The sequence below is a fragment of the Ovis canadensis genome, chromosome 11 (genome assembly GCF_042477335.2).
Source record: "Ovis canadensis isolate MfBH-ARS-UI-01 breed Bighorn chromosome 11, ARS-UI_OviCan_v2, whole genome shotgun sequence".
Lineage (NCBI taxonomy): Eukaryota > Metazoa > Chordata > Mammalia > Artiodactyla > Bovidae > Ovis > Ovis canadensis.
The window spans coordinates 45,199,352-45,330,133 of NC_091255.1; the positions used below are offsets into that span (position 1 = coordinate 45,199,352).

At 45.0% G+C, this 130,782-nt stretch overlaps 4 protein-coding genes, 1 long non-coding RNA gene and 1 pseudogene across 12 annotated transcripts in view; 4 read left to right on the top strand and 2 right to left on the bottom strand.

The window, feature by feature from the left end:
• TAC4 (tachykinin precursor 4) overlaps positions 1-1,346 on the top strand; it is an 8,420-nt gene extending 7,074 nt beyond the window's left edge. The window contains exons 2-3 of the mRNA XM_069544091.1: positions 235-328; positions 1,258-1,346. Of these exons, the coding sequence (XP_069400192.1) occupies positions 235-328; positions 1,258-1,346 (183 nt within the window). The remainder of the gene's footprint in view (positions 1-234; positions 329-1,257) is intronic.
• Positions 1,347-10,714: 9,368 nt separating this feature from the next.
• On the bottom strand, positions 10,715-47,491 carry KAT7 (lysine acetyltransferase 7). 2 transcript variants are annotated; one of them, XM_069543164.1, is made up of 15 exons: positions 46,566-47,491; positions 43,719-43,866; positions 39,110-39,286; positions 37,471-37,710; positions 33,009-33,091; positions 30,022-30,111; positions 28,495-28,593; positions 25,983-26,093; positions 23,958-24,149; positions 18,501-18,590; positions 18,149-18,289; positions 17,035-17,128; positions 14,303-14,449; positions 13,601-13,707; positions 10,715-12,383 (listed from the first exon to the last, which is right to left on the bottom strand). In XM_069543164.1, the coding sequence occupies exons 1-15, from the start codon at positions 46,578-46,580 to the stop codon at positions 12,282-12,284; spliced, it is 1,836 nt and encodes a 611-aa protein (XP_069399265.1). In that variant the 5' UTR covers positions 46,581-47,491; the 3' UTR covers positions 10,715-12,281. The 2 variants fall into 2 exon arrangements, with proteins under 2 accessions (XP_069399265.1, XP_069399266.1); XM_069543165.1 differs by lacking the exon at positions 30,022-30,111 and having other exon boundaries at positions 46,566-46,767.
• Positions 47,492-52,248: 4,757 nt separating this feature from the next.
• On the bottom strand, positions 52,249-66,975 carry LOC138415073 (uncharacterized). 3 transcript variants are annotated; one of them, XR_011247081.1, is made up of 4 exons: positions 66,883-66,975; positions 56,630-56,880; positions 55,088-55,123; positions 52,249-52,922 (listed from the first exon to the last, which is right to left on the bottom strand). It is a non-coding gene; the product is annotated as an uncharacterized lncRNA (long non-coding RNA). The 3 variants fall into 3 exon arrangements; XR_011247082.1 differs by having other exon boundaries at positions 52,249-53,035; XR_011247083.1 differs by having other exon boundaries at positions 52,249-53,231.
• Positions 66,976-67,302: 327 nt separating this feature from the next.
• On the top strand, positions 67,303-109,742 carry FAM117A (family with sequence similarity 117 member A). 5 transcript variants are annotated; one of them, XM_069543171.1, is made up of 9 exons: positions 77,950-78,226; positions 80,437-80,573; positions 91,936-92,105; positions 100,420-100,515; positions 102,435-102,545; positions 102,930-103,064; positions 104,189-104,390; positions 105,534-105,684; positions 108,501-109,742. In XM_069543171.1, the coding sequence occupies exons 7-9, from the start codon at positions 104,297-104,299 to the stop codon at positions 108,799-108,801; spliced, it is 546 nt and encodes a 181-aa protein (XP_069399272.1). In that variant the 5' UTR covers positions 77,950-78,226; positions 80,437-80,573; positions 91,936-92,105; positions 100,420-100,515; positions 102,435-102,545; positions 102,930-103,064; positions 104,189-104,296; the 3' UTR covers positions 108,802-109,742. The 5 variants fall into 5 exon arrangements, with proteins under 5 accessions (XP_069399268.1, XP_069399270.1, XP_069399272.1 ...); XM_069543167.1 differs by lacking the exons at positions 77,950-78,226; positions 80,437-80,573 and adding an exon at positions 67,303-67,590; XM_069543170.1 differs by lacking the exon at positions 77,950-78,226 and having other exon boundaries at positions 78,834-80,573.
• Positions 109,743-111,762: 2,020 nt separating this feature from the next.
• SLC35B1 (solute carrier family 35 member B1) lies at positions 111,763-118,811 on the top strand. The gene is made up of 9 exons (XM_069543172.1): positions 111,763-112,222; positions 112,968-113,071; positions 113,643-113,773; positions 114,064-114,094; positions 114,680-114,837; positions 116,605-116,731; positions 117,495-117,601; positions 117,755-117,908; positions 118,560-118,811. Exons 1-9 carry the CDS (start codon positions 112,020-112,022, stop codon positions 118,610-118,612), a joined length of 1,068 nt encoding a protein of 355 aa, XP_069399273.1. The 5' UTR covers positions 111,763-112,019; the 3' UTR covers positions 118,613-118,811.
• Positions 115,191-115,315, top strand: LOC138415535 (small nucleolar RNA SNORA70; annotated as a pseudogene).
• Positions 118,812-130,782: the final 11,971 nt, after the last annotated feature.

Consider the following 130,782-nt stretch of genomic DNA (forward strand, 5'->3'; position numbering starts at 1 on the left):
TGGAGACCCAAGTAGTACTTTATGTGGTTTTGGTAAGGATTGAGTTAATATATGAAAGTGCTTAAGAATACTTTAACTTTAGCCATTTATTACTGCTGTTTATTATTATTTGCAGAATTGTATAAAATGTGAGGAGATCAATGCCAGCACGGAGCACAGGTTATTGAGGTTGTTATTGTTCAGACTGTCTTGTTGTCAGCCTCCCCTCAACTCTAAGGAACTCTGCTTCTTCAGGAAGATGTCATCCCCAGCATCCTGCTTCAGCTCCGGGACATGAAGAAGGGGAAAGCAAGCCAGTTCTTTGGGCTAATGGGGAAGCAGGTAGGAGGTGAGTGACAAATGTGGGCGGATGCCCAGGGAGGAAGGCTTCTTGGTGGGTTCTGTTACCCCAAACAGAGGCCCTAACTTAAAGCCCAGGACTCAGCATCCCTTACTCCAGTCTAATAGTGGTCACTCACACCATGGAATGGGACACAGTGCCCATATCAAGTGTTATCCAGTGTTCATTATGCCAGGCAACAGGTACAAACCACTCCAGCATCTGGGGAGTGCAGTGACCCTAAGGGTGGGGACAAACTTTTGCACCCTGCTGGTGCCCTTCCTTCAGTGTTGTGGAGGTCTATGGAGAGAGGTGGTAGAACTTGAGATCTGCCTCTGATGTGAGTAAAGCCAACGGCTAAGCTTTCTGTGAGCTTCTGTTTGGTTCAAGTTGAATTATTAAAATGAATCTATGTTCCCTGAGGGCACGCTCGATGTGAAATCTGTATCCTGGGAGGACAAAGAGAAAAAAAGTCTGAACAGAGAGCAGTTTTCTTATTGACAACTAAATTTTTAAAAGTGGTTTTGGTGAGGATATGAAAAAACTGGCACTTACATACACTTTAATACACTGTCCATTTGGAGGACATGTTGGCAATATCCATCAAAGCTGGCAACATGCATACCTTCTGACTCATAGGTTCGCTTCAGGAAATCCATCAAATAGAAATGCTATTGCTACAAAAGCCCTGAGGTATTTGTGCCAAGTAGCAAGAATGTGAAAATAACCTAAAAACTATCAATGGGGAGGGGGGATAATAAAAATATATATGGCCTTTTTTTTTTTGGCTGTGCTGAGTCTTGGTTTCAGCACTTGGACTAGTTGTAGCATGGGCCTAGATAGTTACCCTGTACCATGTGGGATCTTAGTTCCCCAACCAGGGATCGACCCTGAGTCCCCTGGATTGGAAGGTGAATTCTTAACCACTGGACCACCAGGGAAGTCTGGCACCTCCATAGCCTTTGTGGCCATTGAAATGGATGAGGCAGATCTGTGGAAAGATAAAGATTTCCAAGATATTGGCTAAGTGGAAAAAGCAAGTTATGTAACAATACATAAGATAGGAGCCTACATGTTTTAAAAAATCACTGCATACTTACACACACACACACATATGAAAACATAGGGAGAGTTCCAGAAGGATAAATATCAAACTGTCACCAGTGTTTTACATCTAGACTAAGACGTGAAGGCGAGGGAGAGCAAAAGTTAAGGGGTCTTTCACTACACTAACCTCTACCTTACCATTTCACAGTGGGCATTTATTCAGAAACTGCTTTTGTAACTTTAAAAAATACATTTAAAAATGGAGAAAAATCTTCCTGCTACATGCACCATAAAATAAAATAGAGAAAATTAACTTGTGACCAAACTTTGGCCTCAGTTTCTTCTACAAAATGAGTTTTGGACTGGGCCATTTCAGAGGTCTCTTTCAAATCCAGAAACCCAGGAAGCAGGAGGTAGGGGTATATGGGAAATATTTATTGAACATTGTGCTCACTTGTGATTAAATCTCATAATATCCCCTTTATCACCAGCAGGGAAACTAAGGTTCACATAGGCTAAATACTTTCCCAAGAATGCCTGACTAGCACCAGGCAAAGACTCCATAGTACGCACACTTCCCACTACCCTAAACTGCCTCCTACCCAGAGTGTACCTTGTGTGGCTGTTACACCAGGACAACAGGGGGTGACCAGAGTCCCTGAAGACCTACCAAAGGCATGGATCCCAAAGAACCATGAGCTGTTTCACCTCACTGGGCCCCCAGGGAAGCAGTGCAACCCTCATTTCTTCTCTTTCCCGCAGGAAGACCTCCCATCCAGTCAGAGGCAACAGGCAAGTGTTGTCCACACCTTCCCCCCACATGCTCCCTGGAGAAGACTGAGTTGTCAGGGAGGTGGGGGGGATGCTCTGGCCAGGGTGCACAGGAAGGCATTGTTGAGGGTGGGGCCAGAGTGGTTTGCCTGCATGCTAGGCTTCCTGGTTGTTTCCTTGGAGAGGTGGTCTGTGTGCGCCTAGGGAGCAGCTGCAAGGATGAGGAGATGGCGATGAATCCAGCTCTGCCAAAGGTTCAAAATTACCGTGGGTCTAAAGCCTAGAGTTGAAGAAACCATCAATCCAGAAGGACCTTAAAACTGAAAACCCCAACTCTGTCTTCATGGCCTGGGCATGGCACCTTCCTTGGCATACTGCCCTGCACTGTTCTGCTGGGTCACATGGCTGGTGTCCTCAGAGTAAAAGCCACCCCACGGGCAGGTAAAAGTCTGCCATCTCCTCTGTCCCCACAGTTTCTATTAGAGGCGCTCATGAGGTATTTGTGGAAGGAAGGGCAGAAGGGAGGGAAAATGGAAGAGAAAGAGGAAGGGATCAATGAATGAAGAACCTCAGTTCCTAGAGAAATTACTCTATTCACGAGTCCCCAGTTCTGGCCCTGTCTTTCTTGGTTCCCAAGACAGTCTTCCTCTGCTTCACTTTCTCCTTTTCTTCTCTGTCTCTGCATCACCAGGGTATCAGCGAGAACCACTGGTCCAGGGGCAAGGAGGAGCAACTACAGAAGGTAGGCGATAGCTTCTCCACCAGCACACACGGGCACATTCTGCTCCCCACTCTCAGGGCCAGCCGAAGCCACAGAGAATGGTGGGTGGTTCTCCAGCCCCTGGAACATTCCCCTTATTCCCTGTTAGAGAGTCTTAGGTATTTTGTCTTCAACAACCTAAATAAAGGGAATATCACTCTGGGAGGGGTTATCAGCTGACGCCTTCTGGCCTGGGCCATAACCACAAAGGTGTTCAAGGGCATGCTCAATAAATAAACAAGAAGGTAAGTGAATCAGTAGATAAGTGACTCAAAGTGAAGTCGCTCAGTCGTGTCTGGCTCTTTGCGACCCGTGGACTGTAGCCTACCAAGTTCCTCTGTCCATGGGATTCTCCAGGCAAGAATACTGGAGTGGGTTGCCATTTCCTTCTCCAGGGGATCTTCCTGACCCAGGGATCGAACCCAGGTCTCCCACATTGCAGGCAGATGCTTTAACCTCTGCACCACCAGTTCAGTGACTGGGGAGATTCAGAGCTCAAGCTAGAAAGCTCAAGAAAAGGCATGGGGTGACATAGCTGAGCAGAGACACCAAGCTCGTCTGCTTCCTTAATCCTGACTCTCCCCCAAGAGCTGCAGACCTGTGGGCTTCCCTCTCTAGCTTCCTGATAGAACACCTGCGCCTTCCAACAGAGGCTCTTGGGAATCAAGGTGGGAAAGTTCTCTATATTCCCCCGAAAGTTTTTCCCAAGTGTTTGAGCCATTTCATTCAAAGGGCCATGGAAGTCAACCCAGTGCCAACATGGAAATGCACATCCCTCCATGCAAAGTGTTGGCAGGAACCTTAGAAATGATCATTCTTCAGGGATGGAAACAATTTGCCCAAAGTCACACAGTGAGCTGTTAACAGAGCCAGGACTAAACACTGTCTCCTGCTCCCTAGTCCGGGCACTTCACGGGGCTCTCAGAGGGCCATTGGAATTTTAAGTGCGGGATTACCACTCCCTTTCTTTCGAGAGGATTAATGAGGGTTGGCTCATCCACTCTAGAGGCATTTGTGATTGAAAAACGGAAGCTCTGCCAGATTAACCTGGAATTTGATTGCCGTAAGTAACTACCGCCGGAGAAACCTGAATTGGGCAAATGGAGGGCCTTGAGTGGATGACCAGGGAAGGCCTCCAAGGGTGGAGGAGGCAGACAAGGCTCCCCTAACCACTGCTTATGTGCAGCACTCTTCCCAGGCAGAGGATGAGAACCATGGGTCAGAGTGAGAGCCCCCACCCCACGCCTCCCAGAGGACGAAACCCCTCTCCTTACCTGGACGTGGCAGCCAACCAGCCGACCAAGCCAGCCCTCTGCTCCATGTCTTCTGTGCTCATCATGCGTTCCTCCCACCACGCTGAACTCACTGGGCTCCTCCCAGGACTCTCGTTCTCAAGCAGCAGTCGTGCGTAAATGCACTGTCACCTCTGTAAGCTAGCTAATGACCCCACACACTCTTGGACGTCACTGCGTAGCAGGATGAGTCCCACTGAGCCCTTCCTACCCCGGTTTCCCCAAATCCTGTGCCCATAACACAGCAAAGGTTCAATAAACCAATGAAGAGCAGATGATTTCTTCTCTGGTGCAGGGCAGCAGACAGGGATGGCCTGGGCTCAACATCCAGCCCAAGGGCCTGGCATGTCAGCAGCCAGGAAACCTCTTCCAGAATTGTAAAGGGAAATACTAAATAGCCCTGGTCCCCACCTGAGGTGGGAAAGCAGGCTTGGGACACAGGTAGCCCTTGCCCACCCACCATCACAACCTCAAGGACCCAAATCCATGTGTCCTTGGACTTGGAGAATCGGGGCCCAGGTCCTTCATCAATTCTTGTGTATGAGGTGGCCCCTCAACTGACCACTCTGTTTTGGGGTCAGAGGCAGCTAGTCATTTGAAGAGCTGTAGAGTAAGGAAAAAGGCCACACCTCAGGGAGGTGACGGGACCACTGTCCTGGCCCAGCTGTGGTCCTGGGAGGTGGCTCACTGTGACAGCTCAACATGAAGGAGAGAGGACTGAAGATCTCATTCCCATGTTTGAAGCTGGAGACATCCAAGCTTTGGCTGAAGCCACTGACCATTCAGTAAGTTCCCTCCTTGGGCTGGCATTTTGCTGGGCCCTCAGGTGGGACTGGGAGCAGGGAGGGAGACTGGAATTTGTCCTTGAAGAACTATGGACCACAGAGGGCAGAGGCAATGTACTCGCTCAAGGCAACCCCTGCCCTCCAACAACTCTTTTCACACCCACCACGTTCCCTCAAGCTGGTGTCTGCACATGCCATTCTCCTCCCATGCTGGTGAATTCTTACTCAGAGGTCCCAACCTGGCAACTACTTAATCACTCCCTCCACCGAGTTCCCGCAGCACTTTGCACATTCTTCCACTACAGAACTCATATCTGATATAAAATTTAATAGTTTATCTCAACAACAGGGTTTGTCAAGTACACAGACCGCTTCTTAATTGTCTTTACCCCAGTGCCAACAATAGAGCTCAGAGGTCCCTGGAGAGGGTTTTCACGAAGGACTCACATAGAATGCATGGTCCTCAAATGCTCAGCTCTTGACCTGCAGCCGCATGACTAACTGCTCGTTGGCTCAGGTCTACAGACGGCACTGCCGCACACCCTGCTGTGGGCTAGAAACCTGGGAGTGACTCCCCATCCCTCACTGCCCCCTCTAAACACCTCCCCCCTAGTTGGTCATTCTTCCAAATATACCTAAACTCATCCTGCCGCTCTCACTACACTTACTCACAGGAGGTACTATCTTCCCTGGCCTCGGGGGCAGCAGCCTCCTGAACGGGCATCCATGCTTCCCACCCTACTGCTCTCCATCCAGAGCAGGACTTTTTAACGTGGTGGGCCTGTCCATCCCCTACTGGCCACAGTTCAGTTCCCTACGTCAACCTGAAATTCTTGTTGGGGCCTTTAAGGCCCTGTGCTCCCTGATTTCTCACCCCCCACCCCCGCCTCAGCCACTACCAGACACTCTCTCAGACCCTCTGGCACACCAGAGGCTCACCAGCTTTTGTGATCTGTGCTCAGGCTCTCCCTCTCAGAATGCTGCCCACGCCCCATTTGGCTAACCCAATCATCTGTCAGGTCCCATGATAAAGCAAGCTCCCTTCTCAGTCAGGGCTTCCTGGATAACCAAGCTCAGCTAGTTCTCTCCAGTTATGTTTACCCAACACCTGTCCTTTGTCCTTCAGGGCACTGATCACAATTAGGAATTTAATGCTGATCTTCTCCAGGAGACCAAGTTCTACATCTTTTGTGTACAAATGACTGACTGAATATATTAGGCACACTAAAAGACAAGTCACCTCCACAAGTATTATCCTCAATCTGCACCGGAAATCCCAGAGCCAGGATTTGAGGGAAGGTCCTTCACTCCAAGCACATTTGACCCCTACAATGACTTGGTCTCTGCCACAATTACAGACATGTCTTAGGCAGAAAAATAAGTCTTCACAAGGAATTCCTTTTTAGTTGGGCCATTTCAGTAAGCACCAAAGAAACATCTAAATGTCTGCCCCCATAGCATACTGGTCTCCAGAGAATCCTTCCAGACCATTTTAGGAAACGTTACATTCTGTCTCCTTCTTGGAAAATCCCAAGAGGTTCTGAGATGCCCTGAACTCAAGAAACATATCAATATGCAACTTCAACAACTGTTTTCCAAGTTTGACCACAGGACCCATGTTACCTGTAATACTTCACTTAGGGGAATGCTGACATGGAGGCTTCCCAAATGAAAACAGGAAGAGACTAACCCAGCTGTATGTGGAGGCTGTGTTGGGGAATGATGAAAACTACCCAGGTGGAGTCCACTTATGGAAACTTGAAAGCCAAGATAAACGGGAACTTAATCCCAAAATGGGAGGAACTGGAGACCTATTTCTAATAGGATATTCACCCTTCCTGATCCACTTCTCTAAGGTGGTGACTATGAATTCTAAGGCTAGGCAAGGACCTGAGAGGCAATTTGACTGGAAGCTGAGATATCAAATAGGGTCAAACTGGGTCTGTGGGTGCCACTGCATGAATAGTGCTCCCCTGGAGTTACACAAGGTGGAGGTCCTCCTCTGGGCACATCTGGTTTCCAATAACAGGCAATCATTTACCAAAATAAAACTACAAGGACCAACTGTGCAGGCAGGCAGGTGAGGTTCCTGCCTTTTCACTGGAGCTTTCTCAAACCAGTTTATTAACCCAAGTCCAGAAATGACTTCAAAGTCTGTCTCCTAAACTGTATACAAATGTGTGCATATCTGCATTTATGTACACTTTTCTTTTAAAAAACCCAATGCTTTTATTAGATTCTCAAAAGGTCAGAAGGAAAGGTCCTTTACTCTCAAGTCCTTTTTTCACTTACACACTGCTATGTATCTGTATGTATATCTAACCATCCTAAAATAGTCAATGGTTTAAAATACTTCTAGGGACTTCCTTGGCAGTCCAATTGTTAAGACTGTGCACATCTACTGTAGGGGTCATGAGTTTGATCCCTAGTCAGGGAACTAAGATCCCACATGCCACTCAGCGTGGCCAAAAATATAAAACAGTACTTCTCATGATTCTCTAGGCTGGCAACCCTCAGCTGGATGATTCTGTAGTTTCAGGAGGTCACCAGGGTACAGGGTCTGAGTACAGGGCCTGGATTTTTGACACTTAAACTTCTGGTCTGAAAATGTCAGGTTTCTAACAGCAAAAGTAGAAACAGCTAAACTATCACTTCTGGCACCTTGATTAGTGAGAAGTCCAGCCCACACCCTGAAGGAAAATTAGCTCTTACTGGAAGGAACAGCACTCATATACAGAGATGGGATTGTTGGTGACCATTTCTGGAGGTGATCTACCACACCTTTTTTTTTGAGATAAGGGTATAGATTTCAGAAAACTTTGCGTATGATTGAATAAAACACGAGTGGTTTCCAAAACATGTACCGAGTTAAGAAACACTGGTTTTGTGAATGGAAATGACTTGTCCAGGGTAAAGATGTTCTCACACAGAACATTCAGGGGGAGCAGTGGAGCCAAAGCTGTACAACACCACAGGTTATTTTCTCCACTCGAGCACAAATCAACAGACCCCAAACCCCAGAACGGCGGTAGCATCTATAGGTTCACATAAGACAGAAGAGACAAACTGATCTTTCAGCACAAGGGACATTTTTCACCACTGGGCAGTCCTTTTTTACCCCCTTCTTAGTGACATTCATTGGCATTTTGTTGAAGATACCACAAAGGAAGTGGGCAATTAAACTGCCCTCATCAGCAGGAGACAGCCTGGGAGATGCAGTCATACAAGTTTGTAGCAGAAAGTGCTGGAGTAAAACCAGTGGTCCAATTCTATAACTCCATAATCCCAATGAATAGCAAAAAGTAGTTTTTAGAACTCCTAACATACATTATATTTAGCAAAGTTTCACCCTATTCTCTGAATATGCAAAACTCTATACAGCACTGTGTATACAAGTGCATCTGTGAAACCATGGGCAGGCAGTATGTTAACCTTCAGTAAGGAGTTCCCTTTGGTCGTCGCTGGACCTCACTTAATGGGACCTGTCACCTGGGCCTGCACAAACCATGCACAAGCCGAGGGCTGAGTGAAGGCTGGCCGGGGGGGCTCCTGTCTACCTTTCCGCTGGAGCTTTCTCAAACCCTCAATCTCCTGAACTGTAGATAAATGTGCGCATATTTGCACTTCTGTACATTTTCTTTTAAAAGACCCAATACTTTTATTAGATTTTCAAAAGGTCAGAAGTAAAAATGGGTAAGGATCACCACGGAGAGCAACACTGTTTGATCCCAGTACCTGGGATCATAAAAACCATGCTCCTTCAATGTTTGGCATATCAACTGCTCTTCAAAGGAGGAAAAGGCAGATGTGTTTATGCCTAGTTACTAATATACTTCCAAAAAACTGCTTTCCACTCATTTCATATTCCAGAAGGAATGCATGATGGAAGCAAGCTGTGGTATTTTTTTTATACTGGCTTCACATGAACTCCATTAGAGGCCATTCCTAACCCCAGTCAGGCAACCTGCCCAGAACCACAGGGATAAACCAAAGCTCAGGTCATGTCAAGAGAATCATCTTGCCATATAAAGGGCACACCATATTCTTAAAAACTACTTAATGTGACTCATTGTTCCCCCTTGTGAGAAACAGGAAAGCAGGCACCGAGGCATCAGATGACTCACATTAGTTTTGTCAGAAGCATGGGATCTGGACTCAAGAGAAGCAACGCTCTCATTCTGTTTCTATAACCCAGCAGTAAGACTTCTGAGCCTCAAATTTTCTCCTGTGGAAGAGGGCTACAATATTTACCTTACAGTGATGATGTGCTAAGGACTGAAGGAAACCACAAAAGTAAAGGGACACTGCTTACTAAACAGTTTACTCCTAAATCAGAAGCAGATCCAGAATGAGGCACATCTCTGTATCCTGGTTTAGGTCTCTGACCTACAAATGCTGCCTACAGGAGTAACTAAACTCAATTCTTTCATTTTAAAGTCTTCACCAGTCTTGTCATTCTTCTTGCAATGGAAGCCACTAGAAGCATGGGGGACTGTGGCTGAAGCAAAGAAAACTAACTAGAAGGGAGAAGGTAAATCAATCATTAGGGAATCAAAAAAGCCAAGAAAGCAAATGGCAGAGGGGAGGGTCAAACAAGGCCAGTGTTAAAGTACCCAGCACAGTGCTGAGCAGAAAAGCAGCAACCAGCACATGCTGAGGCTTTCTTCCTCTAGAAATGGTTGGTGCTTCCACTTATGGAGTCTCAGAGATGCAGGAATGACTCGAGACTTTTGCTCTTCTAACAAAGGAGCCTAAGAAGCTAAACTTCTTTTGTGCAGGTACAAAAGGAGCCAGAGCGAACAGTCTGACTCAAAACAGCCAAGGAAGTGAACGGCCAGTTCCCACACCTGTAAGGATTTAAAGCAGAGAAATCTTCCTTTGGTTTCTAGGTGAGGAAAGAGGGATGACAGTCACCAAAGACTTGTGATCTGCACTGTCTATCCAGTATCACGGTCCATATTACCTTCCTCAGCTTTTCCAAAATGGGAGAGACAACAGAATTTCCCTTAGACGCAAACACCTAGAAGAGGGAAATGAGGGCACACGTTTCTCTAAGATGTGTGTAAGAATGGTCTTTTTATAAGCCTGAGTTTTTCTCATCCCATTTCCTACCCTAGTAGGTGACATGCAGGACACTTAACCTTACCAAGGAAGATACTTAGATTTCCTGCCAGGAGAGGTTCTCACCATGCTGGCCAGAGGGGGCAAATTCACTCCAACAAATACAATTTCCACCCCCCTCCTCTCTACCATCCAGTTAAGTGCCCGGTCTGCCATTTCTCACACTAGGTAAACGCTACAGGAAAGTGCAGCTACTTTCAGAAATCACCTCAACCTGGGAGAGACAATGATTCTTAGAGATGGCATTGCTCACTACTGGCAAGTAAGCCTGGAGGTCAATGAGGACACGTCTGTTCCCACTTCCCACAGCTATACCACCTAGCCTTACCTCCTGCTGAGTCTTCGAATGGATAACAGAAACTACTCACAGCTATGCATACCTGTTAGCTGGAACCAGAGTGTGGCACAGAGAATTTACTCCATCAACTAGACATGCTCAGAGTTAAGCACTCCCTCCAGACAGCCTGCATCAGAGGAAAAAACAACTTTCCCCACCCACAAATCCTATCCCTAAACAGTCAGTTTACTGCTTAGAAAATAAACCCCAAGTGCATTTCTTATTAGCAGTAGGCCAGTGGCACCATGTCATACTCAAATGAGAGTTCCTGGGTGAAACAAATTTCAGCAGAGAACATGCTTTATTGACGAGTAGATACAGAACAGCACATTCTACCACATTTGGGGAAGGGTTAGCTTCTGTAAAAGGCCTTTACCCCTTAAGAAAACCCCCAGTGAAATTGCTTTTGGGTAAATTTTAACAGTGACACTGAAACTGGCAGGGAGCTGCCACTGAACATGCTTAAAGTTAGCTCCCCCCAACCCACAGTGAATATAAGTAGTGTACAAAGATGACAAGAGAAAGGCACAAATGACCAGAGTTGGGATTGTGGTGAGGGCTCCACATGAAGACAGCAGTGTTGCAGGAGACCAAGTTGGGAAGGGTGACATGTCATACATCAAAAGCTGCCCCAAGATAGCAGGTTATAATGGGCTAGAGAGAAATTAGAGGGAGCATCTCTTCCTTCACTTAAACAACACCAAAAATAGAGGAGACCAGAGAATGGGGGGATGGTGGTAAATCCCAAAAAGGAAATGGAGTTCTTGGAAGGGCATAAGCACTTTAGTCCTCAGAGGGAGGGTGAGGCACTGTCGAAAAGAAAAGCAAACCTTGGCAGGGGTGGCCATTCTGCCTTGCTGAGTCATGGGCTGAGATACGGAGTCATTCTCAATCACTTCTCCAAGATGTTCAGACAAAAGCAACGCAACTTATGTGCAACTTAGGTGTGTAAGATCAGACCAGTACTGGTGAAAGGTTTCTGCAATATAATTAACCGGTTATCATGCAGCATGAAAGGGAGAACTGGAAATTATTTTGGCACCTGCAAAAGTAAAAAGAGGCAGGGAGTAAAGAGAAGAAAACATTTACTACTGGGCACTTTCTCGTGAGGCAAAAAGTAGTTATTTCATTCCCTTTCACCAAGATGTTGCCCACTGCCCACAGGTGAACTCAAATCCAAATCAGAGAATCACCGCCTCTCAGTCCTTTTCTCCATCTCATTTAGATTATATGCTGTGACCGAGACTAATCCCTGCAAGAGTCTTCACAAGTATTTGGCTCTGGTCAGCCTGATACTGATTAAAAACAGGTCTTTCAGTAAAAATGGAGGAAATAACTTAAAGTGAGATGAAATCCAAAGGGAAGGGACCCCTCCCAACACACACTCAGAAGTGTCACCTCTTCCCTGCCCCTCCAAAAACACATGTAAGGAATAACTGGAAAGGTCCTGGTGGCAGTAACCGTACTTGGTGGTCTGGTGACCAGGTGGCAAGAAGCACTATTACAAAGTTTAGAAGACACGACACAACCTCATGGGGCCAGAGGAGAGAACCAGTGACTGGACAGGTACAGTACCGAAACAGAACACCTTGGGTCAGTGCTACTAGGGATCTGCACTCAAGTGTAATAGAGATCCCATCCAGGCAACCTCACTGAGGCCGAAACAACAGTTCCTCAGAACCAGCGTCTGCAGTGTACACGAAGGTCGGAGCCAGGACAGTCCTGAGGGGGATGGCCTTCCCAAAGGATACTGTACTTGCCAATCACAAGAGCAACAGAAATGACAGACAGATCCCTAGGGTACGGATTCCTACTGCTGGGGTTCGCTGGCTCGGAGTAACCGGTCACTTTAAGTGCCCTTGGGAGGGGTCCATTTTAAACAGCTTGGATCCATGGTTTTATTGGAGTTGGATCTTTTGGCCTCTTTGGCTATCCACTCATCAATGAGATCCTGAGAGAAAACAATGGGAAAAAATTATTATATGCATTCAACTAAAACATCTTTATATGTGGATTCTAAAATGATTGTTAGCAAAGAAGAAATCACCAAAGGTTTCATAATATACTAAGAGACAGGTATTAAAAAAAAGCTCTTTTGATTTACCTAATGTTCTCCTACCTAATCCATTTCTTCCTATTATGCCCTCAGCAAGACCTGAAAATAATTATCCATATTCCCTTATTAATTGTGCATACGTGCTAAGTCACTTCAGTCGTGCCTGACTCTGTGCAACCCTGACAGGCTTCCCTGTTCATGGGATTCTCCATACAAGAACACTAGAGTGGGTTGCCATGGCCCCTCCAGAGTAAATGTTGTAAGTCAACTGAAAAAAATTTTTAAATTGACATCAGTCAGGGCTACGGTTTTTCCAGTAGTCATATATGGATGTGAGAGTTGGACTGTGAAGAAAGCTGAGCGCTGAAGAATTGATGCTTTTGAACTGTGGTACTGGAGAAGACTCCTGAGAGTCCCTTGGACTGCAAGGAGATCCAACCAGTCCATTCTAAAGGAGATCAGCCCTGGGATTTCTTTGGAAGGAATGATGCTAAAGCTGAAACTCCAGTACTTTGGCCACCTCATGCGAGGAGTTGACTCATTGGAAAAGATTCTGCTTCTGGGAGGGATTGGGGGCAGGAGGAAAAGGGGACGACCGAGGATGAGACGGCTGGATGGCATCACCGACTCAATGGACGTGAGTTTGACTGAACTCCAGGAGTTGGTGATGGACAGGGAGGCCTGGCGTGCCTGTGATGGGGTTGCAAAGAATTGGACACGACTGAGTGACTGAACTGAACTGAACTGAACTGAGATGGCATTTGTTAAAGGAATTTAAAACCACTTCTACAGGCCCTGGAGGTTATGGAGATTCTCCTCCACAGATGGGCACTCTTCTCTGATGTAAGAAAATCATCAAAGGACAGAAGTGCAACATAAAGCTGCTTAACTAGAGCTGTTAATGCTTCTGTCATCCAAGTATGAGACAGGAGTTTACCAGAAGCTTCTGATAAGGGTACAGTCGGAGACAAGTCTAACAGTGAGAGCAAAGGAAAAGCTGCATGGAGTCAAACTCTTTAAAAAGGGAAGGTTACCTTTAAGGTGTGAAGGTTCCACTTTGCTAGGCCTCAAGAGACATAAAGCAATGAGTAAAAGGCTAACAGAAACTTTACCTGTCTTTTCAAAACTAGGTGTTTTCCTTTCCAATACTTGAGCATCTGAAGGGCTTGCAGAGTGCTGACAATGTCCACAGGATTCACAGCTGTCTCCTGGCTAATTTCTGAAACAGAAGAGCTACTTGCTCAAAATGCAGACCTCCCCACTCCCTTACCAAGGACCCCTTTCCTTTGAAGGAAATCTACAGACTCCAAATATTTGGAATCTTTGCTACTTGACCCAAGCTGTCCACAAGTTTATAAAGTATTCATCTGACCACTTAAAATAACTACAAAAGAGGGGCAGTACAGCAGGAAACCACTTTGGCTCCTATAGACATTGAAGTCAAAGAACAAACTAAATTATTTCACTCTTGCATAAATATTCCAGGATGTTAGAAGTTCCTGTGTGTGCCAAATGACTTGAAGTTTTTCTTCTTTCTTGCTTTTATTGAGAATTTTGTGAAATAAAGTGTTAGCAACCTAAAATTTGAGAAACCAAATCAGATAACCAGTCCCTAGGGCCAAATGCTCTGGAATCCTTAGGCACCTTGGTGAGTGGTCCACATCAGTTAGCCTTCCGCTCTCATATTCAGATGCAACACAGAATGTGGCATTACCTTCGCTGATTACAAAACATGAACCAGGCCAAACAGAAAAGTCAGAATATTCAGAGGAGCAAACATCTTAGGTAACATTCTCTAAGAGCAAAAAACCAACCTTTGATAGAAATCTCTTTGCCTTGGAAATTGTGCAGGTAACGAAGAAGCACTTCTTTCCAGTAACTGCGATAGCTTATGAGCCCCAGATCTGACAGTGGACGTTCTGGGGAGCCAACTTTTTCTTCCACTTTGGAAAGCAAATAACCTGCCAGAGAACAATGCAGATACTGTATCTCATCCTAATAAGAACAGCGTACCAAAATGGATAAAGATTTAAGGAATAGAGTCTGCTTGGCAATATCCATCAGGGTCCAGTCATTTAATGCAATGCTATGTATTAGCTGTAGTACAGTTGACTGCCTTTGTACAAACAAAAGGGGACGAATGTGTTTTCACATTTACTTATAATAGACATTTAATATAAAAGCCTTCTAGTGGAAGCCTGCACTAGAAACTTATTAATATTAATAGTTATCTGTAGGTATGGCATTAAGAACAAAGTAGATAAGGAATTCCCTAGCAGTTCAGCGATTAAGACTCAGCGCTTTCACTGCCTGGGGCCCAGGTTTGATGCCTGGTCAAGGGTCTAAGATCCCACAAGCCAAAAAAGAGAACAGAGTAGATGGAAACAGATTTGAAAGCCATTTCACTATATAGCTTTCAAGCTTTTTCAGATTTTTGCACTTTATGGATTATCTCAGAATTTGCCTGGTGGTGAGGTGGACAAGAATACTCCTGCCAATGCAGGGGGTAAGGGTTCAATCCCAGGTCCAGGAAGATTCTACATGCTTCGGAGCAACTAAGCCTGAGCACCACAACTGACGAGCCTGCACCCTTAGAGCCCCAGAGCTGAAGCTGCTGAGCCTGAGTGCCTAGAGCCTGCGCTTCGTAATAAGAGCAGCCACCGGAATGTGAAGTCTGAATAGCGTACCAAAGAGTAGCCCCCGCTCGCTGAAGCTAGAGAAAGCCCAGGCAAAGCAACAAAGACCCAATGCAGCCAAAAATAAAGTAATTAAAAAAAAAATTTTTTTTTAAGTAACCCTAAAAATTCTTAAAAGAAAAAAAGAATGGATTATCTCAGTACTGCCTATGAAATATTGGTGGTGGGCAGCAGATGGGAATAGACATGATCTGAATTTCACAAAGTCTCCAGTTTTAACAGCTAAACATCTAACTTTCAACACCAGGGGGATGAAGTCAGCAAACTCATACTTCAGGAAACTAAAACTACTGGATAACCAACTTAAATAAATAGCAAAGAAAAAAAAGAGATGGAGCAGGAACCTCTAAACTAAAAACTGATTTATAAGCTACACAGTTCTATCTGTATTTGTATAAAAACAACTTTTTTTTTAAAAGAATCAAATCACAAAATAATGAAAATTTGAATAGTGTATTTTATGACATTAAGGAATTTTTTGTTTTGTAGGGCTTTTTGAGGTATAACAGACATTATACTTTTAGAGATTCCAAAATAACTGAGGGTGTGACTATAAGTAAAACAAGACTGGCCATAAAATGATAATCATTACAGGGGGGTTTATTATACTATTATGCTACTTTAGTGTATGTTTGAAAAATTCCACAAAGTTTATAACATAGTTGTTACCTATTCAAAGATACACAGTCCCCTCAACTCCATTAGTGGTCTAACCAAGTGGCTAAAAGGATCAAAAAGCTGATTCTAGGAATTCTAATTTGACCAAAATATATCATGTTACAGTGAACATGGAATAAAATACAGCTATATCTCATTACTTACAGTAATTATATTCTATAAAGTCACAGCAAACACTGAATAAGCTATATTGAACCATTGCTCTTGGGGTAAATACAGGGTTAGGTTCCTGTGGACCCCTCGTCACATTTTCATCAACCAATCAATATATAACCAATTTTATGTGTTTTTGTTTAAAGACACCCATTTAATACATACTGTTGACTTAACACTGAACTAAAAGCCAACAGCACAATCATGAATGCCTGATAAAAACCTGTCTAGAAAACACATTTTCTCTGGAAGGCACATCGCAGACTTACTAGACAGTACTTCAGCACTATGCTCAGGGGCCACTGAAAATCAACAGGGAATTCCAGTGGCTATGCTTTCACTGCTGAGGGCCTGGGTTTGATCCCTTGTCAGAGGAATTAAGGGCCCACAAGTTATGTGGCATGGCCAAAAAATAATAATAAAAGATAAAAATAGCAACAAAAAGCATAAAAATATGAACAACATGGCTGTAAAGGACACCAGCGTAAACAAAGCCAAAATAAGTATCTGTTTGACCTCATCTGGAAACGTGGTGACTTTTTTTTCGCTGCCATGTGCATGTTCTTTGATTTTAGGTTACACATAAATTTTACTGAATAGGCAAATTCTCAAATACAGCATTCATGATTAACAAGACCCAAAGCCTCTATCAAGTGCCTTTAGAGAACAACTTACGAAACTGAACTTAACACCCATAAACAAATGTGAAGCTTTACGGATGAATGTGCTATTCATAAGTCTCACATTAGGATAATACTAAAGAGCTTACTTTACTGTCCTCTATATCTCATATATCTATAGTCTATTAGGTACCAACTCAGGGTCCTGTATTCATCCCAGCGTTCAATGTGTAGCAGGCCAACTGACAATGTTCAGGTTTTTTCCACCTACTCACTCACTTAATATGAGTGTAATTCCACTATATGCCAGGAATTGTGAAGACAGACCATAGGACAAAAAGACAACAATACTTCAACAATCCCTGCTTGTGCAACTTATGACTTGGCTGTTTTACTTACTGAAATCAATGAGCATCTTGCCATAGCCCTGTCTCATGTACTGAGGCATGGTAAGGATACAGGATACATTGTAGTTAAGGAATGAATTCTTTTCCTAAAATCAAGAGCAAACAGATGAGAAGACTGGAAGAATACGGGACCAAAGGTGTCTCAGCAGTCCCAGATACAAGCAAGGCTGCTTACAAAATACATGCTAACTAGTCCTGGGGAGTGGCTGTCAGGCCTCACAGTTGGTACATCCATACCCTTTATGCTGATGATCCCAAGGTTTCCCTAGCTGAGACCTCCAGTCTCACCTTAAGGGCACTGACTCTAGGATTCCTTTTTAGAGGCAAAGAGCAAGGCAAGAAGGTTTAGAACACTGAATCCAGTCTAGAGTAGCACTCTTTAAATCACATATTGTATGATTCCCATTTACGTGAAATGCCCAGAATATGCAAGCTTAAACAGAGACAGTGGGCCTGGGAACAGAATGAGTGGAAAGGAGGAGTGACTACTTATGGGTACGGTGTTTCAAATTGGGAGTAACAAAAATTGATAGTGGTGACTGCATGGTGGCTGCACAACTCTGTAACTATACTAAAACCCACAGCATCATACACTGTAAATGAGTGAAGTGTATGGTCTGTGAAAATTATATTTCAATAAAGTTGCTATATTGAACAGTTATAAGCAAAATCTGGCCTTGAATCTTTAAAGGTGTAGTGGTGTTACCACTGAAGGAGCCCAGCTAGAAAACCAGGCAAAAGGAACATATTTCCTGGTTTTAAGCTAATAACACAGAGGAGAGTAAAGCCAAGAGAGCTGGCTGGCTTGGATGGCAAGATGTGGGCTTGTGGGTTAGTAGGCCGGGTGCTGGCCAGCAACTAATGGGCAGGTTCAACCCACAAGTCCAGAAATGAATAAGCCAAAAGCTTTTCATAAAGACTGCACATTTTCATTAAATAATCTTTGATACGTGGATGTCCACCCCACCCCCTGGCACCCTTTAAGAGAAGGGCAATCATCAATGCCCAGGGAACCGCCTCTTTCTGTCAGCGATTTGAGGCTTCATATGCCACCATCAACTACCCTGCTCTGGTCATCAGCTTCTTAATCTCCAGATCCCGCTGACCTTGGAAAAATATCCAATCAGGTGACAACCAGTGCTGTCTGCTTCTGTCATAACATAGAACAGGAAGGGTTCCACATCATAATATAATGTCTTGTGGTCCAGAAAAAGCTTGGCCAACAGGCACAGGTTTTGGCAGTAGATCTGGAAGTAAAGAAACAGCATTTATGTGTCAGCAAGTGATTCTTATACTTAGATAAAGGACTGAAATTAAAGATCACACCATTATTGTTAATGGAGCAGAAACTGTATTTTGGCCAATAGAAAAGTTCTATCTTCTTTACAAGCTGGAGATAAATTTCTGAAACTAGTGAAAGTACATTTCCATCCCTTTTTCTGATGTCACCATTTTTACCTTGTTTTTCTTGCCATCTACTTCAAATACAGATATTGAACCTTTGCGATATATCTCATCACCAGGTGGGTGTTTCCACACACACTTAGCCTGTAAAAGAATGGAATTCACATCAGGGAAACAATCCTTCCCAGTAAGACTTGCTGCTCAAAAGGGAAAAGGAACCACAGGTTGAACTGGGTTAGCTGAGATGGACAGTTTGACAAATTGACAGCAAAATGGATTCTTTTCTTTTAGTGAAACAAAGGCTTCTAAATTCACTGCAATATATTTACGGATTTTTATAGCAGTTTGGAACAAGTTTTCTGGATTATTTTCTGGCATTGCTCCAACCTAGGAGATTAAATCTTCTACTATGTAAAAGTAAGATAAATAAAAAATACCCCAGGCTTATTATAAAATGGCTTGTGCCAACAGGAAATTCTTAAGCGGCTTATTTCCAGCAGCTTAAGAGTTGCTAAGTAAAGGTACTCTCACCTTTACCAGTAACTTCTCATTACAATCTAAACCATTATGGTCTTCTTTTCAGATTAGAAAACAGACCCAGTGATAAAAACCATACCCCATCTCCAAATGTTCTCTTTCTTGTACTATAATGAAATAGGACATGTCCTTCTGTGGCTTTAGAAAAATAGGCAAGGAAGCCTGGTTGAGCAACAGGAAGACAGGGCTGGGGTGGGGGGGTGGGGAGACAACAACTTGGCCACAAGAGGGCACAAGGTACCCCTTTCCACACTTTCAAGTGCTCACAGATTTAATGCAGGGAAGCCTCTACTGTAAATAGGTGACTTTTTCAAAGGTTTTATGTAAATACTTTACAAAGCATATGTCTTCTCCAATAGTCATGTACAGTTGTGAGAGTTGGACCATAAAGAAGGCTGCATGCCGAAGAACTGATGGTTTCAAACTGTGGTGTTGGATAAGACTCTTGAGAGTCCCTTGGACAGCAAGGAGATCAAACCAATCAATGCGAAAGGAAATCAATCCTGAATATTCGTTAGAAGAACTGGTGCTGAAGCTCCAATACTTTGGCCACCTGATGCAAAGAGCCGACTCACTGGAAAAGACCCTGATGCTGGGAAAGAGTGAGGGCAGGAGAAGAGGACAACAGAGGATGAGATGGTTGGATGGCATCACCAACTCAATGGACATGAGTTTGAGCAAACTCTGGGAAAGTGTGATGGACAGGGAAGCCTGGTGTGCTTCAGTCCATGCAGTCACAGGGTCGGACACGACTGAGGGACTAAACAACAAAAAAGCACACACATGGATATTTTTTATGAAACTGTATTCTGACTCTTTTGGTCAATAAAGAGTCATAAGGGCATCCATGGTGGTCCAAGGGTTAACAATCCTCCTGCCAATGCAGGAGACCCACATGCTGTGTGGCAACTAAGCCCACATGCCAAAACTACTGAGCCAGCACTTAAGATAGAGCCCAGGCACCGCAGCTACTAAAGCCTATGTGCCTAGAGCCTGCTCCGCAACGAGAAACCACCACAACAAGGAGCCCACACACCACAGTGAAGACCCAGCAGAGCCAAAAATAAAATAATAATTTAAAAAATAGCATGCCCCAATTTGTCACATATAAGTGCACATATTCATTCAGTAATGAGAGCTCCACCTGTGATTTGTTCCTGTCTCCACCCCTTTACTCATGTAGGCTCTTCCCAACAGTGAGCAAACTAACGGCAATGATCTGTTCAGAAACAGAAGCCAAACTACTGGCCAAATAGGCAAAGTAAGCCCATTTCTGTGATTATGCCTAAAGTAACAAGAATCTTCAGAGGTATGAATTAAAATAGGTTTTCTATTTCGTGAAATTTGGTTTTTGTAACATATAATACAGTAGATATCATCAAATATTCAGACTGTTTACTTGATCCTCAGACTATATAGGCCCTTTGTTTTCTCTCCTTACTATTTCTTGCCTTTTGGCTACTTCGTTAGTTAGTACTACTAAATAAACAGAAAGAAAAAAGAAACAGTAAGCAGTTCACATCAATAAAAATACCAGTCTTTCACATGGCAAACTCTGAATTAGCTTATCTTCATGGTCTACAATCACGGAGCCCAGTCCCCACTTATCACCCACCTGCCCCCTACTCCCAGCATTCTTCCCCACCCAGTCAGTCTAGTGAGAGCCTACTGTGCTGCAGTCTAAAGGGCAGTCTTTAGACTGCAGTCTTAATTGGCAATGGTGGTTCTGGGCCAGAGTGTACTTCAGAGCTGGGAACACAAAAAAGCAGTTTTAGCACCAAACTAGGACAAATACTATGACAGAAACTATAGGAATGCTGAGCTATAGATACAGCCACAATCACTTGTGACTATGGAAATAAGAAAAAACAGAGGTTTCCTCATCTTACAGACCAATCTCTACCCCTGCTCCATGGCAGAAATTCAAGGCAAGACTTTTTATTCCACAATCAGGAGAAGAAAAATGGCTTAAAACTATAAAATAAGTAAGGAATAAATTTGTAAAAAAAAAATAAAATGATTCAATTGTTTATTCCTATTTTCACAAGAAGGCTGTTCAGAAACCAGCAAACACTAAACAACTCATGGGAAAGGCTGACCCAAGGACCTATTCTGTTAATTTCATAATTTAGAGTTCCTTCAACACACATTTATGGGGCATTTATTGCCAAAGCTAGTTGCTAGAGATACAAAGGTGAATCACGTTGTCCCAGTTCTATCTAGTGAAGTCCATCCGTTTTTATCCACTTTGAAACAGAAAAACTGTGGGCAGAGGTAATTCATACCCCAGGAACAGAGAAGAGCACACAGCAAGAAAAAGACAAGGAGATGAAAATGACAGCATGTGTTTAACAGCCACCCAGCACCAGCCTTGCCAAAGGCTGTATACTCCAACTCTGATATGTGGCTTTCAATTTCCTGTGCCTTCATTCCATTTCTGTGGACCACTGAGAGGTATTTAGATAGATGTCAAAATCTAGAATCCCCAGGCCGGTAGGTGTCTAATACGCTACTGGAGAAGAGCAACAAAATAGCTCCAGAAGGAATGAAGAGGCTGAGTCAAAGTGGAAACAACACCCAGTTGTGGATGTGTCTGGTGGTGAAAGTGAAGTCCAATGCTACAAAGAACAGTACTGCATAGGAACCTGGAATGTTAGGTCCATGAATCAAGGTAAATTGAAGTAGTCAAACAGGAGATGGCAAGAGTGAGCGTCAACATCTCAGGAAATCAATCAGTAAACCAAAAAGGACCAGAATCAGCAAATTTAATTGATGACCATTATATCTACTACTGTGGGCAAGAATCCCTCACAAGAAGTAGAACAGCCCTCAGAGTCAACAACAGAGTCTGAAATGCAGTACCTGGGTGCAATCTCAAAAACGACAGAATGATCGATCTCTGTTCGTTTCCAAGGCAAACCACTCAATATCACAGTAATCCAGGTCTATGCCCCAACCACTAATGCCAAAGAAGCTGAAGTTGAACAGTTTTATGAAGACCTACAAGATCTTTTTTCATCATCAGGAACTGGAATGCAAAAGTAAGAAGTCAAGAGACACCTAGAGTAACAAGCAAGTTTGGCCTTGGGAGTACAAAATGAAGCAGGGTAAAGGCTTATAGAGTTTTGCTGAGAGAATGCACTGGTCATAGCAAACACTCTCTTCCAACAACACAAGAGATGACTCTACACATGGACATCACCAGATGGTCAACACCAAAATCAAACTGCTTATATTCTTTGCAGCCAAAGATGGAGAAGCTCTATATAGTTAGCAAAAACAAGACCGGGAGCTGACTGTGGCTCAGATCATGAACTCCTTATTGCAAAATTCAGTATTAAATTAAAGAAAGTAGGGAAAACTGCTAGACCATTCAGGTATGACCAAAATCAAATCCCTTATAATTATATAGTGGAAGTGACAAACAGATTCAAGGGATTAGATCTGATAGAGTGCCTCAAGAACTATGGACGGAGGTTCGTGACACTGTACAGGACGCAGTGATCAAAACCATCCCCAAGAAAAAGAAATGCAAAAAGGCAAAATGGTTGTCTGAGAAGGGCTTACAAATACCTGAGAAAAGAAGAGAAGAGAAAGGCAAAGGAGAAAAGGAAAGATACATCCATCTGAATGCAGAGTTCCAGAAAATAGCAAGGAGAGATAAGAAAGCCTTCCTCAAGTAATCACTGCCAAGAAATAAAGGAAAACAACAGAATGGGACAGCTTAGAGATCTCTTTAAAATTAGAGATACCAAGGGAGTATTTCATGCAAAGATGGGCATAAAAAAAGGACAGAAACAGTATGGACCTAACAGAAGAAGATATCAAGAAGAGATGGCAAGAGTAAACAGAACTATACTAAAAAGATCTTAATGACCCAGATAGCAACAACAGTGTGATCACTCACCTGGAGCCAGACATCCTGGAGTCAGGAAGTAGTGGAGTTAACAGAACTCCAGCTGAGCTATTTCAAATCCTAAATGATGATGCTGTTAAAGTGCTGCACTCAATATGTCTGCAAATTTGGAAAACTCAGCACTAGCCACAGGACTGGAAAATGTCAGTTTTCATTCCAATCCCAAAGAAAGGCAAGGCCAGAGAATGTGCAAACTATCGCACAATTGCACTCATTTCACATACTAGTAAAGTAATGCTCAAAATCCTTCAAGTTAGGCTTCAACAGTATGTGAATTGAGAACTTCCAGATTTATACAAACTGGATTTAGAAAAGGCTGAGGAAGCAGAGATCAAACTGCCAACATCCATCGAATCATAGAAAAAGCAAGAGAATTCCAGAAAAACATCTACTTCTGCATCATTGACTACACTAAAGCCTTTGACTGTGTAGATCACAACAAACTGGAAAATTCTTAAAGAGATGAGAATACCAGACCACCTTACCTTACGCCTTCTGAGAAATCTGTATGCAGATCAAGAAACAACAGTTAGACCAGACACGGAACAACAGACTGGTTCTGTCTAGTCAAAGCTATGGTTTTTCCAGTAGTCATGTACAGATGTGAGAGCTGGACAATAAAAAAGGCTAAGCGCCGAAGAATTTGAGCTCTTGAACTGTGGTGCTGGAGAAGACTCTTGAGAATCCCTTGGACAGCAAGGAGATCAATCAATCCTAAAAGAAATCAGTCCCGAATATTCACTGGAAGGACTGATGCTGAAGCGGAGGCTCCAATACTTTGGCCACCTGATGTGAAGAGCCAACTCACTGGAAAAGACTCTGATGCTGGGAAAGATTGAAGACAGGAGGAGAAGCGGACAACAGAGCATGCGATGGTTGGATGGCACCACCAACTCAATGGACTTGAGCTTGAGCAAAAGGGAAGCTTTGAGGCAAACCTGAAGTGCTACTGTCCATGGGGTGGCAAAGCATTGGACATGACTGAGCAACTGGAAAACAACAATCAAGACACCCTAGAGCTTATCATCACCATGGTCATGGACCTTCAGACAACTTACCATGTGTCGGCGGAGTATTGTTTGGCTCTTCATGTATTTTAAACAGAATTCACACATGTAAAGACGTCCCAGTCGTGCATATTCTTCAGGATAGGGAGAATGGTACCAAGTATCAAGCTCATAGCGACCAAAAGCAATTGTTTTAATCATGTTGCTCCCCTCTGTGATTTGGCCTTGCAGCCTTAACTTCTCCTGTATTGCAGAGAAGAAATCAAGTTAAAAGAGGATAAGAATTAATCATTTCTATTGTTGTAAGCTGCGTGCATGCCACCACAACCGGCTATGAAAAAAATAGTTTCTGGCTTCTAGCTCATGAGTAACTTACACTGAAGAGGACTATGGGGGCATGGGTCACCAGGAAGGCTAGAGAAAATGTACTGTCTACACTGCCCAGAGCACAGGTCTTGAGAGTGGCTTTTCTCTGCTACCTACCCACTTGGGCCTAATCTCTTGAACATCAGAACAAGCCCTTCGTAAAATTTTACTTTTTATCAGTCTGAAATAAACAGAATTTTAAAAGACCATCTATCACAAACTCCCTACACCTTAACAAACATTCTAAACCTAAACAAAAGCTTCTCGAGAATGCACTTCATACGTGTGCAAAAGCTTTTATAAAGAAAGCTGTATGGATCTGCATGACATGCACCCATGCTGGCCATGCTCTCAACTTGGGTCCTTTAAAAAACACTTTTGAAACACGGATGATGCTTTAATTCTGGAATTTAAAGCTAGAAAGTAGAAGATATTTTTGAATACCTGTCCCCACTCAGTGGCTATGAGTTAGTCACAGAAATAATTCTGAAGAATAATCAGGCAGAGCTCTGAAAAGCTGGCCTAGGAAATGTTCAGTACCAGGGTAAGATAGAGAAAACTGGCAGTGGTAGCCCAGCCTAAATAAGGGCAGCAATCAAACCCTGCCTCTCCCAAAATTTCAACAAGTCTCCTCTATGGAGCCTTATACCAAGGTCACAGGACAAAAATTTCTGTAATTAACCAAGGTCAGTAACAACTGTTGCCATGAGTTTCTAGATCTAAATCAGCCAGGTCCTTTACCCTCCATTAGGTAAAATACCCCACCCTGAAACTTCTAACCAGTCACTTAATGTTACCCTTCCAGCTGGAATTTTCTCTGCCTTGAGGCTATAAAAATTGGCAACTAGCCCAAGAAAGGGGTCAGCTCTCCCTTGAGCCAGTCTGCTGTTCTAATAACATCTCCCACTCTAAGAAACTCTGTTCTCCTCTCATCCTGCCTCATGTCTGGAAATTCTTTTCCAACCAGCCCATGGACCACTATATCATCAAGAATTCTTAAATAAAGTATTTGATTATAAATTTTTTTTTAAAAAAGGAAGATGAAATTCACTTTACAAACTTTAAGTTTCTTTGAAGTGAAGTCGCTCAGTCGTGTCCGACTCTTTGCGACCCCATGGACTGTAGCCTATCAGGCTCCTCTGTCCATGAGATTTTCCAGGCAAGAGTGCTGGAGTGGACTGCCATTTGGACATATTTAATTCATTCAATCAGAATTCTAAACTATCTGACAACATAGTTGTCAGATTCTAAATTAGCTAAACTATCTGACAACAACCTTGATCATTATTCCTCTCCCATTCTTTTATAGCTACAATGAAAGGCTGAAGCAATCCCACAAAGGGGAGTTCCTATTTAGGTTAAGAGGACAACAGAGGGGTACCTTCCAGTCTAGGGGTTCTCAGAATTACAAATTATCCAACTGACACAAAGGGGCACCCACTGTTCTATCCAGATAACTACCTCTACCAAACAGGTCCTTCCAGGAGTTGAGGTGGAGAGGGAAAACTTTAAGGGACAAAGGAAGGGAGGAGGGGTAATTAATTTTAAATATCAATGGGAAGGAAGTCTCAAATAAGGATGTCCGGGGGAAGGGAAAAAGGGTCAAGCAGCAAGGTATGTTTAATCCCTAGCAAACTGACTGCTAATTTTCCTTGGCAGTTCCAAGTGACCCTCACAAGTAGTCCTCATCTTGGAAGTTTCAATACTCACCAGATCCTCTGAAGCACGGGCTTGTGCTCTTCGGAAAAGGTCCAAGTCATACTCGCTCGTCAGGTTTTCCAGGAGAGGTTCCCGAGTGTTCCCATAGGTCTGCCTGTGTTCCTAGGAAAATAACCGGAGCATGATACTTTCTGCTTCTAAGAACTTGCTGCTGCTGCTACTGCTAAGTCACTTCAGTCATGTCTGACTCTGTGCGACTCCATAGACGGCAGCCCACCAGGCTCCCCCATCCCTAGGATTCTCCAGGCAAGAACAGTGGAGTGGGTTGCCATTTCCTTCTCCAATGCATGAAAGTGAAAAGTGAAAGTGAAGTCACTCAGTCGTGTCTGACTCCTAGCGACCCCATGGACTGTGGCCCACCAGGCTCCTCCGTCCATGGGATTCTCCAGGCAAGAGTGCTGGAGTGGAGTGCCATTGCCTTACTTAACCTATTGCCTTTCAACGGATGCCAACCAGAGGGCCAAGAATAACCATACTTATTTATTTAGTACCTACTATTAATATTTGCCAGGCATTATACTAGGCACTAGGGATCAAGTACAAAACAAACTATTTATCAGACAGGTTAATTCCAGAAGATACCTACTATCCACTCTAGTGAACCTGGAAAGGAAATGTCCTAACCACCACCCCAAAAGAGAGTTTCATTCTTCAGAATTTTATGCTTCCATTTCTTCCTCTGAAAATGTGCATTGCAAAACAAATCAATAAAATATAACAAAACCCAAATGCACTACCAACTCCTAGAACCCTGAAATCTAGTTGAATACTCATTTAAAAACAAAACCAAATAAAAACTAGAATCTCTAAGCCTTCAATTCTAAGACTTCAGGCTGAAAAAAAAAATCTACAGGAAGGAGCAGCTAGACTAAGCAGGCTTTTGTAAACTCTTTCCCTTGAATTGCTGCACCTACTATAATACAATCCACCAAAGGTACTGGAATACTCCCACCTTAGAACTCCAGTCCAAGTCTACAGGAAAAAAGGTTAACCTCCTTGAGAAATGCTTTACTAAATATTAAGCAAGGACAAAAGAGGGAACAGTTATTGAAAACTAGAATCATAAAAATAATCCAGTTTTAAATAAATAATATAAAATCTTACCATGGCAGTCAGTACACAAGTATCCTTACACAAGCAAGAAATTCCATAGGGGCAACTCTCCTTTTAACCTTCAACTCTAGCCCTTCCCACTCCTTCTTAGACTCCACCTCCTAGCAGAAGGTGAAGAGGATCGGAAGACAGTAGAAAATAACAGCTAAGAGCATCAGAAGGCTCACTCCAGGAAGAATGCTGTAGACTTTACTCATATATTAGCATATGAAGAAATCACTCACCAGTACTTTTACCCCTATTAAAATTTCTTCTGGCTAATCTGGGCCCCTTTGATGGGTATCTTTTTAATTTTGGGCTCTGTCATCTAAGCCTTGGGTTCTAAGTATTTCTTCTAGTTTTGTGTACTTTTTTAAAAAGCTTTAAAAAATCCAGCTAGCACTTTTACCAGGAAGGTTCAGCCCAAACTAGAAAGCAGATGTCAAGGTAAATTTCAGGAGCTTTTATTCAGACACTCTCTACCTTTATGATTCTGGGAAAATAACCTCTCTAAATCTCAGTTTTCCATCGATAAAACAGCCAAAATATCATCCATCTTTGTAACAAAGATTATGGTAGCAACATAATCACAGTGCCTGCCTAGCACATAAACACATAATAAATGGTATTATCATATTATTACATCTCTTCCCAACTTGTAGATAAAAATACTGAACAAGACAGAGGGGAGCATACAACTTTCACCCGAAAGCCCAATTCTACAGCTGGGTCTTGGCTGCTGGGCTGCTGCTGTGCATGGGCTTCCTCTGGTTGCAGTGAGTGGGGGCTACTTTTCCTTGAGATGAGGGGGCTTCTTATTGCACTGGCTTCTCCTGTTGCAGATCAGTCAGGCTCAGTAGTTGTGGCACAACGGCTTAGCTGCTCCAAGGCATATGGGATCTTCCCGGACCAGGGATTGAACCCATGTACCCTGCACTGGTAGGTGGACTCTTAACCACTGGACCACCAGGGAAGTCATAAATGGACACTATTTTTAAAACTAGAAAAATAAAAAACTACAAAAAGATTTACTATATATCACCCAATTAAAACCTTTTATCGTGTAGGTGTTTTATTCTTTCATTTAAAGAAATGGACTGATGCTTGGCTTGAATAATCTTCCTTATCTTTAACATCGTATTTGTTCAAACAAGAAAATTTAACCCTTTAAACCTAAAGAGGTTTATAAACCAGAAGATTCTATTTTTTTAATCTAAATTCTAACTGTTTTTTGAGGACGCCCAGTCCCACTCTTGTTGGAGAATTATATATATAGTAACTCTAACTGCCAAAGAAGAGTCCTGTTACAGAGCATACGAAATGGCAAATGTGAAAGCAGAATCTTAGCAACCAAAAGGAATCAAATGTGATAACAAGAGTTCATGCTATTAAATATTTAACTTATGCTCACCATATATTTCTCTTTTTGTTCTTTGCTTAGCCCAGAATTTCTTTTCTTCCTGAGTTCAGCAACCTTTTCCTTATATCGCAACTGCCTCTCTGATGGTGCCTAAAAAGGAAAAGGAGAAAATTGAGAAGCTAGCTAGAAAACTCATTATGTAATTAAGTCTCTAAATCAAAGTAACATACACCAAAGAAAGGGTAGAGAGAAAAACGGTGGCGGTGGGATGCAAAGTCTATTACAGCCGCACTGTGAATGCTGCAGTGATTTTTAAACTCCAAATGGGGTTCCCTCGTCACATAGACCACTACCCTGTCAGTTAAGATGAGGTCAGGAAATGTACTTTCTTTAATGTTAATCCAAATGGAATATAGATTAAGGATGGAAACAACAGGAATAAAATAAAGATCATTTCAATTCATTAGGCATTTATTGAATGCTTACTGCTTTCCAAGCACTAATACGGAAAATGAATAAAAATTTAAAAACGGAATAAGAATAGAACCCAAGATAAACAATGAAGAGACGTGTAGCCACCTCTTACTGAGTGCTTATTACCTGCCAAGCACTGAGGACAGGTACTTTACATGCATAGTTTAGCTGACTACACTGCCAGGTAGGTGTTATTCAAGGAAATAAAATTCAGGGACGTTAGCTGACCTGCCTAAGACCACACAGCTAGAGTAACAGAATCTCAGTATTCAAATCCAGACCTGTCTGGCTCCAAAGTCAAATTTCTCCCTGTCACCATGCCTCCTCTGCTATCCACTTATAATCTAACCACAAAAACAGACATCCATATGATGAGCTGTGAGTATATAAAATGTGCCAAAACCTAAACTAACATTCTGAGAATTACAAACAGGAATACATGAGGAAGAAATTCATTAATGGTACAAGATTAGGGAAGAATTCTGACAACAGCTAAGAGTTGCACAAGGCCTTGATGGAAAAACACAATCTCTTCTTGGTAAAAGTATAGAGTTCTAGGCAGAAAAACAGCAAGAAAAAACACCAAAGGCATTCGAGGGCAGGGGAGGGGACAAGGAATGAAGTATAATCAATGTGCATGAATGTTCAGGGAGACAAAGATTAGAGCAAAGCAGCATCTTGGAATCCAACAGAAAAGAAAAGTAGAAGAAAAATGACATAATCAACAAGCATCAATGCTAAGAAAAAGTCACTGGTGCCATTGGAAACATACCAGCAGAGTAATGGGGCCTGAAAGTAAATTATAATGGGTTAGAAAGTAGATGGAAATGAGGATACAGAGCAGAGAATGTAATCTTTCAAATAATCAAGATTACCTATTATTATCACAAGTAGCATGATTCCTTCATGATGTAGAAGTTTTGTTTCTAGAAAATTTACTATTTGGAAAAAGCACTGTTTCTAAGTTTATGACTGAAGACCACTTATGAACACACAGCACAGGAAACAAGAGGCGTGGACATAGCTACAACCGTCATGGGGCAGACAGAATCCAAGACTTGGCTCTCCAACTGTGAACGGCCAGAGCTTTAGCAAGGCCCATACCTGGTGCCTGGTTGCATGCCTGTTGTTGTCATCTTGCCTGTGGGACAGCATCCTTTCTTCTATCTGCTTATCCCGGCTCTGTGCTCTCACCTGCAACCATCAACAACGTCAATCAATCCACCTGCTTCTAAGACTATGTTCACTTAAAGCGTAAGAATACAGCAGTAATCCCTTGAATTTACACTGTACTTTTACTTTCAAAGGGTCTTCACATTAGCACAATCTGTATAAGAAACAGATAAGGCAAGCTTCATATTCTGTTTTCTCAGCCATTATCCGAGAATCAGAAAGTGACATAATTACACCTGGATGGTGGTAAAGCTAGGATTTTAACTAAGGCTGATGTCTGAGCCTCTTTCCACTGTGCAATGCTAAGTGTGAGGAAGTGCAAGAACAGAGTAAAGAAGTACAAAGAAAAGGTTAGATACTTGAGATCAAGTCTAAAGGGAAACTTAACTACATTTATGACCTTAGATAAACCACTTTCGATTGCCAACAGTCTCAGATTCATCTACTGGGCAGTGAGGACTCATATCCAACTGCCTATTTCACATCAACACTAAAACTCAACATGGTCAAAACAGGGCGACTAACTCTCCCCCACAAATCTGCTCCACCCCAAAATTCCTCTATAGCAATAAATAGTAACACTTTTTAAACAACCAATCAGGTCAAAAACTTGGACATCGATGATGTTTGATTCTTCTCTTCTCTCCCACCTCACATGATATTCTTCAGCAAGTCTATCAGGCTGCCCCTCTCCAAAACACATCCTGAGTCCAACCAATTCTGACCATCTCTACTGACAACAGTCCAAGCCACCATCTACTGCCTGAACCTCAGAGTAGCCTTCCCACAAGTCTACCCTGTGTCAACTCTTTCCCCCTCCAGTTCACTCTCCACATACCAGCAAGCTGTGATTTTTCAAAAGTGTTCTGGTATTTTGCTAAAGCCCTCTGAATGCTTCCCATGGCTGTCAGAACAAAAGCATACTCCTTTTGCCAAGGCCTACAGGCCCTTGATGATCTGGATCCTACTTCTTCATTTCCTATCACATTTCAGCCACACTGGCCTACTTTCCATCCTTCAAACCCAACCATTTTTCCCCCACCTCACAGCCTTTGAGCTCACCCATCCTTCTGCTCTAGCATCTAGACACAACTGCCTCTTTGCCATCACCCACGACTCAGATAAAATGTCTTTCTCCGTAGCCCAAGAAAAAGCAGTGCCACCGTCACCTCCAGAACAGTCACTCTCTGTTTAGTCTTTTTGTTTCTCACAACATTTACCACTAAATGAAATTCATACTAATTTTCTATGTTGATTATACCTCTCCCCATGAAAATGTAAACTCACTGAATACGGTCTTTTGACTGAATAAAAATGGTAATACTGCGGATTGCAATCATTTATCGGTAAAGTCAGAGTAATTCTGTGCATGCCAAGTATTTTAAAAACTCTGGGGCTTTTAATAAATGTGAGGAATTAATCTAATGTTTCCATTTGAGATTCTAAAAAATACTCCTGATCCTCTAACCACATGGTCCAGTAGTAAAGATGGATTACCCTGAGTCTGATTCCCTTTGTAACAGAGACCACAAAAGAGTAAAGTTCAAGAAATATGTTTCTTTTTCCAAAATTTTCTTCCCCAAACTGAAAATTGTCTTTCTTTTTTTAAATAAACTGCTTAAGGCAACATGTTCATACTGCTATCATCCAACAATTTTATACCTTAGGAAGACATTTATGTGAAACTATCCATAGTATTAGATCATTACATTTAAAGACAAGCAGTAACAGACAAATCCCAAAAAACAGGGATCAGAGTTATTTTCAGAGAAAGAAGCACCTAATGCTTCGTCAGCTTCTGAAGGAGAAGATGGAAGAGCTATTCCTATTTTGATCTGGTCTCACACTAACAGGAAGATAATGGCAAGACCTATCACTTCTACAGTCAGCAGAATAAACTGCCTTGCTTATAAGAGAAAGTTGAGATGAAGGAAAAAAAGGGTTAAGAGTCCACAAACTCAAACTTCACGTTAAGTACCGAAAGTATAATACTTTACTGAAAGACTAAACACAACACGTAAAAAAGCTTTCCCTCCTGTGGTCCACTTGTAAATAAGAGAATACATTCCTGAATCAGGGAGGATTAACGTTAACTAGGGAATCTCATTTTTCTCAGGAGGAATCTGGCCCAGACAGGAATAAACCTGTTATACTGGCCTTGTTAGCAAAATAATCACCACAAAAGCAACAATTAATACTTTGGTCTAACCAACCTGGATACCCTATCCAAATACTACCTGAGCAATGTGTTTAATTAATAACATTTTTAACTTGTTTGCCCATAATTCGTTTTTTGGTTCCTCCTTGGTAGCAACAATCCAGACAGATCCATACAAAATAGGGTCTTAGGTTCTACTCTTAAATTCATTATTTCAGATTCCAAAAGTTATTTAGAACTGTATTTTTCAAGACTGTAAGACAAGAATTAGCCAAGAATAGGTATGATTGAGAGTAACAAAAAGGAAAAGTACTTTTTTCCATAGAAGTAGACAAAGAGGAAGAGAATTTAGAAAAACCTTTAAAAAGTAAAATATCTTCATAGATATGTAAGAGAAACTAATGCATAAATACTGAGATCACATATTTATGCAAATTATTCCTTAATGGAAAAGGTCCCTAGCAATCTTTGAAGAAAAATTTCAAAAGAAAATATTGATGCAATTAGAGGGTGACGTTCCAAATATTCCATAGATAATCCCTTTGTTAATTTCTCAAAGCACTCCTTACAGACAATAATTCTTTTACTAGTCTGTTTTCCTTTCTTTAAACACAGCGGTTGAATAATGTCTCCTCCACTAGTATGTAAGAACAAGGACCCTGCCCATCTTGTTCACACTGTATCCCCATTGTTTAGCCAAGTGCCTGGCAAACGGTAAGCACTCAATAAGTATATGGTGAATAAGTGACAATATAATTACCTTGCATTCATCAGCTGAGAGATTATGATAGAGAGGGCATCCTGATATGGAGAAATGTCTCTCGTGTTTTCCTGTAAGGTGTCCTGTTAAAAGAAGAAAAAACTTAACCTCAAGATGAAAGATCTAAGCTTGGAAAGTAATAGTTTTCACTAAAATAAACCTTTATTTACGACACCATTTTTATCAAGTATATGTCTGATTACAGATTAAATCCATCAAAGGTAAGGGTCATAACTTGCACCCATAATAAATTCTTTTCTTCTACAGGTTGGACCTAACCATCTCTGAACATATTTGCATATATTCAATATAAACTGTAGTTCCTTCTTTTCTGATCAAGTATTTCTCAAATTCCAAAATGTCAGAAACCCATAAATTTACTTAAAATGCACAAAGTTATAAGCAAGAATATTTTCTTTTGGTAGAACTTAACTTTCCTATGCTAAACTGATTAAGTCATATGTATAATAAGTATGCTTTCTACTGTGCAATGTTATCCAATCTAAACTGAACTTCTTACAATAACCAAAAGAAAATGGAGATGGAAGTGGTCTTTTCTAACATATGAGGAAATATACTTTGGTAATTCTGGACCAGATTAAATATATTCATTTTTGTGGAGGGGGTGGCTGATTCTGTTTAAAGATTTAGGCTTCTTTTATAATCAAACTTTTAAATTATTGCTATTTTGTTTTTAAAATACGTAATCAAACTTTTAAACAGGCAGTTTGTGCAAGAGAAAGAAGGAAAAATATTAGAAAAGATAATACCGAAAGCTCTTTTTTATCTAAAGGGGTATTTATTTTTCTGTTTTTCACATGGTTTGTGAAAATACACAGGTAATTATTTCATTTTTATATGTCTCTTCGATCAAAACATTCATCAAACATCTAAGACAGATGGTAAGACAATGCTAGCGAGATAAATTAGCTAAGTTAAACTGCAAATCTACAAAATTCTTTCTTTCATGGAAAAAAGACACTTAATTTGTAGTAAAGGAGACATTTAAAAGAGATTTAAAAATCATACAAGATTTATAGAGTAAGCTTTAAAGGGTAGCAAAAAAGTCAGACACGACTGAGCGACTTCCCTTTCACTTTTCACTTTCATGCATTGGAGAAGGAAATGGCAACCCACTCCAGTGTTCTTGCCTGGAGAATCCCAGGGACGGGGGAGCCTTGAGGGCTGCAGTCTACGGGGGTCACACAGAGTTGGACACAACTGAAGCGACGCAGCAGCAGCAGCAGCAGTAGCAGCAACAGGGAACTCCCTGGTGGTCCAGTGGTTAGGACTCTGCATCCTCACTGCCAAGGGCCCAGGGCTGATCCCTGGTTGGGGAACTAAAATCCCGCAAGCTGGGCAGAGCGGCCAAAAAATATATAAATAAACAAATAAAGGGTAAAAAAAATAGTGCAAGTATTGCGGGAGAGGAGAATTAATACAGGGCTTTCCAGGTGGCACTAGTGGTAAAGAATCCACCTGCCAATGCAGGAGATGTAAGAGACGTGGGTTTGATCCCCAGGTCAGGAAGATCTCCTGGAGGAGGAAATGGCAACCTTCTCTAATACTCTTGCTTGGAAATTCCACAGACAGAGGAGCCTGGCAGGTTACAGTCCAGGAGGTCACAAAGAGTTGGTCATGACTGAGTACACATACACCAGAACAAGACAAGAGTTAATACAATAATATGCAGGCTGCCATTTCTCCGAGACTATATTATTTAAAATCCTGCCTGCCAATCCAGGAGATGTTAAGAGAGACACGGGTTCAATCCCTAGGTCAGGAAGATCTTGTGCAGAAGGAAACTGCAACACACTCCCGTATTCTTGCCTGGAGAATCCCATGGACAGAGGGGCCTGGCGATCTACCGTTCATAGGACCGCAGAGTTGGACACAACTGAAGCAACTTAGCACAGCACAGCACATATTATTAAAAATGCAATCTTAGAGATCCACACATTTATCTTAGACACCAAAGACTACCCTCAGTGATCATATACTATGTACAAAATGTAAAGCATCATGGCTCTAGCAAGCCTTTTAGATATCATGCATCTATCTGTAACTTCTGAATAAGTTATTCAAGTTTGTTTTATTTTATAATATGTAAACTAAAACCAATCTGCCTATATTAAAAGTTTATAAATGATAGCTGTTCTATTAACCTAGCAATTCCACTGCCATGAATTCATCCAATAGATCTCTAGAAAGACACTAAAATATTATACATGCATACAAGGCTATCATTAGAGTACTGTTCTAAATAGCTTTGAAAAGAAGTTAAAAATTGAGAAACAATATAAAAATCAATACAGGGCAATTCAAGTAATTTCTGAACTTTCAAATATAATGGAATTCTCCGTATCCTTTAAACAAGAGGGACCTCTCAGTGCCAACAATGTAAAATATCTAAGATGTCAAACCAATCATTGTTCATATTCCTTTTTATAAGTAACAACAGAGAAAGAAATATATGTGCACATATACATGTGTTATGTTTGTATAGGAACTTACTAGAAGTATTCATACACGACTACCAATAGTAGTTTTTATACCTAGGACATATTCTGGGGATATGAATAAAGGAGAACTTTTACTTAGCATTCAAGCCCTCCTATACGGTTTTAATTTTTCATAAGGACATCATACTTTCATACCAAAAAAAACAAAAAAAAACAACCCACCCTCAAACCTAATGACATTGTTTTGGCTACAATGAGGAGTGGAACAGGATCAAGAATCATTGCAGAAGCTCAAGTTCATACTTTCCAAGCTTCGCCTGACATTAAAACCAAAAGTCAAAGTAAACTTTCCTATGATGCAAAAGATTAATATTAACCCTCCGGTCTACCACATTAAGAGTACTGCGTTCAGGGCATAAATAACACTTAAATCAGACCCCTACTCTAACCTCATCTCCTCCTCCCCATTCTGGTCTATCTGCCCAGGCATACTGGCCCCTAAAGCATTCCTCAAGGTGGCTAAGCACTCTCCTGCCCCAGACCCTGTCCACTTGCTGTTCCCTCTGCCCATAATGCTTATCTCCCATATACTCAAATGGTTCACTCTCTCAATTATTTCAGGTTTCTGCTCAAATATCGGCATAGCAGAGTGGCTCTCCCTACACAGGCACGCTTGTGTGTAGGTGCAGTATCCTACCCCTCACAGCACACATCTCTAGCGGATTATGTGTTATACATCTGTCTGTCTTCCCCTGTTAGACCACAAGCTACAAGAGGCAGGGAATTTGACATGATCACAACTTCACCCCCAGAATTTAAAACAGTGCCTGCACCAGGAAAACATTCAGTAGGCACTGAATGACTGATTAAACGGTACATAAAATAAACGGGACAATTTAAGGATGCATGGACAGCAACAAGCAGAGTTGAAAATTCCTTCTCTTGCTGTGTGGCAAGGAGATCCTCTTAAAGTATATTAGCTATCTCTTGCATTAGTATTTGTACAATACCATCTACTCTTAGTTTTTCATTATTTATCTCAAGGAAATTGACTTAGGTCTGAAACAACTACCTCAAGTAACAACTGGTACAGCATCCAGGGGAACTCTGCTCTAGTTATGCATTTGATGGGTTGAAATTACCTAAGAAACTGCTGCTAAGACCAAGAAAGGATCCAAATACTAGGGAAAACATACTGGTAGTCTGCAAAGCAGCAACTTTCTCTGTTCTACCTTTCTTCTGAACCTGGAGGCCACATTCAAATGCTAAATTGATAGACAGAAAGAGAGGCCCATTGTCTTCCAATCAGCACCTTCCAACTCTAGACAACAGTTTAGACCAACATCTGCACCTAAGCTCACTTAAAGAACACACGGAAGATTTTTAAAACATTACTAGAATCCCTCAGTAAGGAGAAAAAATAACCCTTAAGGAAACAATGATATAACTCATCTATCTGAGAAGAAATATTTATCTAGTTTATACTTCCTAAGCATACAAAGCCACAAGGCCTAAAAGTCACAAAAGGTCAAGGTCTCATCCATACTCCTCACCTTCAGTACCTCTTGACCAAAAAAACTGTTTTTCTCATTTCCTTAATAGCTATGGCCATATAACCATAATTTATTCACCTTACACTCTACTAGTCCTCGGTACACTTGAACTATGCACCATACAATGAGGTATTTGGAGATAACTGACATTCTGTTTTGTTTTTGTTGGAAAAATGAAAGAACTTTTCACTGGGAAGAGTTCTCAATAAACTGAACGGTGCATCATAGTTAATTTCCTTGTAACTAAATCTGTTATTATGGACAATAAGCCAGGAAGCAGGAATGCTTTTATCCAAGTGAACAATTCAGTGTTATCCTAAGCAGTGGTCATTGAAGAGCCTAAGAAGCTAAGTTGCAATGGAGCACTAAACATTTCTGAGTGATCCTAATTCCAGAGAGAAAGAAAACCACACAATGCACAGTGTCATGAGGTGGGGGCACACTTACCTAGGGAGTTACAGCCTGGTGTAGGACACTTCATGTTGAAATTGTAGCTTTCGTGGAAGCGGCGGCGCTTAGGGCGATGAGAGAGATCACTGCCCGAGTCCTTCAGGGACATGTCCTTGGCAATGCTCTCATCATGAGACACGTTGGGGCTGGAGATGTCTATGTCAGATTCAGAAGAAGGGGCATTTCCAGTTGGCGTTCGAGGTGGAGACTCGTCATGATCAGCTGTATTTTTAGTTTCTAAAGTAAAACAATTGGTAAAACTCATGAACAGAGTGTATTTTACTTAAGAGGGTTATTACATTCAGAAGAGTTTACAGGCTTCCCAAGATCCTCTTTCTGTGATTTAATCAGGAACTTTTGCCATTTATCTGCCATAAAACTAAATGGAAAATGAAGAAAAACTAATAACAGCATTCCTCTTCTGCAACTTTAAATTCTGACTAAAATTCCATTTGAGGTTTACATGATACATTTCTCTAATTTGTGCTTCTCCTAAGCCCCAAATCATGAATAATCAAACCTGGATGGAAATAAACTTTTAAAAAACATTATCATCCTACTCTCTTGCTGGGAGATACATAGGATTGAATATAAATGAAAATGATTCTTTCTGGATGAAACTGAACACACCTGGTGTGAGTGTGAAGGAGAAGGCGATGGCACCCCCCTCCAGTACTCTTGCCTGGAAAATCCCATGGACGGAGGAGCCTGGTGGGCTGCAGTCCATGGGGTCACTAAGAGTCAGACACGACTGAGCGACTTCACTTTGACTTTTCACTTTCATGCACTGGAGAAGGAAATGGCAACCCACTCCAGTATTCTTGCCTGGAGAATCTCAGAGATGGGGGAGCCCGGTGGGCTGCCGTCTATGGGGTCGCACAGAGTCAGACATGACTGAAGTGACTCAGCAGTAGCAGTGAGTGTGAAAGGACTTGACTCTGAATCAGGTGTTGCAAACCAAATGCCTACTAGTGCTGAGCAAGGCCAAATCAAGAGCCAACTGTCTCTCTCAAAGGGATAACTACTATTCAGTTCTAGTCAGTTATGTGGTGAATGGCCACCTAATGTTCCCAGAGCTTTCCATTTTTCAAAAGAAACTAGTAACTCATGTTTTTACATAGAATCTTTGTTTTTTCAAATATTGGCCACTTTTTTTTTAAGAAAGTAAATATGATGCCATCAAACCAACAGTCCATGTTGGCAGGCTAGAAGTTCAGTAGTCCATAGTCTTGGCTGTAAGGCCTCTGATTTGGCCTGGTGAATCACAGCCTCAATAGCCTACCATTCATTCCCCATTACTGACAGTCATTCCTCCTCAGAACTTCAGACATAAATGGACCCATAAGCACGACTGTAAGAAAATCTGCTTTAAGCCTTCTTCATCTGTGAGTAAGAGGTCGTCAGTTTCTTTTGCCTATTGCAAGCCAGATCAAATAATAATCCAGCTACTCTGGACCTCAAGAACAGCAGAGTATCAAACTGTCCTCAGCAAGAGGTAAGAAAGGAATCAGACAAACTGCAATCACCCAGCTGAGTTCTGTACTGGGCATCTATCTGCAGCGGCTCCAAGCCTCTTTTAAGATGAAACTGATTAGATCCTCTCTGTAATGACTCCAAATCACCCACACCCACTCACCTCTATCTGAGAAGTCAACCGCTTGTTCAGTTTCTGAGCCAGATGAACGAGTCTGCCGAAGCGGGTATTTTTTCGGAGTCACTGGAGTAGGCTGCTGCTGACTACGGGTCACTCTCCTGGTAGAGTAAGCAGGCTCCTCAGTGCCAAAAGACTGCAAATTTCGAACAGGACTGGAATCTGATCCCGATTTTAAAAATAATAAAACAATTAAAGAAAAAAGAAAGAAATCTGTTTTATATTCCATTAGTGTGACTTATTAGCATGTAGGTTCTCCTAAATATAAGCAACATAGAGATGGCAGAGAGGTACAGTACAGCACAGAACTAATGGCTTAGGCACTGGAATCAAGATTGAATGTAATTCAATTCCACTTCATCATACTAACTAGTTGGGCATACTGGGCAAGTTAATCTCTCCAAGCCTATTTCCTGATCTATTTTTAAAAAAGGGAAAATACTAGTAACACATTCCTCACACATTCGCTGTGAGAAATAAGTGAAATAACTCACATAAGGGACTTAATAAGATCCTTAGATATCTAAATGTAGTGCTTTATAAATATTAGCTACATGCTCTTTCTTTCTTTACCCCACCAGAAAAGAGATACTCTACTACTAAAGATATAACATCTTTAGTAGTTCTGAGGAGGAATGACTGTCAGTAATGGGGAATGAATGGTAGGCTATTGAGGCTGTGATTCACCAGGCCAAATCAGAGGCCTTACAGCCAAGACTATGGACTACTGAACTTCTAGCCTGCCAACATGGACTGTTGGTTTGATGGCATCATATTTACTTTCTTAAAAAAAAAGTGGCCAATATTTGAAATAACAAAGATTCTATGTAAAAACATGAAAAACCAATATTTCCTTTCTTTAAGGACCTTTTTTCTTCCTGATTACCCTGTCTGACACTCTAAAACAAAATAATACTAGATTCATAAAGGGTAAGGCAGGGCTACAACTTTAAAAAGTTTTGGATGCAAAAATCTATTCTGAAGCAGCCAACAGTTCTTTTACATCTCCAATCTAAAGATACTTACAGGAATAAAGGCAATTCAGAAGTTAAAGTCTATTTTAAACAAAAAAAGATCCTAATATGTAAATCTTACAGATTCTTCAAAGAAAACTGAAAGTCTCAAACTCTTGTGTAAAAGTTAGCACACAGCTCAGTTTTCAGTTTGTGTATCTCCAAGGGGCTCCATTTACAATGTAGTCTACATTTTGTTTTAGAAAGGGCCATCTAACATGAATCATACTGTGAATGGTGTCCTCAGGAGTTGTGTGACTTACTGGTGATAAAGTGTAACTAGAAAGAGACCAAGGGCTCAGGTATTAGGTTGGTGCAAAAGTAACTTTTGTTTTGCATTGCTGAACTTTGCTGTTTGATATTGGAATACATTCTTAAATATATGTGGTTATGTTATGCATCATTTTAATGCATATTTCTTGCTTTATTTTTTTTTGCTAATGACTTATTACTTGCTGTTTATTTTTAGACTATAGAAATGATGTTAGACAAAAAGCAAATTCAAGCAGTTTTTTAAGTTGAGCTCAAAATTGGTCATAAAGCAGCAGAGACAACTCACACATCAACAATGCACTTGGCCCAGGAACTGCTAATGAACGTACAGTGCAGTGGTGGTTCAGTTTCGCAAAGGAAGACAAGAGCCTTCAAGATGAGGAATGCAATGGCTGGCCATCAGAAGGTGACAGCAACCAACAGAGAGCAATCTTCAAAGCTGATCCTCTTACAAACACACAAGAAAGTGCCCAAGAACTCAACATGACTACTCTATGGTCACTTGGCATTTGAAGCAAATTGGAAACGTGAAAAAGTTTGGTAAGTGGGTGCCTTATGAGTTGACCAAAAATTTTAAAAATTGTCATTTTGAAGTGTTGTCTTCTCTATGCAACAACGAACCATTTCTTGATCGGATTATGACCTGTGACTTGGCGACAAAAAGTGGATTTTATACGACAACCAGCGACCAACCAGGTTAGTGGTTGGACAGAGAAAAAGCTCCCAAGCACTTCCCAAAGCCAAACTTGCATCAAAAGAAGGTCACAGTCACTGTGTGGTGGCCTGTTGCAGGTGTCTGATCCACTACAGCTTTCTGAAACCATTACATCTGAGAAGCATGGTCAGCAAATCAATGAGATGCGCTGAAAATTGCAACACCTGCAACCAATGCTGGCCAACAGACTTCTCCTCTACTACAATGCTTGGTCACCCATCACACCACCAACGCTTCAAAAGTTGAACAAACTGGGCTACAAAGCTTTGATTCATCCACTATATTCATCTGACCTCTCAGTAACCGATTACCACTTCTTCAAGCATTTTGACAACTTTCTGCAGGGAAAATGCTCCCACAATCAGCAGGAGGCAGAAAGTGCTTTTCAAGAGTTCGCTGAATTCTAAAGCATGGATTTTTACACTACACAAATAAATTTATTTCTTGTTTGCAATAATGTGTTGATTGTAATGGTTCCTATTTTGATTAATAAAGGTGTGTTTGAGCTTAGTTACAATGATTTAAAATTCACAGTCCGAAACCACAATTACTTTTGCACCAACCTAGTAGTAGATGGCACTTCAAAACGATCCTTTTTTAGATTTGTGGTCAGCTCATGAGGCACTCACTTATCGAGCTTTTACACCTTTCCAATTTGCTTCAAATGCCAAACAACTGTAGAACAAGCCACACTGAGTTCTTGGTTAACTTCTTCATGTAGTTCTAAGAGGATCAGCTTCTATGATTGCTCTCAACTGGTCTCTGTCACCTTCTAATGGCTGGTCACTGTGCTCCTCATCTTGAAGGCCTTTGCAAAATTTCTTGAACTACTACTGCACTGAACATTCATTAGCAGTTCCTGGGCCAAATGTGTTGCTGATGTTGCAAACCGTCTCTGCTGCTTTATGACCCATTTTGAATTTGAACAAGAATATCGCTCAAATCTGCTTTAGGTCTAACATCATCTCCATAGTCTAAAATACATATAAAGATAAACAGCAAGTAATAACTCATTAGCAAAAACATAAAGCAAGAAATGCGCATTGAAATAAGATAACCACTTTTATTTAAGAATGTATTCCAGTATCAAATGGCAAAATTCGACAATGCAAAACTGCAATTACTTTTGCCCCAACCTAATAATTCCTAGTTATTTTGAATATTTACAACTTTCAGCTATCCAGTGCATGGCCAATTACTTTATAAGAACACTTATGCACAATCTGTTGCATATACTATACCCTCTGCCTATAGTACCACTTTTCCATTTTCAACTTGTAAATTCCTACTTAGATCCTTGAAGATTTCCACCTCTGGACTTTCACAGTACTCTATGCCAACCTCTCTCAAAGCCCACTCCACAATGCATTATCGTATCAGTTTACATCCTGCACTATACTGTAAGCACCTTGAGGGCAAGAAGTGTGATTTTTCTATCATGGTATTCCAGAATATAGCATAGTACCTCAATTATAGTAGCCATTTATCAATATTTCCATTGTACCAAAAGATAAAAACTTAAAGTTGCGAAATCAAGAGACATCTATACTTCAGCTCAAATATTAGATTCAAAAATAAAGAACAGTTGCTAAAAGAGAATGTTTCCACTTTCTTGCTTGAATAGATGTTTTTCTCTTATTCTGCAACATGCTCATACAGCAATAACCAAATCAATACTATTTAAGTGATCAAAGTATTTTATATTTTCCTTCTTAATTTACTATCTCTTAATTGATCGTCGCTTTCTGCATTAATTACAAATTTCTGTCTTTCCCAGAGAATCCCAGAGCAGAGCCAGGAGAGTCAGGGATACCCTCCAAATCTAAGCCCAGATGGCCAATTGCACTACAGAACCTTCCAAAACCAAGATTTCCCATTCTCTACTACCAAAGCAAAATTCTGGGTATTTACAATTGACAGCTGGTCAACTGTTTCTTTTTATTAACTGTACCTGACTATACTGTATAATTAAACATGGTTTTAGAAGTACTGGGACTTTTTTGCAGCCCAGCTGGTAAAGAATCTGCCTACAATGTGGGAGACCTGGGTTTGATCCCTGGGTTGATCAAAGAAGATCAACCTAGAAGATCCCCTGGAGAAGGGAGAGACTATCCACTCCAGTATTCTGGCCTAGAGAATTCCATGGACTCTATAGCCCATGGGGTCACAAAGAGTCTGACACGACTGAGCAACTCACTTCACTTCACTTCAAAGTACTGGGCCTCCTACAATAACAAGTTCTTCAAGAGACCACTTGAAGTCCCTAGGCCTAAACCACTTTTAGGAAGTGAAAAGATAACACTCTCATTTTACTGATTGGGAAACTGTAATCTATAAAAAATTAAATGACTCAGGACATTCACGTTTCACATATCTATTAAACCAGACACGGTTCTTTTGGGTCTACAAATCAGACAGTTCCCCAAATGGAACCATTTTAAACACGTGATACTTCACAGCCATTTATTCTGTATTTTACCAGATTCTGTCATCAACATTCAGACAAGGGACCAGTTTCCACATTAACCAGCACAATAATACAATGTCCAATAAGCTGTGAGGTGTGATCATGAAAAAGGAAGCTGCCTTTTACCTTGGGAACTCTGGCTTAGCCGGGCTGAAGAGCGGGTGACTCGAGCAGATCGCCGGGATGTGCCATCACTTTCTGAACTATCTGTATGCTCAAGATCTGTAGAAAAATCGGAATCTTCGGTTCCATCTGAACTACTCCCCGCATTCCTCTGTAACACCATAGATTCAGATATTAGCACAGAAACATTTACTCTGTGGGTTTGAATTAACACTGGAAATAAAACAGATTGTAATGCTGATAACACCAAGTTCAAACCTTCCTTTTATTTACTTAAATGGAACAACTGACAAATAATGCACCTTTATTAAATAAATACAGGAGAAGAATTCTTGCTGTATTATTATAATTCTAAAACAAGTTCATTAGGTCAGTACCACAAACTTTAATAAAGTATTTTACTCAAAACAGTCTGATTGACATAAAACATGTACTTACAGTAACTCAAGGGTAATGAGAAAAATGTTAGTGCTAGACCCCACTGAACTTTATTGTAGCTTTTGTTCAAAGTCTCCATGAACAGCTATTACATTTTTAAAAACCACACATGAATTCAAAATGTCATGGTCCTAAAAGAACTTAGGGGCAAAGAGAGTAATATCCTTCTTTCTTATGTTATCTACTTTTAAAGTTTCTTCACTTGAATGCCAAAAGTGCTTTAAGAAAGGGGGGAAGGGAGTGACTTGCACATAAAGACTTATAGGTAAGCATAAACAGAAGGTTGAAGAAGGCAAAGGCAATCCACTCAGGTACTCTTGCCTGGAAAATCCCATGGACAGAGGAGCCTGGTAGGCTCCTCTGGGGCTCCATGGGGTCACTAAGAGTCAGACACGACTGAGCGACTTAACTTTCACTCATTGGAGAAGGAAATGGCAACCCACTCCAGTGTTCTTGCCTGGAGAATCCCAGGGACAGGGGAGCCTGGTGGGCTGCTGTCTATAGGGTGGCACAGAGTCGGACATGACTGAAGCGACTTAGCAGCAGTAGCAGTAGCAAACAGAAGGTTTTTAAAAATCACCTTTTCAATTAATAATTATTTACCAATTGTTAGCCTTCTGAGGCATGTTAGCCAGAGATAACTTTTATCAACTGCGCTAATAAAAGTATTAACTTTTATTAACACTATACCTTTTACTAAACCAGAAAGGGAAACATATTTGCTAAAAAAAAAAAACCACACACACACTAAAGCTTCAAATTACTAAGTTCTTTATTCAAACTCCTAAGCACCAGTTGTTTAGAATTCATAAGCTTTTAGATTTTTGGAAAGAGAAAAATTTGCATACATCTGCAAATAATAACCTTTCTGCAGCAAAATTTATAAACATTCACACTAAATGAGACACACAAAAACTGTAAATCGCCTCAGGACAGTTTATGCCACCAAATAAGCTACTAAAAAGCATACATTTTCACAAGTTCTCTGTATTTGGGAACTGCAGAAAGAACTGTGGGCCTATTCCAAGGCACCAGTACTACTGTTGCATTTGGTGAGCCTTAATATAAATACCACCTATCAATGTACATCACTGTAGGAGACATTAAAAAGTATAAATACTTGAAAGCCTCTGGGAAGAGAAACATTTCTGCAGAAATGAACAAAAATACAATAAACTTTCCAAATATCCAAAGCTAATCTGCCCAGACACTGAGTGGAGGCTCCAGAGACAGCCACAGAAAATTGGCAGAACAAAAGGGGAGTCTTAAAAGTCATCCAGTCCAATTACTCAGATATTGAATCCCTAATTATCTTTGACCATCACCTTCCCGGCTTGATCATGGAATTGAGTTCTTCTCTCCCGGCTTTTACTAATCTACTTCCCATCTTACTCCATAGTAGACTTAATTGCTCTCTCACTTTCGTGCCATTAAGCTTTGTCTATTACTGCCAAGTAGAGAATTTACTAGATCCTTTCAAGTTATTTACGAGTCTGTTTTCCCCATCAGACTCAGATTTCCTTAAGCCAAGGATCATGTCTAATTAATTTCTGAATCCCCAGCAGCCAGCAGGTAGCAAGCAGTCAATAAACATTTGTTGAATTAGATTTGTTCTGGAGTCCCGGCTCTGCATTGCCTAATTGAGTGGCTTGGGGTACTCCATTAAGCCTGTTTGTTTAGCTGAGAAAAGAAGGGGTGGGGGTGTCCCTAGGTAATCTCATAAACCCCATCTAATTTTATAAAGTTTCTGATTTAACGAACTGCATTTTGTAGGCGCTAACTAAGCAGACAAGGAAAAATCACAGCTTAGGAGCAACAGGCCAGAGTGAGATCCCTGGGGAGTGGGCGCTGGTTTTCCACCACCCAGTTCTCGGCTTTGTTCTGTCCCCCGCGGGGAAAGGAAGGATGCTCCAAAACTCTGCCTCTGTGAGCATCATCAGACGGAAGGGAGGGGATTCGAGCCACCCAACCGCGGTCCCGATAAACCGCGCCCCCACAGGACAGACTGGCAGGCCTAGCCAATCAAGAGAGGAGAGATCGTTCTCTACGGCCTGTCGGACAGCGATAGAGCCGGGCCCATACACCGCCCCCACACGCGGGGAGGTGACCGTTGAGCCCAAATGGGCGGTGTCACCAGCCAATCAATATGTTTCTAGACGTTTCAGCGACCAATTAACGAGAAGAACGCCTCCGAGCCAGGCAAGCAGAGGGCGGGAATAGTTGCAACCATAGGCCGAGGCCAGGGTCGGGCCCACATTTTTCTGTTGGGTAGGGACAGAAGAGGGTTGCTAAGCTAGGTTCGGGGGAGCGGGAAGTTGGAACCCAATCATTATGAGGCGTGGCCAACTGCGTCATGTTTCTCAAACGACTGTCCTTAGAAACCCGCCATCCCTCCCGTCCTGTTCCTCTCACCTTCCTTCGAGGCATTGCCGGCTGCTGCGGCCCGACGGTTATGATTCGGGCAGCGGCGGCAGCAGCAGGAACGGTGGCTCCGGCGGGCTCCGTGGCGGCCTGTGTAGCAGTCCCAATCCTGCGGACGATCCCAAGTGCCTCCTGCTTCTCAGCGTCTAGAGCCTTCTGCGCAGGCGCCGCGGGCTGAGGCGCTTTTTCCTCCACTTCCGGCTGGGGTTTGCGTCACATGACGTTCGGGTCAAAGAGGATGCTGGGAGGTTCGTTACCCTGGTGAGGCTACTGAGCGCCATTTTGGACTTGGGCAGGAAGTGGCTCCGGTGGTGGAAAGTGGGGCCAGCCAAGTTTAGTTAGGGGAATGGCACCCTTTGTAGGCGTAGGTAGCCATTCCTGTTTGGGGCAGAAGCCAGACAATTGAAGTTAACGGTTCTCATCTTTACCTAGGGCAAAATTTCCCTTCCTGGTCGTTTTAATTTCTGAAGTCGAGGAAGGAAAGCCCCAGAATCCATCAGGTTGCTGAGATTTAACCCCTTCGTCGCCGAATTGGCTAAAGGACGTTTCCGTTTATGGGCATAAACTCAAAGTTGGGAAGGGATATTTTGCAGATGAAACAATTTTAACAGCTATCCTGTGTCAAAATGGTGAGGAATGGGAGCTTGGGAAAGGAACGAAAGGGTAGCGTCCATCGCCAGGAAGTTTCTTGTCTGGTAGAGGAGACATTGTCCTTGCCCTTTAGCAAACATCAAGTAGATTAATTCGTTCAATCGCGGAAGGAGACCGAACCATTCTCCAGAAGCTGTAGCTCCAAAGAAGAGCCAGTTTAGCTCTGTGGTGAGCACCCGTCTCCTTACCCCATCCTGTATGGTTATGAGCGCCTTGGGTGGCCCGCAGGATGAGAATGTGTGTGCATCTGTGTGCGCCAGAGCCACAGAAGCGTTGAACTTCATGAGCCCAAGTGACCTCTCGAAACTCAGCTGCTTCAGCCAACAGTTGAGGGACGGAGGAACAGGAAGGAATATTTTTAGTAAAGCTGGATCTCAGGCACTGATTTTTAAATAATAGTGAGGGAGCCTCGAAAGAAGAAGTTGTGGAAGATGTAGGGCTAGAAGAGTTTAAAGGCAGGGAAGTGGATAGCAGACGATGAGAATTTGAGTGAGTGAAAGTCGCTCAGTCGTGTCCGACTCTGCGACCCCAAGGGCTGTAGTCCGTGGAATTCTCCAGGCCAGAATACTGGAACGGGTACCCTTTTTCTTCTCCAGGGGATGTTCCAACCCAGGGATCGAACCCAGGTCTCCCGCATTGCGGGCGGATTCTTTACCGGCTAAGCCACAAGGGAAGCCCGTTGAGGATTTAGCCTTGCAAAAGAGCCTTGAGAAGACCAAGGCTTGCCCCGGAGCGCATGGGTGGGATCCAGGCAGGCTCAGTCGTTAATTTAGGATCATTTGATTGATGTGCTAAACAGAGGACTCTGAAGGATTGAAGTTCCAGACCCTTAGCTAACACTCTCCTTGGAGATATTCTGCGTGCTTAATCCCTCAGTCGTGTGTGACTCTTTGCGACCCCATGCACTGCAGCCTGCCAGGCTCCTCTGTCCATGGGATTCTCCAGGCAGGAATACTGGAGTGGGTTGCCAGACCCTCCTCCAGGGGATCTTCCCAACTCAGGGATCGAACTCAGTCAGGTCTCCCACCTTACAGGTGGATTGTTTACCATCTGAGCCACCAGGGAGATATATTCTAGGCTAATGTTAGGGCACACAGCTTTTGGTATTTTGTTTTTATTATTTTAGCTTTTAGTCTTTACTATAGATATCTTTGAATAACTTACTTAGTTTGAAGTGCACATAAGATCTTATTTGGAAAGGGCTCCTGCTTAGTCTTCGTTTGTATCCCCTCAGGACTTAAGCATTTAATTTCACACTATTACTTTTATTCTGCACTTACTGGTATGTTCCTAAGGTTATTTTTTAGTGTTCTGGCTCCCCAGCTGTTGGTAAGGAGATCTTATGGTAAGAGCATGTCTCATTTCTTTAATACCATCCTTAATAGTACTCAGTCCATTCTATGCTGTGCTTAGTCCCTCAGTCGTGTGCAACTCGTTGCGTTCCCATGGACTGTAGCCCGCCAGGCTCTTCTGTCCATGGCATTTCTCGGGCAAGAATACTGGAGGGGGTTGCCATTTCCTTTTCCAGGGGATCTTTCTGACTCAGGGATGGAACCCACATCTTTTGCATTGGCAGACGTGTCCAGCATTGGCAGATGTGTCCTGCATTGGCAGATGGATTCTTTACCACTAGCGCCACCTGTGAAGCCTACAGTAAATTCTTCCTGGTCAACCATAATATGTTTACTGTTTCACAGTCTGAATGTGTAGCACTCAAAGATGGTGAAGGATGCCTCCCTGGAAATTAGTATCTTAGAGTAAAATCTTATCCAGACTTAACTATTCATCATACAAACACCAACATTACAGATGTTCAACATTAATTAATCACTTACAAACACTGCAGCCAGCACTGAAAGAGTTTATGGTTTCATTTAGACATGGTTCTTGCCCTTGGAAAGTATACCCTCTAGCAAAAAGATGGAAAAACTAACACCAGTGGGATAGAAATGTGATCGTAAGAAAAGTGTGTACTAAAGATGAAAAACACCTAGGTATGTTTAGGATGGAGAGGGGGAAATCCTGAAAGCTTTTTCTCTCTTCCTTTCTTTTTCTGAACTACACATAATCTTTACTTTGCTATTTTCATCATGACACAGTTATCACTCGAAGCAGGAACTGATGTTGGTTTCATCAGTTACCTTTTACCAGTTGCCCGCTGCCTGTCCCATCTGCCAGACTTCACATAGGTAGCTCCACTGTTCTTCTTGCCTCTACACTTTCATACAGGCTTTTCTTCCTGCCCTGATGCATCGCTCAGCCTTCTTTAATACTTACTTTCTTCCGAAGGCCTTTCCTGACTTATTCTTTCTAAGGTATTAGGGCACAGTGATGTCTGTTACTCTGCACTTGCTGCTTTATATGTACTTTTTCTTATACAGCTTGGTAGATGCGCTGTTTCCCTCACTCTGTGCCCAACAAGCAATAGGAAAAGAACTCCTATGTATTTTATTCATCAGCTCTTCTAGTGTCCAACACAGGGCTTTGATGTCAGATTTAGATTTGAATTTCAGCTCTGTCACTTTCTGTCTGCATTGCTCTTGGACAAGTTATAAAATTTACCTGGGTCTCAGTTTTCTCATCTGTGAAGTGGAGATACGAATAGCCACTTTAAGAGTTGTTATAAAGATTAAAGGAAATGATTGTTATAAAGAGCTTAGCACAATTCCTGATAGAGTAAGTGCTAACTAAATGGCTGTTATTCCAGACACCCTAGTTATGGCTGTAACATCTTAATGTTTGTGACTATAACTTTATATGGTCTCAGTGGGTTGTTTGCTTTTTTTCTATCGAGCTTCACTTAACTCAAAATATACAGAATGATTACCCAGGCATTATATATTAGATATTGAGTCAAAGCAAGACAGACAAAACATCGTGTTTCCCTAGGTCAGTAAGCTTGTTGTTCCAAAACACGGTAGAGCAGTAATGGAAAAATAGGAAAATGAGCAAAGTTCAAAAGTGGTACAGAGGAGGAAATGGATTTTATCTGGAAGCTTTAGGAACGTATGCATGAAGGAGGTGAACTTCATAGGACAAATAAGTTTCTCTGCAGACAAGGAGAAGGACTTTCTTACAAAGGGAACAGCATGTGCAGAAGCACAGAGGTGTGGAGCCAGCCCCGTGTGTGGGTGGCTAAAGGCATGACTAGATTTGGAGTGGCTGACATAAAGAAGAGGCAGGAACGGTTTGGGGAACCATTTAAGTGTCCTGCCGAGGAGCCTGGGCCGAAGGTGAGGGGGAATCTCTAAAGGATTTTAATCAGAGGAGTCCCACGATTAGGCTTGCACTTTAGAGATCTGTTTCTGGAAGCTGTGAGGGGGACTGATCAGAGTGGCAAAGAGACCAATCAGAACGCTGCCGTAATAATAACCTTACCCAGAGTGGAGGAGGAACCAAACAGGGCAGGGTTAGCAGGGATAATCTTTCATGTATGTTCCCGTGAATTTTCTTCCTCATATCTGTATCTCCTTTCCTCTGTTATATTTGAAACTTCCTAAAAGATCCCTCAATCTCCTTTCAGATGTTCCCCTTGCCAGTAAAATGATATATACCATATTTCAAATACAAAGTATAGTTGTCCATTGTTTGTTTCAGAGGCCTAGGAGTTCCTCGAGATCGGGAGGCTTGCCTGGCTGGCCTCATCGTCTCCAGCTTCTTTCTTGCTGGCATCTAAAAGGGCTCGGTAAATGGGATAGCCACTGCCAGGTGTTGGCTTAGTTAGGAAAGACTTGCACAGAACCAGTCGTCCTTTCTCCTCTAAGCCTCTTTCTGACCAGTAGTGGTTAAGGACAGCAGTTTCTTCTGTGTGCATAATAACTGTCCTGTAAGGTGAGGAAGCATGCTTTGACCTTTTAAAGACAATGCTAGTGTAGCCAGGCCAGTCTCATAACTTCTGAGTAAAAGTATTGACCTAGTCCCTATCCCTCTGTGAAAATCTCAGAATTTGCTGATGTGACCATAATTCATATTAAAATCTTTTCATTTACAGCTGCCTTAAAAATAGGATCAGTGAAAATATATGTTTTTTTTTTTAATTGAAAAAAAAAAAGAGTCAGTGAGATCATCTGTGGTTCCTTCTTACTCTTGCTGGATAAGGCCAGGAACTTCTCTTACCTTCTTGGCCACTTGTTAATTTGGTTCTTGGATCACCTTGTCCACACCCACCTCCAGCCCTACCCTGGGGGAAGGTATTGGACAGATCCCAGCAAGCTCAGGCACTGTTCCCCGCCTCTGCAGCTGGGGTTATAAATAACCACCAAAACTAAACAGTCAAATAAGTACATTTTGAAAATTGCTCAAATTGAAAAAAAAGATCACTCTGATCCTGACTGAGTAGCAGTTTCCCCACTCCTGCCCTTCATTTCCCCCTTTCTTTCACTTATCTACCTCTCTTCTCTGATCCAAGCTCCCTAGGGAAGCCAATCTAAGCACAAAGCCCTCATACAATGAAGACATCTTTTCCCTTATTTGACAGGGGCAAAGCCCTCCAGGGCTGTAGTTATAGTTACACAATGTTGTTATAGCAGCAGAGGCCTCAGGGCAACATATGTTCCTGGGTGGTAATTGGGTTTGCTTTAACAGACTGTCTCTCCCTGTTTCTCTATGCCCAAATTTATTTATCAAGAAAACCAGGGAATTGCCATTATGGATGGGCCTTCATTTTTTTCTTTTTTTTTAATTCCAGCAAAACCAAATTCTTTTTTATTCCCAGGATGGAATGTATTCAGTGATCATGGGTTGAGATGTTTTAGACTGAAGTTATTTTCATTTATTCATTCAACTAATATTCATCAAGCATCTGACAAGTGCTATGCATTGGGTAGGAGCTGAGTGTACTCTGTGAATAAACAGACAGGTCTTTTCCTCCTAGAGCTGTTGATTTAGAACCAGTGCATAATAGTAGGGGCTGGGGGAGTATGACATACACCTGCACCAACCCTCTCCACCTTTTCAAAAGTTATTAATCCAGTATAATAACACTAAATAAGTGTTTGAAAAAATAAGACATCCTTAATCTCACTGTTGCTATAGAGCTATTTTTATTGTTTGCGTATTGCCTTCCAATTTTTCTCCACATGCGTACATTTTATTATATGTGCACATTTTGCATAGATGCACTCATTGCTTGCATGAAATTCCATATTTTTTAGATTCTTAATATCTCCTTGTTTCTCTGTAGTCCTCGTAATTATAATTGTAATTGCTGTATAATGTAATGTGCACTGTGACGTAACGTGCTCTGTTTGGGATTATTGAGGTTCTTTTAAGTCAGATAATGATGCAGTGAGTGTCTGCATGCATCTGTAGCTCTCCTGTTTTTATTTCTACCTCTTCTACATTGCTTGATTTTTTTTCCCCCAAAGACTTGTCCAAATTTAAAGTGTCACCATCCTTGTGGGAGGATACCAATTTTAAGATGTTCCCAGAACTGAGTGTTACCACTTAATAAAATCTTGCAAGTTTAGTTAAAAAAAAAAAAGAAAACTGCACCTCAAATGTGCTTTTCATTTTATTTCTAGTTAGGATGGACCTCAGTCTTCCATGCGTTTATTTACTAGTCCTGTTTCCTCTTCCATGAAATCCTGTGCATTACTCATTTCTCCACTGAGGGCCTGATGATTTTCTTTTTAAGTTTGATTGAAAGACGGAGAGACAGATGCTTTGTCTGAGCCACATTCAGCTATGGAGTCCATGCTATGGAGAAAGGAGAACATTTGCTTCATAATGATTTCTCTGGTAGTTTCTCCTCACTCTCTCTCTGGCTTCTCTATTACCTCTAGTGGTAAAGTCTTTGTCAAGTATGCGTGCTATTGAGAAAGAGAATGAGATTATGAACAGAATGTATAGATGACATGGTTAAAAGCAGCGAGGAAGCAGGTTATGTCTTTCCTCAGCAAGAACTGAGGAGCAACTTGAAAAGCTGAAGTCACTCTTGCCCACTACAGAAACTTTGAAGATGGCTTATAGACACTATCTTCCTGATTACCTAGGAGAAATTGAGTCCTAGAAGAAAAAAAAATTCACAAACCAGTCAACTTCAGGAGGATGCAAAATGATCCTGCATTCTACCATTTGTAAACTGAGGGTCATTTCATTTGTTGGGAGATGTTTTCCCCAGAATAGGGGCTAGGAATGGGTTTCTCTGAGTCACTTACACATGCTTAGTCAATCTCCCTTGTGACTAATTGTCCCCAGATGTGAATCAACTGCCAGGGTGAGGGATGCAAGCTACAACTAGGAAAATAATTTCTCTATTTAAGGTAAGTCAGCACATACATGGTCCAGACTCACAACCTTGGACTACTTAGTCTTGCTGTAACCAACTGAGGTTACTGATCCAACCCAATCTCAGGGGTGAAGGATGATTTTCTTACTAGTCTGGAAATTACCTGGAGATGAGTGGGCATCTGGTCATTTTCTTTCCTGCCTAGCCTTGCCGACAGATGTCACTACACCAGAGCATATTCTCCAAAGATAGGCTTAGAAGGAAAGAGAGGGCTTCAGAAAGGCCCAGTCCAATCATCTTGACCCTATTCTCCCATGGCTTCCATTAATAACTCTGGAAAACTATCAGAAATATGTATACATATGGCTCCAGACAGTACTAAAGCCTGAACTCAGAAGGCCAAGACCTCAGGTTCTGGGCAGAGTCAGAGTTCTTATCCAGAGGCCTTCCCCAGATGGGGTGGGGCATTCAGCTGCTGTAGGAAGGGTGGCAAGACCATTTCAATGGGGGTGTGCATATGATAGACTTATCAGGGAACAAGAGCCATAGTCTTGGGGCTCTTCCAAATGTCACTGTGGAGTAGATACCTCAAGCAAAGCGCTCCACCCACCCTCCACCCTTGCCCCTCTGTCCTCACTGACAGGGGCCATCCCTTGCCTGAGGATTGCCAGGCTGGGGCTGGTTCTTCAGCTTTGGGCCTTCAGAGGGCCAGCCAGACATATAGCCACACCCTGCCAGGAAACTGGGAAAGTTCCTAATAGTTCAGACTGTCATTACTGTTCTCCTTCAAGACAAATCTAAGTAGCATTAATAATCCAGGGAAATGAGCTATTCTATAAAGACTTTGGTTCCATAATCTTCTGTAGGATAAAACTGAAATTCTTACCTGGCCTGACTACATTCTCCAAAGATAGGCCTAGAAGGAAAGAGAGGGCTTCAAAAAGGCCTAGTCCAACCATCATGACCTTCCCTGCATTATCTGCCCTCTGGTTAATTCTCCAGCCCATCCCATACAACCTCATTCTCTGTGTTTTAACCTCATTGACCCTCCTGCCCTGGTTCCTTCCACCTCAGGACCTTTGCACATACCCTTTACTCTGACTTGAAATTTCTTCCCTCATTCTCTTCTTCACCTCTTTCTACTAATCCTTCAGATCTAAAGTCAAATGTCATTTCCTCAGGGAACTATTTCCCAAAGCTTCTAGACTAGACCAAAGCCCTCATTTCTACACTGTTACAGTACCCTGCATTTGTCTTCATACCAGTTGTCTCAGTTTATAATTATATATCTATTTGTATGTCTGTTTAATCTAGATTCTTTGCCTTCTGTCCTCCCAATGCATACCCTAAAGGTTTCATTAAAGCAGTGTCCATTTTATTTACCACTGCATTCTCAGCACCTAGGAAGGTACATAGTACTTAACAGGCACCTAGTAACTATCGGATGTATGAAAAAATGGCAGTAATAATAATAAATGAAGGAAGTTAGAAAACAGAAAATTACTCTTGTACCCGCATGCATATAACATTTGTAGATGTGTCTATATAGTATCTAATTATAGTCACTCAATTCCTAAGACATATCAGAGTCCAAAGAAACTTTTAAATTGGTCAAGAGGAAAGTGGAAGTTACCTTGTGAGGCAAAGGCTCTGATCCATCCATGTGAAACTATAAAGGAGATAAGTACAGTTTTATTTACTAAATCCCCAAAATCAGTGCAAAGGAAAATTTTTTGAAAACTAGACTATGGACTCCCCAGAGAAGAGACTGTGTGTTATTTATCTCTATATCCCCAGCACCTAGCATGATTGGCACATAGTAGGAGCTCAAGAAATGTATATTGAACTATTTTGTTGAAGCTTAAAAGAGGTAGAGGTGGGACTGGGGATAAAGTCGAGTACAGTTTTTCACTTGGGAAATCTCAGAGCCAGAAAAGTATGAATAGGGTCAAGAAGGGCTCCTTTACATGTATGGACAATAGCTATACAATAGACTGTTTCAGGGACATTAGGGCTATTCAAGGCCCATCCCTTGACCTTTTGAGATCATCCTTATGAAGGGCAATTGCTATGCACTCTCACAAAATGCATCGTCTCTCCACCAGCAGGGACCAAACTCTAAGCTATATAAAGCATTGATCTCACCCTGCCTCACACTGTTATCTCCAGTGCCCTCCAGACTCTTGGGCACATGCCCCGTTGGTTCCATGGGCATATTCTACTCTGGTTTTCACCAAAGAAGGGAAAAACCCAGAAGGTGGTGCCCTTCAAACAGAAGTAAAAATGGCTGCATCTCTCAGGGCAACCAGAGCCTGGGGCTGGTATTCCTGAGCCCACAGCAGGGAGGCCATTAGCCCCGGTCCCAAGAATCCTTGCAAGCAGCATCCCTGGCATTTAGCCTTCCATCCCTGGCACTTAACCTCAGGGCCCTTAAGTGGGGACATTTCAAACAGTTTTTCTTAGAGCCATGGAGGGTTCAAAAGAATTCTTGCACATTAAAAAAATAAATCCTCCAAAAACAGCTATTGAGCTACTCGATCTCACTTATTTCTTCCCTCTCCCAGCAGTGTGGGGCTTAAAGTAAAGGCTGAGGACTTGGTTGTATGTTCATTAGCCTTGTTCCAGCCAGCTCTGCTGGTCTCATCCTACCTGGTACCAGCAGGGTAAGGGCTGTGTCTTTCAAAGATGAGCCTGAAGGCGTAGGCATCACAAAAATAATTTGACTCTTGTCAGTGGTATGCTGATGTGTCATGGAAACTAGTCCCAGGGGCTTGTCGCCTCTGACTTCCCCCCTCCCCTTACAGCAGTCTATAAATCACTGAGTATTAATATTGTCTAGAGGACCCTTCTCTCCCCACCCCTACTCTGGGGCTCCCCAGCAGGCAAAAGGCTGCAAACTAAGCAAGGAGAAAAGAAGATTGGGCAGCAGGCAGGGGTGCCCATCATTTATCAACCAAACGCAGCGGTTAGTGGCTCTTTCCAGCAGTGCTCTGGCAGGCTGGGCAGGCAGTGCAGCCAGTGTTTTCTGTCAAAATGGAGAGCGAAGTCCAGCAAGAGTTCCCCTTATTTGGCTGCCCCACCCCAGAAGTAGGGAGTCAGGGCATGAGTCCTTTTCTTTTTTGGTTTTGGTGGGTTCAGAATTAAAACACACTTTTGGTCCTGGATAGATTCTTACCTCCTTCCCACTCTCTTCTGCCAAGTCTTCCGTGGGGCCTCCTCTTGTAGCTTCTCTTTTGACCCCACGAAGAGCTTTCTCACTTTACTTGGCACATTACAGAAGTTTCTTAAGAGTCCCAGTTCCAGAGCTCTGGCAGGCTTTCTTAAAGGGCAGCACCACTCTCCTCCTCCTTTGATCGTCTCTGGTTTCTCCTTAATGGAAATCCCCCAGCTTCCCCATCTCTCTCTCTTTCTCTAAGGTAGGAAAAACTTGGAGAAAGGAAGTGCGTTTAGTCCACTGAACGAGAGACATGCTTTTGTCAAGAAGTTCCAAAAAATGTTCCAACTCCCTCACCAAGAACAGCTGGAACATGCCAGATTCACCTCCATAATTTCTGAGCATTGCTTCTCTGCAATATAAACAAAGTCAGAGTTCTAGGGAGTTTAGGACCCAGCGAAGTGACAGGGAGGCAGGGAAGTGGATTATACCATGACCATCTGGACTGTCTTCCTAACTCTGACCTTCAGTTTCTGGATAAGGATTGGACCTCTGGGTCTGCATCCCTCTGACTTAGTCCTTTGATCCCCTCCGTAGTGGTTATAGACATAGTCTTTGAAAGCGGATGGACCTGTCTTCTCTAGCTGCATAAACTTCAATACATTTCTTAACCTTTCTGAGCCTCAGTTTTCTACCTGTGAACTGGGGATAGTTATGTCTACTTATAGGATATAATAATTGTGACTAAGAGTTAAATAATATTACATGGGCAAATTACTTAGCCTATAGGACACTCCCAGTAAGTAGAAGTGGTATTCTTCTATGCCTTTTGGCCAGGGCACACGGCCTATAGCATCCTGAGTATATTGCTTTCTTCCTGGGGCCTTGATGTTAGTGTCTCCTCATGTGGCACAAGCTTCATGGGCATTCTGAGGAACACAGACTCACCACTGATTCAGAGATTCCAGGATTTCTAACCTATTTGGGGAAAAAATCAAAATTTGGTGTATATAGCCAAAAAATTGACAGGGTTGAGATCTAAACCCTGGCTTGGCATTCTAGGCAAACACCAGTAGATCAGAGAATTGGATGGAGCTTCTGGGTGGGACTTCCAGGGAAGGTACCAACTTGTGTGATGCTATCAGACTGTCATGGAAGAAGCAAGACCAAGCTAAATACACACTATTTTGTAGATTACCAAGCCTTTGCCTAAGTTGAATGGAAGCAGGGGTTACAGAGGCCACTGGTGGAATGTACTGGAACATTCCAGGGCCTTCTGCTGCACAACACCACCCCTTGAGCTTATAGCCATCAGGGTCTTCCAGGAAGAATTGGGTACAAGGACCTCCCCTTCCACCATGCACAGCAAGAAATCACCTGTTCTGAAAGAAGCATTATTCTAAGTGATACCAAGTTACTAAGTGTGGGGAGTGTCAGTACAGTCTTTTGGGGCTTTTTCACTAGATAGAGAGACTTGGCTGCTAAGGCCATTTTATTGAGTGAGGAGCATCTTGTGGAAAAGATCTGCTGTGTACAGGATACCCACAGGAAAAGCCAGGAACAGGCACCTAATCAATCAGGGCTTAAGAGTTGGATGAGATATAACTTCATTTTTCAGTAAGAAACAGATTTACCATGAAGCTAATGAAACTCAAGAGTCAGAGCCCCTCACTTGCACAGAACCCTTCCAAGTCCTTATCCCTAATTCTATAATTATTTTACTATTTAACTTGAGGAAACCTCAAGTAGTATAAGCCTTAGACTTCACAGAACCTGAACCCTTCCCTGCTTTTAGTCTGAAGGACTTTTAGCATCAACCTTCAGGAGTGATCATAAACAGTTGGAAAAACGAATACTTAAACAATCAACTTTGCCGCAACATTGCCAGATGCAGTGGCATGCCCTAGTAACTGACAAGAAATAACAGCAAATGTGTTCCTTTGCTTGGAACTGGGGAGAAAGGGGACTTCCTTGGTGGCTCAGTGGATAAGAATCCGCTTGCCAGTGTAAGGGATATGGGTTCGATTCCTGGTGGGGGAAGATTCCACATGCCTTGGGGCAGCTAAGCCCATGTGCCACAGCTAGCCTGGGCTCTAGGGACTTCTAGCCGCAACTACCAAGCCCACATGCTGCTACTACTGAAGCCCGCAGGCCTTTAGCCTGGGCTCCACAATGAAAAGCCACCACAGTGAGGTGCATGCTCCACAATGAAAAGGAGCCCCAGCTCGCTGCAACCCAGAGCAACTAAAGCTTGTGCGAAACAACAAAGATCCAGCACGACCAAAAGTAAATAAGTTAATTAATTAAAAATTGGCGAGAAAGGACAAACATATAAAATGACAGAAGAGGAATTATGAAGCTACTCATAAGCTAGCACAAAATAATGGGCCAAACACCTAAATCCTGGAGGCATCATTACTGTCTCACAGGATTAGCTGAGGAATGCTTGCAGGAAGTGAGGTCTGATTGGAAGTTGAAGTTGATGATGAAGACAGTTATGACAGGGAAGCTTGGTCTGCTGCAGTCCATGAGGTTGCAAAGAGTCAGACATGACTGAGCGACTGAACTGAACTGAGGGGGAATATCATCTCCAAAGCACAGAAGATAAAACTATGGACACATCTGTGGTGATATTTTACAGTTATCTATTACAAAAGCCCTTTAGATAATATTCTTGGCTCTGAAAATAATTTCTGAGCCTATGTCCTAGGTCTGAAGGAAATCAAACTACAGCTCAACTTTCACATCACTTGTCTCTCCTGTTAGATTTATAGTATCTTTGAACTGGATTTTATGGTACTCGATTCTTCATTTGGTACATGGTGTGAGGGTAAGGAAGAGGATTAAATGTGAAATTAGATGAAGAATGTTTAGAGTATTGTAGCTTATTTGCCCAGGGATCATTGTATTTTTGAGGCTGACCTGGATAAGGTAAATGGGAACAATGGTGGGGAAGAGAAAAGTCTAAGGTGGTTTGAAATGAATAGGCCTTTTGGTTTATACACAGTCTTCTAGGGATATACACAACCAGCATTTCCTCTCCAGAGACTGATCTCTAAAGGACCTTGGAGAGTCATGTGTGGGGGATGCAAACTGTTCCCACCAAGGTGCTGCTCTAGAAAGAAGATGGTCCCTCAAGGTACCCATAATCACATGACACTGCAGAACTGAAGTTTATTTTAATTTGCTTTTTGTGAAGCAGTATCTGCATGCTGGTCATAGTGCTAGGTGTAGTCATTAGACTGAGGACCAAGACATGTCTGTTCTCCTCGAGAAACTTACATATTTTAGTGAGGAGGACACTTAGGAAGAATGCTAACCTGGGTATTTCATAAGTCAAAGAACCAAACCTTTTGTGTCTCACAGTGACCTTTTATGGATATCATCAGTTCAGTTCAGTCATTCAGTCGTGTCTGACTCTTTGTGACCCCATGAACCACAGCACGCCAGGCCTCCCTGTCCATCACCAACTCCTGGAGTTCACCCAAACTCATGTGCCGAGTCGGTGATGCCATCCAGCCATCTCATCCTCTGTCGTCCCCTTCTCCTCCTGCCCCCAATCCCTCCCAGCATCAGGGTCTTTTACAATGAGTCAACTCTTTGCATGAGGTGGCCAGAGTTTTTGAATTTCAGCCTCAGCATCAGTCCTTCCAATGAACACCCAGGACTGGTCTCCTTTAGGATGGACTGGTTGGATCTCCTTGCAGTCCAAGGGACTCTCAAGAGTCTTCTCCAACACCACAGTTCAAAAGCATCAATTCTTCGGCGCCCAGCTTTCTTCACAGTCCAACTCTCACATCCATATGTGACCATTGGAAAAACCATAGCCTTGACTAGATGGACCTTTGTTGGCAAAGTAGTATCTCTGCTTTTGAATATGCTGTCTAGGTTGGTCATAACTTTCCTTCCAAGGAGTAAGCGTCTTTTAATTTCATGGTTGCAGTCACCATCTGCAGTGATTTTGGAGCCCCCAAAATAAAGTCTGACCCTGTTTCCACTGTTTCCCCATCTATTTCCCATGAAGTAATGGGACCAGATACCATGATCTTTGTTTTCTGAATGTTGAGCTTTAAGCCAACGTTTTCACTCTCCTCTTTCACTTTCATCAAGAAGCTTTTTTGTCCTCTACACTTTCTGCCATGAGGGTGGTGTCATCTGCATATCTGAGGTTATTGATATTTCTCCTGGCAATCTTGACTCCAGCTTGTGCTTCTTCCAGCCCAGCATTTCTCATGATGTACTCTGCATATAAGTTAAATAAGCAGGGTGACAATATACAGCCTTGACGTACTCCTTTTCCTATTTGGAACCAGACTGTTGTTCCATGTCCATTTCTAACTGTTGCTTCCTGACCTGCATATAGGTTTCTCAAAAGGCAGGTCAGGTGGTCTGGTATTCCCATCTGTTTCAGAATTTTCCACAGTTTATTGTGATCCACACAGTCAAAGCTTTTGGAATAGTCAATAAAGAAGAAATAGATGTTTTTGTGGAACTCTCTTGCTTTTTCAATGATCCAGTGGATGTGGGCAATTTGATCTCTGGTTCCTCTGCCTTTTCTAAAACCAGCTTGAACATCTGGAAGTTCACAGTTCACGTATTGCTGAAGCCTGGCTTGGAGAATTTTGAGCATTACTTTACTAGCACATGAGATGAGTGCAATTGTGCGGTAGTTTGAGCATTCTTTGGCATTGCCTTTCTTTGGGATTGGAATGAAAACTAATCTTTTCCAGTCCTGTGGCTACTGCTGAGTTTTCCAGATTTGCTGGCATATGGATATCATAGGGGTAGGTATATCTTTTTCATGAAATGTTCCCTTAAAAGATTAGCAGGGTCTGACACACATCAGAGATCTCTCATCCATAAACATATCTAAATCTTTTTTTAAAAGCAGCTTGATTGAGGCATAAATTATATACCATAAAATTCACTTATTATACATGTATAATTCTATGATTTTTTAAAGTTTATAGAGTTGTGCAACTATCAGCATATTCCAGTTTTAGATCATTTCTATCACCCCAAAAAGTTCCACTGTTCCTGTTTGCAGATAATCCCTGCTTCTACTCTCAGCTGGAGGCAACCTCTGATCTGCTTTCTCTATAAATTTGCCTTTTCTAGATAGTTCACATAAATGGAATCATATAATATGTGGTCTTTTGTATCTGGCTCCTTTTACTTATTGTTTTTAAGGTCCATCCACATTGTAGAATATATCAGTAATTTATTCCCTTTTATTGCTGAATAGCATTATCTATAAATGGAGAAGGTGATGGCACCCCACTCCAGTACTCTTGCCTGGAAAATCCCATGGGCGGAGGAGCCTGGTAGGCTGCAGTCCATGGAGTCACGAAGAGTTGGACACGACTGAGTGACTTCCCTTTCACTTTTCACTTTCATGCATTGGAGAAGGAAATGGCAACCCACTCCAGTTTTCTTGCCTGGAGAATCCCCGGGATGGGGGAGACTCGTGAGCTGCCGTCTATGGGGTCACACAGAATCGGACACGACTGAAGTGACTTAGCAGCAGCATTCTCTATAAATTCTTTTGGAAGTTATTTATGTTTTGAGGCAACAGTGACCAGGATGCAGGAGCCCTGGTCTTCTGTCCTGCCTCTTATTTGCCAACTGACCTCTACCCAGTCCTTCCCTTGTCCTGACGCCCACTTCTCCATTTGTAAAATGAAGGGACTAGACCGATCATACCCAGTCTCTAATGGTTCTTTGTGTTTTTCATGGAGTGCCACTAGGTCCTGTATACCAAAATTTTGATGTCTCATTTACCCATTTTGATGTCACATTTACCCTTTACCTATGGGTCAGGAAGATCCCCTGGAGAAGGGCACGGCTACCCAATCCAGTATCCTTTGCCTGGAGAGTTCCAGAGGACCCTGGACTGTCCATGGGGATGACAAAGAGTTGGACAAGAATGAGTGACTAACACTTTGACTTTTTTTTTTTTTAAACATGTAACAAATCCTTTATTGTGAAGGATGAGGAAACTTCAGTTTTAAAAGGTTGAAGTTTAGCAAGAAAAGTTGATTCCCACTGAGAGGAAAAGAAGAGTTAAGGAGTGAACATTACCCAGTCTGAGAGATGGAGAATGAACAAGTGAGATAACTCACCGGAAGACAGAAAGTGGTGGGCTGCAGCAAGGGACAAAGTGTGTCAGACAGAGTACCGAAGGTCAAAATCCAGGCCACAGTTATCTTGGGAGTTAGGGCAGGGATGCAGGGAAAGGGAGGCCCCCAGAGTGGGAGAGATGTTGAGGGCTAGCCCCCCTCCCTACTCTGTTCCCATAACCTCATTCATTCCCTCAACACTCCTTCTCAATACCTCTAAGGCTGCTCTGCTCCTTCAGCTCTGACCCCATTTCCTCAGGATCTCGTTCCCTGAGGAACCAGGCCTGACATTTCAGACAGAGGCTGAGGGAAGGAGGTAGGTCAGAAAAAGACACTGCGTTTCTGCGTCATTTTATTTTTTGCCTTTATTATTTTGGAACCCAGGGACCAAAGATGTAAGTATTTATACATTTACCAGGAAGTTCAGAGATAGTCCCAGGTACCAAGGAATATCAAGACTTTGCTAATCTTTGCTGAATAATTGCTCCTGAGTATCAGATTCTGGAGAATAAAATGGTGATTTGGAATTTCCATTCTTGTTGGTAATTGTGGCATAAATGTACAGAGTGAAGGATCAAGGTGCCCCAGAAGTAGGGCCAAACAGCACCTTCAGAACTGCAAAGCTTCTCTTGACTATGACAACCCAACTTTCTCTTAATTCAGTAGCCAGTGGATCCTATAGATCCTCTGATCTTCTAGAAATCTCCAAAGCCTTTCATCCTTGGTAGCCCTTCAGACATCTGCAGCTTTTAAGACCCCAGGCCTTATAGGGACTGCTTGGGGAAGGACTATACCTCTGACCCCACACCTGTAGGAAAAATAATTCGAGTCCTCATTTATTTGTGGCAGCTGTGGACATCCCAAGAGCAGGCTAGGATCAAGGGGCTGAGCATTTGCTGTTGGAACCTTCTGAGGAAAATAATTCTCCCATAGATGAAAAACAATTTATTGATATACTTGGTGTATGTAATCCTCCACTTTTGATGTTTTTGAGTGCCTGCCTCTGACCTCCCTGAAAGCAGCACCCAGAACATGTCTCAATCAGAACAGCCTCTAGACCACTTCGGCTTCCAGGCTTCCAGGCCGCTGGGTTATGAACTTCAGAATAAGAAGTATGTCTCTGAATATTATTGTCATTCCATAGTGCCTAGCTCTGTGTCTGGCACATAGTGGTCATTTCAATAAATTTGTGACAAGCAAATTAATTGGTGACAATCATGTTGATAAAGATGACAGAGGGACAATGACAAAGGTTTTCTTGAAGCTAGAAGATGCTTTTAAGGCAATACATCTCCCCTTGGCAGCACGCAGTCTCCCCCAAACCCTGGCTTCTTCTTTTTTAAAAAAATGTTTTTGTTTTTGTTTTTAATTTGGCTATGTCGGGTCTTGGTTGCGGCATGCAGGTTCTTTAGTTGCAGCATATAGGATCGAGTTCCCTGGCCAGGGATTGAACCCAGGCCCCCTGCATTGGGAGCATGGAGTCTTAGCCACTGGACCACCAGGGAAGTCGTAAGCCCTGGCTTCTTTAATTAGAGGAAACAGACAGGAGTTGATCTTCAGATGAGTCTTTATCCTCCCATCATGTCCATGCCAGGAGAAGCAACCAGTGATAGAGAAGGGAATGAGAGACAGCTGCTTGGGCATGATACCTGGGGTAAGGAGAGGACAGGGATCTCCTCTGCATGCCTGCCTTCGCATTCCTCCAGCTGGGCCACCTTAGTGTCTTTAGCCAGCTTATCAAGAAGGAACACGACTCTCTGGATTCAGAAGATCCAGTTCTTCAGCTGTGCCACCTCTATCAACTCTTCTTCCACTGTCTAGGCCCTCTATTCTTGGTACTTTGGCTTTAAAATAAAATTTAAACTCCATATCCTTGAGACTGCCCTCTTCTCTCTAAGGGAAGAATGCCACTGCCCAATAATATGCCATTTTCTCTTTAGAACAACTCTATCAGGTTGATAAAGCACAGCTGATTCTGGCACAGAGCAAGAAAGTCATTTGTCCAAAGTTTTTCAAGATTCCTCACTCCGGGCTTTTACCTGTAATACACACCATATGGCTCAACCAGTGAAAATCACACATCATCTTCTAAGACTGCCTAAGAATTTACATGTTGTGTCCTAAGATGGACAAAGTTGTCAGGTAAGAACAGATTTTAAGAGGCCAACTGGCCCACACTTTGGCTATCAGGCAAGTTAACTGTCTAGAAGTTTAGTGTGTGTTGAGAAAATACTTGAATCTGAAATCAAAAGACCTAGATGTTTGTCCTGGGTCTGCCATTTACAAAGTGGACAATCTTAGGCAAGTCATCTAAGCCTCTGAGACTTAGCCTTCTGTAAAATAGGGACAATGATATTTTCATTTTCTACCTATTGTACATATAATAGTCTACCTATTATGCACTTGTGAAAATTAAATGAGATGGTGTATGTGAAAGCTATGAAGTACGAGACAAGCGTTAATTTTAACATCTCAGCCAAACTGTATCTTTGGAGACTCTTTATGTAAAATGTAAATAGTAATCCTTCTTTGTTTATAAGAAAGTTTTATAATAACAGATTAGGAGTTCATCTCTGGAGTCAGGCTGCCTGAGTAACCTTGGGCAGTAAGCAATCTTGCTTCTTTCTGAAGCCTCCATGAAGAGGAGATAATACCCATCTCACAGGTATGCTCATGAGAATTAAATGAGGCAATGTATGGATGGTGCTTAGGATATACCTGTCATGGAGAAAGAAATTCTGTGAATGTTAGTTGCTACTATTACTGATTTTATTAATGAAGTGTGCCACAATGAGGCAGTGTAGTCCATTAAGATCTGATAGAAATCTGAGTCAAGAATCAAAAAGAGTCACCTTTTTGGACCTCAGTTTCTCTACCTGCACCATAATAAAAATCATGGTTTCCTTTTTCTAGATTTTCATGGGGATTAAAAAAACATATATGAAGACTTTGAACTAATTGGAATGTTATAAATTGTAAGATTTTTAAAAATTATTTATTAGGACTAAATTTTTATCAGTTCATCAATTTTTGTTCATTCCTATCTGCCTTTGGTAAAGTTGTCCACTTCATAGAAAAGGAGTACAACATCTCCCTGTCAGTAAAAAAGATTTCAAATATCATCTTAAAGTACATTCTACAAATCTGCAAGAATATACTCTTTGCAAAGAAAATTTTTCTTTAGGGTGTTCCATATCCTCAATTTGTTTTCTGTACATAGGCTGATTTTTAATATTCATCCAACTCTTGAATTTCCACTTTGGGTATTATCTGCTTTCAATATTTAATCCCAAAAATGACCTCTCATTGCCTTGCAGCATGCTTCCAGATTACCTCCTTTTTTCTGGTTATTAATAGTTAGTATGGCTTCAGGGAATACTTTCATTTTAACATTAAACTGGGAAAAAACAGAAATAGAAAGATAAATCTGTAGCAAGATCAAAAATAGATATCATGGCTAAATATAAATCTGGAGGGAATTATCTAATTATTTAGATGGTCCCTTATCACAGACAATCTAGGATTGATTGCCTTTCACTTTTTCTACATAAGAGAACAAAATGGTTAATGAATACCAAGAGTAATAACTTTTTTCTTTTGAAGAGAATAATTTTAAGCAGTAATTAAGTGCTTTTTCCCCCTCAAACGTCGCATGTATATATTATAGCATGTGATTTTCACAACGGCGTGCATTCTCTTTGTGGCCCATTCGGGTTCATTTTGACTTGTAGGTCAGAGAGCATTGAGCTGGGAAGACCAGGATTTGGTTATGGAGTCACTGTGTAGATTTGCTCTACTTTCTCAGTTACTTTGTTCCTTCCACTCTGCTGAACAGTCTTGGAATGGACAACTCTGCTCCTTTTCAGTCTGTTTAATTTACAAGCGAGCAGCTGCGTTTTTAGGTTGGACCAACACCAAGTAAGGACTTGGATATGTGAAGAAAGACAAATGTGGTGCCACATGAGGCACAGTAGCTATTAAGTTACGGATATAATGTAAATCGCATGCAAATGTTATGCAAACTTTTCATTAATTTGTAGAAACTTACTTTAGAGCTTGCAAGCAACATTGGGATCCTATGAGGATTTAAAACTAATGTTTTTAGGTTAAACCAAATGTAATGCTTTTTGAAGTTAGTGCTTTCTTCATACTTACCGGGACTCAATTGCTGAAAGTTTGACACTCCTCTCAGCTCCCCACGATGATTTCACTACTGCTTTATTCCATCTTACACCCAGCCTCGGCCCCGGCCCCGCCCCCACTTTGCCTGACGTCACGTGGCATCGTATTTGCATACTACCTGGGACTGGGTGTGACGCTCCCCTTTTCTGCATCTTGTCATTGGCGGTACCGGAGAACCAGCCCCCTTCCGGACGGACCAATAAGCGAACTCTCGGACGTGGGGCAGCAGGAGGTGGTGGGATGGAGGTGGGGTCTTGGAGTTGGATCGCTAGGCATATTAACCAATCATCCTCTGGTAGGGGAAGATCAAGCGGCGGATTGGTTGGAAGGAGGGGTCTGGGGATCCGTAGGCCAATGAGGGCTCTGGGCTGAGGGGGCCGGTCTCCGCCCCGTAGGGCAGATAAGCAGCTGCAGCGGGGGTTGGGGGCTGTGTGGGGCTCGCTGTGGGTCCGAGGAGGGCGAGCAGTTCGGCTGGCGGGCGGGCGATGGCGGGGGCCGCAGCGGGCGGCAGAGGCGGAGGTGCCTGGGGGCCGGGTCGCGGAGGGGCCGGGGGGCTCCGGCGGGGCTGCTCTCCCCCAGTCCCTGCCGGCTCCCCCCGGGCTGGTCTGCAGCCGCTCAGGGCCACCGTCCCCTTCCAGCTGCAGCAGCCGCACCAGCGCCGGGACGGGGGTGGCCGCGCAGGTGAGCCGGGCCTGGAGTGCGTGCCGCTGAGGGAGCCGTTTGTGGGGGGGGGTGGGGGAAAAGTGTAAAGGGGAAGTGGAATAGGGGCGAAGCAAGAGAAAGTGGGACGCGCAGAGTCTGCGAGGATGGAAGGAGCGAGAGCGAGGAGCGGTGAACGCGGAGTGCACCGCCGGGACATAGTGTGGGGGAGTCGGGCCGGGAGGTGAGGGGAAGGTCCAGGCAGATGGAGGCTGGCTTTGGGGGCGTAACCGAAATGTGGGCAGAGATGTGGTGTGGGGGTGAATGGAAGATGCACGAGTGGCAGCGAGGTGTGAGGCGCGTGATGGGGGCGCCCTAAGCAGGGATTGCACTGGAGCGGGGAGCCGGTGGGCGTTGGATGTCTGCACGCTGAGGGGGAGGGGCATGGAGGAGAGCCCCGTGGAGCCATGTGTTAGTTCTCCAACTTGAGTTTGGCCCCAGCATCCCGTTCTGCAGCTCTGGAGTTCCTTTTCCCACCACTTCATATGCGCCTCGCTTTATGGCACCTCCTGGAGCTTGTTTCTTCTAAGCCATTGGAATACGTTTAACGGCTTCTACCACCATACAAACGCTCCGCTCCTACTCCCTACGTTCCTGTTGGTATGGCCCAAAAGTTGTATGTTCCCAGATCACAGACCTGCTTAATATGGTTGTCTCATTCCAACCATCGCGCGCGCGTGTGTGTGAAGGTGTAGGATCTGGGTAGTTTGCCCCCTGCCTTTCCTTTCTCCCCCAACCAATGCTGTTTTGTCCTGAGCTTGTCGGTCAACGTGGCAGTGGGGTGAGGGCTACCATCAAGTACAGTGTGGCAAATACTCCCACTTTCTTAACAGCACCAAAAAGATGTCTTAATAGCAGCTTAACGTGGTGGATGTGGTTGGCAAAGAGCAAGCTTAACCTTGCTTTCACACTCAAAGTTGTAATGGATCCCCTGCAAATGCAGGCAGTTAGGAATGGGAGAAGGAACCTACTTGCATGAGGAGGTTGGCAATAAGTTGAAAGTGAGGCTTAAATTTGATTCACACCAGATGTGAAAAGATCATTGCACACTTCCAAAGCCTCAGGGTCTACCAAATGTACAAAAGTCATAGTCCCTGCCATCTGATGGTTAATGACATTCTCTAAACCAGAGTTTCTCAGGCTTTTTGTGATTACTAAGCTTAGTTCCAGCCCCTCCTGAAAGTGTAGTTGCTACGGTGCCTTCCTAGGTAGGAATGGGATTAAGAGGGTCTCTGAACTAGAAAGTCTTCGTCCATCTGGACTTCATTGTAAATGTTAGCATTGCATCTTGGAACACAGAAACTTGGTCAAATCTGGTAGCAAGGTGGTAACCAACTAGTAAAAGTATGCCTAGAATTTGACGATGTAGAGCCAGACAATGCCCAGACAGACTCAGGCCTATCCTGAACTGCTCTAAAGCAAACCACGAGAGTACAGACCTGTTGGTTTTGTTTGTGCCTCCTTAGAGTCAGGGAAGTTAGTAGAACAGCAAGCACCAGAACCTAGTCACTTTTAGTGGACATCAGCAGAACGCCTGCCTGTGCAGTAGTTGGAAAGCTATTAACAGTCATATTTTAAGAGCAGTTATGTTGTGTTTGCTATAGAACTAAGATTAAAAGGACAAACACTGGTGGATACTGTGGAAAGAAGAGTGTAGCTTTGGATGACTGAGTTCTTTACGTGGCCAGTTCCTTTTTTAGGACCAGGTACCCTAAGATACTGGTAAAAACATAGGAGGCTAGAGCTCTGCATGATTTGTTGGATAATTTAAGACAGATTGAGTGATTTCTTGCTTATAGATTGGGCTGAAGGATTGTTTCTTCTCCACCTATTAGTATCCCAGAGACACTGCTAATAAGGCACTTACCTGGTCTGTAGTGGCATTATTTGTAGGTTTGCAGTGAAGCAGGAGAGAGGAAAGACAGGAGGAAAGAGCAGCCTGAGCCTGTGGACTTATTTGAGACCAAACATTAAAGGAATGTCCCTGGCCTTTGGTTTGGGAGTGCATCAGGTCTCCTGCATGTTAACTTTTACCTTTATGTGTGTTCAGATTTTTTCCATTCCTCGGCCTTGAGAAGTGGCAGAAGTGGTTTCCTCTGGGCCCGAAGGGTGTATGTGGTAGAAGGAAATGCTTTGTGGTCATAAACCCTTAAGAGAATGGCTTTGGATGCCAGAGTTACCTGGGTATCAAATCCAGGTTTTATTTTTTACTAGTTGTGTGGCCTAGAAGAAGTTAAGCAACTTCTGTGCCTCAATTTCCTCATCTGTAGAGTATGAATAATAATATCTACATCATAAGAATCAAATGAGTCAATAGCTGTAAAGTGCTTAGAACAGTGCCTGGCAAGTAGAAGGCACTCTGCAGTGTTTGCTGCTGCTTATATTGTTGTTATTTTCTCCACCCAGCCAAGGTGAGAGCCTGTTGGCCAGAGTGCATTGCCTTTTCAGGCTTCAAAGAGCAAACCCATATTGGTCTGAAACCAGTACTGCGGGTTTCAGAATTTCAGGGCCTCCCACTTTTATTCACTCATCTTTTAAAATGGGCTTTCTAAACTGGGCTCTGAAACCCAACTGTTAAAAAAACGTGAGCTGGAACTGAGTCTCAGAAATAATCGTGTCGTCACTGTTTCTGTTTCCCATCTCAAAGTGATGTAGTGCTCAGGGCTGTGCAGTTATCTCTCCACCACACACCCTGTTGTGTTCTTGACAAGATATCTTAGATGTTGTTATTTTATCCATTTATTTATTTATTTTTGGCTGTGCTGGATCTTCAGTCCTGTCTGTGCTTTTCTGTAGTTGCAGCAAATGGCTATTCTCTAGTTGCACTGTTACTTCTCTTGTGGGAGCATGGGCTCTAGGGTGTGTAGGCTTCAGTAGTCGTGAGTCGTGGCCTCAGAGGTTGCAGCTCCCGGGCTCTAGAGCACAGGCTCAATAGTTGGGATGCATGGGTTTAGTTGCTCCGGTGGCATGTGGGATCTTTCCAGATCAGGGTTCCAACCCGTGTCTCCTGGTAGGAGGATTCTTTACCACTGAGCCACTGGGGAAGTCCTAGATGTTGTTTTTTAAAAAAGGGTTTTAAGGATTTACCTTCTGTGGCCATTCATCCTTAAGGGATGTCTTCATAATGTGAAGACGCCTGGGCTTTTATGAGCCTGGGCAGGGGGTGTGGAAGGCAGAAGAATGAAGACAAAAATGAAGATCAACTCTTAAGAAGCTAAGAGCTGCTAGTAGGTAACAGAAACCTAGGAGAAATATCTCACTGCAGTTTCTCCTTTAATTAAATTCTTGTTTGTGTCTTATGTCAGTTGGAGTCTGCTGACTTTTAAGTTCTTCTAGGACAGACTGATGTTGAACAAAATGGGGCTAGGAGGTAAACTGTTCTGGGCCCCAGGCTTACCTATTCTGTTTAGTGTCTCCGTCTCCATGTCCTGAAAATGAAGCTAATGTTCAGTTGAGGTTTGCAAATTCTTCCCTAGAAGACCAGGCCCAATGGCCAGCTGGGTGCTGGGGGAGCCAAATGCTGCCTCTGAATCTCCTCTGCCCACTAGATTCTTCTTAAACCAAGGCTTGGCATTATGGCCTGCAGACCAAATCCAGGCTTCTGCCTGTTTCTGTAGATAAAGGTTTATTGGAATATGGCCATGCTCCTTCATTTATGTATTGTCTGTGGCTGTTTTTGCACATTGGCAAAATTTGAGACGTTTGCACAGTGATAAGAGTTGAGTAGTTTTGATAGAGACCAAATAGCCACAAAACCTAAAGTATTTACTACGTGAACTTTTCAGGAAACAAACAAAAAAATAGCCTACCCCTTGTCTTTCACAATGTTCCTGACCAATATTACTGTATAAAGACGAGTTTCAAATGTATGTGGTATATACCTCTGCAGAAAATCCTAAGGGAGCAAAGAAAACTCAAGCCTGTATCCCCACTCATATTTTAGGGAAAAAGAAAGAGACATCATCAACTTCTAGTCAGTTCTCAATCTTTATAGAAGATCAGCACATGTAAACCCAGGCTACTCACCCCCACCCTTGTCAGGTGACCTGTTCAGTAGATATAAACTAGTTTGGATTTACATAAAAGCTTAACTGTTAGGCAGATTTGCATCTCTTCCCTTCTTACCCTCCTTCCAAAGCTAACAAACCCACAGTTGCAGTGAACATATTTCAAAGTCAGATGGAAATTACTTTCGGCTTATCTCCTGTTTTGGATTCTTCTTACCTTTTATTATTCTGAACAGGTCATTGAGAGGTGGCATAGTAATCGTTGCCCTCAAATACTGACTTCCCCACAGGGACATAGAAGCAAATGTCCATCAGGTTTTCCACGATGGCCGTCTCAGTGAATGTTAAGCAGCATTGTTATTAGCAGTGCTATTGGTAATTATTAAACTGTCTTTCCCTGCCATGCTTTTGTAAACTTCGTCCTTAGGGATGGGTGTTTGGAGAGGTATGGAACAATAAAGGAGGTTGCTTATTAGTGATCCTCATCAGACCATGGTCCTTCTAGACCTTGGTGTTAGAAACAGCCTGGAGATTAGAATAGAGGGTAACTTTTCTATGCCACAGAGCCATCTGCCTATAAAGAAGCTTGGGGCTGCAGTTAAAATCCTTTAAGAGCTACAATTGTCCTTTAAAAACCTGTGATTGAAGCAGCTTCTGTTTGGGAGGCATTAAACATGAAGCACTTCCCAGCCTAACACTGCTAGTTTGCTTTTGACAGCTTTGCTGGCACGAGGCACATGGTCAGCAAAATGCACTGTTGAAGTATCTGACTCTTAAATGTTATCACCAGTGATGGCATCCTTGAAATTGGGGGCCACAATTCCTAACCACGTATCCTTTTGGTACCCAGAGAAGCATGGGTCCATGTGTTATTCAGTATTTTGTACAGCAAAGGATTATCCAATGGGAAGCTCTCCACTTAGGTAACATAGAGTGAGGATTTTTCAAACTATGTGAGGTCAGTGGAGAAAGGCTGAGAACAATGGTGGGGTGTGGCGGTAAAAGGACATTGTTCTCTCTGGTTCCAGATATAGACTATCCTCTAGAAAATTTGAGGCAGGATTGAAAAATTCTCATAGTTGTGTTGGCAGTATGAGTGTTGCCAAAGTGGTTGGTGGGCTTTAGTAGTCCAAGAACACTTCACCTACATTTTCTGCCAGTTTATAATGAATGATGTGATGGGCACCAAAGCCACACTATCCCTTGGATCTTAATGGAGCATCCCCCTCCGGATTCTTACAGTCCTCATGTAGAGCCTTGATGCCAAAGGAGTCAGATTTTATTTTAGGGTGTGACATATTCTGCGGGCAGGTCTGGTTTTGAGTTCTTTTTGACACCATCATATATATCAGATGCTATAGGACAGTAGCACAAATGCTTTACTAGACTTACCTGGGCTTACTTTTATTCCGCAGGCAGCTTGGAGCCCTTTGAAAGGGCTGGAAGGGACAGCCTTGTGTTTCTTCCCATTTCAGAGTGAAGGTGGGTCACTACCAGCAAGTTAGTTTGGTGAGATGGGGCTGTCTCATCTTTTATCACCCTCTGAGATGGATAGAAGAGGGATCAGGGAAGAGTGAAAGCAGAGAAAAGATGAATGAGAAATCTGGTGATTTGAGTCTTCACAGAGGGCTCCGTTATTTGGTTTGCCACTTTATGAATTAACCAAACATTAGCCAAACTAGTCACATTGTTGGGTCTAAAACAAATCTGATCTCAGAGAGAAAAAAGTTTGGGATTATATTTAAAGTTATAAATGATCTGTGCTCCAGTTCCTCTCGGTCGTGTGGAACTGAAGGGGCTCTTGTTCTTGGGAACAGCTGTCTGGAGGGAGGCTCTCCACAGCTGGCTGCTCTCAGCCAGGCCTCCAGCTCATGCTCCCTACTGAACTTCCTGGGTTTGAAAACTCTTCCTGGCACTTTGCTTTTTCCTCCACACTTTTCCTCAGAGTTGCTACAAAACTGAATGCCCAGCTTGGAGTTATTTAAGTATTTGTCCTCAGGCCCTGAATATACTTCAGTTGACTTTTACTTTGTGGGAGCACCACAGCCAATCAAGGGTGGCTTTAATGAACTTAAAAGAATGCTATCAAAGTATTTCATAATAGGAAAACTTTTAACTCCAGCCCCTGGGGAACCTGGAACTAAAGTCCGGGCTGTGTGCAGACACTTACCCAGACAGCCGACGCCAGGGGTGGTGAACGCCTTGGGGTCAGCTCTGCTACACATTCTGGAAGGGTGGAGGTTGATGGGGCGTGCTGGGGATATACTTCCCAGGGCTTTGGATGATCTGAAGTGGCAGGCTTGAGGGTTGAGGGGGTTTTCTCTCCGACGCTGCCCAACTGTGACTTCTTAGAGTTGGCAGGATTTCGCAGGCAGAGTGGTAGTTTGGGGCGCCACTTCTCTGACTCTGTGTACCCCATCTTGCAAATGGCCGGTGGCTTTCCCAGGAGGAACTTTGTTAACAAGTGTAGGTCTTGTTTACCACCTGCCCTGCTGCTTGCCTCCCTCATCATCTGATCCTAAATAAAAACATGCAGGAGAGCATGGAGGTCTAACCTCCTTAAGAGGCAAAGGTAGGATTAAACACAGAGCCCTGAAAGCAAATTACTAACACATGCACTGGTGAATAAAAGGCAAATTCAAGCTAGAGGAGGTACAAAATGAAGGAATATTTAGAGTTAGGTACGATTAATTAGAGAGTTACTGAGATGTCTCTAGTGGGCTTTTTTTTTTTTTAAGTTGGCCAGTGTATTATTCTCCCTACGGTTAAATTAAATTTTTACCCTCTCCCTTCCCTTTTGAAAGTGGCATTAGTGTGTCCTTGTTTGGTCAGCTGTGCTCTTTAACTTTCTCAAATCTCCTTAGGCCCTTCTGCCCCATGTTGGAAATTGTGTGCCTGCCTTTTTAAAAGATAGGCACCTCATGTTTCAAGTTCAAGTGCAATGGAACTCACCCTGCAGCTTGAACAGATTTGAGTGTTTTTGCAGAGGGAGGGCCAGGGCAGCTGGGGAGTGTCGTGCTCAATAAATACTTGTTGGATGGAGTTGCTGGAAAGGGAGCAGGGGAGCGGGAGTGAGCCGCGCTTCCCCAGGCTCATTTGAAATGGTTTTTCCCACTTTTGGTCCCCACACTCTCTCTTTAGCTACTTACAAGGCACCCCCTCCCCTCCTGAAGTGTTAGTGTTCTCTCTCTTCCAATCACTGGTCTCCCATTCATCCTGGTTATTGGGCTCAAAGCCCAGCTGGTGGCAAAGACGTGGCATTTCCATGGATGTCTTTGCTAGGCCTGTAGATTCTCTCCCCCCACACACTGAAAGCCAGAGGGTGAGCTTGGCGGTTAGTTACCAGGTTGATCCATGGAAACAGCCAATGTTTAGGATTTTGTTGTGATTTTGTAAAAGAGCTAGATGACCTGGCTTTAGGCTTAGATGTGTATATGGGTGAGAAGCCAAGGATGAAGGCTGGATGTCCTTTGATTCCAGGTGGATTTGCACCAAATTCCTAGGAGTGCTATAATGTATAAGGAAAGCAGAATCTGAATTAGCAGCTTTTCTGGGCTAAAGAACGGAATTGTCTAGCTTGTTGGCTAGACAAAATTGTTGGCTTTAGGGTGACCAGAGGTGTGATCAGGCTAGAAGCTCCCATCCCAACCCAGGCACCATCCTTTATATTAATACAAAGCACTGCTGTTTCTTCTTCTCTTTTCCCCACCAAATGGGGGAAGTACTGTAAAGAGATGCTCACTGCCATTCTCCAAGCCCTGATGCCTACACTGTCATGTGTAGAGCCTGTGTTCTCCTGCCAAACTGCAGTCCTGGTGACTTAGTCCAAACAGTTTCATAAACCTGCCCAGCTAGGGGTAACTTTGAACAGAGTAAAAATGTGATTATAAGGGGAAAAAAAGCAGTTTCCCCCCTCCTCCCCTCTTCTCCACCCTCCAACCCCATTGCCACATACTGCTTCCCTTTAAGAGTTTTCTGTGCCCTGTGTGTGTTTGATCGCCCACACAGCTTTGAGAGAACCGCAGCTGATAACACGTGCACGCCCTGCCCCACACCTGCAAGCTGGCTGAGAACCTGATGCCTGGCCCCTATTTGGCGATTGTCTTGTAACTCATGCCCATCAGATATGACACACAAGTTGGCAGTTGAGAGTGGAGTGGATAGCATTTGGCGTGACAGAGGGATGCAGCCAGAGAGCTTTCACAATATTTTGTCGTCTGGATTTCAAGGTTGGGGAGGGGAGGCCCATGCAAGGCCATCCGTGTGGTGTGTGCACATCTTAATGCCGGAGGCAGCATCTGGACTCTCTTCTCATTGGAACCTCTATCCTGGGGAGTTCTCTTTTCACAGAATGCTAAAGCAGCTACCTCTGTGGAAAGAAAGTTTGGATCCCAACCCCAGAAAGCCCCAAAATCCATGTGCATTTTTCAGGGAAGCTGAGAATGTGGGTAGCATTAGTTGTGACAGTACATTCTGCGTATTTAGCTCTTCGTTGCTTGCAGTCGGTACCCTTGAATGTTTTTCCTTTATTCTCGTCAAAGACCTGCAGGTGCAGGTGGCATTTGCTTGTTTTTGCAGATAGGAAAACTGAGGCCCTTAAAGGAAGTGACTTGCCCTAGACTATGTGACTAGTAAGGTCCTTTTGCTCCTGATCCAGGACTCTTCCCACTTACGTGTGGAGAGCCAGTGAGGAATTTCCCTCCAGGCTGGCATCCTGTGCTGCCTGCCCGCACCTATCCAGCCTGTTTCCCTTCTGCTCACTTACGTGTATACCAGGAGCAAAAGTTCATATGTTTAACTGACCGGAGAGAATTAGGAAGATGGGCTGCAGAGAAATCTGTCTGTTCCTTTAGCGCCCCATAAGTGACTGTCCATTTGATGTGGCTGACTGGAAGTTGATGGTAGCAACATTATATGTGTGATATGGTGGCAGCTCTTGAGTGTTTCCAACTGGTTTGAAATATGCAATTTCCATGCGGACTGAGAAGCTAATCAAGAGGCAGAGTTTTCCTACCTCTGTGGAGTCATGGTTATGGTTGCTGAGCTTTGACCCATGTCAAGGAGATATTCTTAAGGTGGAGCTTATGGGAAAGGGTGTCTTTCTTATGTGTAAGTGTGGAATCCCCCCAAAGCACCCAGATAAACGTGGGTGGTGCATTCCTGTGATGGGGAGATAGGTACAGATGGGATTGTGGCTTAGATGACAATTTAGTCCTCCATGTAGGGGATGACTGGTGCAGACCTCCACCACCCTGACCACGTCCTGCCTGAATGTGTCTCTCTTCTAGCTTTAGATTAACTGGGAGTGGAGTCATTGTGATACCTGATAGTGCCTGTATGAGACAAGTGTGTATCCAGTAAGGGGACTGGCAGGGACTTGAACTCAGGAGAAAGCTCCATCTGGGGATGTGGTATCATGGAGAACTGCCTGGGCTGCTTCCTAGGGAGGGTTATGGGCAGCTCTGACGTCCTTACTTCTCTTACAAAACTAGATTTTGTATAGAATTCTTGAATGTTCTAATAACCATATGCTTATGTGGAACCTTTCTTTCCCAGTTATTTCCCAACTGCATAGGTAAAGGCCCATTATAACAAATATAAATATAGTTCTATATAATAAAGTTGTTTCCATGCTTCATTTAAATGCTTTTGTTGTTGTTTTTTTTGTGTTTTTTTTTTCTTGTTTAAAGAAAAAGAAAAGGATAACCAACTATATTATGTAAAAAGTACTTTTTCTGCTCCCTGTCCATGTAATAGTTCATCTCTAAGCCAGAATATGCGAGGGCTTACTTTTGCTTTGGAGGTGGGGAGTGGGGAGGGGGGCTGTGGACCCATCGCCGACTAGCATGCCCCACTTGGCTTTTTCTTCATCACGAACTCCCCCCGGGCCCCGCCCCCCGCACCGCCCCCTGTCCTGGTCATTTAGACAGACCACCACACAAAACCCAGCAAAGGACAGTATGTGTTGTGTAGGTGGATGTGAGTGTGTATGTGTGTGCACACGCTCACATTTGTCTTAAGTGAGAACATGTGGGAGCTGGATGTGACTGTAGGAGAGCATGTATATGAGTGTGTATGTAAGGAAAAGTGCATGTGAAAGAAAGCAAATGATAAACAGGACAAATGTTTAACAACAGGCAGATCTGGGGAGAGGGCGTATGGGTATTCTGTGTACTGTTCTTGTTCTTACATCTGTATGTTTGAAATGCTTTCCAAATAAAAAGTTTTGAAAAATGAATGTATGCTAGGCTAATTTGACTGTATCAGGAGTTCTTTAGAATGGAAGTTTTCTTCTGTCATCCTTGTAACATTTCTTATTCTTCCCATTTAACAGAAAGAACAACCGAAGCCCAAAGAAGTTAAGTGACTCGTCTTGAGTTCATGTAGCACATTGAGGCAGGATTTGAGTCCAAGTGTTGACCGTTGTGGTAGGAGACTGCAGCTTGTCCCTGCTGCTTGAGCTGGACAAGGTTGGCCTCAGATTCTGAGAGCCACTGGGTGCCTGCTACCATGTGTCTGAGCCCAGTCCATGCCCCACATTGACCCGGCAGAGGGGTCAGCAGTGTTGCAGCAGGCTGCTAATCCACACGGAGCATGTTCAGGATATCCAGGTATCTTCTAGGGAAAAGTGCTTCCTCATTCTGAGAAACATTCTCACTCTGCTCTTCATTCAGCTCTCTTCATTTCTTAAAATACATGAAATCAGAAGGCTTTCGTGTGCCAGAGCTGCAGAGTAATACTACTTTTCATTTTTATAGTAGAAACCTGAGGGGAAAATAAGTTTTGTTTACTAATAGAAAGTGATGCCAGTTATAGGCTGGCCCAGGCAGCTTTCTTGGCTGTGTACCAGTCTGCCTGTTGTGCCCACCACCTTGTGAGTATACAGGAGCCTATGCTCTAGTGAAACTCATCTCACCAAGTAGACAGGAGTTACAACTTCATACACAAATGAAGGGCTGCACTCCTTGTCAATGAAAATCTTCCACTGACCACAGGGCCCCGAGAGGGGTGGATCTGGTCATCGCCGCTAAGCAGTGTTACGGGTCCAGATGCTACTGTTTGTTCCCAGCCCTTGTTCTCTCACTCCACACTGCGTACTCTGCATCTGTCTGTGCTCCTTCAAGGCACTTGAATTATTCCTGACATTTTTGTTTACTGACATTTCCTGCCAGCTTTCAGAATTGGGGTAAGTGAATGAGTCCAACTCTACTTCTTAACATAGAAGAAACAGTTTTTGGAAGATCTTTAGTTTTAGTATGTGTCGTTTACCTAAATTGCCACCCCATGACCACCCTAAAGTGTGAGTGTGGTTAAGTTGGCCTCAAAGGACTTTTTTTCAGGTACTCCAGCCAGTTACGTGAAATGGACCCCCGAGCATTTACTATACTGTGGTGTGCTTAGTCGCTCAGTCACGTCCGACTCTTTGGACCCTCATGGACTGTAGCCTGCCAGGCTCCTCTGTCCATAGCGATTCTCCAGGCAAGAATACAGGAATGGATTGCCATGCCCTCCTCCAGGGGATCTTCCCAACCCAGGGGTCGAACCCAGGTCTCCCATAGTGGAGGCAGATTCTTTACAGTCTAAGCCACCAGGGAAGCCCAAGAAGACTGGAGTGGGTAGCCTATCCCTTCTCTATGGGAACTTCCTGATGCAGGAATTGAACTGGGGTCTCCTGCATTGCTGGCGGATTCTTTACCAGTTGAGCTATCTGGGAAGCCCCTTTTGTATATTACTAGGCCAGTCTTTATGCTTCGGTTGTGTGTTCTTAAGCGGTTATCAAGCTATATAGTGTTCTTTTGGCTCTGTCTCACCCCAAAATCAGCGCCCAGTGGATAGCATCCAGAATCCAGATAACATGCAAGAGGATGAGAAAAGGCTGTCCCCAAGGTCCTGCTGGGTTCTGTGCAGTGTAGAGGCCTGTGTTAGAGCTGCTGTACAGATGGCCAGAGCTGTCTACTTGAGGGGGACCCTGACCACTGAGTCTTTTTCTTCCAGCTCTTAGAGGCATGGAGGGGACATCTTGGTAATTAACACCCCAGTCTGTTCCCATGGATCATATTCTGCCTTTGCTTCAGGAGGATAAACCTGTTTTTCACCTGACTCATAAAAGGTGTCGTTACTGTCAAGCAGCTTTTGGTTTAAGGGCAGATACAAAACCCATCATATATGGGGAAAATGGGATAGCCCACCTTCTATGTCCTCCTCAGCCCCTGAAGGCACATGTGGAGAGGTCACTTGACAAGCATCCTGCTGTGAAGTCATCAGTGGTCTCAGGTGTACAGTGAGGGTAGGAAAAATCTTCCCAAGGTCATACCTTTCAAGGCTCTTTCTAGAGGAGCCATTTGATCTCGTGTTTCAGACAGGGTTTACCCTGGAGGCACTATATGACCTTTGAGCCTCCCTTAGGAGATCTAAGCAACCAGCACGACTGGGGCTTTAGAGCAGGGGCTGCCCTGGAATGTTGCCTAGCACACTTTGGGGTTTTTCCACCAGGCACAGCCTGGGAATTTGCCTGGGATTTGAGGTCAGGCTGGATCAGTTCCAGAATGTCAGAGGCCAGGTAGGGAATCACTTGGTGGGATGGAGTGGTCTTTTGGGTATTTCCGTTTTGAAGCTGGGAACAGAGTAGAACTTAAGTAAAGAGATGGACATAACCAGAGAAGACTTTGCAAGTGGGACAAAATGATCCATGGAGGTTTTCAAGGCTTTGAGGGTTGAGCAGAGTCAACCCTAATAGGATTTTAGACCCTGAAGGCAAAGCATGGCCCTGAGAAACAGAATCGATTAATTGCTCCTTTAACCCCCCCTCACCAACCCCCAGCCCGAAGCAAAATGAACCAGAGAAGCGGTCCTGTCAGACCTACTGAGGTGTAGCAACTGAGCAAACCTGCCCCCTGAGCTCTGGTGTCTACTCAGCAGTTACCACGTGACAGCCCTTCTGCCTGTGGCAAGCCACAGGTAAATTGAGTGCTATTTATATTCTCCTGCGTGGGGGTGGAGGTGGGAGAGATGGCCTGGGAGCCCACAATACAGCTGCCTGATCAGCCCAGGTAAGACATACCTCTCTTTGACTTTGTGCCTGTTTTCTCCCTTAGCTAATTTTGCCCCAGATGACAGCATGGGCTTTGGGGCTTTCAGTTTAGCTGACTGTCAGTTGCCATCTCTTATTACTCACTCTTGAACAGTTGGGGAATGCTAGAACTAGCTGGGACTCAAACTCTCCAGATACAACCTCCTGCCTCCTGGGAGGTGAATATTGAGAACTCTGGGGCCATGTGACGATCCTTCCCTGGAGCTCTTCAGGGGCAGACACTACCATCTTCCTCATCCATCCCTCCTGTTCTGATGATCAGGAAGTTCTTCCTTTTATCTGGTTGGAATCCTTCCTAATTGAAGTCTTTTTCTGCCCTTTGTTTTTACGCTCACACAGCTCACCTTCCTCCTAGGATCTAGCTACCTTCCCTTTAGCTACCTTCACTCATTTTCCCTGGGATTTCAGTGGTTCCTACATTCCTGCTGAAGAGCAGTAATGGCGAGTGGATGACCAGGGCTAACATGGTGGGGCTTAACTGAGGCGATATCCAATTCCAGCTGTGTTACTGGACCTGTGGGAACCCCTTAAGTCTGCCCCGTCTAGGTCTTGCTCCTGGGAGGACACGCCACTTCTTAATTTAGTTTTTTGTTTGTTTTAAAATTTTTGATCATGCTGGGCAGCATGCAGGGTCTTAGTTTCCTAGCCAGGGATCGAAACTGCCTCCATCCCCTGTATTTCCTGCAAGTGGGAAGTTAGGTCTGGGGCCTGATTTGATTCAAGTAAAACATTTTGGGCACAAACATTTCATGTGTGAAGTTGTGTGCCCATGATGTATCACTTCAGGAGGCACGTGGGGTCAGGTCTTCCATTACTAGTAATGCTGAGTTTGATCACTCGAGGTGGTGACCACCAGTTTCCCCATTGCAGGAGTACATTATTCTCTTATAAGTGGTTTATGGGGAGATACTTCAGCATTTAAATATTCTGTTCCCCACAATGTTTTTCCCAGTAGTTTTGGCATCCACTGATGACTCTTCCTGACTGAGCTGTTACTTTGGGAGTTGCATAAAGCTGGTTCTAAACTAACACAGAAGGGCATGAGTATTAATGTGAGCTGTTCTAAAGAGGAATAAAAAATTGGGGAGTTTTGGAATCCACTAGGTGGGGGAAGGCAACAAATTTAGTCCATCAAATTCTGTCAAAGTCTAGGTTATTTTGTGTGACTTGGACTGATAGTAAATTGAGTATCGGCTGCTCACACATATGTTGCTGTTTGGCAGTTTGTGAGGTTAGGGAGAAGGCAGGCTAGATGAAGCTAAAAATAAGTCATGATTTGTTTACAAAGCAGAAATTATTTTGACTATTTGAACATTATCTGTAATTCTATTCTTTTTTTGTAATTCTGTTCTTATTTCCTTTTCTTTCTTTCACTCACTTTCCACTGTCCTCACTGGAAAAGGGATCCCTCCTTTTTTAATTGTCTTTGTCCTTTGTCTCACATGCCCAGTGAGCAGAACTGTCCCCTGGATGCAGGTTTGATTGTGCTGGTTCCTAGTGGGGGAAAGGAATAGAGAACCCTTCCAGACTGAAGGGAAGTTCCTGAACCAAGGCATCCAGCCAGTCATGCCAATTGAATCTGACAGTGAAACACAAGAGGGGAAATGAACTTTGAAAAATCTTCTGTGGGGAAAAAAGACCTGTGTCTCAAGTTGCTTTGTGGCATTGGAGAAATGTCTACACGAGGGTGTTCTGGGCCCTCACCGGGAGAATTCCTGGGAGTTTGTGGGGCATACACGTTCAGAACAGAAAGCAGGGTAGGGTTTCAGTCACGGTTGTCCTCTCACAGGATTGACTGTAGATGAACCTCCCCAACCTCTGGTTCTTCCTTCACCTCTTTTATCTTTAAAGAGCTGACTGGGCATCATGATTTCTTCTCTGCTTGATAGGAATCAGATTGTTGTCTGGAGTGAAGATACTGAAGGTTTATGCCTGTCCTCTGAGTTTCTAGCAATCCAGAAATTCATCACTCCCAAATAAACAAGGTGTGAGAATTGTTTTTAGGGGGAGAAGGCTAGGCCATGGCTATTTATGCTCTTCTTACAAAGGCCAACTAGATCCCAAAAGAAAGCATGCTCCAATGTTTTGTCCTGTTTTAAGAATGTTGAAATCATACAGAACTCCTTTTCAAAGAATTCAGATAAAAGGTGAAAAGTCCAGACCACTTCCTTTTCTTCTAGCTGCAGCTGCTTGAGAATTGAACAAATATCTAAGTAACTGCTGTCTTCTCTTTGTGCGCACACATGCGCACGCGCGCACACACACACACACACGTACACTGTGGAATCACCCTTTCCCTCCTTGCTAGGAAGAGTCTGGGACTTCCTTATTTTTTCCCCATAGTGACACCTCCAAATGAGTTTCTACTGACCCTTCTTTCCAGCCACCCATAGGTGTGGTCTGTATCCTGGGGAGTCAGACACACAGCAAGAAATGCTTTCACCTGAGCTGCACACTTAGATACGGAGGGAGTATTAAGTACAGAGCCAGTATTGAGGTCTTGGCTGAAGTTTTTCATTTTTTTTCTCTTGAGTTAAGCCTTCTTGGTAAGGGAAATGTGCTGTTACTCTTTTTTTTCTTCTTTTTAATCTTGTTTCTTTAGTTTCTTCTCCCTGTTATGGTTGAAATGAGCTATTGCTTGGTGTTGAAAGAGTGTTTAAAGCTCCGGGTTTAATTTTCCCAGCTGGGATGGATGGGGTCTCTTTGGGCTTTCCAAGGAGGGCTTCTAACTCCTGTACAGTCATATTGGGGATTTCGGTTTGACCACAACTTCCCTCCAAAACCCACATGTCCCCGAGTTAAGCAGTTAAGCGGCGCGGGACCACAAGCAGCTCAGAAGACTGCCTGCACTGCTTAATCCCAACACACGTACTAAAATGGAAAAGTAATCCCTATGAAGCTGCATGAAGGAACTTCCCCTAATTACTGCAAATCTGGTATTGGGGAAATGTTTAGAAACTCGGAATCTCTGTTTTACTTTGCTCCCCTCCAGATGAGCATTCCTCCCTCCCCCCACCCCCAACGAAAGTGCTGCATCCCAGCTAGGAGACAGGACAGGGCCTGCTCCCCGGTGTGCAGCCGGCTGCCTGCCCCAGCCTCCCAGCGGCCCTGCCTCTGCCCGCTCCCAGCGTGAAGATCAGCGACTGAAAAAAGCACATTGTTAGAAAAACATGTGTAATAGGATCTCATTTTAATATATATATATGCCTACGTATGTGCCCCGAGATCAGGAAGGATTGCTCAGTGGTGATTTCTGACTGGTGGCATGCATCATTTTTTAAGTTTTGCTAATCTGCATTTTAACATTTTCCTTTAATTTCCTCCAATATATTTACAGCTTCTGTTATAATGAGAGTTTTTTTTTCTTAAAGACGGGAGGTGAGAAGACTAGTGCTGATATTGGTTCAAACCTCAGCAACATGAGAAAGCGACTAATAACTTGTTTGTTGAACCTGCCAGTTGCTGAGTTTTGCCACGTGTGAAATCTCATTGACTGTCTCTTCTTACTTCTTTAGTCCTTTTTGGATAGTTTGGGGTTACTCAGACTCATGGAGTGAGTCTGGAAGATGGATGGAGAGTAGCCTCATCTTACTTCCCAGGCTTCTCCTGCGTTGCCCAAAAGATAGTAAAATGAGGGAAGTAGCTCCACAGCTGCTCAGCCAGGACCCTTTGGTCAGGGGCTGTCCTCTCCTTGTAAGCTGCTAAGCCTCCACCCTGCAGTCTAGCTCTGGCCAAGTTGAGAAGGGCAGCCGCAGATGCCTCACTTCCTGTGTCATCTGCTGCCTTCCTCCTGTCCCAACCCCTCCTCCTAAGAGCTGTCGCCCTTCTCCTTTGGGTTCTCAGAGTGGGGGTTTGCTGGTGTGGTCAGGCCTGAGCTGATTTCCAGCCAGGGATATGAGGTCCTTCTGGAGAGTCAGTGGCTGGAGGAACCCCAGAGGCTGAGCTGGCAGCCTGGCCCTTAGGGATTATATTGGCTGCCCCCACTTCAGCCTGGTCAGAAGCAAGCTTCTTGTCCTGCTCCTCCTGTGTCACCATTGCTGGCTCATGATGGGCACTTAGAATCTGCTACTGAAGGAATCGATCAGTCTGCTGTGGTGTGCCAGGCCCCTTGTCAGCTGTTCCTATTCACTGTTCCCCAAGGCACAGACACTGGACCGCTGGTCCTCTCCACTCAGAGGCCCCCTCCCCGAAGCCATACACAGGCAGCAGTTGGGAGACAGGGCCAAGTGGCTCCGGAAGATAGCACCTACGGCTCCTTATCTCCGGTGTGTGCTGTTTTGTTTTCCCCATTTGCTGTTGCCCAAGAACCGAAGCATCCGCCACTGCTCAGCTGCATGGTGAAACAGCCTGGCCCTGTGCCAGGGAGCTTCACCAGGTGGTTGGGCTGTAGAGGCTGCTGCATGCGATGGGCCGATAATACCCACAGCACTGTAAACAGGACACCCCACCCTTCTGCAGCCACCCAGCCAGTGCCCCGGCAGCCTGTTGCTTTGTCTTGGCCTGTCGTGATACGGGCGGCTCTTCTCAGACAGGGCAGCCAATTGTCCTCTTTCTCTCCCCCTGTTTCCCAAATCTGAGAGGGTACTTTCCAGAAATGAAACCAGTCCACTTTCCGACCACAAGCAACCGTTCTTTGTGACTTCTCAACGCTTCTCCTTTAACCATAATCACACAATTGCAGGGCAGAACCCCATCCCCAGGTCTTTCCGGTGTACCCAAGAGGGAGGGAGGGCCCAGGAGCTCCTGTTCCATTTGCACACACTCGGGACACCCCAATCTGACCAAGCCGCTGATGCCTGCACCTCCCAGTGGCTGTTTCCCCTGCACTATTCTCTCTGGAGACTGTCCGGCCTGGGTTAGACCAACACTAGGGAAGGAAAAGGCTCTGACACTAAGCTGCCCCCTTCCCAGGGGACGTTTGTGGCTGGAACTCACCCTGCGTGTCTCCTCTTCCTATATGCCCCACCTCCACCACTTTCAGTCCTAAAAGATCACAGCGTGGGGAAGGGTTAACTGACAGTAATTGGTTTGATGTAATCTATCAAAGACTTTAAAGTCTTTCACCTCTCATCTTCTGTTCTTTGCAGCAGGGGTCCGACCGGTACCTCCTCTCAGATGAGCGGCAGCATTAGATTAGAAACAAAGTGCACAATAAGTGTAATGTGCTTGAAATATACCGAAACCATCCCGGGCGCTCCAGGTCCGTGGAAAAATCTTCTTCCCTGCAATCGGTCCCTGGTGCCAAAAAGGTTGAGGAGTGCTGCTTCCCTAAGAGATAATAAGCCGGGACTGTGCTTGACGACAGGAGAGCAGGTCTGGTGAGGGATGAAGGGTGCATGGTGCCTGCTGCAGTCACATCACAGTGAGGACCGAGCTGAGATTGGAACCAGATCTCTTGCACCCAGGTCCCTTCCAGATATGTCGGGGCCACGCTCCACCAGCCTGTGGCCCCTTTGAGGATGGTGTAGAACATGCCGGTGTCTGACTTCGGCTTTGGTTTGTGTTGCATTTGGGGGGGAATGTGATACCTCGGTTTTGCCCTAATCAGTTTTGGTGATTTTCCTTTTTTTTTTTTTTTTTTGTATAGGGAGGAGCAAGTCAGAACCCCCGATACCCTGAGAGTCTTTATGAATAACTTTGGTCAGAAATGACTGGAGGGCATGTAGAATTGACCAAAATGGGTGGTTGGAGTCTTACACCAAATTCCAGATCTTGGGCCCTCCCTAGCCCTGGGGGTGCTGGGGAATGCTGTAGCCTCTGGTTGCTGCCCTTGAGAGTGGACCCGTGTAGTTAAGCAATGGGGTAGGCTGTGAAGGGTATCCATGGGAACAGTGTAAGACAGACGTGGTTTCAGACATCCCTGGGGATACTAGACTTTCCCCCAGGTTTCAAAACCTTATCCAGAAAACCAACTAACCATCTGCTCCCCCCACCCCCGCCCCCGCCCCCAAAATAAACAGACATCCTGGTCAGGCCCGCAGTCTCCTTCCTCACCCCTCTCCCTGAAGGAGCTGCCAGGCACTCCTTCCTGCAGGTGTGTAGGCAGGTGCCCCACACCCTCAAGGGCATTACTGACACATGAAGGCCGAGAGCCCCCGTAAGCTGATGTAGGAAGAAGGAGGCTTGGGTTTGAATGTATGACTGCTCCTCACTCCCTGGGTGACCAAGTCCAATGCAAGACTGGACTTCCCTGTGCCTTGTTTTCCTTATCAGTCTTTCTGGAATCCCTTTTAGGAAAACAAAAGACTGTGCCCACACAAGTACTTTGGGGTAAAACTTGAAAGTATTATGTAAATAGGGGTATACTTAAAGCCTCAGAATGGAAAAATTCTAAAGGAGGTTTTTGCAACAAATTCCGCTGAGGGGCTGGGTGAGGTGTCTCCAAGAAATCTTTCTCCCCAGAGCTTTTTCTCACCCCTGGAGCCACAGTCCCCTTCCTTCCAACAGCAGTGAAGCAGCTGTTAGGATCATGGTGTTCTGGCCTCTATGCCAATCTCTGGCTCATCTGCTTTCCACCTGCTCCTTGCTTCTCTGTCGTGTAATCTTGTAAACTTGCCCTCCAGAACCCCTGCCTCATCTGTGGACTCTTGAGAGACAGTTTGAGAGAACCACAGGATAGCATCTTGGTGTCTGGCCAGGATGCTAGCATGGGTCAGAAGCTCCCAGAAATATCCAGATTGCCATCTTCTGATCTTAAACCAAGGATAGAAAAACAAGTGGTTGAAATGCCAATGTAGGAGATGCAGTTGGGACTTGAGCCTAGCATGCCTGTCACTAACTTACTGAGCAACAGGTGCAGGGAAGAAAGGAAAGTCATTGGGCCTCCCTGAGCCTCAGAGGAAGGGGACAAGCGACTCTGGGGGATTTACTCACAGGGAGCAGGGTGAGTATGCATATGCAAGGCAGACATTCTTGGAATCCAGGTGTAATTAGAGCAGGCTCACCCTTATAGTAACAGGTTTTTGATTTTGTGCAAATACTTAATGCATCTGCCAGTGTTCAGCCCTATGCTGTAGATGCTGTGTGGGGTTCAAAGATAAATTAGACACAGCCATTGGCCACTGGTTATTTATTATCTGGGAGTTACAAATACTTGTCATCCGAGAGAGGCTGCAAAGTACTAGAAGAGGACACAGCAAGGACTTCCCTGGGGGTCCAGCAGTTAAGATTCTGTGCTTCCTCTGCAGGGGGCATGAGTTGAATCTGGACAGGGAATTAAGGTTCTGATGCTGCACAGAGCACCTAGACAGAAAAGAAAAAAGGAAGAGTATAGGGTACTGAGGAAAATCAGAAAATCTGAGACATTCCTTCCAGGGGACCCTGGAGGCTCCATCGAGGTGGAGATGGTTAGGCTGGCCCTGATGGGTGGGTCAGATTTTAGCCCTGATCCACATGTGCAAAACCTCAGAGGAGGTCAGGCCCAAGTGGTGGATGGGAAATGGTGTGCAGTAGTTTGTCTGGGACATAAGATACCTTGAAGAGTAGTGATGTGTAAAGAAAAGGTAAGTGGGACCAGAACACCAGGCTTTTGAGTACCATCTTTGAAAGAAAGCCTTTGAAGAGTTTTAAGAGTGTGAAGGTCATTTAAAATGATGTGTTGAGATCACTGTATATTGGTTTGGAAAGGTGTTTATAAGGTGAAAACACTGCAAAATAATATGTACAGTATAATCCCATTTTTATTTTGAAATATATGCACGCACACACTGCACAGAAGGCAAGGCCCCCAAGGATGTGTATCTCATAGTATTATCAATGAAGCTGAGCGCCGAAGAATTGACGCTGGTGTTAGAGAAGACTCTTGAGAGTCTTTTGGACTGCAAGGAGATCCAACCCAGTCCATCCTAAAGGAGATCAGTCCTGAGTGTTCATTAGAAGGACTGATGCTAAAGCTGAAACTCCAATACTTTGGCCACCTGATGCATTTGAAAAGACCCTGATGCTGGGAAAGATTGAAAGCAGGAGAAGGGGCCGACAGAGGATGAGATGGTTGGATGGCATCACTGACTCAATGGGCATGAGATTGGGTAAACTCTGGGAGTTGGTGATGGACAGGGAGGCCTGGCATGCTGCGGTTCATGGGGTCACAAAGAGTCAGACACGACTGAGCAACTGAACTGAACTGAACTGATCTCTGGGTGTTGAGATATGAAGCTTTTTTCTTGTTTATTTACATATTTCTTTGCACTACTTTTTTTTTTTTTAATTTATCTTTTGTTTGTGCCATGTGACTTCCATAATCTTAGTTCCCTGAGAACCTGGGCTCACAGCAGTGAAAACATGGAGTCCTAACCACCGGACCACCAAGGAAGTTCCCACATTTTTAGGTCATTTTTAATTTGTTTTAAATGAGCACATATATGATGGCTGAGGGAAATGATCTAGAACTATAGGAACTAGACAAAAGGAATTAGATAAAAACTGAGACTAAAAGTTATCCATGCCATAATATTTATGAAATTCAAATTGAGGGGAACCTCTCAAACATCTAATAATATGAGAGTGGCTAAGCAAACTACTGTATATCAACTTGGTAAAATGTTGTTCAGTTGCTAAGTTGTGTCCAACTCTTTGTGACCCCATGGTTTGTAGCACACCAGGCTTCCCTGTCCTTCGCTGTCTCCTGGAGTTTGCTCAGATTCATGTCCATTGAGTCGGTGATGATATCTAACCATCTTATCATCTACTGCCCCCTTCTCCTGCCCTCAGTCTTTCCCAGATTGAGGGAAAGATCATCAAGGTCTTTTCCAGTGAGTTGCCTCTTCACATCAGGTTGCCAAAGTATTGGAGCTTCAGCTTCAGCATCAGTCCTTCCAATGAATATTCAGGGTTGATTTCCTGGTTTGATCTCCTTGCAGTCCAAGGGACTCTCAAGTCTTCTCTAGGACCACAGTTTGAAGGCATCAATTCTTTGATGCTCAGGCTTCTTTATGGTCCAACTCTCACATCCACACATGACTACGAGAAATACAAGACTATTAGAAAATCTATAGCTTTGACTATACAGACCTTTGTTGGCAAAGTGGTGTCTTTACTTTTTTAATACATTGTATTAAAAATGACAGATATGTGGATTGTTCATACTTGAAAATGGGTATGTGAAATGGGTAGAACAAAGAAGAATATCATTAATGCATTTCATATTGATTACTATGTCATGTGATACATTTCACACAGTGAAATGTGTGTAAATATTTAAATGGATTTGGAGAATGTAGATAGTATTGCTAGTGTTTCTCTTTTTTCTATTGTGGTGAAACAGACATAGGGGCTTCCCATGTGGTTCAGTGGTAAAGAATGCACCTGCCAAAGCAGAAGACTCAGGACACGCGGGATCGATCCTGGGTCAAGAAGATCCCCTGGAGAAGGAAACTGCAACCCACTGCAGTATTCTTGCCTGGAAAAATCCCATGGACAGAGGAGCCTGGTGGGCTACAGTCCATGGGGTCACAGAGTCGCACACACACGACACGTAACATAAAATTTCGCATTTAACCATTTTAAGTTTATGATTCAGGGGCATTAAGCGCACTCACAGTGTTGTGTGATGATCACCACTGTCCATTTCCAGAACATTTTCATCGCCCCAAGCAGAAACTGGTGCATGCCTGCCAAGTTGCTTCAAGCACGTCCGACTCTTTGTAACCCTGTGGACTGTAGCCACCAGGCTTCTCTGTTTATGGGATTCTCCAGGCAAGAATACTGGAGTGGGCTGCCCTGCCCTCTTCCAGGGGATCTTCCCAGTCCAGGATTTGAACCAGTGTCTCTTAATGTCCCCTATATTGGCAGGCAGGTTCTTCACCACCAGCACCACCTGGGAGCAGAAACTCTGTGCCCATTAAATAATAATACTCCATTCCCTTCTCCTGATGAGCCCCAGGGAATCTGTTCTGTTTTCTGTCCCTATGGATTTGCCTATCCTAGGTACCTCATTTAAATGGAATCGTGTGATATTTGTTCTTTTGTGTTGGGCTTTTTTTTTTTTTTTTTTTTACATAGCATGATGTTTTAAAGTTTCATTCATGGTATAGCAGGTATCAGAGCCTCATTCCTTTCTGAGACTCTCTTGTATGTTTGGAACACATTGTGTTTATCCTTTCATCTGTCAGTGAACGCTTGGTTGTTTCTACCTCTTGGCTGTTGTGAACAGTGCTGCTATGAACGTGGGTGTACAAATATCTCTTTGAGACCCTCCTTTCAATTCTTTTATATATATACCTAGAAGTGGAATTACTGGATTGTATGGCAATTCTTTATTTAACTTTTTGAGGAACTGCCAACCTGTTAGGGTCTTCTTAATATAAAGCTCTTCAAGTTTATTTATATCTCCAGTCTCCAGTTTCTTTTGCTGTGATTAGTGCACACATGAATTATCAAGAGATTAATACAGATATGAAAGCATTTTGCTTTGTTTAAAGGGAAGAATTTTATAGAGCTTAAGGCCGTAGTGTGTTTCGAATGTGGTTGTGGAAGACATGGTCAACTCAGATAACTGAAAGTTACAGATGATTCTACAGCTCTTAGATTTTATCAACAGTTTCAACTTTTACCTTCTCCCAGAAAGATTTAATCAAGGAAAAAATAAAATGAGTGGACTTATAAGTGGTTTATTTTTATTCTGTTTAGCCAGGGGTCAGAGACAGAGGAGAGAACCAGAAGACTGAGATATTCTCCTGGAGCCTGGATAGATGAAAGTAGTTACATCATTCTGTCTGTCTCAGTCACCTAGGTTCCCCAGAGCTAATGGTCTTGAAGGAAGTAGGAAATGTCGTTCAGTTAAGTGGGTTGAATTTGTGCATAGGAGCCCTGCAATCAGAGCTGCAAGGAAGAAGAAGGCAGGAAACAAGATTAAGGAAAACTTGGTTTTTGTCCACTTCCAGCATCCAGTTGTTTTTTTATTGATGGGAGACCTCTCTCGGGAAACTCAGTGTGGAAACCCGGAGTTCACAGTTCGTAGTCCATTAGGAACAGGAGAAAGAGGATGTATATAAAGTAACCCCTCATCCAGAGGGACATGGTGTAAATTGTTTCCAGTGACAAAGACCAGCTGGTTAAGTCAGGAGGGCTTTGGTCAAGCTGTATGTGCTTTCCCGGGCTGCTTCGGGTTCCTGTAGGAGGGAGGTGAGTGAAGGTGCAGCAGTTCAGCCAGGTTTCCTAAAAGAGAGACAGCTGATGACCACGCCTGCGCCCATGCTGACCTCGAGGTGTGCGGGCTGTGCTCTCTTCCAGCCAGCGTCCCATGCAATGTGGGCCCAGAAAAACCAGGGTGGAGGCCTCAGCCACCCCAGGTCCGACGTACATTCTCCTTGGACACCATCCTCAGCTCCTACCTTCTGGGCCAGTGGCCACGAGATGCTGATGGGGCCTTCACCTGCTGTACCAATGACAAGGCCACCCAGGTAACGAAGCTCTCTCTAATGGGGTGAGGGGTAAGGATGGGGTGGTGGGGTGCCTGAGAAGGTCTTGGGTCTACTTGTCAACTCTCAATCATGTACGTGATTTGTTCTCGGTTTCGGCTATACATATTCACTATACAAGAAAAGCTATATACATATAGCTTTTCATCACCTCATGTTTACCAGCTTAGTTCTCTTTGTAAATTTACCTGAAAATGAGCTTGCATTCCACCTGTTGGGAGAGAGAAGGCAAACCGTTTGTCTTTGAGTATTCATGTGTGGATATACAAGAGTTGATTTTGGAATTTATTCTAGATTTTAATAAATGAGGTTTACCTTGCTAAAACAAGCCAATATTCAGCTGAGTGTGCATTCCCCAGACAACTGAAAGAGGTTGCCAAAATATGTGTTGAGCCAGGATGTATCCCACTAGGGCAACAGGAGTGGGGAGTTCTCAGATAACGGAGAGTCGCTCCTTAGTCAGCAGCCCTGTCTGGGGTTTTAGGGGCCCCATTTGAGTCCTGTGGAGCCCAGGTCCCCTCTTCAGGGTTTTTCTTTTCATGAAGAAACCTAAACTTAGAAGGAATCTCCACAATCATCCGGTTCGTTGGTCAGTTTTTGAATAAAGTAGTATTAGCCTGAGCAAGAAGTTGTCTCACATGTGAAATTATACAAAGATATTTCTTCGTCTGACTGAGGACTTTGACATTCTCAGCAGTTAAGTTTTGAAGAATCAAACCTTCTCCCCTTGATGCGGTTTAAGCTCATTCCTGTTCGACTTCAGGACAAATGGGTTGTTCTCAGGAAAGAGGAAACAGGGCGGGGAGAACACAGGCTCAGAGGCGAGGCAGCCCGCATCCTGGGGGATGCCGGGCCAGCCGCTGTTCCTTTGCAGTCACTGCAGTGTGCCCGTCCCGCCTGATCGGAGGTGGGGTGCTGGCCAAGTGGAGAAGGCTTTTGTGTGCTCACTTCCCCTGTCCTCCTCTGTTGAGCACATCTCATCAGTCCCTTTTATTTATTTTTTAAATGAGATCCATTTTCAAATGTTATTAGTGAATGTTTGAATGCCCAGTGCTGTTCTTGGCGTGTCAGAGTGAAGAACAAGGAAATGAGAACAAGGTTTGGCCTTGGTGAGTCTGGATGCCAGTTCCATGAAGGCCAGTAAACCGGGAGCCAAGGGATGAGATGGGGCCAAGTGTCTGGCACAGTTTACAGGAGGGACATTCTCACAGGAGTACGCCACCTTGGAGCAAAAAAAAGTTTGCATTTAAAATCGATGGGCCTTTTTGGATCTAGGAACAGACTGGAAAGCATGCTCTGGGTAGCAGACCAAATAGGCCTACTTCCTGGGAGCCCTGGACACTGTCGTTCCCTGTGTCCCCTGAAAAGGGCAAGTAGGATAGGTCATGATTGCCCATCACAGGCCTGGAGCACACATCCCTTTCTCTTTTGAGAGAATGGTTAGTCCAAGTAACATGTCTAGTCATGGAGGGCTTCCTGGAGGAGCAGGACTTGAGGTTGCTTCAGATGTGCTCATGATTACACCCGTTTCATCAGACAGCAGGCTTCCACACACCCCACCTATCCCTGAATCCCCATCTCTGTCATTTCCTGCTCTCCGCCTTCTAGGAAGCCTCCATCCCACTCCTCAGATGGCGTTCTCTTTGTCAACTCAGAGCAGGGTTGGCCTTAGATGTTCCCTGGCCAGATTTAGAGGCATGGGCTCTAGGCTGTGTGTTTTTGCTCAGGCTCCAGCTGCAGGCCAGATCTTTTATATAACAAGTCTGGGCTTCTTGCCACAGCAAGACAGAGGTCAGCGATGCGCCTCCATGGGTCTGGCAAGGCTGAGCTCTGCAGCTTTCCTCTTTCTCTGGGATGGGCTCCAGCCCTCGAGGAACTCTTAGCAACCTGTCAATATTGTGGCTGCAGTGAGGAGGTGGGAGAATTCTGATCAACATAGGCATCCAAACCCAAGTATGTGCTCGGCCCGTCTTTCATTCCTGGCCTTCTGGGAATTTTCTGCTTCTAGGTTTTGGGCTCCATTCAAATTCCTGCTTAAGCACCCTGGCCTGGCACAAGCTACATTCTTCAACACTGGGGTTACACAAGGAACTGAAGCCTCTCCTGACATCTCCCAAAGTAACTGGTACTCCTCCCCTATGGAGCACAGCTACATCACCTAGAAAGGACTGGAGATGGGGGAGAGGTTTTATGGGGGAGATACAAGGGGTGTAGCGAAGAGTGGAGGGAAGGTAGTAAGGCCAGATCTACCAAAGTTCTTGAAAGCCTTCAGTTCAGTTCAGTTCAGTCCAACTCTTTGCAGCCCCATGGACTGCAGCAGTTGCTAAACATAGATGACACCAGCACCTTCCCTTAATTCCTCTGTGCTCGAGGGGCGACAGCCTCCCCTTCCCCCTACCTAGTGTGCTCTGTCTTCTAGCCACACCAGTGTGGTACCTCCACCACATCTGGAAGGCCCTCGCTTATGCTCTCTTAGTTGTGCCGCCGACCCCTGACTCCACCCCTTCTCATACACACCTCCATCCAGCCACCAGAGTGTGTGTTTGAAGACCTCATCACCCTGGCACTCCTGGGGCAGGACCTGCAATGAAGACAGCAGCCATAGTCATGGGGTAGGCCAAGCAGCTCAGCTCCCCTCTCCAAACCCCCAGAGCAGGCAAAAGCCCTGTAAGTTTCACATGAGAACACACTGTCCTCAAGGCTTCTCCCAAGGCAGAAGATGGAGTTAAAGTTCTCAGTTCTTAAAGGTAGCAGGTTGCAAACAGTCCCAGTATTCTCTCCTTGGGCTTAGCAATGTTTTAAGCCCTTAGGAAAGCACAAAGGAAGCATGAGTGGTTCCCAGGCAACTTGTGGTCTGATGTAGAGAGCTAGCTTACCCAGATATTTGGGGCAAGTGAGGAAGAGAGGTGGGTGGACCTTATTTGGGAAATTGGTTCTTCTAAGGGGGTGTGAATGTGGTCATCCTGGAAGGAGGGCTTTGGAGATGCTCATGTTCTGAGCCAGGGTGTGCACCAGGAGCAAGATGACCAGATCTCCCAGAGGTCAGCATGGTGGGTATAAGGAAGAGCTTGGGTGCAGTGGGTGCTGGACACGGAGGGCACAATCAGTGAGGACTAGGAAGGCTCCTCTGTGGTGTCCCCATCATCTGGAAGTGTCTTAATGTCTCGGAAAACTGCGCCAGGATTGTCTGGGTCAGTCTGCCCTCCCCCGGGTCAGCTGGTCACTCAGAGCTGGCCACCAAGTGCCGTGGGCCAGTCCCTCCTAGCGCCGGGCCTGGGCGGGTAATGGCAGCACATTCTGGTGGTGGCGATCGCCCCCTCCCTTCATTCTGGGAGTCTTCTGAAGGGAGGAAGTGGTCTTACCACAGTGGGATGACTGTTGGAGCCACTGGTGGCTCATCCTGCAGACAGATGCAACCCTGGGTGCCTGTTCGCCTGGCCCCATCCTGCTCATCCCTAGCCCTGTTTCCTCTTCAGGCTCCAGGTGATGTGGGGAAATGCCCTGATGATAGACCTTTTTTCTTCCTTTAGGTCTGAGTTACCTTTTAGGGAAAAAATTAGCTTAAGCCTTTGACTAGCAGGGCAGAGGTGGCAGGCTTTGTTTAGAAAGCCTGTTTTTTCTCTTTGTTTTCCCTTTCTATGACTTTCCCAACCTCTGTGCTGTCCTTCTCTTTTCCCCAACACAGTGCCTCAGCATTTGGTGATGACACACAACTCAGTCTGCTCATCACGGGCCTTTTTTTGCGGTTGTGAGGGTCTGGGCACAATGCCTGTTTCCCAAACTGGTGAGCAGAACCAGTTGTTCAGTATACGGTTTGATGGCAGCTCAGAATATTTGAAAATGGGTCCATGATGGAAAATTTGAGGGTGGCAGACACTGTGGGACTAGAGAACTCTTAACTCTGCAGCTAGAGTTCTTGGTGCTGGCTGGCCGACCACCCTCAGAGCCCTCCCTGCCTCTTTTTCTGGCCAGAGTCCCAAATGGTGGCTTCCCTGCTGAATTTCAGCTCGCCATGTAGTTACTGAGCACCTATACTAGGCCAGGCACCATGCTGCTCTGCACATCCGCATAGTAGGTACACATGGGGTTATGTCCCCAGAGCCCAGCCAAGGTCACTGGAGAAAGCGAGGACCAGGACTCTTCCTGCCTCAGAATCTGGACAGAAGCTTAGTTGGCTGTGGGGCAAAGAAAGAGGTTCCAGTTAGGGGGGTTTTGGCTCCATCTCATCCCTGCCCTCTTGTTAGATCAGGCTGCTGTTTGGAAAGCTGTCCTCACCCTAACCCAGTTTTCCTACATGTTGCTCCGAGACTTCAGAGTCCCAGGCAAAGCTTCCTTGGTCTAACTCACATCAGTTTTGCGTAATCCAAGCATCATCTGCATAGTTGGCTGATGCCACTCATGACCAGTGAGTAGCCCTGCTTCTCTCTCAGCTGCTCCCCAAGGCCAGGGTGTTAAAATAAATCTGTTCCAGTGTGTGAGTCCCTTTGACAAACACGACTGGCCTGCTGAGCTCAAGCTTTATCCTGCTTCCAGAAGACCATCTGGAACAGCTACTTACGGTGCTGTCACACAGCCTGGCTTGACCCCTGTTGTGCCATAAAGGTTCGCTCTTTGAAGAGTAGCCTTCCTTAGCCTTGACTTTTCTGTGCTCCAAGGAGACCCTGGACTAGATGCCTGGGCTGAGACCCAAGAGGAGGAGCCTGTCTACCCAGGAGCACTGGAAATAAGGCAAAGGCATGGTCCCTCTCTTGATGCTCCCAGTTCAGTTGGAGTGGCCAGTGCCCACACCTGTGCACATGCCTGCCTGAAGAATATTCCAGGTCAGTGTGTAAGCAGCTTCAAACCCAGGATAACCTACTGTATTAGGTTCCTGAGGCTGATGTAACAAATCACCTCAAACTTAGTGGCTTAAAATGATGAAAGTTTATTGTCATAGTTCTGAAAGTCAAAAGTCTGAATTCCATTCCACTGGGCCAAGATTGAGGTGTTGGCTGGGCTCTGCTCTCTCTGGAAGCTCTCTGGGAGACCCATTCCTTGCATCTTCCAGCTTCTGGTAGCTGCCAGCATCCTTTGGCTTGTGGCCACATCACTCCACTCTGCCTCCGTGGTCACATCTTCTGTGAGTGTCTGTTTCCCTCTTATAAGGACACTTCTAATGGCATTAGGGCCCACCAGGATAAACTTCCCATCTCCAGAGCCTTAACTTAATTGCATCTGCAAACACTTTCCCATATAAGGTAACAGTAACAGGCCCCAGGGATTAGGACCTGATTTCCTTGGGGGGCCATTTTCAATCTGTCACGCCTACTGATGTCGCCTACTACTTTGCCCCTTGCTCACTCTACCCCAGCCACACCGACCTCCTATCATTCACAAACCTGCCAGACTGGCTCCTGCTTCAGGACCTTGGACTTGCTGTTCCCTCCATGTGGGTCACTGTCACCTGTGATATCTATATGGCTCACTCCTCATCTCCTTCATGTTTTCATCAGATTCTCCCTTTTCAACGAGGACTTCCTTGACATTTAAAGTCATGTTCCCCAACCTGACTTTCCTATCCTCTTTCTTTAAAAAAAAATTTTTTTTTATTTACCTTTGGCTGCACTGGGTCTTTGTTGCCGCTCACGGGCTTTCTCTAATTGTGGCGAGTGGGGACAACTCTCTAGTTGTGATATTGCGTGGGCTTTGACTTCTCTTGTGGAGCACGGGGCCTCTAGGCACACAGGCTCAGTAGTTGTGGTACACCGGTTTATTTGCTTTGAGGCATATGGGATCTTCCCAAACCTGGGAATCGAACCCATGTTCCCTGCATTGGCAGGTGGATTTTTAACCACTAGAGCCCCAGGGAAGTCCCTCCTATCTCCTGTCTTTGCTGTATTTTTCTCTTTTACCTATCACTGTTTAAACTGTGCCTCCAACTAGAATGTACCCTCAAAAGAGATGAGAATTTTTGTCATTTCGTGTGTTGTTATATCCCCAGCACCTGGAATAGTACCTGATACACAGTTTGCATTCAGTAACTCTTTGCTGAATGCACCTGTGATATGTGCCCTGAACCCACGTGATCAGAGAAGATGCAAAGGGTGGCAGCAGGCCACATGAGGTGGACAGTTAAGAAGGGCTCCCTGATGGGGAGGCTGGAAAGAGCTGGTAAAGCGCACGTAGTTGGGGACGCCAGGCTTAGAGGTCAAGGGATAAGGAAAGACAAAGGAGATGGAGCTACATTTGTCTGTATGACAGAGAGCCCGGGGTGGAGGGTGAGATGGTGATGCCTGAGGCAAGGGGTGGGTGTTGAGGCAAAGCGATGGCCTTTAGTAGCACAGCTTACAGAGTAGGCACCAGTTGCCTGGAGATGCTGCTGAGCAGACTGAGGTGCGGTGGACTGAGAGAGGAGAGTCTCCCAGCTGCCGTGAGTTTTCACATCCCTTCTAGCCTCTAGCGCTGGCCTACACTTCTCCTTCCACCCCCTCACATACCTCAGAAGAAAGAGGCAGTTGAAAAGTTCTCAGGAGATGTTAGTAGACCCGAGGACAAGCCTGAAGGTGGCTGATTCACCGCCTTCTCACCACCCACCTGTGGGTGCAATGTCTTCCCAGTGGAGGAGAAACGGGCAGCACCTTAGCCTTTGTTGCCCCTCCTCTGCAGCCTCTGCCACCTTTCCAGGGACAGCAAGCTTGAGCGGAGCTCAGCTCTAATGAGCAGACCTAGTTATGTATCGGCTTGGCTTGGAGCCCTGGTGAGGAGGAACGTTTGTGCATCTGCCCAGCTCAGGGGCTATGGGAGAGGGGGCTTCTCCTCTCTTTTCAGTATATGCAGTGGTGGGGATTTTCTGAGGCTATGTCCGCCAATACTCTGATGGGCATTTGGAAGTAAGACCGGCTGCTTGGTTTCCCATGTCAGAGCCAGCTCCACCTCCAGGCTTTGGGGTACAGCCTGATGTCACCCTTCTGCAGAAGAAGGGATGGTGGGGATGCATCTCTGGAGGGTCCCCCTTGTGCTAGTCTCAGGGAAAGGAGTCGGGGCAACATCTCACCCTGGCTATCTTGCACGGCCCAGCAGAGTTCCTGATGGGTGGGCAGCTGGGAGAAGGAAGAGGCAGGGAGGCTCGGCCCCCAGCTGTCGTGCAGGGCAGCCTGCTCCCATAGCCCCACTCAGACTGCCCCGACTGAGCTCTTCTTAACAGCTGTTGGGTGGTGAGCTGTTGGGCTTTTTCCCTCTTATCCTCCCCCTTTTCTGTTTGCAACAACCTCTCGGGAGAGGTCAGCAGATCTGTTGGAGGAGACGGTTCCCAGGCCCTCATGGTTTTGGCAGCTTGTGCAAAGAAGTTAGAGAGGAACTGGTTCCACTGGAGCCTCCCCCTTGGGCCCTCCCTTGGAATGGAAGTAGGGATGCTGGCGGGGGAGATGACCATGTCCTCCTCTGCCTCATGCTCAGAGTCAACAGCTTCCCCCCTCCAGCAGGGGCTCAGGAAGTGGGTCTACAACTGCCCCTGCCTCCATCCTGGGTCCTCTGTCTTCTGCGCAGCGGGGGAGGAAGAATGGCGGATTGAGAGCCTGGTTCTCACAGTGGCAGAGCAGGGCCTAGGAGGAGGAGCTGCGACAAAGCCAAGAGAGGTCAGGCGTCTGAGCCGACTTCAGAATTCTGGCTCCTTGCTTTGTGAAAATCCCTCCTGTCATGTATTCAGGGGGACACTGGGGCCCCCAACACTCTGTGGACAGGGAAATATCACAGAACAAGCTTGAGGCACTGCGCTGCAAGAAGTCTCCTGCTTCAGTCCAGGATGGAGAGCAGGGCATCTATGTTAAGCTTTTTCCTGTCTTACCAATTAATGACTCCTTAATGGGGTCTCATCTGGTAACTTGTTTTCATTAGACTCACAGGAACCTGGGCCCATACTGGGCGCTTAGATGGGGAGGGAATTGGGGATGCCAGTGGTTCCCTGAACTCAAGCTCCTTTGGACCTGGTTGGGATAGAGAGGGACAAAACTGGTCCTCACTGCTGGGGAGAAGCACCTGGACTTTCTGGGGCTGTAATCCATGTGCAAAAGTCTTAAGAGAGTAAAGAGCAGGTTGTCCTCATTGGCTCATCAGGGACAGTTTCCTGGTGGACATGGGAAGAGGCAGTGCAGGTGGAGAAGCCTGAAAGAATAAGAGGGGCTGGCGGCATCCTGGGGGTCGACGTGCAGGTGAGAGAAGACCACCCAGAGCCACCACCTCTGTCCTGAAAATGGTGTGTCTGCTTCCCCAGGGCTCATTTGAGGAGCTGAGCTGTCTCACTGGGTTTCTCTCCCTGCAGACCCCCCTATCCTGGCAAGAGCTTGAAGGCGAGCGGGCCATCTCCTGCACACACAAGCGCTCAGCATCCTGGGGCAGCACAGACCACCGGAAAGAGGTAACCGCCCCCTTTGATGCCCCGGCCAGGGTAGCTGTCTCTTGTCTCCCCCTAGCACCATCTGCTCCAAAGTGGACCCACGTTTTCAGTCTCACCCGCCTTGATCTAGCCTTTTCCTGATGAGCTGGCATCTTCGTAGCTGCCTCCCAGCCTCCTGGTGGCCTGGATTTATGAGCCTAGGCCCTCCTGTAGGCAGGGGCTTGGCCCGGACCCACTGCTGCCCTCCAACAGACAGGCTCAGGGTGGGGGTGGTCATTGTTCTCACCTCACTTTGAGGTTGCATCCAGATAAGCAGTTCAGAGACCAGAGAGACAGAGAACGAGTTTTCTGGGAATTGGAAGCCTCCAACCTCACTACTTAACCACTCATCCAGCCTTATTTTTAAAAGCAGAGAAAAACAGTGAAAATAGTGATATGTTCCCAAACACTCCTTCCTGGCCCTCCCTCCCTCTCATGAGGGCCCTTGGGGTTTGAGGGTGAGGATAGAAAAAGCTATAGACTGGATTCCAAGGCTCCCAACCCAGGAGGACCAGCTTGCCAGGGGTCACCGTTTACAGGGCAGTAGCTTCTGCCTTCTTGGCTGCAAGAACAGAAGAAGAATTGTTGTTATTCAGTCGCTCAGTCATGTCTGACTCTTTGCCACCCCACGGACTGCAGCACGCCAGGTTTCCCTGTCCTTCATATTCTCCCAGTAGAATATGAAGTATTTAAGGCTAGTGGGAAATACAAAGTGTTTGCAATTTGTAATTATCAGAATATTTACAGGATCAGTAGGTCCAGAATTACAGAGTGACTGGGATAACAGTCAGAGTTGTTGATGATGCTCCATAATTGTTACCGGATGTGAAGTTGGGACAAAAGCTGATGTTCCTTCTGGAGAGGCTGCTCCTTGCTGAGCACAGTCTCCTTTAAAATGGGGGTGGGGGGAGCTTCGCTGGTGGTCCAGTGGTTAGGAATCCTCCTTGCAATGCAAGGGACACCGGCTCCATCCCTGATCCAGGAAGATCCCCCACGCCCACAGAGCAGCTCGGCCCGTGTGCCACACTGAGCCGGCACTCTAGAGCCTTAGAGCTGCAGCCACTGAGGCCCCTGTGTCTAGAGCCCGTCTCCGCAGCAAGAGGAAGCACTGCAGCAAGAAGCCCACACGCCGCAGCAAGAAGCAGCCCCGGCTCAGGGGCCGCAGCGAGAAGCCCTCGAGCAGCAGCGAAGACCCACTACAGCCCCTGCCCCCAAAACAATAATCATAATAAAACAGGGGGAAATCCTTCTATCCTTCCTGGTCCCAGGGCCTTTGAGATAGCTGTGAATGTACTTTGAGGAGTGAATGTAAAAACATCATTTCCCATTTTTATTAACAGAGTAGTTTTCCGTGCCTTTGGAATCTGAAAGACAAAAATGGTTTCAGGGTTGTATATTTTTAATTTTTTCGAACCTGAGCCACCTGTGGAATACATGGTAATTCAAAACATCCAATAATCTGGTCATATATGGTGTCTAGCTTGCCCAGTGAGCATATCATCAATTTGAACACCACTGAAGTATTTTGAGATGGAAGATTAACTTCCGTCTTCTTTTTATGTATTTGATGTATCCTGAGCTTTTTGGCAGGAGCCACGCCTGAGGGAGGGGCTTCCCAGGTGTCGCTAGTGGTAAAGCACCTGCCTGCCAATGCAGGAAATGTAAGCGATGCCGGGTTTGATCCCTGGATTGGGAAGATCCCCTGGAGGAGGGCATGGCAACCCACTCCAGTATTCTTGCCTGGAGAGTCCCATGGACAGGGAAGCCTGGCGGGCTGCAGTGCATGGCTCACACACTGTCAGACACTCCTGAAGCGACTTTGCATGCACACCTGGGAGGGAGGACCAATGCGCCTTTGCTTTGCTTCACCTGCCTGTCCTCTCCCCTCTACTGGCCACTAGATTACCAAGTTGAAGCAACAGCTGCAGAGGACGAAGCTGAGCCGCGGTGGGAAAGAGAAGGAGCGGGGCTCCCCACTCCAAGGGGACCATGCTGTGCGGGGAGCACGGAGGGTACGTCTGTCCCCCAGCCCTCTCCCTGCCCGTCCGCCGTGGTGGGCCCCCTGGTGTGGGCAGGTCCTCTGAGCCCTTCCTCACCGCAGGGCCCGTGGCCGCATGGGTGCCGGGGAAGTTCTGAGGCAGCGTTGGGAAGGGCACATGCTGCGTGTCTCTGTCATCCCCACCCCCTGAACACTTGAGGCCGCGGTGCAGACTCTAAAAGCACACTCTGGGCCTCTGCCTTATAGAGAAAGCCCCACTGAATTGGTAACTGTCCCCAAACTCTCCTTTACCCACTTGGTTCTGCTGTGTAGACAAAACTGTTACCCACTGGTCAGAACTGATACCTGGTTGGTGTCTGGAGGGGTTCAGTGATGGCCTTATCTGCCTCCTCCTCAGGCGTCCCCTCCCAGCTTCCCCGCAGGGTCCCCTGTCCTGAGACTCAGCCCCTGCCTGCACCGGAGCCTGGAAGGGCTCAACCAAGAGCTGGAGGAGGTGTTTGTGAAGGACCAGGGTGAAGAGGAGCTGCTGCGGGTGAGTGGGGGCCACACGCTGGATGCACAGACAGTCACATCTTGCTGAGTCTGGACACAGGGAAGTGGGACTCGTGCTGTCTGGGGGTGCACAGGCTGTGCACCTGTCAACAGAGCAGTGTGCCACCACCACCCCATGGGAGGAACACAAATGGAGTTTATCAGACTCAAATGGACTTGACCACAGGAACAGCAGAGCTGGGTGGGTGAAGCTGGGGAGGCTTTGGGGCAGTGAGTAGAAAGAAGAGTAGGGGTTGGCAGAGAGGAGGGCCCCTGGCTGGGAGGAGCGGACTAGGTGTCACTCTTCAGCCAAAGCACCAGCTCAGTGCTCCCGGCACACTCGTCACTGTCAGCATCACCACCACCCAGCTGTGTCTCCATTCAAGCAGCCTCGGTGCCTGAGTTACCGCTTCCCTTTCCTCCATTGCTACCTGGTCACACGGGTTCATCCTTCATGCCCAGCTGCCTTTGTGCAACCTTCTCCCCACCTCCACTCCCAGACGGATTATTTGCTCCCTTTTCTGCAGTCTCAGGCACATTTTTATACTGACACAGGAGAATTAGGGAATGCCAGTTGGGCAGTATTAATATAATTCTAATGGGCACACTCCTCAGTTTATGATTTACTTGCTGGTTGATTTTTAATGTGCATATATGTAGGATTTTACACACGCATACAAATTGGTGAGCTGTTGATACAAGTACCATTGAATGTTAAAAAGGGAATGTGTGTTTAACACATGATACTGAGCTGCCCGTTTTTACTGCAGGGGCCTGACAGTGTCCTGTTGGCTTGCTCCTTTTCATGCCCCATGTGTTATTCACCTTTGTGTTCCCAGAGCCTGACACACGGGAGGCCCCTGCCCTCACGAGGCATACAGCCTAGTTGCAGTGACACATGGGTGAAACCATAAAATTTGTGGTTGTAACGTGCTGTCCCTGAGGGAAAAGAACAAAGCGCTCTGATGAGGGTGGTTGGGAAAGTCAGGGAAGTGAAGAAATGGTGTCATGTGTCATGAAGAGAGGACAAGGACAGTGGCGAGGGGAGGATCCTAAGGGTCCCTGCAGCCCTGATGGCCTGAGGGGACAGGCCTGAGAGTCCCCAACCCCATTCTTCCTCGGCAGATCCTTGAAATCCCTGACGGGCACCGCGCCCCAGCTCCCTCCCAGAGCGGCAGCTGTGATCACCCCCTCCTCCTCCTGGAGCCTGGAAACCTTGCCAGCTCTCCCTCCATGCCCCTGGCATCCCCCCAGCCTTCTGGCCAGACCAGCTGTGAGGAGCACCGGGGTGCAGCCGAGGAGCTGGCATCTGTCCCCAGTGACAAAGGTAAGCTAGGGAGGCCAAGGCCACATGACAAGTATGGGGTCCCCTCTGTGCCTTTTCCCAACTCATCAGCTTTTGGCTGGGTACTTCTACTTACTAACCAACTAGAACATCTTCATTCTGTATGTTATATTGATCCTTGATACAGATTCTGATTTATAATTTATATGAAGCTTTTGCACTTACAGTTTTATTTAATTCTCACTTGTAATCCAGAGAAGCAATCCCTCCCACCTCCATTTTTTGGCTGAGGTCTGGCTGTAATGGAGAACCCATGAGCCCATCAAGTGTTCACTGTACCCATAACCAGGCACGCATCTCAGGGCAGGTGTGAGTGCTATAAATAAAAGAATGACTCTTGCCCAGAGTCACACAGTCTGACCCAGATCAAACCCCAAGCTTTCTCACTCCAGATCTCCACTTTGTGCTTCCACCCTGACTGGATCACTGAGAGGACGAAACACGAGTCCCTCTTTTCCTGTATGAATGCTCCTAACATTCTAACATGCAGGCATTGTTGCCTGCATCACCTGACTTGATCTCATAGCAACCCCGTCAGGTAGGCCGGTCAAAGGCATGATATGACAATACAGAGGTGAACAGAGCGTAGAATGATAAATGCGAGATAAACACAGATAAAGTCAATATTTGAAACCTCGGCCAAGTACATTTGCTGTGTGGAAAATGAGAGGAATCTTATCCCACAAGTGGGGTGAGTAAAGATTGCTTGTCTGAGTCAGTAGAAGAGCTCTTCCTGGAAGAAGGGATAGATTTTCAAGAGCGTGGAAAGGAAGAAGCCATGGTATGTTGGCAGGCAGGGTGGTGCAGTCTTGGAAGAAGGCAGAGACACAGACGTTAGGATTCTTTTCAATCTGAGACTTGAAGTTCCGATTGCAGTCTACCTCCGGGGCATATGGAATTGGTATTAGACCAGACTTTCCCCTCAATTCAACTGTGTTTTTTTTACCCTGTATGACAGAAGCTATAATTTTGTAAGCTGCCTCAAAGATGTGTCAAGGTAGAGCATAGACAAACAACCTGGATTAACATAGCCACTGCCACCCATGGTGCCGTGTCTCCCAGTCCCGCCTGGGAGAGCTGAGACTCCCTTTGGTGCCGCTCGACTCAGCCTTACTGTGTGTGCAGCTTCCTCTCCAGGCCACCCCACCTTCCTCGAAGATGGCAGCCCATCTCCAGTCCTTGCTTTTGCCGCCTCCCCTCGGCCCAATCACAGCTATGTCTTCAAACGGGAGCCCCCAGAAGGCTGTGAGAGAGTACGGGTGTTTGAAGAGGCCACGTGAGTACCTCAGCCAGTGGGTGGGGGTCTGGGCGTGCGAGGGAGGGACAGAGATGTTGGCTGAGCCCTGTGGTGCCCCACCAGTTAGGCCCCTCTTCAGGCTCGGACTCCCTCTTGTCAGGAGACACTGTCAGCCATAGACAATCAGTACTGCAGTTTTTCCATGATCAAACTTGTTGACATTACCTCCTCTGAGCACCTAAATCTGTGCTTATCATGATCTCCATAGAAACCTGCTCTCTGCCCACATGCCAGCCACAAGCGCAGCAGGAGCTAGAGAGGAAAGAGATCTGAAACTTAAACCCTTTGTTTCTTCTGTTTTTTTTCCATCTCCAAGGAAGGTGTGAGAATTTGTTAGACCATAATGAGAGAGAGAGAGAGAACTTATTAGTACTTCTCTTCAGGCAGAGCTTAGAAGTGTCTCACGCCCACCGGCGCGGCCGGGGGAGCCTAAACAGCTTTCCTACTGCCTCTGAGTCAAATCTTCACCCTGCAGCTGCAGTGGTTCAAGTGTCATGAACTTCCCGACAGAAATTTCCAGTCCTTGCAAGTAAGGACTATGGAATATCCCCAAACCAGCCTGGACAGTTCAGTAGTCATTCTTAAACTGATATCTTTACTACAGTCCCCTCCCATTAGCAGAGAGAATCCAGAGCCAAAGCTTTCCAAATGCCCATGGCCCTGCTTAGCAGGAGCTGGGAAGAGAGCGCATCACATTCCCTCTATCACTGTAATGTTCCTTGGGGCCATTTCACAGTGAAAGCTATGGTTTCAACTGCAGTCAGGAAGTTGAGTTATGGTGTATGAGTGGAGATTTAGCTAGAACAGGGCTTGGGGGCTTGATGGCTCTATCTGTATCCCAGATAAGGGACAGGATGACCCTTGGTAGTAGCCAGAGATACATACATAACCCAGAGGGAGTTATGGGGGAAACTGTGGGCACTAGGGGTTTGCTCCCATCATCACTGTTGCCATTTCTCCTAGAATCCTCGGTCCTCTGGGGTAGGTGAGAGGGGAAAGGCCAGATCTTGTAGCTGAAGCAGACTCTGGACCCTGTTTCCTTCCCCAATGCATGGTATAGTTGAGTAGTTATAGCCTGGAATTGCTTGTGACAATTAGGCTGCTGCTCGACTTTATTCTTTTGTAGGCTCTGAAGGCCAGAAGAGGGTTAAAGCCATCTCATCCAGCTTCCTGCCCCTGTCTTAACTCTTTTGAGCCATCAGTTACTTTCTAAGATATCCGGTGACAGAAATTCTCAACTCATTGGTGTCTCTTCATTATATGAACTTTCCTGCTGGGAGGTTCTTCTGTTTATTCCTTCTTCTTTCATGTTTTCCTCTTCCTGGCTGCCTAGCTGGTAAGATGGCCTGGATTTCCCGGGGAGGGAATGAAGCTGTTCAGGGTCATGCTGGTTGTCATGCCCTTTGAGCGTTACTTGGTCGTCCCTCGGTCACCCTCCTGTGTGCCTGCTTACGTCGAGGGCATGCCCTCTCCTGCCCATCCCCTACCTCTTCCTAAAGTGGGATTCTTGTAAGTCCTTCTCAGTCAGGGGACACCTTGCCACTGCGGAGTTCTCTGGGACCCCAGGCTTCCAAACACACCCTGCACATGGGCCCTCACTTCCTTCCACCTTTCCTCCCACCTCCCACGCTGGGCCAACATCTGCCCTCCTCCACATGCCTTGCTCTTCTTCCTGGGTTTGGAATGATTAGAATTTAAATTAAATGGTACTGTAATTAAAATGGTAATCAGTTTATCAAGCTGTGCACTGAGTGCATTTTTCTGTCTGTAAATGTTATACTTCAAGAAAAAGTTGGGCGATGCGAAGCTCTGGCACAGGGCTCAACTGTCTTCTCTGTGTTTGTGTTCTTGCCTGGAATCCTCACAACCAGCAGCTTCTTGGGGCTCTTCACCTGAAGCATGGCCAGACATTCTTTCAGGGGAAAGAACCTTTTTGTAATCATATGGATTCCTTACTCTAGAACTCTCTGACCTGACCTGTTTTAATCCTTCTGTTTCCCCTACGTGATCGGCAGAGTAGGGAATTCTTTCCATGTTAGGTGAGGCAGGTCAGGCCAAGAGCACATGGTAAGTTAGAACCTAGATCTCCTGGTAAGGTCTAGCTGCTGTCCTTTCCTTTCAGCAAGGGTGTTTGAAAATCATACCTTTAAAATCTTTTCAATCTGCTCAAGAATTAGATTCTCGAGGCCAGGAGAGTTCAGCGAGGGGTCGTTTTCCTCTGAGGGACGTTTGGCAGTGTCGAGAGGCAGTTTCGGTTGTTACACATGTGGCAGTCGCGCTGCTGGCATGCAGTGGGTGGAGGCCAGGGATGCTGCCAAACATCCCACGCCACACAGGATAGCTCCCCGCAGGCAAGAGGTCTCCAGCTCCAAATGCCAATAATGGGGAGGCTGAGAATCTCAGCTTTAGGCTATAACAAGTCTAAGAAACTCACTTTGCTAGGATCTCTGCTTTCAGGCAAGAGGTCTGCCCCCAAAACACTGTTCACTGATAAACATCTCTCAAATTAAAAGGTCTCTCAGTCTCTTCTTCTAGAATCACAGTCAGGAAGTTCTCCTTCCTGTCTAGCTTTAATCCCTTCTGTTTTTAGCTAAAGTTGATTTCCGGTTGTTTAGCCCTGTTTCTAAAACATGGAGAGCTGAGGGGCCTACACACTGGTTGCTGCTCAGTAGCCTGTCGTGTTTTTGGTCAAGCTACCGACCTGTTGGAACAGAGACCCAGCTCCCCGACACTGTGGCGCCTCTCACCCCTTCTCACTGGCCATTTGCGTTTGTGTTTCTGTCTCCATCCTCCAGGTCCCCAGGTCCTGACCTGGCCTTCCTGACTTCCTGTCCTGACAAGAACAAAGTCCATTTCAACCCAACCGGCTCGGCCTTCTGCCCCGTCAGCTTGATGAAGCCCCTCTTCCCCAGCATGGGCTTCATCTTCCGTAACTGCCCCTCAAGCCCGGGATCCCCCCTTCCCCCTGCCAGCTCCAGGCCACCGCCTCGGAAGGATCCAGAGGCCTCCAAGGCCTCCTCACTGCCCTTTGAGCCATGGCAGCGCACCCCACCATCAGAAGAGCCTGTGCTTTTCCAGAGCTCCCTGGTGGTCTGAGGGAGCTTTACCTCCACTTTACTATGGAGACCAGTGCCTTGGTGGCAGGACCCTCCCTAGCTCCCCTGAGGTGGGGGATGAAGGAGCCCTTCCCTCTCGGCCTTTGAGCACTTTCATTTATCGTGTCAAAGCCCTGGGTCCTCTTTCTGATGAACACTGGCCCCTTCAAATGTGAGGGGACCTGCTTTGTCCACTAATAGCTGGGCAGCTCACAAGTCACACCTGTGTTCTTGCCACCTCTCTCACTTGGTGGAAAACTCACCCAGAAGGTCTTGGGTCTCCCACTCCTGGGTATGAGTCCAAAGGGCTGTGTACGGGACCCTTGTCTTTATCATGGAGTGAGCTGGCCATGGTTGAAGGAGAGGAGACACCACAGATTTCCCTCCCTCTCCTTCAGACATAGACAAGGAGACCCAAACAGATACCCCCATCCTCTCAGTCCCATCCGCATGCCACCTTCTCACTGGAGGAGCTGACCAAAGCAGCCTGAAAGGGGCATGACACTTGACCAATCCAGCTGCTGGCAGAGGGGGAACCAGGCGTTTTCCCAAGTGGCGTTTTCATCTCGCTTTTACCCTAAGATTGTCTTAAGTAGCAGCCCAGCCTGCCCAGCCCCAGGTGGGTCATGGGGGAGAGGGAGAGCTGGCATTCCTCTGGGTGGCAAGTGGCGACTCTCCACCCTCCACCTGCCCCAGGACTGGGTTGGATTAGGAAAATGCCTATTTTTCTTGTATCGATGTAGAAACTCTATTTTCTCCCAAAGACACTATTTTTGCAGCTGTTTGAAGTTTGTATATTTTCCGTACTGCAGAGCTTACACAAAATTGAAGAAGAATGTTAATGTTCAAGTTTTATTATCCTGTGTTTAGAAGGTTTTGTTTTTTTTTTTTTTTTTTGCAGATCTTGGTGTTAATAGACCAAATAAATAAGTATTCCCAGCAGCTTGAGTTTCTGTTAAATATTTTGGGGGTGAGGGAGCAGGATGGAGATTGAGGGTATCATTAATCACTTCATCCTTGTCTTCAAGAGGAGTCTTTCCTTAACACAAGATGTTGGGTGGATGGGTCCAAAGTCTGTGTCCTCAGGACAGCAGACTTGCCATGGACATATAAACAGTGCAGCCAGAGAAGGGATGTCCTGAATGAAGAGTGCAGTGCATGAGGGGTGAAGGAGTTAGTGGGGGGAAGTCATCCTTTCTTGGGTGAGTCTGGGAAAACACACTAACAGAGAATGGATTTTACCTGGGACATGAGGGTGACCAAGGGGAAACGGTTTGGCAATTTACAAGACAAGCGAATGGCATTCAGATTGAATCTCTGGGCACAGTTTTAGGGAAGCTTTAGCTCCTTCTGAGTGTTCTTTTCACATGAGTGAGCACCCACAACACAGATGGCAGAAGAAACTGTTCTGGTCCTTTTGCAGCCTATCAGCTTTTATAGTGCTCCACCTGTAAGAGCTTTGTGGGGGAAATGAGAATAACCAACCCACAATTCTGTTAGTGATTTGCAATTTACAAAGCATTTTCACAAAAGACATTATCCCCATTGTATGGGTAAAAAGTTGACTACCTTAAGGGCAGTCATAATAACTACAATTGCATCTATCTCATAAAACCTCAAAACAAACCAGGCTATCCCAACTACCATGAATTAGCTAGGTAGGCAACAGATACACTATAAAATGCTTTACCTAAAAGGTCACTGAAATATCATAAACCATCTGCTGTGGAAAATCCCACTGTACTAATGAGGGAAGGACAAATGGGAGCTAGGATTGGGAACCAGATCATTTGATTCCAGCGCCCATTCTTCTAACCACAGTACTCTCCCAGTCGTTATATTTCCATTAATTTCAACCGAGGAAACGACTCAGAGGTCAAATGAATTGTTTGAAGTCCCAGATAGGAAAAAGGCAGAGCTGGGACTGGAACCCTAGTTCGGTGCCCTGGAATCATCAGCTAATTCAGTAGAGGTGCAAGAGAGCAAAAGTGTGGGGGTCCCCCTCCCCAATTAATATAAAGACAGAGTTGGGGACAGACCCTACTTCTACTTCTTGCCCCTCCCCTGAAAGACGTTTGGCCTACCCCCAAAGTCTTAGTGAGTCAGGCCCAGAGGGATGGGTGTGGTGCTGCCCCGAGTTTCCTTCCTTTGCCTGAGGCTGTGCCAGAGGAGTAGGCTGCTGGAAGGAGAGAAGGAGCCTCTACCCAGAGAGCAGCCCGGAGTCCAATGACTACTGTGGGGCTTGAGGCTGGTAGTGCCAAGCCCTGGGGTTAGTCCACCCTTAGCTCCTGGTGTCATTAGGTGGGGGCCCAATAAAGAGTTTATTAATGCAGGAGGGTTTGCTCCCTTGGTGAGTTGTAAGACCCTGAAGAAAATCCACTTCAGCAAGCTTCCATTTCCATCTCCAGATGTGAGGAAATAAGATCAGAGTTGAGAACAAGTCATGACTAATAAATACCTTAAACTTGCACAGCACACTTTTACAGTTTATAAAACACTTTCACCAAGCTCAGCTCATTTGATCCTCAACAGTCAAGAGGTGACAAAGTGGCTATTACTAATTCCTATGGACTATATATATAGATTAGGAAAACTGTAGCTCGGCATTTAGGTGACACGCACAGGTTACCCTGCCTTCAAGTGACAGAGCTGAGACAAGAGCCCTGCCGCCCTTGGGAGCCTTGTGATGTGCTCTAGGAGGAGGATGGCTCCCCAAAGACAGGCCTTCTGGTAAAGAGGGTAGAGTCGGGGACACTGGGGGCCCGCTAGGGGGCGCTAAGGTTACATTGACAGTTTCCGGGAGTTAGGACCCAGCAGAAGCCTGACAGCCGACCGGGAAAAAGGCTATTCGATTTGCTCGGCCGGCGTACTCCTCCTTCCCACCCACCTGTCTGTCTTTGCACAGCGTAGCCAATTGGTTACCTCCACATCCTTATACGTCATCATTCCACGTCCGCGTATCGCCTAGGCCATCCCGTCGCGTTCCGGGTCGCAGTTGTCCTCGGAGTTGCCTGATCGGAAAGTCTCGAGGGCGAGGGGTTGCCCTCGATTCAGCTGGCTCCCCTGGCCATCAGGGACGAGGCCAAGGCCCCAGGGTGGGTCTCCTTTCCTTGGAAGCGGGTTCTGGGTTTTGAGGAGTTTTCCCCTCGGTGCTCCTGAGCTGGCAGTTCCAGCGGTGGCTGCTGGGGCCCTCCTCAGCAGCGGTCTCATGCAGCTCCTATGAGGCCCCTGTCGCCGGTCGGCGATGTCCGGCTGGACTTGTCACCGCCGCCGCTGCCGGCTGTGAGCGGGTCTCCGGTTGGGTCCTCCGGGCGTCTCATGGCCGCTAGCAGCTCCCTGGTGCCTGACCGGCTGCGTCTGCCGCTCTGCTTCCTCGGTGTCTTTGTCTGCTATTTCTACTATGGGATCCTGCAGGAAAAGATGTGAGCGGATCCCCGGGGTGGGAACGCGGACCCCCGCCACCGCACACCACCCGCGCCCCGCCCGCTCAGTCCTGCCGTGTCTCCCCAGCCTGCGGTCAGGTTCAGGTTCGCGGTCCTCTCGCCCCTAGCCCCAGTGTTTCCTTTGGCCCCTTCTGCTCTCCAAGCATCCTGACCCCTTTGCTGCTAAACCTCCCAAGGGTTATACAAAACGCGAAAGTTGGTTCCTAGATTCTTGGGAGGTGGTTATTTTTCTTCCCTTAATTGATGTTTTTCCTGTTGGTTCTAAAGGAATGGGTTTTACAGACTTAGGTTTCCATGACCTGTGCTGGGCTGTCCTTGGAACGCCTATATTCTTGCAGGTTGCTGATTACTTCGCCCCCGGCCCTGCCCCGGTGTACGTCGTTTCACCAATTTTTCACATTTCATTCAGCTCCATCCTGTATGGATATGTGTACACATACACACACACAATTTTTCACGTTTCCTTCAGCACCATCCTGTACGGATATGTGTGTACACACACAGAGTTTGTTTCATTCGGCTCTCTGATTAGCAGCCTGGAGTATCTAGTTTCTAGCTCCAGTAAAATTGGCTTCTGTTGTAAATGTGCCCGGTGATCCTTACCAAACTTTCCCTTAAGTCTAGAGAAGCAAAACAATTTCAAAGCGTTCAGTGGCTCTGGATTGCTAGAGGACCCTGAGGGAAGTATATTAATTGATCTCTTTCCCATGCATTTTATTCTTAGAACAAGAGGAAAGTATGGGGAGGGAGCCAAGCAGGAGACCTTCACTTTTGCCTTAACTTTGGTCTTCATCCAATGTGTGGTCAATGCTGTGTTTGCCAAGATCTGTGAGTACTTAGATAATAATCTGTTTTGTGTCCCCTTCCCTATGTATCCTAGGCATTAGGTCTAACTTTCAAGACCCTCAGCCCCTTTAGTGCTAACAACCTCTCTATTAAACTTATAAAATTAGTGGCTTTGGAAAAAGGTGGAATTCTGTTTCCTTAAACTAAATCAATTTCTCAGTCAGAAATGTGCAGAGAATGGATCTGTATTCCGGATCCCCATGAGAATATGTAAAACTTTTTTCTTTGTCTTTTTGGTTTTCCTTTTTGTGTCAGCTCTCTTTGTTCCCCAGGGGCTAGCAGCAGGGCTGACTGATCCCTTGATCTGAATGAACATCCACCCCCCCCACCCCCCGCCACTGCCCTGCATGAGGTCTTGTGTTAGGTTTAGATGGGGTTGGAGAATTGGAGAATCTTCAGAGATTTCCCAGTCTAAGAGGACGGAAATAGTTCTGTCTAAGTACTTCTCATCTTATTTGACAGATAAATTCCTTTCATGTGCCTTTGACTTTTGCTCAGTGGTCCATCCTAGCCCTACCAACTTTCTATGTTTCTTTCTTTTGTCTTCTCCCAGTGATCCAGTTTTTCGACACTGCCAGAGTGGATCGTACTCGGAGCTGGCTCTATGCTGCGTGTTCTGTCTCCTATCTGGGTGCTATGGTCTCCAGCAACTCAGCACTACAGTTTGTCAACTACCCAACTCAGGTGAAACCTCAGGGTGGGGTGAGGGTTGGCTCAGAAGTTCAAAAGGATGAAAGATTCTTCCCTCAGGTCTGTGACTTAAATAAAAGGAGAATGTGTCTGGGAAATTAGGAGTGTGAAGAGCCACAGATCTGACATTTAGTGATGGTGGGTGGGCTGTGATAGAGCCCTTTTCTGAGGCTACAGCCTCTGGTGCAGGCCCCATGCTAACTTACTCATCTTATGTAGCACCTAGTTCAGTACCTGGCATGTCAAAGAAGCTCAGAAATTATTTTTGCTCAATTTAATTTCAGGTCCTTGGTAAATCCTGCAAGCCCATCCCAGGTAAGCAGAAGAAGATGGTCGCCGCCATCCATCCTCAGTCTTCCTGGAGTGAGCTTGAGCCCCCTCTGCTAGGGCTGTATTCCTCTGAGCTTTGTCATCTCACCATTGCTATCTATAGGGACTTCCCTGCATCCCTTCCTCCTGCCCATCCTGTCATCTGTATCACTTCCTGTTGTGTTGGGTGTTCATTAGCTGGTAATCCTCACTGTGAGCTAGAAGCTGACCTCATCTGCTTCACATGGTTAGTCATTTTGGTGGCCTACATTGTCATTAGCTACCCTAAATCCCATTTGATCATCAGTTTCCTTATTCTCAATTTCTCACTCTTCCCTACTGCCCCACCTTTGCCAGGTTGCTTCCTGGAGCCTTTGTTCTCTACGTTTCTCGGCTTTATATTCTTCATTCAGTCTTGTTGCACCGTCATCTCTACGTAGGTGCTAGTCTTGCTCTCTCCTCTTTTTGTCCTCTGTCAGCTCTCCTTCTCAGACATTCTTTTTTCCCCACGAGTCTTTGGCTCCTAGGAGATTATTGGTCTCAACAGTGCCTATGGGTGCCTGAATTTTCCACCCTGTTTCTTCCCTGTAGTCATGCTCCTTGGAGTGACCCTCTTGAAGAAGAAGTACCCAATGGCCAAGTACCTGTGTGTGTTGCTAATTGTGGCTGGAGTGGCCCTTTTCATGTACAAACCCAAAAAAGTAGTCGGGATAGAAGAACACACAATTGGCTATGGAGAGCTGCTCCTGGTATGTAATCCTGTTGGGAAAGGAAGCCTTTTCCAGTAATCTTCATAGGAATATCCACCCCCGGCACATACAGAAGGCCAGTTATGTTTTGAGAGAGATAAGTGATGTTTCTTGCCCCCCATTTCCGGTCTTTGTCTCTTGCTGCAGGGTCCTTGGCTCTGCTGAGGCTGTAGTGGGGAGCCTAGAATATTTCACAACAGTTCAGCTCTCCTTCTGGAGAAGAGATAACTCTGAGGCCCGTGTCTAAATGCTGCTGTGAGGTCCCTGAGACCTGAGAGTAAAGAGGAAAGGAGTAGTATGTCTCTCACTGTGGGTTTCCAAGAAACCTGGAAGCCAGAGTTTAAAATAATACTGTATAGCCAGTTAAGCCAACCATGTTCTTTTCCCCATGGGGCCCAGTGTGCAGTGGCTGCAAACAGCAGCCTCCTTGGTAGCCTGTTGCCTGTACAGATTGCCCTAAGGGACCTTGGAGATAACTCTGGCCAGTGGACATTCATGACTGGCATGCTGTCCCCAGTCTAGGCTCCAGACAGGTATGCGTGGTGCCTTTGGAAAGCCTAGGGCGCAGTGGCCAGAGCCCACTTTGGCCAAGTTATAAGGTCTATTCACACCAAGCTGCAGAACAAGGGGCATATGATTGAGGCCCTCCACAGGGCCAAGTTCAGTTCCTGGCCACCAGAAGATCCACATCGCCAAGAAGTAGGGATTTACTAAGTTTCACGCAGACGAATTTGAAACCATGGTGGCAGTAAAGCGGCTCATCCCAGATGGCTGTAGGGTCAAATACATCCCTAATCGTGGTCCTCTGGACAAATGGCGGGCCCTGCACTCATGAGGGCGCTGTCCCCTCCTTCCTCCTGCCCACCAATAAATCCTACTTTCCTGTCAAAAAATAATAATACTATAGTAGCTATTGCTGACTAGGTATTAGGTACTGTTCCAAGTGTTCTACATGAAAACTAGTTAATTTTTACAATAACTTCATAACTTAGATAGTGTTAATCTCCATTTTACAGATGAAGAAAATGAGGCAAAGAAAAGTTAAGTCATTTGCCCATGGCCATATGGGTGTTAATTGGAAGAATTAGTGGACTAACATGGGCTTCCCAGGTGGCGCTAGGGGTAGAGAACCCGCCTGCCAATGCAGGTTAGACGTAACAGACACAGGTTCAATCCCTGGGTTGAAAAGATCCCCTGGAGTAGGAAATGGCAACCCACTCCAGTATTCTTGCCTGGGAAATCCCATGGACAGAGGAGCCTGGCGGGCTACAGTCCATGGGGTCCCAAGGAGTTGGACATGACTGAACAAATTTTGTCCAATGTTGCCCTGGATTCTAATCCGGCAATATGACCACAGAATCCACAGAACTGGAGCACTGGACTCCTAAGCCAGGAGGCTAACATGCTGGGGTTAGATTTCCTCTCTCCACCTTTAGTGGAAGAATGTGTGTGGCTCACCACGGCCTCTTCTAGGCCCCTGCATGCCAAGCTTCATGGCATTGCGTTGAGAAGTGTTAGGCTTCCTGCCCTGCTCTGATCACATTACACCTGTGTGGCTCAGATCACCTGTCCTTCTGGTGCTGGGGGCAGCAGGGAGCTCACGAGGTTTCTTGCCCTCTGCTTGTGGGCAAACGGCAGCGTTTTGTTCTGAGGACTCTGTCTTAAGGCAGCAGCTTTCTGAGGGATCTCAGAAAAGTGAGAGGTCTGTTTCCTGAGTTAGGGAGGGCCCCAGTGGCCTGACTGCAGGCTGTACTCTTTCTTTCCCAGCTCTTGTCTCTAACCCTGGATGGACTGACTGGTGTTTCCCAGGACCACATGCGAGCTCACTACCAAACAGGCTCCAACCACATGATGCTGAACATCAACCTTTGGTCGACACTGCTGCTGGGAGCTGGTAAGGAGTGGTTCTGCTTTTCTTTCCATGTATCAGCAGAGGGCAGACTGCCTTCATCCACTTAATCTCTAGCTCTGGTGCCAGCTGTGCTCTTTGCCTAGGCCAAAGGTCAGCCTCAGTTCTCAGATGCCGTATTGTCCAAGCCCTTGAGAAGCCGTCTTAGAGAAACTTGCACCAGTCAGCTCTGCTAGCTGCTTGTACTGGCACAATCAGAAATAGATCTGTGTCAGGAGTCATGGGAAGACGCACAGTAGTAAAATGCAGGGGTGCCCTGGGAACTCACCCTTCTCTGAGGTAGATGAGACAGTCTGTGGTGAATACTGAAGATGGTTCAAACATGGATGTGTTTGCTTTTAAATCAGTGCTTTCTAACTTTTTTCCCAAATCTGGCCACACACACGGAGTATTTTTCATACAGTATGCTAGGCCTAACAGAGGAGGCTGCTGATGGCTGGAATTGACCAGTACTTGGGGCTGCCTTGAGCTAGGGATGTGTGGATCAGTATCTTCACAGCATCTGAGGTTTGCTTCTTCCTGTCACTTTGACAGAAGTAACTCATTAACTTCTAAGTATTTCCCAGAAGAGTCTTTAGTTAGTTTCTATTCAGAAAAATAGGAGATGCTTGATGGGACAATAAAAACTCACACCATACATTTTTCCTTGCCCTACCCTCCGTCAGAGTGCTTTTGCAGGCCTCTGCAGGTTTATGCGTAAGTATGGGCACACAGGATGCACCATTCATCTTTGGATGTATTTTTCTAGGAATCCTGTTCACCGGGGAGCTCTGGGAGTTCTTGAGTTTTGCCGAAAGGTACCCTACCATCATCTATAACATCCTCCTCTTTGGCCTGACTAGTGCCCTGGGCCAGGTGAGTGCCTTGATCGGCGATGGCTTGGCTTCTCCAAGAGAAACTGGCCTGGCTGGGAGAAGAGGGTGGCAAGATCAGCTGTGATGTCCTGTTACAGACTTTCCTTGGTAGATACCCAGGAACCAGCCTAACTTTGTCTGTGTCTTTCTCTAGAGCTTCATCTTCATGACAGTTGTGTATTTTGGTCCCCTGACCTGCTCCATCATCACCACAACTCGAAAGTTCTTCACCATTTTGGCCTCTGTGATCCTCTTCGCCAACCCCATCAGCCCCATGCAGTGGGTGGGCACCGTGCTGGTGTTCCTGGGTAAGTTACATCCAGAGCATGCAGCTCTGGGCCATACAAAGGGACTTTATTTTTTTTCCCGTAATACTTACTTGTATATTTTTGAAATGTGTTATTTTAGAGCAGACTTTTTTAAAAATGAAGAGGAAGCATTACCTGTAATCCAGCCTTCCTAAGGAACATTTCATTTGAATGATTTCTTTCCAATGATTCTTTTTTCCCCAGACACTGAGCAGGGTAAAATTGTTATACGTATTCCCTACTAATTGGCGCTGCTGTGGATGAGCTGAGTCAAACTAGAAGTTTGACTCTTAAACTTCATTCAGTCTTGCTGTTATTTTTTTTTTTTGGCTGTACCATGGAGCACACAGGATCTTAGTTCCCCAACCAGGGATCGAACCAGTGCTCTCTGTAGTGGAACCAAGGAGTCTTAACCACTGGACTGCCCAGAAAATCCCTGCTGTATTTTATATACACATGTAATTTATCAGTATCTTGGTGATTTTTTTCATTTGATACTAGTCTCTTTTCTCTGAGGAGGTTTTATAAAACTAATGTTTGAAAATTATAGTTTTATTTAGAGCACCAATTTTGGAGACCAAGGCACACCCCACTTCCCATCCCCAGATAATTTGTAGACTTCATTTCTCCCCATGTTCTTTCTTTCCATAGGTCTTGGTCTTGATGCCAAGTTTGGGAAGGGAGCTAAGAAGACATCCCACTAGGAAGAGAGAGACTACCTCCACTCCAAGAATATTTAAGTTATTTTCTCCAACAGTGACATCTCTTGGGAAAATGGACACAATAGAGATAAAGGACTAGGTTTCAGTCTGGGTATTTTTTGTTTTTTTTTGTTGTTGTTGTTGTTTTTTAAAGAAGCAAAATCACATATTCTAAAAAAAGCATTTGGATTTTAACAAGAAAGAGTTGGCTATTTCTGTTCTTGACCAGGAGCACAGCCTCGCACAAAGAAAGAGAGAAAGAGAAGAGGCAGAGCTTGGTGTTCATGGCCCAGGCTGCTCCCACGTGGGTGTGGTTAACCTGGCTGGGTGGCTGGTTCCCCCAAGAACTGTTGCGCTTATGGCCTCTATTCCCACAGGCGAAGGCCTAAATATGCTAGAACAGGTAGCTGTCTATGAGAACTAGAGGATGCAAAAAGCACTTTATCTCTTAAAGCTCTGGTGGGCAAATATTTCTTAAAAAACTGCAGATATATTCTCTCCTCAAGAAAGTTCTTTTGAGGTTGAGATAAAATGAGCCCAGAGCCTCAGAGTCTGCTGCGTTTTGACATTTCCCCATTTCCTCCCCTTCAACCAAAGCTCAACCAAAACGAGAGTGGAGACCCAGTGTGCATGTCGTGAGCAGCTTTGGAAGGTCTGCTTCCCTCCCTCTGCCTCCGTGTCTGTTCTCCGTCCTCTCGGTCCCCTCCTGGGGAGGCTGGATTAATCCTCCCTTGTCCTCTTCAGCTGCTAAGCCTTGCAGGCCTCTGCCATCCTGGCGGTGCCCTGGTATTCCCATGCCAGCTCCTGCCTGTTGAAAGGGATGCTGGCGGAAGGCACAGTGGCTGAGTCCTGGCATAGAGCCGCTGTTGAGTTTTCTGGGTGGCAGTGGGGGGAGAAGGAGGAGCATGGAGCAGAGCCACCTGCTACTGCTGCCTTCGGAGTTGGAAATCACTATCCTCCGTGGACCAAACTTTACACATGAAAGTGCATTTCCACCAGCTGCAACTTTCACTCCATCTGTTCAGCAGCCCCAGCCCCTTGGCTCTCCAGATGGGCACCCAGCCTCCTTCCTGCGCTGCTGCCTTCCCACCCCCTGCACCCAGCCTTTCAAGCCTGGCTCACTTGCACTCGTCTCACTCTCTTGGGGCCCTGGGTGTCACTGCAGCTTTGCCCTGAAAGGCCCCCTCTCATTTTGAACTCCTCCTTGAGAAGAGAGGTTTTAAATGCATCTGGCTGAACTTCCTTCTTTTCTCCACCCCTTTCTTTTCTCTGTGTTTCTTATCCTGAAAGTTGCATCAATTATCTCCTTACCTACTGGACTGACAGTTCTTCTAAACTCTCTTCTGTGGATTAGTTAGGCAGTGAAAGCATGTTACCAGGGCCAGGGGCCTATTTAGCAGTCCTTACCTGGGCCTGGTGTTTTTTTATTTTGGGCTTTTAAAAAATAATTGTTTATTTGGCTGTGCTGGATCTTAGCAGTGACATGCAGGATCTTTAGTTGCAGCACTGCAGACTCTTAGTTGCAGCATGTGGGATCTAATTCCCTGACCAGGAATCAAACCCAGGCCCTCTGCGTTGGGAGCATGGAGTCTTAGCCATTGAACCACCAGGGAAGTCTCTGGTGTTTTAACAAGAGACATTTTCCCAGTTATCAGGCCAGTCCCCTCCACCTCTACCCCCTGCCTTACCCAACCAGGGGTCTCAGGCACACCTCATACTAGTTTCCAAGAGCAAGAAGGATTTCCAACAGCTCAGCATGGCTCTCACCTGATACTAGAGCAAGGCTGTCCTATCCTCAATGAGCCAGGAGCTCAGTTCTGGTATATTCATTCAGTTCTTTGCCTGTTCTTCTAATCCTTCTGTATGCCACATCCTGTGGACATGCTGGGAGTTCAAAGTTGACTAGGATCAGTACTTACCCTCTAGGGTCTAACAGTCGGGTAGGTAAATCATTGCATCTCAGAAATGCAGAGCTAGCAACGAAGAAAGGTGTCTGGGCAAGGTGAGGCTTGAGCTGGAGAGAGTGTGGGAAGATGAAAGGAAGTGAAAAGGGAGGTTTGGCTCTACTGCCAAGTGGGAAATAGGGTTTTAAACTGTCTGGCTTCTCCCCATGCTCCTGCTTCTTTTTGCCTTAAAAACTTTTAATTTTATATTGGGCTATAGCCACTCAGCCACACATGTATCCAGTTTCCCCCAAAGCCCCCTCCCATCCGGGCTGTTAGCAGAATTCCATGAGCTATACGATAACATTAGTAGAGTTCCATGTTCTATACAATAGGTCATTGTTGATCCATTTTAAATACAGTGCTCTGTATATGACCATATCAAACTCCCTAACTGTCTTTTTCCCCCATGCTCCTGCTTCTAGTCAGTTCAAGTGAGAGCACAGGAGCAGGTGAGTGGCTCTGCAGTGAGGCATCATTTCAGCTCAACTGGAAGATATTTTAAAAGGTTGTGTAAGCTGCCAGCTTGTTCGGGGTGCTGTACTCACCTACAGGATCACAGGAACTGAGAGTGCCAAGCCAGACTCTCTTCAGTAACACTCTGCTAGGTTATTATGGTACTGATAAACGTGAAATACCAGGCAAGTTCAAACAAAAGTATTGTTGATCACTAACCCTGGGCGGCCTGATGCTTCAGGTTTCTAAACATCAAAGGACTTTCATCTGCAGTTAATTCTCAGCTCTGTGTAGAAGGGAGGGAACCAGCACACACATTTTCCCAAGCACTCTTTTTCATTTCGGGTGTACTGTGCTGCTATTTTGGTCCGCCTATCAGGCTTGCCTCTTTAGCTGTTTGTACTCAGGCTCGTGGTAGAGTGGTTTTTCCATTTCCTGTACACCTCTTAGGCTAGGGCAAGGGGAGTGACGCAAATATGATTTGGGGGTAAAAACCGTAGGGAAAACTATTCTGGAATTAATCATCATAAGGGGGAAAAATCATAAGCTGTTTTTCAAATGACTTAAAGGGGCACTGTGGATAATCTCTAAAGTGGGTTCTTTAGCATTATGTGATGTGTTTCCTCAGCCCTGTAAACCCTTGTGAAGAGGACTAAGCAGGCATTTGCACCTTTTGGAAATGGAAAAACAAGTTAGGGAAGGGGGCAGCTTGCAGTGGGTCCCTGGGTGTGTCCCAGGGAGATTAATGAGAACTTAAGTTTCCCCCAGTTATAGTTGTATCTTGGACCCATGCCCTCAGAAGGGCAGAAGGCAACCTCCTCAGGAGACCCATTGCCTCTGCTGTCTGGTCCCACTTGGCGGTGAAACAGTTTGCACATTTTATAAGTGGTGCTGGTCACTCTCCCCAGATGTCCTGGCAGAGAAATTGTCCTTGGTCTCTGCGGGATCGTTCAGCCCTTCCCACTGAAAACACACCAGCTGTCTTTAGGAACAGCAATCTCATATTTATTGAACTCCTCCTTTCCCAAAGCTCTTTAGTTCATGACATTTTATCCTTACAACACTCCTGGGGAGAGCTTAAGCCAGAAACAAGTCTCCCCATATCCAGACTAGAGAGCCCCACGTCCACTGAAGTGCATCAGCTGAAGGTCACATGACTCCATGGGAGGACAGGGCCCAAGTGAGCTTCCACTTAGCACATGTCAGAGGTCAATGAGCTAAATCAGTGGTTCCCAGCTTTTGGATTTCCTGATCCAATAGGATTTTCAAATAATTTTGGGCGGGGGGTATTGATAATAGGTATACTGGTTTTTTATATTTTCAAGTAAGGACTTAAAATTTAATGTCATATGGTTTACAAAATTTTAGGAAAAGCTATCCACCTCAGAATAAAGAATGCTTCTTTCAGAAATGATAGTTGGAAATCATACCACTATATAGGTAATAAGAAAAATTGATTAATTTCAGAAAATGTTCAACATAAAACATCCTATGGCAATGCATTGTAGGTGCATCATTCTGACTGTTGGCTTCAGACACCGTGGTCTGTCTGGGGCTTGTATTCCATAATGCAGCCTACTGGAACTGAATGTCACAGAAGCATGCTGACAAAGATGGAAGCAACCTGCAATGAGGTTTTACATCATCTAGAACATTCTGAGAGAGTCTAAAAACAACATCCTCCCGACCTGAGCCACTTCTGCCTCCCCTGTGCAGGGCCAGGAAGAGAGCAGGCCATGGGGGCCAGAAGGCTTTTCACAAGGGCTGTGGAAGGGAGACTGTCTTGGCACCTTGGCTCCCAGTTCTGCTGCTCCCAGGATGTTTCGGCAATGGCTTCCATCACCCAGCTCAGGAAACTTAGAATTGATTCCTGAAGAATTTCCCCCTACTGGGGAGAGCTGAACTCCAACCGGCACAGTCCTCAGACTGAGAACCACAGGGCTGTGCCTGCCACAGCAAGAAAGCTAGAAAGAAGAACGAAGAGAGTCTTGGAATGAGGAGTGGTTTCATCCAGTGCCTTCTACCTGAGTAGCAAGTTCATGAGGGCTGGTGGTTTTCTGTCCAGGTATAGCTGACTCCCTGCTATTTCTGGAGAGAAGTGGAAGAGAGAGGTTTAAGACATTCTCCAAGAGGAGGGACAGAAATTACTTTCTGTCTACTTGCATGTTTTGTCATGGTATATGGGTGGCCAGAGCTAGTAAAAGCGTCATGTTTCAGCTTAAGGACTGACTAGACACCATTTCCTCCTACTTGGGACCCTGAAATTGCCGCGTTCATACTGTAGCCCTAGAGAGAACGTGTCACTCTTTCAGGAAGGCTGAGAACTCTCTGACATTTTAATGTAAATATGTGGATGTAAGACAAGTGGTCACACATATGTCAAGCGAGTAGGTTAATTTTGCTGTAAAAAGGGCCCATCTCTCTCATATTCTTGTAGGGGGTCTACTGTAATCATGTTCTCATTTAATGAAAATTGATTTCCCAACTAGAGTTACTGTATAACTGGGCACCACTGCAGAATATGAGAAAGCATCATCTCCAGCTCTGTTTAGATGGAGGGGTGGGATCAAGTTTGCAGAGAAACCCAAGAAGAGTAACATATCCAGTTTATCTAGCTTTCTCTAGGCCCCTCCAATATACTTTATCTAGAATTCTGAGGTTTAGCAAATAAAAATATAAGATGCTCAGCTAAATTTGAATTTCAGACAAACAGCACGTGCCTTCTTAGTATAAGTATGTCCCATGCAATATTTGAGACATATTTATACCAAACAATTTTGTCTTATTTATCTTAAATTGAGATTTAGCTGGTGTTCTGTGACTATCTGGAAACACAGCCTGTGGCATCAGTCACTGTCACTTGTTCTCATGGGCCCCTCTTTTCCTAGAAAAGAAGACACTCAGATGCATCACCACTTGCAATTCTGTACACAGGGCTTCCAGGTACTTTTGCTCAGAGCCAAACATTTTGTAATTTTCCTTTTGGCCAGGGCGAGATGCAATCCCAGACTTGGTCAGCAGGGGGCACCATTTTCTTAAAAGAGATCCCCAGTGACATTTCTAGGGACTCAGAAAAGGGACTTCTGCGGCTTCTGTCTTCCCTCTGGAGCCTCCCACTTCTCCCCACATCACCAGCCTGCCAGAGTTATCTTTGTGAAACAAGAATCTGATCCTGTCACTTCACTCCTTAAATCACTTCCAAGATTCCATGATTAACTTCCTAATACACTGAAAAAAGCCCTTGGGGATCCCACTGGAGTCTTTTCCCTGCTTCATCTCCTGCTGCTTCTGCCCTACCTGGTCCCACACTCCTCACACTTCTGCCACCCCACCTCCATTCACCATGAGCTGTTTGCAGCTTCCCACTACGGTATTCGCTGTCATGCTTCTGTACTCACAGGCCCCTCTGCTTGGAATTCCGTTTTCCACCTGATGCTTCTAGCAACTCCATTCATTCAACACATTTTCCAAGTGTGCATTGAGACCGGTCCTGTACAAGGCACTCTGCTGTGGGCTGGAGACGCTTGGAGGCAGCTGACTGGTGCCTTTCCCTTATACATCTCATGATCGGGGCAAGGGAAAAACACCACACAAGCAACCAAATCAACAATGTACTTAGACTTAGCTCGAGGGATAACTGCTTTGGGTTCTCTGATGGCTTTCATTTTAAGGGTCCCAAATTCTGCCCAATCGTGTGGATGAACATGGATGAATGAAAAGAACAAGTTTAACTCGACAAGGAAGCGGATGATGTGGGTGGATATGGTGGGTTTATATGCGGCCTATGAGAGCACTGAGAGTACATCCCACCTACAGGGGACAGTGGCTTTTCACCTCCTCTGGATTGTAGCCAGACTGGTTATTAAAAAAAAAAAAAAAGACGGCAATATTGATTTTTATGTGAACTCTGACAGTTTTTAAAATTCTTTGCCTACTAAACTAAACCTGACTACAAGTCAGATTTGGCCTATGGCCACCAGTTTGCCACCTCCCTTATTGCAACACTGTATCACTGTCTTACATCTGGTTAGTATTGATATGAATTTTCTCCCCGAAGACTGTGTCCTTGTGTCTTTATCCCCTAACACATAGTAACTGACACAGGGTAGGTGCCAGTCAAACATCAATAAATGTCTATTGGAAATTTTGGGAGAAAGAAGGGAGGAAGAAGGAAATAAACTAGGAATAAGTTTGTTGATGGAAATTCTTAGTCCCACTGCTTTAGGCATGGGACAGATGGAACAAGAAAACCTGAAACAATTTATTGCTGAGTGTGTGTGTGCTCATGAGTGTGAGTTCCCATGTTAGCAGGTGTGATAGCTGGAAAATATGTCTAAGAACCATCAGTTCCTTTCTCAGTGAGCTCCCAAGCCATCTTCCCCCATTCTTGGCGGATGAGGGGGAGGAGAAGAATGCAGGGCTCAGGGTAGACTCCTGGCTTCCTTCCAGGACCTGTAGTCACTGGCAGAGAGATCAGAAAGAGCTTATAGAGGTTTTTGGCACAAACTGATACATCCTCGGGGGAAGGTGTCTGGCAGCTGCTGCCACCCACTGCCTGCCCGCTAGAGTGCCCACTGCATAGCAAGCAGTTGTGGGGGTCAAAGTAAAGCACTTTCTCTTCTCACTTGTCCAAAGTGAGATCATCAAAATGACCTCTCATCCTACACTGGGGGATCAAAACTCCCAACTTAAAGAGAAGGGTGAGGATGGCTTTGACTCCCCATCGCAGCCTCCAGAGACAGAGAGGAAGCTTGACCCCTGGAGCAGTCTGCTGATTCTGCTAATGGTATGCTGTCCTTTTTATCAAGAGAGGATGCTGCCTTGTGCCCACGCAAGGGAGCGTTCTTGCTGCCCCAGTGAATAAGGACATATCTCCAGAAAACAGAAATCTGAGGTTCAGAAAGTATATTTTGTCTGATTTACAGGAGAAGTAACTAGATCTATCAGGAATCAGAACTTCCATCTTGGCCCCGAAATCTCTTCTGGGATCTAAAAAACTGTAATTTTCTGAATCATGGAGGGTGGAGGGGCAGCCTGAAGTACATTGGAGTCACTCTTTAAACTGGATTATGGAAATTTTTGCCGCACGTTTCTCTCTCTGGTGAGAAGTATCTTGAAAGCCAAAGATCTATCGAGCCTCCAGTGTGCCTTTTGCACCCTACCAGAGCTTGGCCAGCCAGAAGCTTTGAAGCAAGACCTTCCAGGAAGCAATTTCTCCCACAGGCAGTGCTGACTCAGCCCAGACTCCAAGCTCTCAGGCTGGTCCCTGGTCCAGAGTAGCCAGAAGGGGCAGAGGCGCACAGGGGGCTATGATCCTGGGTTGTGTGATGCTGCCTAGAAGGGGGGATGGGGATGCAAGACTAAATTGCACCCAAATTGAACCCTAACTTTGAACCCTAAATTGCTTAAGCTTTTGCTAAGGATAAGGGGAGGGAGACTCAAATAGTGGCTTGAGTCCTCTGGGTTCCAGCATCCTTTGACAAAAACTATCTTTCCTCAATTCCCAGGGGTAGAGATGATGGCAAATTTAATATCTTTAATCTGGAAGTAAGACCATTCCTTGTCTTATTTGTAATCTGCCTGGGGTCGGGGGTGACTGACCATCACTCTGGGGCCTCCATCTGACTCTCCAACATCCCCTTTCCCCAAAGGACCCCATTTGGATTAAAGGGAAACGTGTGCTCCCTCGGTTCTCTTCACTTTCTCTGCAAACTGCCTAAGATTCCTCCCATCTCTGCCACTGCCTGCCACCCTCCCGCCACCTCCCCCTTCAGTCCTTCATGTCATTTTCCTCTCCCCATCTCCTTCCTTCTCTCTCTTTCTCACTCTCCTCCAGTTCTGACAGCGAATCTTTTCCCTGGCACAGACCCTCGGCGTGCTTGCCAGCCCTGCTGGGTTACTCGTCTCATTTCTGTAGCTTCTGTCCAATTAGCTCTCTGGCCAAGCTCACCGGGAGCCCTCTCCTCTGGCCATGCTGCCTCCTTCCTTCCTGCTGCTAGCAATGCTATCACCTGTGATTCATTTCCATTTGGGAATGGGGGTAGAAAGTTGGTTTGAATAACCTGGGATGTGTTTGGCAATCTATTCTTTGTTCTTCGTTGAGGGCCCCAGCAGAGTTAAGAGAACTTTAAGGAAGAGAACACCCTTCCCTCGACCATTAAGGACTCCAGCATCTAGTTTTAATGAATGGGAGATCAAAAGCTTTTTAGAGTCAGCTGTCCTGAAAAACAAGGGCCCAGTGACTGGGACAACTGCAAGCCTTGCCACGGAAGACAAAGCTGTGACTCAAAGGCATCACGTAGATGCTTTCTTGCTCATCCACGTTCCTGAGTTTAATGTCATTGGCTTGGGAATTAACTTTGAGACTTTTCCAACATAGATAAAAATAGAGCTCATAAATGCCATCCCTGGCACTTTCTGATAAGGTGGCCTTTTAAGGGAAGACTGGGCTCCCAGTGGATGGTGTGAGTCAAGGAGCTGCTCTTGCGTATGTTCAGAGTTTTTACAGGCTTCTGACCAGCCTGTGGCCAAACAGTGGATGCAGGAAGAGGAAGCCGATGGAGGCTTCTGTGCCTGAAACCATAGGATCCAAATTCCTGGAAGGAATGTTTGTTCCTCTTGTTCGTTTGTTTATTCATCACACACGCACTTATCTGAATACTCAACTATGTGCTAGGAATGCTTCCCTGTACTGGAAACACAATAGAGAAAAAAAATGGAAATTCTTGCCCCCAAGGTGCTTATCATCTAGTGAGGAACAGAGAAGGAACCAGGCAACAGCAACACAGGGGTTGCAGTGAGAAGAGAAATACGGGAAGGCCTAGCTCAGGGCTAGGTAACATGCAGAGCTTTCTGGAGGAATAGATAGATGACTTGAAGCTGGAGAATCAGCAGGGAATTAACCAGGAGAAGATGAGGTTAGATCAGGGAAAGGTGTGGAGAAGACTGTTCTGGGAAGAAGTAATAGTATGTGCAACATGAGAGGACGTGGTGTTTTCAGAGATGAAAGCAGTTCTTTGTATGACAGGAAACTTAGTTGCTGGGTACAGTGGGAAGCATAAGACACAGCCTGGAGACTGAGGCATAGGTCACTGCTAAAGAGCCTCTCACCTCTGTTAAGGTTTTTATATTGAGGGCAATGAAGGGTGGAATGCAAAGAAATTGCTTGATCAGATTGGTTTTTTAGAACTCTCAGTCTGGCTGCAGAGCAGAGAATAACTGGAAGGGTGAAGACCAAAGGTTGGGAGCCCAGGGAGGAGCCTGCTGTGATCCTGGGAAGGATGAGGGGAGTGTCAGAGAAGACAGAAGGAAGTAGGCAGAACTGGGAGATAACTAAAGTATAAAACTCTCAGAACTTCGTGCTGAATTAGAAATGGACTTGAGACGCCAAGGATACTTTCCAGCTCCTAGGCTTGAGCTATTTGGTGAGATGAGAAAACACTGAAGGAGAAGCAGGTTTTACATCTGCTGGATATTATGCGCCTATGGTCCATTCAACTGAAGATATCAGGCTGACAGTGGGATATGTAAGTCTGGAGCTCAAGAAAGGCCTGGCTCAGATAGATTTGGAATATTCTTTAGCAGATGGATGGCAGTGGAGCTGTGAGGGGAAAAAAAGGAGCCATCTCAAGGCAAGTGAGGACAGTGTGAAGAGGAGAGGAACTGAACATAATCCAAGGAAAGCTGATGTTCAAGGGATGGCCAAAAGGGGAGCCTGTAAAGAGGCTGAGAAGAAGTAGCCAGCAAGAAAGAAGGAAAACCAGGAGAAACGGTCTTCTGTCGTTGGCCTCCAGCATTCATTTCCTCCTTCTACCAAGAGAGCCCTGGATTTCCTTTGGGGAATTCACTCCTACCCTGTTCTCAGTTCCACGGTTTGGATCACAGGGAAGACATGCTGGCTGGCTCTTCCGCACCCACCTGACCCCCTCCCCACAGCTCTCCCACTTGCTCTCTGTACTCCAGCCACACAAATTTTCCTTGAGTTCCTGAAAAACTCCATGCTTTTTCTGGTCTTAGGATCTTTATCTGGTTTGGTCTGCTTTCCTTCCTCATTCCCCTTCTGCGCACTCTGCCTACTAAGCTTCCTTATGTACTTCCAACCTTCTTTGACATTCCATACACGCCTAGGGATTTCGGTTGTATGTTCACTCATTCAGTACGTACTAAGCACCTTCTGTCTTATGTGTCAGCACTGTGTTGAATTCTGGGACATTACAGAGAGCAAAAAAATGGGCTGGAGCCAACAACTGATTAGAGGAGACTGATGGTAAAAAAGTAAACACACAGCTACAAGTTATCGTTAGTGCTGTAAAGGAAGTAAGCTTAGTACCAAGATACCAAGAAGGTCCTGACCACTGAGGCTGGTGATCAGAAAAGGTTCTCTGAGGATGTGAAAATTAAACTGAGACCTGAAATAAGAGGCAGAACCAGCTAATGCAAAGAGTTAGGGGGAAAGTGTTCAAGGCTGGGGGAATAGTAACCACAAACGCTCATGGGGGGAAAGAGCTTGATGGTTTCCAGGAACTGATAGATGGCCAGTGTGGCTAAAATGAAGACGGGGGAGAAGAGCAAACAGGGCACATAGTTGAACATGAGACTCTTAAAGGCAGTGGTACAAAGTCTGGGTACAATGGGAAGTTATTCAAGGTTTTTAAGCAGGGGGGCAGCATGATCTGACAAGTTTTAATTAGATTGCCCTAGTTGCAGAGTGAAGACTAGATTGAAGGACAAGCAAAGAATTAAGAAGTCCAGTTAGGACCCTATCACTGGGGTTAAGGCAAAAGAGGATGTTGGCTAGAACTTGAATGGGACTGAGGAGATGGAGAGAGGTGGACAGATCCAAGGGATACTTTGAAACTAGATTTAAAGGGAATCCCTGATGCTTTACACATGAGGTATTAGAAGAGGACTCAAGGATGATGGTCAACTTTTGGCCTGAATGAGTGAAAAGAGAGCCAGATTGGCTTGGCTTGGACTGCCTCAGCTCCCTTTGCTGCTCCCCTCTTCCTTGGAAACCCTGAGGCAAATCTTCAGAAGCCCAGAGCTTGAGAAGCAAGCCCTGTTTAGAAACCACTGGGCTGGAGACTCTCAGTATGGTCCCTTCTAGTTTTGAAATTTTAAAATTCTAAACTGAAAACTCTCTGTGACTAGGGACAATATTTCTATTCTTTTGACTTCTCCTCGGTAGAGCTCCGTACCTGGGGAGCATTCAGTAAGTGCTAGTTGACTGTTCATTTGGGCACAGACCTTCCATAATTGAATTTTAGATTAAATTCCCCTTTTAAAATAGGATTCTAACATAGAATAAACTTTCAATTGAAATCAATTCACCTCGATAAAGTAGAGCCATGGCAAGGATAACCTAAAATTACAAAATCAGAAGTAACTTCTATTCGAGTGGAGACAGAGAAAAAATTGTTTTTGCTTAACAAATTATCTAGATTTAAGTAAATGTTATTTTAGGGCAAATAACATCAGGTAATGGATCAAGCCCGTTCAGAATATAACCAAGAAACCACTGAAAATAATTCATAACATGGGATATAACCTATATTTTATTAATATATATTCTTTGTTGAAAACAAATATTGATGCTTCAAAACTTATTTTGAAACAATGACTAGGTAATTCTTACGACCATTTTAAAGATGAAGGAGGGCCTTTCACGGTGGTCCAGTGATTAAGATGCCATGCTCCTAATGAAGGGGCCATGGATTAGAACCCTGGTCAGGAATAAGATCCTTACATGCCACATGGCCAATAATAAATAAAGCT

Bases quoted from the DNA above. Each gene is read 5' to 3' on its own strand.
- SLC35B1 (XM_069543172.1), top strand. From the start codon at position 112,020: ATGAGGCCCCTGTCGCCGGTCGGCGATGTCCGGCTGGACTTGTCACCG. The intron at 113,072-113,642 runs GTGAGTACTTAG...GTCTTCTCCCAG, and splicing joins TGCTGTGTTTGCCAAGATCT to TGATCCAGTTTTTCGACACT. The intron at 113,774-114,063 runs GTGAAACCTCAG...ATTTAATTTCAG, and splicing joins TTGTCAACTACCCAACTCAG to GTCCTTGGTAAATCCTGCAA.
- FAM117A (XM_069543167.1), top strand. From the start codon at position 67,395: ATGGCGGGGGCCGCAGCGGGCGGCAGAGGCGGAGGTGCCTGGGGGCCG. The intron at 102,546-102,929 runs GTACGTCTGTCC...CCTCCTCCTCAG, and splicing joins CTGTGCGGGGAGCACGGAGG to GCGTCCCCTCCCAGCTTCCC. The intron at 104,391-105,533 runs GTAAGCTAGGGA...CTGTGTGTGCAG, and splicing joins ATCTGTCCCCAGTGACAAAG to CTTCCTCTCCAGGCCACCCC.
- KAT7 (XM_069543164.1), bottom strand. The intron at 39,287-43,718 runs GTAAAAGGCAGC...AATCGGGATCAG, and splicing joins GCTAAGCCAGAGTTCCCAAG to ATTCCAGTCCTGTTCGAAAT. The intron at 37,711-39,109 runs GTGAGTGGGTGT...GTTTTACTTTAG, and splicing joins GGTTGACTTCTCAGATAGAG to AAACTAAAAATACAGCTGAT.